Source organism: Ovis canadensis, chromosome 14, assembly GCF_042477335.2.
Source record: "Ovis canadensis isolate MfBH-ARS-UI-01 breed Bighorn chromosome 14, ARS-UI_OviCan_v2, whole genome shotgun sequence".
NCBI classification, from domain to species: domain Eukaryota; kingdom Metazoa; phylum Chordata; class Mammalia; order Artiodactyla; family Bovidae; genus Ovis; species Ovis canadensis.
In genome coordinates this window covers 56,207,333-56,310,440 of record NC_091258.1, presented here as the reverse complement: position 1 = coordinate 56,310,440, position 103,108 = coordinate 56,207,333, and the positions used below count along the sequence as shown (strand labels likewise).

The following is a 103,108-nucleotide window of genomic DNA, read 5'->3' as shown; positions in this document are numbered from 1 at the left end:
ATTCCTCTTAAGAGGAGGTAAAAAAATTACCCATATGAAAAACACTGATAATAAATAACCATTAATAAGCACGACTGATGATGAGTAGTTCTGCATCTCTCTAATAAGCTCTTTTGTATTCTGTCAAGTAGCACTCCAAAATAAAAGTTATGACTTCTCTTATGGCTTCATATTTCTTTACAGCAATCACTAAAGTAACTTCCAATTTGGTAAACTAATAACTTATGCCGTTTAGTTTTAACGGAATTACATCTTAATCATCCAGCTAAAGTCATAAGAAAGTAATGACACTGTCACTTGAAGGTCATCTCAGTCTTCTGATCACCACGTGTCTAATCAGACACCCTTAAATTAATTCCAGCAGAAAGTCTAAGGAATTAATGGATCAAACTCCTAGCATATAAAGTAGTATGCTAGTACAGCTAAAAGACAATACAGGAGAAATATCCTATTTAAACTTTCGATAACAGAACAACACAGAAGTGGAAATCTCTGTGAATTTGTTTTCTCTTTTTGGTAACAAAACATTAATACCTTATACTAGTGTGATACTATAAGGTTTAAAGAATAACAGAGCTACACAATACGCTTGAGATAGGAGAGACTGTCCTAGAACTTACAGGAATAAAGTTCCTTAGGTTCCAGGCACATCTAGTCAACCCTCAGTTTTGACTCGAACAACTACAAGTGGGCCAGTTTATAAAGAAGCTGTTCTCTACAGATGGCTCTTACCCATTACAAAACTCTTAGGATAAACATGTTTATACTTTGGCAGAACTGTCACATGGATGCTATAACCTGTATAATCTCCATAATTGTGGGAATTATACAGCACTATTCGGTGAAATGTCTTGCCTTCGCTCATGATCTCTTCAGTCTTTTTTCCAGTGGACATACAGTTTTCCAAAAAGTTTGAATCTTCTGAGTACATCTCATCTCCTGAAAAATAATGGTTTAACTTTAGTGTTATTTTATAAAACCTTCCAATATATTAGTATTTATTTTTATTCATTTCATGTGTTTGGAACTGATATAGCTGTTAAATAATCAGAACTTTTTGAGTTTACTTCAATATATTTGTGTTTTTAATATCCCACCTAACCTCCCCAGTTCTCCATTTTCTAGCCAAGAATTGTCTTTGGGCATAAACTATATGCCCAAAGTTATAAATATTTATAACTGGTACTTTTTCATCCTGAACTATAATTTTTTATACTAACGCAAGACTCTCTATTTCATTCACTATAATGTTCACCTTGATATCCATATAATTTTGGTGTTTCAATGTGGGCTGCTCCAATCATCTTAAGGTTAAATTAGAGAAATTATCATTTATACATCAAAACTGCTAAGCTGTCCCACTGCAGGATGAGTAACGAGTATTACCACAATTCTGAGAAGTGAGACAAGCGGCTGGTAAGTAAGAGAGATCAAAACACTCCACTGTAAGGTGCAACAAAACTTCTGTCCTGTACTAACTCAACAATAACTGACCACCAACAAAACTCTCTTTCAATCAAATAAGTATAATTTACAAGTCTTCATAATTCAAAATTAAAAGGTAAAAAAGTGAGATAATATTTAAAAAAGAACTCTTGCCAATGTCTAGGAAATATATCTACATAAGTGTATATAAAGTCATATATCCAGAATTTCTGGTTATAATAAAAACTATGAAAATCTTATAGAACTTGAGCTTATCTAATTAGTTTCACTGTAGCGTAAAAAACATAGATTGTAATTCGTGTGTCTGTGTGGGAGAACACTGCCATACAGCCCAGAGCGTTAAATGGGAATATCAACAAGAACATTGGTAAACACATACTTACCTGGTAAAAGATGGATCGCCCCATCAGCAGTGAACAGTATGATCGGCATCCATCTTTCCGTTCCTTCTGATTCACGATCCAAAGAAAATTTGTGCAAGTCAGAGAGAGAGGCAAAGTTTCCCAGTCTACGAATTTCGTAGAACTGGGGGGGTGCAAGCAAAACTTCCCTGGATACGAGGCTTTCAATTGCCTCTGACGGAGACGACCACTGCGGAAGACAAAGGTAGAGCCTCCTAAGGTTTCCCCCACAGACACTGCAAGATTTGAGATTCCTGACTCAGAACTTAAGATCTAACCGAAAAAAATGTAAAAACTGATTCACTGATGTATCTTGCTAGATTCCTCTGAGACAACAAGGAAAGATTCAGTGAAGAAAGCTGGGTTGGTCCCCTTCAGAGGTTGATCATTAGGACATGGATCCTGAGAACTAGTAAATAAGCCAGGATAGATCACAACGGGTTGAACTGGGAGAGTTGTTCAGCATAAAAGGCAGGAGATGCTAAGAAGGCAAGGAGGTTCTGATCACTTTCAAAGGAAGACTGAAGTATAAATTCATGGCAGCAGATTGAGAACTTAGTAGTGCCTGTTCATTCCTCCCATAAATGGGAGGGACTCTCAAGAGTCTCTCATTCTTGCCTACCTTGGTTAGGCAATAAGGACATGCTGGTGGACAAGACAAAGCTCTCTCAGGCCTAGTAGGGCCTTCAGCAAACAAAATGTAGCATGGTACATGTAGTGTGTTAACAATGAAGGTAAAGAGCCAGGAGCAAGAGAAGCTTTCAGAAAGGTCAAGAGGCATGACTCAGTCTATTGTCCCAGGAGTGAAATAACTGCATTATATCAACCAGTCAGCACTTAACGTAAGTGACCTCACTGCTGTGCCCTCTTTCCCAAGCCTTCCTTCCTTCCACATTTAGATAAAAAGAGATGATTCAATTAATATGAAAGAACTCCAAAAGGTCTTTCTTTCTTTAACTGCTTTACTGCTAAATATCCACATACACTGGGGAAATTGACCCTCACATCCAAAACCAGGGAGTTGAAATTGATTGCCTTGAATAATTATAGCCCAACAATTTATAAGCTTGTATGAGAAACCTGAGCAACTTGTTAAATCTTCACTGTATGGAGCCCAGCAATCTACGTTTAATAAGCATCCTAGATTCTTCTAAAGTTGGCCAAGGCTACGTTTTGAAAAACAAAGCTTTGGTCTTAAAGGACTACCCAATCTCTAAGGTATGCTTTGTCAGTTCCATGCCAGTTCAATGGTAACAATGACGATAAAGGGTTAAACAACAGGCATTAACTCAATTCAACCTGTTCAGGTCAGTCCAGACCATAGGCTAAAATAATCTTAATTAACTTATTGTTTATTGGTTACTAGTAGAACACTGCCCAAGATACTTCACATACTTTCCAATCCTTAATCGCTGCAGATGGTGACTGCGGCCATGAAATTAAAAGACGTTTGCTCCTTAGAAGAAAAGCTATGACCAACCCAGAGAGCATATTAAAAAGCAAAGGCATTACTTTTCAACAAAGGTCCATCTAGTCAAAGCTATAGTTTTTCCAGTAGTCATGTATGGATGTGAGAGTTGGACTATAAAGAAATCTGAGAGCTGAAGAATTGATGCTTTTGAACTGTGGTGTTGGAGAAGACTCTTGAGAGTCCCTTGGACAGCAAGGAGATCCAACCAGTCCGTTCTAAAGGAAATCAGCCCTAAATATTCACTGGAGGGACTGATGCTGAAGCTGAAACTCCAATACTTTGGCCAACTTATGCAAAGAACTGACTTACTGAAAAAGACCCTGATGCTAGGAAAGATTTAAGGCAGGAGGAGAAGGGGATGTCAGAGGATGAGATGGTTGGATGGCATCACTAACATGATGGACATGAGTCTGAGTAAGCTCCAGGAGTTGGTGATGGAAAGAGAAGCCTGCCGTGCTATAGTCCATGGGGTCACAAAGGGTCAGACACGACTGAGCGCCTGAACCGAACTTCCTGACAGGAAAAGTCCTACACCTTTAAAAAAAAAAGAAAAAGAAAAAGACAAAATCCAGTACTCAATTGAAGATCACATTCAACATTCCATCAAAAACTGGGCTTCCTGTGATGGCTCAGTGGTGAACAATCTACCTACCAACGCAGGAGACTTGGGTTCAAACCCTGACCTGGGAAAATTGCTTAGAGACGGAAATGGCAACCCACTGCAGTATTCTTGCCTGGGAAATCCCATGAACAGGGGAGCCTAGTGGGCTACAGTCCATGGGGTTGCAAAAGTCAGACAAGACTAAGCGACTGAACAACAACGACAATAAAAAACTACAAGACCTCAGCAGAAAAATGTGACCCATAACCAGAAGAAAAATCAGGCAACAGAAACAGACCCAGAAATTATAGAGATGATGGAACTGGCAGAAAAGGACATTAAAAATCACTGTTACAAGTATGTTCCATTGGCTCAAAGATGTAAAGGAAAATATGAGAGAAATAGGAAATGTTTTTTAAAAAAATAAATGGAAGTTCTAGAGATGAAAATTACACTGAATGATATTTACAGCAATTTTGATACTACATATAAACAGAGAAAATTTGAAAATGCAGCAATAAATCTACTCAGAATAAAGCACAGAGGAGAAAAGTTAAAAAAAAAATGAACAAGGCATCAGGGACCCACAAAAAATTATCAGGTGGTCTAACATACATGTAATCGGAGTCCCAGAAAATAGAGGGAGGTGAAAAATATTTGAGGAAACAAGTAATTATTAACAAAAAGAAAACTATGCACATCATAATCAAATACTGAATACCAGTAATTAAAGAGAAAATACTTAAAGTAGGCATACATATCAAAACCAAAAATACAAACACATTACGCACAGAGGAACAGAGTTAAAATCAAACTTTTCTAAAAGATGATGAACATGCACTAAATTTATTGTGGTAATTATGTTATGGTGTATGTAGGTCAAGCCATCATGCCATCACCTTAAACTTACACCATGTGCTGTGCTAAGTCGCTTCAGTCATGTCCAACTCTTTGCAACCCTATGGACCATAGCCTGCCAGGTTCCTCTGTCCATGGGGATTCTCCAGGCAAGAATACTGGAGTGGGTTGCCATGCCCTCCTCCAGGGGATCTTCCCGACACAAGGATCGAATCTTTGTCCCTATGTCTCCAGCACTGGCAGGTGAGTCCTTTACCGCTAGTGCCACCAGCTGTGTGTCAATTATATCTCAATAAAACTGGAGGAAAAAAAGGCAGATTTCTCACCAGAAGATCATGTAAACTGGAAACTAATGAAGTAACATCTCTAAGTACTGGCAGAAAAAAGAAACAAAAACTCATACTGTCAATCTATACAGAATTCTACACCCACACGAAATAGCTTTCAAAAAATAAAAGCAAAATATTTTCAGACAGATCGTCTCTGGAGTGGATTGCCATTTCCTTCTCCAGGGGAACTTCCTGACCCAGGGCTAGAACCTAGGTCTCCCGCATTGTAGGCAGACGCTTTACTGTCTGAGCCACAAGGGAAGTTAACACCTTACAAAGGAGCTTCCAAATACCCGAAGGAAAACCCGACAGAACTGAGAATAAGACAAAGCCGCAATTGTTCGTCACCGATTTCAACAACCTTTTCTCAGAAATTGATGGAACAGGTAAACGATATGGAAGACCTAAAAAGACACTATCAACTAACTTAACCTAATTGACATTTTTAAAAACACTCCATCGAATACAGCAGAAAACACATTCTTTTTCAGGTGCAGAGGAATCATTCACCAAGGTAGGCCATATCGGTAGCCGAAAGTGAAAGTCGCTCAGTCGTGTGCCACCCTTTGCGACCCCACGGACTATACAGTCCACGGAATGCTCCAGGCCAGAATACTCGAGTGGGTAGCCTTTCCCCAACAAGTCTCAAATGAAAACGTTTCAGATAAATTCTAAAAGACTGAACTACGAGGAAACAAACGGCTGCGGGGACGAAATAAGTGAAAGCGTGGCAACTGCTCAGGAAGGAGCGCTAGAATTCCTGGGATCTCCGCCGGCCACCCGCCGGAGAAACTGCGTGGGGAGACATCTTCGAGGCCCTGGGGCTGCGAAGCGGGAAAAAGCAGAAAGCAGTTCACCAGTGTCACAGCTTTGGCCTGCTGGGCAGGGGTCCGGACCGCGTGGGTCGCGGGCCCGCTCCGTAGCTAACTGGCTATTACGGCCCTGAGGCAGCCTACTGGAGGGTCCGGGGGCGCCTGGGCCGCCTGCCGGGGTCCTCACTCTCTAGCTCCTGTGGGTCCCCACTCCGGGCCGGGAGGACGCCCTACCTGGCAGTCCACCACCTCCATTAAGTCGGGGAAGACCGGCGGCGGCTCGTTCAGGCAGCACAGGAAGAAGGTGGTCTCGAAGCGGCGGCCGCCGGGGCGTGAGAAGGGCGTGATCCAGCCGCTCCAGTCGCGCAGCGCCCAGATGTCGGGAGTGCAGTCGAGCTCCGCGCACAGGCTCAGGAAGTGCCGCGGGTCCCGGCGGACGCGGGCGCGCCAGTCGGCCAAGGCGGGCGGCGGCGCGAGGGCGCAGCCTGGCGCCTGATCAGGGGGCCGGGGGCCCCTGGGCCGCAGCAGCAGCACGCCCGCCTCCTCGAATGCCTCGCGGATGGCGCAGATGCGGAAGGCGATGTCATCCGGTAGCGCCGCCGCGTCCTCGTCCACGGCTCCCGGCTGGACGTTGGGCAGCACCGGGAAGGCGGCGCGCTGGGGCGGCGCGGGACCCAGGCCAAAGCGGGGGGGCCAGTGGTGCGGCGCGAAGAGGCGCAGCCAATCGGTCGAACTGTCTGCCGCCTCCAACACCCCGCCCGGGAAGACGTGCGCCCCGGGCAAGAAGCCTTGGCTAGCGGAGCGCTGCAGCAGCAGCACCCGGAATCCCTCGGCGGGTGGCTGAGGCCTCGATGGGGCGGCGGGGACCGGGCGCGTCCAGCCCGCCGCCAGCACTAAGGTGGCTGCCCGCCTCCAGTTGCTTGGGCCCGCTCGCACCGGGACACTCATGGCGGGTGGCGGCGCGCGGCTTACGGGCTCGGGGTTCTGGTGCGACTGGAGCTCTCCCGGGAAGTGAGCACGGAAGCTGGCGTCTTGCTAAGTGAACTCCCGCCTCTGCCAGCGAGGCGCGCACGGGGCAATCGGTGAACCCGGGTTGTTTGGCCGAGCTGGCGCCTGCCCGTAAGGAGGGTGTGGTGCGGACGGAGAGAAGCTCCGCCTCGAATGCCCGTGTTCCCAGCCAGGTCCCTCTAGCAGGACAAAGGCTGTCACAGCCACGTGCTAGGAGGGCCTCATCTTCCTCACCCAGGCAGGACACATGGCCTACAGCAGGAATGCTTAGGGTTGCACAATGACTGTCGAGGTAAAAGTGCGATGCAAACCTAGGCCTGGCGACACAAACCTGCTCAAACAAAACCTGAGGACTAGGACTTTCTCGATTAAACCAGGAATAGACGAGAGGATATGTTTCCTTTGGCGGGGGGTGGGAGGCGGTGAAGGGGAATCCAGGAGGTAGGTGTGGGAGCTTTGCAAACTGACATGAACCCCAGCAATGAGAAACTGACGGATGAACCAGATACCAAAATACAAATTTCACACTGCACAGAGTGTAAAAAGTGCTCCTTGAATCCCAGGACAAGCTCCTGCCTTGTGATCTGGGACATCTTTTATTGTCAAAGGCACCTGGGACCACCTTAAGCATTTTAGGCCATTTGATAATTTACTCTTTCATGAAAAGTGAAAGTGTTAGTCACTCAGTTTCTTTGTGACCCCATGGACTGTAGCCTACTATAGCCTACATGGACTATAGCTCTTCCGTCCATGGAATTTTTCAGGCAAGGATACTGGAGTGGGTTGCCATTTGCTTCTCCAGGGGATCTTCCCCACCCAGGTATGGAACCCAGGTCTCCCCCAATGCAGGCAGTTTCTTTACCACTGAGCCACTGGGGAACAGTTTCTCCTACAATTGCTGTTATAGTTGATCACACATTTGTTACGTTTTTGGATGAGTATACAGACCATGGGATTCCCAGGTGGCACTACTGGTAAAAAACTTGTCTGCCAGTGCAGAAGGCATAAGAGACATGGGTTTGATCCCGGGTCAGAAAGATCCCCTGGAAGAGGGCATGGCAACCCACTCCAGTATTCTTGCCTGGAGAATCCCACAGACAGAGGATCCTAACAGGCTAGTCCATAGGGTTGTATAGTGCCACACACAGTTGAAGTGACTTAGCGCAGAACACTTACAGACCATACTCACTGAGCCTCATTTTTAAACCATCATTCTAATGTGGGATGTTTCCTGGGAGAGAATCCAGAGATGGCACCAGCTGTATTTAGGCTGATTTTTTTGTTATCATCATTTTCTAAAGATGCTGCTGCTGCTGCTGCTGCTGCTAAGTCGATTCAGTTGTGTCCAGCTCTGTGTGACCCCATAGATGGCAGCCCACCAGGCTCCCCCATCCCTGGGATTCTCCAGGCAATAACACTGGAGTGGGTTGCCATTTCCTTCTCCAATGCATCAAAGTGAAAAGTGAAAGTGAAGTCGCTCAGTCGTGTCCGACTCAGTGACGCCATGGACTGTAGCCCACCAGGCTCCTCCATCCATGGGATTTTCCAGGCAAGAGTACTGGAGTGGAGTGCCATTGCCTTCTCCATCTAAAGATGCAAATACATGTATACTGACCACATCCCAGAAACAGGACCACATGTTTAGAAAAGCACACAGAGGGCAAGGGAGCACACATATACTGGCAGATTGGGGTTTGGGGAGGTGGAGTCTACCAAATTTCATCCATCTCAAGTCTCTTCATAGTCCACAGTTGGGGACCTTTCCCTTATCTGCTTTCCCACTACATTTGGCTGTCTGCTCTGAGACAATCATTTCACAATCTATTGTAGAGATCAGGGTGGTACCCTGGAGCCTATGTTTTTACCAATCCCCAACCATCCAGGTCATTTCAGTGCTTTGAGCCATAGGAAGCCGTAAACAGTGGTGACATGATTAAGTTTGTAGCTTCAAAGGTCACGCTGACAACAGCATGATGACTCAATTGGATGGACTGTTCTGGAACCCCATGGAATGTGCTGGGGAAGCAATGATGAGGGTCTGAACTAGGAGAGTGGCTGTGAAGAGGGGGAGAGGTGGCGAGAGGGAATGATTTATTAGAGAGTATTTAGGAGGTAGAACTGTTGAATATGCAGAGCAAGGGAGAGGAGGGAATTAAAGGTTTATCGTGGGAGATTGGAAACTCAGCAGCTTCAAACAGTAAGCATTTACTATCTCACAGTTTCTGTGGATCAAGAGCATCTTCGCTGGGTGCTTCTGTCTCAGTATCTCCCATGAGACTGTGGTCAGCGTGTCAACCAGGATTTGACTAGGGGCTGGGGGATCCATTTCTACAATGGCTCGCTCATATGACTGTTGTCTAGAGGCCTCAGTTCCTCACCACATTGGCCTCTCCACAGGGCTGCCTGGATGTCTTCAAGACTTACTTGGTTATCAATGATTCAGAAGAGAGGAGGGAAGAAGTAAGAAGTTCCTTAGCTACAGAAGTCACACTCCACCACTTCCACAGTACCCTATTGTGACACTGGTCAGCTCTATTCTGTATGGAAGGGGACCGCATAAAAACACCAGGAGGTAGGGATCATTGGTGGTCATCTTGGAGGCTAGCTACTGTTATGCCCAGATTGGCCAGAGTTATCATCTCTCTGATTGGCCAGAGTTACCATCTCTCTGATTGGCCAGAGTTAGCATCCCTGGAAGCCGGGGAAGCATGACTCAGGAATTATTTTTGGCTTAGTGCACCTCTCTGAGCCTGTCATGGCTCTGGTGAGGTAACAGCTACAACAGTGGATAAAAAACCATCTAAGCATTAGGAGAAAAAAGGTAAATTCCTCTATAGTCTTTGAATCAAAATCTAGAAGCATAAGGGAAAAGATTGATCAATTTGACACATGATGCATATTTATAACTTTATTATGACAACAGATACCATAAGTAAGTCCACGATGCAATAAACTGAGAAAATTATTGCGTTTCACAAAGGATTGAGAGAAAAAATGGAGAAGAAAAAAAACCTCATGGGGCTTCCCTACTTCTCCAGTGGTTGAGACCACCGAGTGGTCCGCCTTCCAAGGCAATGGACTCACGTTCAGTCCCTGGTCCAGGAAACTAACACCCTACATACCACGGAGCAACTAAGCCCTCGAGCTATACCTAGAGAGAAGCCTGTGTGCCGCAACTAAGACTGAAAGCCGCCAAAAAAAGTAAATATTAAGAAAGAAAAAACCTCCAATTGTGTAGTGGGCAAGAGATATGGAAAGACAGTTCACTGTGATCTGTAGGTTTAAGGTCACACATGCAGCAAGTGTTGGAATGTCTCCAGGCCTATCAGCACGTCCTCCGGGTGCCCTGCCTGGCCCTGTTCTGCCAGGAGCATAGTGTTCTACCCCAGGCCTGACAGTAAGTGTACACTACTACTACTAAGTCACTTCAGTCGTGTCCAACTCTGGGCGACCCCATAGATGGCAGCCCACTAGGCTCCCCCGTCCCTGGGATTCTCAAGGCAAGAACGCTGGAGTGGGTTGCCATTTCCTCCTCCAATGTATGAAAGTGAAAAGCGAAAGTGAAGTCGCTCAGTTGTGTCCAACCCTCAGCGACTCCATGGGCTGCAGCCTTCCAGGCTCCTCCGTCCACGGGATTTTCCAGGCAAGAGTACTAGAGTGGGGTGCCATTGCCTTCTCCAGTAATATCACAGTGACCTGAATATGCCTATATATTTTTTTTTAAAGTAAATTTTCTCAGGGCCAACCAGTTAGAGTCTTGTAGTAGAGAAATTTACCAAGGTAACCACGAACTGGACACAGGTAATTGGCCACAAACCCAACAATTGAATTAATTTCTAAAACTAGCATAGGATCAGGCCTATGATAGAAAAGCATTTGATTTATATGCTAAGGTCTAAGAAGTCAAGAAAACATAAATGATCATATGAATCAGGTCCAGCATCTTGGGGAAGCTGTCTGCCTCTGATGTCGTCGTCTTCTCATCCTGGTGTAGTGTAGTTTCTCCTGATAAAAAGTCCTTCCATCCAGGTTGAAGACAGTCCCTTAAATTATGTCTTTTTCTAATCCTGGTTGCAGGTCATGAGATATCTGATATTCATCCAAAGATAGATTACTGAGATGAGCTTCAGAAATAAACTTAGGGTGTTCTTTAAGAATTCAATTAAATTTTACATTAATATCACATAACAGCAAAGAACTGTCTAAGAGATGAGTCTTACTAGATGCAGACCTCCATTAACAAACTAGGATTTAACATTTTTTGAAATATCTTTTTCTCCCTAGAGTTACCCTCATTTTTATCAAATATAACAAAATTAAGGCTAGTTTGTTTGCAAAATAAGTCTGTTCTCACTAATTTTGGTCTGATGATTTATATAACCATAATTGATTGTAGACTTTTTATTTTGCTGAAACATTTAGAGAGTCTCAGGCTGAACTTTTAAAATAAAACAGGGCTGGGAAACTCACACCAAAGGCTTATCACAGATTTTGCCTAACAAATCTAGGTGAATTCTTCCCTTTTTAAGGTCTCAAAAATTTCTTGAGATTTTTGAACCCATGAGATAACCTTCCTAACTCATCTGATAAACTTACTGGAAACCTACGAATTTCCAATTTTTGGAGGAGTCAGATAGAAAATATAATTGTTTTGTTTATAACGTTTAATTTTACCAAAGTATTGCCATAATTAGTTTGAGAGGAAGATTTTCCTTACTCCCTGAAAACATAAGATTCAAACCTGTGATTTTTCAGATAGAAACCATGAAAGTTATAAGCATATTCGCTGGTTCATTCAGTCCTTTTGTTAACGTTTGTGAAGTCATCAGGTTTTCCATTAGAATACCAGGACATATTAGAATGTTAAGAACTCCATATAATTTCTAGGATATCTGTATTAGTAATTTTACCATATAGTATAACATGAGTGGATTTATTACTCATGTGATAGTCTTTTTCATGCAATTTAACCAACCAAATAAACACAGTTTAATATCTCTCTTTGGGATGTTCCAGGGGCCCTCTGAAGCACCCCAAAGTTAGCTAGAGGTCAAAAGAACTTCAAAAGAATTCGATTTAGGAAGTTTTATCAAAAAGATCAATCAAAAGGGTTTAGAACTTTGATCAGATTTAGTTGCTGGGTGTATCATTTAGCTTGTTGATATGTCACAATGGGAGTAAATACCAAGGCTCGAGGTCTAGTGAAAGTCAGCTCCGCCATCTTGGACCTAGTTGGCTCTAACCAGTTTTTTCTTATGGCTGTGTCATTCCTAACAAAATCAATTTATCTAACTAATTGTAATCCAATTTTAGAAAATCCGGATCATGTATAACTCTTTTGAATATTTTTCATACCTTTTTTTTTTTTTTTTTACTGAAAACACACTTCCTACTTTCCTACACTTTCCAGGAAGTGTACACAGTCATCCCCTATTAGAGTTGGCGCTGTTCTGCCAAGAGCATAGTGTTCTACCCCAGGCCTGACAAATCTAGGTGAATTGAAAATTGAGGATATGGAAATTGAGGTCAGGGAGATTAATGAACATCTTCAATAAGAATGGATCAGAATTCAGGGGTACACAGCCATTTGCTATTAGAGTTGGCGGTTCCCATGTGCCACGTGATCACAAAAGATGAGTCACTTTGTTTATGACAATGGTTGCTTACTTTAGAGGACACTTGACTCTCGGTTATGTTTCACTTGTCTGATCCTTCCCAGCTATCTTTATGATAATACATGACCTCATTTGATTTATCATGACAGACCTGATCCTGAAAGAAAAAAAAAAAGACTTCCCAAACATGTCATGCTGTTTGTTACCCATAGCTATCTACTTCAGTGAGCCTGAATTCACTTCTGTTGTTTGTTATTTATCAGGTTTTTCCATGGGAAAAGAAAGGAAGAGCCTATGCGTGGCTAGCCATGGAGAGATGACTTCAGCTTGGAGAATCAACCGGGGGCAGGAGAGTGTTCAGCCTGCCCGGAAATTGAGCCGTCATTGTGATTAAATGAGATTCACCTGTGAGTGACCAGCACCATCCAGTGCACCAAGAATCACCACATAAAAATGATTTCTCGGAATGCTTTTTGAGAAGAGTTTTTAAAAGGTTCATGTTTTCTCAAAAATGCATCAATTCCATTAAGGCGACAGTCTGGAAAAGGCAACACTGCGGGACAGAAATTGGATCAGTGGTTGCCAGATTTGAGGGTGAGAGGAAAGGATTGCCTACAGAAGACAGGAGGGAACTTTAGGGTGGTCATGAAAACGTTCTATATCTTGGTTGCAGTGGTGATTACATGGTTGTATATATTTGTCAGAACTCAGAAAACTGCACACCTCAGAAGGGTGAGTGTTACTCTATTAAAATTATCTTAATAAGTTTCACTTTAAAAATGTACAGATTCAAACTTCTAGATAACCTACATTTCCTTCTATAAACTTGACCGTTTTATTACATACCTTCTCTCATTTGACATGCTTATCAAGTTTTAAATTTCAGATTGGTTTGTAGCAGATTTCACCTAAATTATAGGAAGTTAGTATTTTCATATGTATTGATTCTTCTGCCCAGTCATTCCATTTTAGGCAGCCAATATTTATTGAGCCTAGTGCCAGAAAAAAAATCTTACCTCAATATGACTATGGGCCTTCCCTGGTGGTCTACTGGTTACGGATCTGCCTGCCAATGCAGGGAACACTGGTTTGATCCCTGGTCCAGGAAGACCCCACATGCCTCGGAGCAACTAAGGCCTTGTGCCACAGCTGCTGAGCCTGAGTGCTGCAAGTACTGAAGCGCATGCACCTAGAGCCGGTGTTCCACAAGAGAAGTCCCTGCAGTGAGAAGCCCACCCCCTGAAGAAGCATAGCCGGTGCTCGGGGGCAACTGGAGAAAGCCCGTGCAGCAACAAAGACCTAGCATTGTCAGTACCCACTAACACAGTCAATACCCCATGAAGTCATCATCATCATCGAACTCAGTTGCCTCTGACTCTTTTGCGACCCCATGGAATATAGCCCACCAGGCTCCTCTGTTCATGGGATTTTCCCAGCAATAATACTGGAGTAGGTTGCCATTTCCTCCTTCAAGGGGATCTTCCCTACCCAGGGACTGAGCCTGTATCTCCTGCATTAGCAGATGGATTCACCACTGAGTCACCTGGGAATCCCACCCTATGAAGTATACCCTATTATTACTCCCATTGTAAGGATATGGAAATTGAAGTCAGGGAGATTAATGAACACCTTCAATAAGAATGGATCAGAATTCAGGGGTACCCCAGATTCTGTAGTCAGTGTTCCTAACCTTGATGCTATTGTCTTGATAATACATTTTCTGTATGCACCCGAAGCTGACTCATGTATGGCAAAAACCACCACAATATTGTAAAGTAATTATCCTCCAATTAAAATTAATTAATTCAAGAAAAAACATGCTTCTGGTTCCCTGTGGGTAAGATTCTAAAAGTTCTGCTTTGCCTGTTTGTGGTTCCTGGTGGGGTAGGGGTGTGTGTTCTGAAATCATTTCTCATTAAAATTGAGACCCTAACTGTTAAAATTTATATTTTAATAACTAACCATAAGAGCATTCAAACTTTATTGTAAAAACAGTATAACAATATTAAATACAAATATATTGAAAAAATACCATTTATAATCCCACCAAACATTAACAAACATTTTCATTTATGTATATTTCTTCATAGATCTTCTCTATGTGCCTGACACATACCTACAAACAAAAGACATTCAAATTTGCTTTCTGGGGACTTGGTCCAGTCCATGCTCCCAATGCAGGAGGCCTAAGTTCCATCCCTGGTCAGGGAACTAGATCCCACATACTGCAATTAAGAGTTTGCGTGCTGCAGTTAAAGATCCTGCATGCCACATCCTGAACGCCACAACCAAGACCCAGCACAACCAAATAAATATTTTAAAAATTGCTTTCCTGACAACAGCATGTTAAAAGGACTCTTAAAAATTATTTTGTCAACAGGAGTTTTCATGTGGCTTATTAACATTTGTCATATAAGCCTTAAGGTTATAACATTCTAAATTCAAACACCAGAGAAGAAGGATGCTGAAGATCTCACAGTACTGCAATGAAAACACCCAGAATCCTCTTTGGAGTGAAATGAAAATAAGTAAATAAAAGAGAGGAATGCTTTTACATAAATCTATCCGGTGCTCATGGATGCAGGGCATGTAGTCAGTTCCTGCACATTTGGTCAGTTCCTAAGAGCTAAAGGAACAGTATTTGAACGTGACTCTGATCTGTGTTGACCACAGCCAAATAGTGTTCATATGCAGGTCTACTGTTCTTCCTGGATTCCATTTTCCATGAAGAGAAGAGTATGATTGTATTGTAGAAAAACACCTGGAGATTTATAATCCTGGCATCCTTCTGAACATCTCTTTATGTAATGAAATCTGTGAAGTATAAATATGTTGACCAGGAAATTCACTTCAATTTAAATGGACATGAAGAAGATTAAGAATAACTTAAAATATCATAATAGTTGATAGCTGAACCATTGGAGGGTGCCTTTTTCAACAAAGTTATGAATGCTGCATGTTATCTTCCTGCATTGCAGGTGGATTCTTTACCAGCTGAGCCACAAGGGAAGCCCCTTTAAATTATTAATAACCATTTTAGTTAGAAGCATCATTCAAACAGTAGATACAAAGCCTTTTACTTCCAACTAGTGATGCCACATACAAAACAGCCCATGCTGTGCTAGTTTCCCAGCGTCAGGTAGGCAATGCCATTACGGTTCAGAGGGTACAGGGCAGTTACAGAAAAGGATTCTCCAAGACTCCATGACAAACGGGATTTCACATCTATAATTTACCAGAATCAGTTTAGGTTGCTGGGTAAAACGAAGTGTTTAATAAACACTAGGCCTTCTTGGATTTAGAGTCTGAATTTAAAATTCTAATCTAAATACTATAAATAAGTAGCATTTTTACACACTTGTGATAGACTAACATCACAGTAAGCTTAGTTCATTCTGATTTTTAAAATTCATATGAAAGTTTACCACCAGACTAAGTTTAGACAAACTGTAAGATTCCATTTCAATATGCACCAAAACCAACAATAACAACCCCTCGCCACCCCACCCCTCCCAAAAAAAAAGCCCCAAATAACTCTTCCCTGTCTAACTGCATTCTGTTAAATGTTTTGGGGTTTACCAGTCAGGACCCTCTGATTTCACAGATGAGGGAAGGGAGACACAGGGAAGTCAGTGACCTGTCTGAGGTACTTGGAGAGAAAGGCAGAGCCCTGCCCACTGCAACTGGTATGGCCTTGTAGGAGGAGGCACTCCCCGAAGGAATACAGAAGTCAGTCCTATACTCCTGCCTTACAGGCTCACACTTTGGGGCTTGCACCCTTAACAAACACTCATTACAGAACAGAGAACTGCATCCTAAAAATCAACTGTCTAGCTAAAAAAAAAAAAAAAAAATGTATGAACGTGCATGTTGAAAAAAATGCAGCATGATCAGGGTTCTCATGCAACCCAGAACTCTCTTTCAACCCAAACTGCTTTTCAGTCATTGGACATCATGCATCTCTTATGTACCTTACTGTAAACCTTAGGCAAATCATGAATTTTATGCGCTAATTTGACTTGCCAAAAATATTTTCTCTTGTGGCATTTAAGAGCATACATTCTTAGAGTACATAAAAAAGAATTTGCCGGGCATTTTTTCTTCTATAAACATTGTTCTGTTCTTTTTTTCTAATAGGAAGAGTTGAAAGTTCCCATGATAAGTGTGTTGACATTATGAATTCTTGTCATACCAGTATCAGATAAAGCTGTGCTATTTTCCCAAAAGAGATGCCAGGTATATTTTCTCTTACAGGTATTTAACATATGATAGATTTATCAATATAATAGCAGTTAATTTTTGAGGTGAAGACCTATCCTTTCACTTGTACCTTTAATTTAGGAAAGTTGACTCTAACACTGACCATACCCTATATACCCTCTATTATTAAATATTTGTAATTTTTTAATCACTTGTATCATAGTATAAGATCATACCAAATGTTTTAAGAAAATTAATGACTTTGATATCCAACCTCTAAATTGAATCAGGCTTCTACCAGAAAACAACCTCTTGAATTATACAGAGAAATGAGATCAGGGAGATATTGTTATAGGGCAGCCTACTGCTCAAGCAGAAGGTGATTTCGCTCGCATCACAGAGCAAAAAGTTCTATTAAGCAATGTTATAACCCCAAATAATGCCAAATATTATGAATATTTAACAAAGAGGTGTTTAGGTTAACAGAGCCACGGGATAAATACCTTCATTCTAATTCAGCTTTTTTGGTGTGTGTACAGTACTTTATCACTGATTTCAGTGAGCAGTGGATTCTCAGAACCAGGTACACATCTGATTGCACGTGTAAGTAAATACTCAAGGATCTGTCAAGTGGATGGAAAGAGTGAAAATAAAGACATTCGCTTGTTCCAATTGCCCTCTATGGATTACACAACTTCTACACTTGATCTTAGCCAAAAGGCTGAGAAGTGATGACTACACAGCTTCTAATGGGTTGTTTCTATAACAGATTCTGATGAATCATGAACCAAAACACCTTAAAAGAACAAAGAGTCACAATTTTATAGATCAAAGAATATATTTAGCGCTTGGTTTTTAGGGATATTTTCCAACAGTGGGTCACAATATGCCCCAGCCTGAGAGACGTGAGGTGACAAGAGTCCACGCTATATCCCAGGTGGATGAGAAAGAGGGGAGGTAGAAAACTTCCTACGTCATTTCTGAAGGTATCCTGGGAAGGCAGGTGTAAAAAGAAATTGACATGGCCCAATTCAGATTCACCCAGACTGGATGAAGCAGGAGGAGTTCCTTTTATTAGTTATTGTTGCAGAACTCTTAATCAGCTTAAGATTTTGTGGATCTTTTAAAACCATCTTTACAGAAACACACAAACAGGTCCTGTGGTTTAACTATCTGTGTGTTGAGGAGTGGGACTGGGTGAGCGAGGCTGGGAGGGTGGTCTGTAGGACTGAGCTCTTGGGACTGATATTTACTTTTGACCCTTGGCCCTTCAAACTGCCCTGTGAAACACTACCCATTCCCTCCTCCCGGTCCCCTTTCTCCCTTCTGGGGTAAAAAAGAGAGAGAAAAAAAATTCTTTTCACTTTTCAGCCAAATCAGTCTCTGGGTTTTATTCCAATTTATCTATAGAGTTAAATGCATCTGTTTTCTCAGCCTTTCTTCCCCAGCAACGCTCTCTCTGAACCACAGGTGGGGAGTTGGTGGCACCACTCAGGCAAATTCCAGCCTGGGACCTAGGGTGTTTTCCACATTTCCTTATTTATTGCCACAAAAAGGCTAGGGCCACTTAACTTCTGTCATCTACACCTGTGGTTCCAATAGTTTATGCTATGATCTCCTGCCTTAAGAAGACAGATTTTCAAAATAAATGAGATGTTTGTTTAGCAATCTAAGTATTTAAGTAAAGACATCATGTAATGATTCATTGGCAACTGTATGAACTCGTGGCCAAATGTCTTTTACAAAAAATCAGCTTTGATAGTACACAATGTGGTCATATGATTTTTTTAAACAGAAGATTTTTTTTTTTAAAAAAAGCTCCTAAATTTTGAAGTTAAAGCTGTTATGTTCTAACCTAGTCTCAGGGCTGATTGGCTCAAAACCTCTGAGCCCAGTGATGTCACTTGACCCTCTCAGGGGGTGTCCAGGTCAGGGAGTTGTGCAGCTCCCTCCAAAGCCAGCTCTCCTACTGGCTAGCAAGCAAATTCCAAGGGATAGTTAGGATTAAGGGCTCCAAAGAGGATTCCCCAGCCCTCCCCCAAAGGAGGATCAGAAACTCTGGTCTAGTTCTGGAACAAAAATAAGCCCCAGTCAAGGAGAAAGTGCTTGTATGGATAGACTGCGTCCCTTCCCAAAGCTTGTGTCCCACCCAGGGAGTCATTTTCAGTAGGCAAGTAGGTGCAGAAGTGTGTAATCCTGCCCTATAAGAACACACATTCTCCTAAGCTTAGGCCCCAAAGGATGAAGGTAATAAAAACTGCTCACATCTTATTACCACTTGCTTTCTTGTTCCAGGAAACAAAAGCAACACACACAAACACAAAACAGCGCCCTCACCTCACACTTCATTTCACCCCATCCTCTTTCCAAACTGTCTCTCTCTGAGAATGGGAATCACCCGCAGGGGTGGGGGCACCAAGCTCAGCCTCAGCGTAAACACGTCCCAGCAGCACAGGCGGTAACGTATTAACTGGGAAGAATCTCAGGTCACTGAGAACGGTTTTCTATTAATAGGGGATAAAGCTCTTGCATACATTAGCGATAATGCCCTGGTGGCCCGCGCAAAATTAACTCCTCCCGGGCCAGCAAGAGGTAAGCCACGTTCTGCCCAGGCAGATGTGTGCTTGAAACACGCGTACAAACATACACGTTACACACACTGTGCTTTAGAACCGTTCCCCTTAAACATGCCAGACCCCATTCCCATCCCTAGTCCAGGGGGTTGCAGACGTTTTCCAGAGGTGTCTCCGGAGAGGGGTTGGTGGAGGCGGGGGCCCGTCGGGCACGGGTCAGCTCAGCTTTGCCACGCACACCGCCAAGGCCACAGCCGCCAGCAGCACTGCGCTGAAGATGGTGGCGGCCTTGGCCTTGCTCAGGTCGCAGGGCCCAGTGCGCTGTTCTACCGACACGCCGCCCACCGAGGAGACGCCGGCACTGGCGCTGGACAGGAGCTCGGCACCTGCCGCCTGCCGGGCCTGCACCGTCCAGCGGGGCACGTTGACCTTCATCTCCATATCCTGGATCATTTCGCCCACCTGAAGGATCTCCCGCTCCAGCTGGTGCAGGTCTTCCACGTCGAAGTCGCGATGCGCCTCGTGCCGCAGGCTGCGGGCGCTCAGGGCGCGCGCCGCTACGCCAGTCGCGCCGCCTTCCACCCCTGTGCGCACCAGCGGCCGGCGCGGCGCCTGCAGCGGAAACTCAGTGCTCAGGGCCAGTGCACGCCGCATGTCGGCTTCCAACAGGTCCAGGCAGCCGGAGAAGGCCACCCAGAGGCGCTCGAATTCGGCGCGCTCCTCGGCGCCCAGGCTCCGGTCGCGCAACGGGGCTGTCAGCCGGACGCGGATGGCCACCGCCAGCTCCTGCGCCTTCTGGCGCGTCTTCTGCAGCTCCTCTCGCAGGTTCTGGGAGTCTGCGGAGCCTCCGATGGTCAGCACCAGGTGGTGGTAGCATGCGGTCGCCTTATTAAGCGCGTCCAGTAGCGCTTTGCACTCCTCCTTCGCCATGGCGCTGCTCTCCCGCGCAGCCCGGCCGCCTGCGCCCCTCTCACCTTCACCCACTCAGCGCAGCAGGATGCAGCCAGCCTCGACGGCGTTCCTCGGCCGGACGGCCCGAGCACTCCTCATGGCCCGAGAGGAGCTTGGCGCTGCCGCTGCTCAGGGTCCACGACAGGCGCTTCCGCTGACCGGGTTTGCCATTCCCTCATCCATCCACCCCAGGTGCGCTCCTAGTCACACGCCGAATCTCTGCGCAGCCCTCGCCTCCACGGTAGCACCTGCGAAGCCCGTGTTGAGGTCCCCATCCTCCTCCCTTGCCGTCGCCAGGGCTAGCGGGCCGCTGAGCCGCTCGCTCCGGGCGCCTTAAGGGCAGCGGTGTCGGGTTTCTTAGGATCCGCCCACCCCCGCCCTTCCTCGCTGAGCGCTCCCATCCCATGGACCAGGGATAGGCGGGGCCCTGCGCGGGGAGGTCACGTGCAGGTCCCCCTCCCCCCCTCCTCTGCACCCCATTACAGTCTGGAATATTAACGCTCAGCAGACCCAACCCTCCTCTGTTTTTGAGAAGGGGAAACTGAGGCTCAGATTTAAAAGGGAGGAGGAGGATCAAGCTCACGCCACGTGCATGTAAGTGATGGGGCTACAATCCAGGGGCTCTGACTCTTAGACCCAGCCACCGACGGAAGTAGTATGCTTCGTAGGACTGGACACCCCTGTCCTCCAAACCGAGTAGTAAAGGGCAATCTGCGGGGCGGGAAGGCTGCCGTATCTCCCCATCCTAGTCCAGCCCGCTTTCCAGCAACAGAGCTTGGACCCCACCCCTTGTGTCAGATGTGTTTTTCGGCCCCGCCCCCTCCCGTTCCAGGCAGGCGCAGTCGATGGCTCTGGGCAGGTCCAGTCTGAAAAGGAAGTGTTGCTTGCCGCCTGAGCCCCACCCCTGGCTGGGCGGGCTCAATGATTGCTCTGCGCACGCGTCACTCTGAATAAAGACAGCTTCTCATTGGACTGACCAGAGTCCTGGGGGTGCGACTCCGCCCAACGGGGGTGGGCGGTGCAGCAGTTCTGCCGCGTTGGGGTGGTGGGCCCTGAGGTCTCTACCGAGGGGCCGGGAGGTATCGGCGCCACTCCAGGAAGGGCGGGGAGTGAAACTATGTAGCCTTTTAAGTAAGTGTCTTCCCTCCTGTCTCCTCCCGCCTCTCCCTTCCCTCGGGACGGCTGCGCCTCTGGGCTCAGAGGCCGGGCGGGGCCTCAGAGAGGAGAAGGGGGAGGGGCTCTTTCCTCGGCCGGCGCCCCAAGCTGGGCCGGCTGTCCCCGGGAGGCCCCCGAGGCCTGGGCCCATCGCGGAGTGGACAGCCGCGCCCGCGCTCTCCAGCTCCAGTCCGCAGCCTGGCTCGCTGTGCCCCTCGTGTGTGTTTGCGGGTCGAGGGGTGGGGTTGGCGAAGAGTGCGCGCTCTGACCCCCGCGGCATCTGTACAGGTTAGCAGTCTGGGATCCCAGGAACTCAGACTTGGGGGCAATAATAGTCAGGGCCGTCGCTCACGGGCTGGGTGGCTTCTGCGGTTTAAGGGAGGCCTGGCGGAGCGGGTGGAGGGGGGTGGGGCTGTGGATGGGAGGCTGTGGATAGGGGTGCGGATCCTCGAGCCGGGCTGTCGTGGTCCCCGTGGTGATGGAGGCGCTGGGGGGAGAGGAGGGAATCCCTGCTAGCCTGCCTCTCATGGGGCGGGGGTCTCCTCTTTCAGCTGGGTTAAGATTACCCCGGGAAAACTATGAAGCACCAAGGGGTGTTCTGGATTCTGAGTCTGTTCAGTTCTTTTCGTTGAAAATGGACTGCCCATTGGCGCGTGAGCAAGGCCATGCGGCTCTGGCCGCCCCTGGAGGTGCTGGGGACGTGGGCGCTTGCGATCGTGCAGGGTCTTGTTTGAGGATTTAGGACATTCAGGAAATGAGGCGCAGAAGAAACTGTAGGGGACTCCTAGTTTGCCTTGGGGCTGGAATTTTACAAGTTTTGTGGGTTTCCGGAAGAGAGACCCCTATTTCGATTAAGTAATTCACCCTTCCACCAGCTCTAGAGAGGAGCAGCAGATGTTAGCAGGATATTTACATTTCCAGGCCCCTTGCCAGGTTTGGCATTGAGGCAGCCGGCCCCGCCTGCAACCCCGTGCAGAGCGCTGGGTTCAGGGATCTCTCGCGCAGAAGTCTGCCCTTTAATTGGTTGTTTCAGTGGTGATACTGTGGCCCTTGGCCGTCTCAGCCACCTATGGGCCAAATGGGGCCTTGACAGAGAAAGAGTAGTTTCTAGGATAAAATGGGTAGAAGGGAGGAGAACCCATCTCTTCTGGGAGCTTTGTGGACAGCAGGAGATGAAGCTGCAGAGGTGGGCAGGAGGCCAGGAATAAGAGGGCCTCCATGCCAAGCAGAGAAGTTGAGAGTGCATCTGATAGGGAGTGGAGTAGTCCCACCCAGGTCTCAGTGTTGGAAAGATCCAACACTCGATCTTTCAGGTGGACAGGTTTGTGGTAGATCAAAGGTCAAGGCCTGAAGGCCTGCGGGGGAAATGCAAGATGGGAGCAGAAACAGATAGGTCTCACAAGTCCTGCTGGTGGAAAAGCATACGGGGCCCTGAAGCTGAGTGGACATCCGTGGTGAGTTCTTCTCACCTGGTCTTGTCATCTGCGATAATCCCTCCCGGCAGCACTGCTGGGAGGGCAACAGTAGTGTTTGCCTAGGGCCTGGGCTCCAGGTTCCTCATTGTGCGTCCTGTGCCTCTTGGACTGTGTTGCTCTCATGAGGGCAGGTGCTGGGGTTTTGTTCTACACATGTTGGCCTGTTAGTGTCTTTTCTTTTTCCAATGTGGACCTGATCGTGGCCAGGCAGCAGTAAGCAGTGGCATGAAATGAAATCTTGATTTCCTAGCCAGGAATCAAACCTGGGTAGCCTGGATGAAAACCAGGAATCCTAGCCACCAGAACAGCAAGCACTAGATGTTGGAAGCCATTGTCCCCTGGACCTCTGCCCCCAGTGAAAAATTCATTTCTCGAGGAGCCAAAAATGTAAATGGAGGTACAAAGTTTACTACTAGAGACAAAGCATAACAACAAGTGGGAGAAAGCATAGAGAAACTGTTTAGTTAAGACAGAAGCGAGACAGAGATGCACACCCAGAGAGGAAGGGTGTGCACATCCCCCCTCATGAGGAAGGGCACAGAACAGAGGCAATTGTCATTTATATAGGATGGTTCTTCCGATTTTAGATTTTAGTATCTGTAGTATCTGTGTTGCTGAAGCGAGCACAGGACAGTTCTTCAGGGTCTTTGTTTACCTTTAGCCAATTATCTGGTTTCTTTTTCCACACCTGACCTGCCCTAGGACCCTCCCCAGCATGTGTGCAGAACTTTTTTCCAGGATGGATTCTGGCCCAGAGGTCTGTGGGATGCCCTTAACATCACATGTTTTGGGGTGGTGCCCCCTCTTTTTTGACCCCCAAGGAGCCTTTCTGCACATGTGAAATGTCTCCCTTGGCCCAAGGATGGGAAATACCTGATCTTTTAACAGGATTTAGTCTCACTCTACCCCTGCCATAAACATGCCCAATGTCTGGTTATTCACCCGATTCCTGTTGCTGGTTTTTATGTTGAGGTGTAGATCTCGCAATATAGATAGGAGTCTGGTCACAAATATGTCGTCCTGGAGCCCGTTTGTCTCTTGCTTCAGGAAATATAAACAGAGGGCTGGTGATGAATGTCAGGCGTGGAGCTCATCTTCTTCCCACCCTAGGAGGTGTGAATAGGAGGCCAGTTGTAAATACTTAGCCTGGAGCCCATCTGTCTTCTCCTCAAACAGTTTTTAAAGTCTTTATTGAATTTGTTACAATATTGCTTCTGTTTTGTGTTTTTTATTCTTTTTGGCCCTGAGGCATGTGGTATCTTAGCTCCTCAGCCAGGGATCAGACCTGCACCCCCTGCATTGGAAGGCAATGTCTTAGCCACTGGATCACCAGGGATACCACTGTTAGTGTTTGAGTCAGGGCTCTCCTTCTGTTTATGAAGGGTCAGGGTTAGGCTGGTGTCCGGTAACTTCCTCCTTCTCTAGAGGAGCAGGGGAATGTGACCATGTGATGCTAGATACCAGATCTAGAAAGGGTTTAGACCCAAAGAGTCAGACATGGTTTGCCCCGAGGCTGCTTCCACGTCCGAGAGTGCTGAGAAGTGGTCCGTGGTGCTCCTGCCCTCCTGCCCGAGGGAGTTTGGTCCTGGTGGCTCCCCTGCATTTCCAGGGACAGGGGGTGGAGTGGCTTTCTGAGGGGTAGTTGTGTTCCTCCAAACTTCCCTGGTTCCAGCCCTCTTCCAGCCCTGAGGCCTTCTCCCCTACTGTGAGGCTCCATATTCCAGCCAGCTCTGTGCTTAGCCTGCTCTGAGCACAATTGGTTTTGGCTTTTTGCCAGCACTTGCAGGACCAGCCCCTCATCCTCCCCTGCATGTGGGTGGTGGATTTCCAGTTCCTGGGAGAGATAATCCCTCCCTGGGAGCTTCATCTTCCTCTAACACCTCGCTGTCATTTTGTTCAAGTGGACCAGCAGTTACTGCATGTCTGCAGGGAGCCAGGCAGCCAGGCTTCAAAGTGCTTTGAGAAGCATATGGACAGGAGCGTAGACATTACAGAAGGACACAGGCGGCTGTAATACCGCACGTTACATCATCAAATTGCTTCCATTTGGTGTTAAGCAGAGATGCATAGGAAGTTTTCCCTCTCTGCCTTTTCCTTCTGAGTCACACATTAAGCCTGCTGGAGAATATTGCTCATCAGTTGGAAGATACGCCTGGTCAGGGTCTATGGTCGGGCCTTGGCGGGGCAGGAGCAGCCGCAGCAGTGAGATTTCAGCAGGGAGTGCATCTCTGGGAGGTGCGGACTTTCCTGGGCTGGCTTCTGCCGAGCCAGGCTGCACACTATCATCAGATGGTCCCCGACAACACAGACTCATCCGGGCCGGCAGGACGGTTGAAGACCACAAAACCACGGGTGTGCACACCACCTCCTAAAATGCCCAGCACTGGTCTGAGGCCTCGCTTGACTCTCCTTTCCAAAATAACCTGAAATAATTCATGTGCAAAGGGTATTTGGTACCTCTGACTAACTTCACTGGATTTTCTGTAAATCTTTTCATCATTTGCACTTAAGAAAGGGTAGAATTTTGTGTGTGTGTTTTTTTAAGGAGTTTTATATGAGGTTTCAAACCTCTTTCCCTCACATGTGATTTTAAAATATAAAACCAATTCTTACAAGTAAACTTGTCAGATTATTTTAAAGCACATACCCCTGTATAAGAATTAAGCTCTGGCACTAAGCATTATTACATAGTAGTATTTTTATTTATTTATTTGGCTGTGCCAAGTCTGAGTTGTGGCATACGGGATCTTCTGTCTTTGTTGTGGCATGCAGGAGTTTTTAGTTGTGTTGTGTGGGAGCTATTAATAGTTCCCTGACCAGGGATCTAACCTGGGCCCCCTGCATTGAGAGTGCAGAGCCTTAGCCACCAGACCGCCAGGGAAGTCTCTGATTATTACGTATTTTTAACACTGGGACAGAAAGGTCAAGGACAGAGCTGGACAGAGCTCTCTGTGTCCCTGCTGCTGGACAGGATTCAGTCATTGGCAACCAGGAGACTGATGTCCAAGAGCAGGCATATGACTTGGACTGAAAAACAGCTAGCTCCATCGCGTTCACCAGCAGTGGGTGCTGAGAGTCTTTTGTGTTTTCAGTCCATCCATTTGAACCCAGAATTTTGGTGTGACATTCAGGGCCCTTCCCTTCCCTTGCTGCCCCTCTCTGACCTGCCCTGTCTGGATTCTTATTATTTCTCAGAGCTCATTTTCACAGCTAGTCAAGCAGAGTTTATCCCTGAGTTTATTCCTGTGCTCCCCAGGAACGTGTTCCTGCCTCCTGATGGCTTTGGCCCCTCCGTAGTCCCTGCCAAGGATGCCTCCCACACACCCCAGCCCAGCCCCATCCCCGGTACTCCTTTCTCCTTACCTTTCCTGGCACTGTCCTGTCTCTAAGTCTTCTTGCTTCCCAGTGAGGTGGTTCGTCCTCTGTCAGAGCCCACACTTGTCAGGTCTGTCTCCTAGGCGCGGCTGTTGGTGCTCTGCCAGCATCCTGTCTGGATGTTGGGATGTCAGTGTCCCTTCTCAGTTTTAGTCTGACCTTGTCTCATCCTGTTTCTCATGGGGTTTATATCTAAGGCACCTTTACTTTTGTGCTCCGCCGTGTAGAACCAGCTGTGTCCGGAACCAGCACAGAACTTTGTTTTCTTGTGACTGTGCCCCAGCCAAATTATATTATCCAGTTGTCCTGGTATAGACTCATAAAAGGATTATTGGGGCTCCAGTAATGGTTGCCTTCAATGATTCAAATACCTAAATGGTTGCAGAGCTGGGGCCTGCGAAGGGATTATATGTAGCCATTTTCATGCTAGGCTCTTCTCCCTAAGAGGATTTGCAGGGAGCTCAGGGGACTTCTTCAGGCAGTCCTCAGGAGGGCCTGCAGCCAAGACAGCCCAGGCTGGACCAGACCGAGGGGACCTGATGCGGAGCCTGTTTGGCTGTCTGTCACGGGGACTTCTATAAGGGAAATGCATTGTGGAGTCTGTGCCTCCGTGGCTTGTGTGCTATAACCCCTAGGCATAACTATTTTTGCATGATGAATGCAGTGGTCAAAGGGATGAGTGTTAGAATAAGTTCTGACATCCCTCTAACCTCGAGTTGGACAACTGACCCTCAGTTTCTTCATCTGCGACATGGGGCAAATGATACTGTGGCTATTGTGAGCATTAGTTGTATTTAGTTACCTATAGTTATTGTGAGCATTCAAATGGGATGAGAATGTGTAGAAGTTATCACAGTGTCTAGACCAAGGATGCTTTCAAATAAATGGTGGCTGTTTTTAGCATTAGACTTTAGGGATAGAATTCATAATGCACTTAGGCATAGTGTTCTAGTGTTTCCCCAAAGAGGCGTTTTGGAATACTGTTACATAATGAGAAAGTAATTCAGTTTTTCACTTATATTTCATTCATCTAATTGTATCAAGGATAAAATTACTTGACACCCTTTACTGTTGCTAATTTTCTCTTTTTAATGAAAAGAAGAGGCTCAAAGAACCTTTGGCAGGCAGTGGTATCTAGCCAGGTTTTAAATAATGTCAATTGGCTTTATCATTTTTAATTACAAGATTATCTGAATGGGAAGTCATGCTGGTTTTCCATTTAAAGTAGTGATAAGGGTTCTTTTAAAAATAAATTTTAAATGGGAGTAGTCTTGTCTGGCAAATCCCATGGACGGAGGAGCCTGGTAGGCTGCAGTCCATGGGGTCGCTGGGAGTTGGACATGACTGAGCGACCTCACTTTCACTTTTCCCTTTCATGCATTGGAGAAGGAAATGGCAACCCACTCCAGTGTTCTTGCCTGGAGAATCCCAGGGACGGGGGAGCCTGGTGGGCTGCCGTCTCTGGGGTCGCCAAGAAACGGACACGACTGAAGCAGCTTAGCAGCAGCAGCAGATGTTTAAAGGAAAATGTCAAACATTAACAATAGAGCCGTTATGTACAACTGTGCAGGTTATATATTGCACAAGTGTCCTGCCCTGGGGGAGAAGAGCTGTTGGCCAACTAGGCTGGTGTGTAGCCTATGAGCTGCTTACTAAGCCATGTGCTCTGGCACAGGGCTGTACCTACGGGGAAGATGGGGTGCCTTTTTGTAATCCTCACGAAAGCACCATGTGGGCTAGCAGAAAGTGACAGTACACTGGTGTGTAGAGTGGCAAAAATAGTGACGGGAACATGTAAATGAAAATCCCATAAGACAAGTATTCATTTTCTCCATTGTTCAACCTGAGGTGGAGGCTCAGAGAGGTGAAATGACATGGCTAAAATTCTGATTCCTTTTCTGTGCCCATTTTTCGTATTCCTGTCTCATACTTCAGTTAAAAACCACACTGATATATGGTAAGGAGAGTAGACCGGGCGTATTGGAAGCCCCATTCACAATAGGAGCAAGCCTATACAGAATATATAAATCCTGTCTAATAGAAGTTATACATGATCTACGATCTTCTAAAAAAACTAAATCTTGGCAGCTCTGTGTCTTCATTGCTGTGCACAGGCTCTCTCTAGTTGCGGTGAGTGGGGGCTACTCTTTCATTGTGGGGCATGGGCTTCTCACTGTGGTGGCTTCTCTTGTTGCAGCACACAGGCCCTAGAGTGTGCAGGCTTTGGTACTGGTGGCACACAGGCTCGGTAGTTGCTGCTTGTGAGCTCTAGAGCACAGGCTCAGTAGTTGTGGCGCTCGGGCTTAGTTGCCCTGTGGCGTGTGGAATCCTCCTGGACCAGGTATCAAATCCACATCCTCTGCAGGTGGATTCCTAACCAGTGGACCACCAGGGATGTCCATGATCTGTGATCAAATGGAGAAAATTTAATTGGCAGACATAAAAGAGGACCAAAATAGAAAGACATACCATGCTCATGGAGAATGATTCATTATTATAAAGATGTTGACTCTCTAGTCTATAAATTTAGTGGTTACAATAAAAATCCCAATAGAAATCTCATGGAATTGATAGACTGACTCTAGTTCATGTGATATTGTAAAGAATTAGGTATAACCAAACAACTTTGGAGAACAGGGGGAGAAGTCTTCCTCTGTGAGATGTCAAGGCTTATGATGAAGGCATAGTTATGCAAATTAATGTGGTCTGATCCTTTCCTGAAGTGATTGCCACTAGCTACACGTGGACTTCCCCGGTGGCTCAGACAGTAAAGCGTCTGTCTACAATGCGGGAGACCTGGGTTCGATCCCTGGGTTGGGAAGATCTCCTGGAGAAGGAAATGGCAACCCACTCCAGTATTCTTGCTTGGAAAATCCCACGGATGCAGGAAGGCTACAGTCCATGGGGTCGCAAAGAGCTGGACACGACTGAGTGACATTTTTACTTTTTACATGTGGATATTAAGTATTTGAAATGAGGCTAGTATGAATTGAGCAGAATACACATCAGATTTTGAAGACTCCATAGACATAAAAAGAATGTAAAATATGTCAACAATTTTAAAGCATTGTTCACATGTTGGAAATATATTGTGCCTATATTAACATTAATTTCACTTTTAAAAATATGACTCCTAGAAAATTTTAAATAATATATGTAATTATGCATAATGTATATACAGTTACATTTCTCACATAAATCTGTTGGATGGCACTGGTCAAGACCACTGAAACAGAGTAAACCCCAGAAATAGGGCAAACATACATGGGAAGTCGGAATTTGACAAAGGTAGCATTATCTGCTGGTGTGAAAGGGATACAATATATAAAAGACAATGATGGAACAGTTGGCTAATGCTGTGGACTGAATGTTTGTCTCTCCCTGTTCCACACCCTCCCCCACCCCGAACCAGCCCAAATTCATATGTTGAATCCTTAATCCTAAATGTGATGGTATTTGGAGATGGAGCTTTGAGATCTAATTGGGGTTAGGTTAGGCCATGAAGGTGGGGCCCTCATGATGGGATTAGTGGCCTTATAAAAGGCTGAAGTGACAGGAGAACTCTTTCTCTACCATGTGAGGATATAGTGAGAAGGTGGCCAACCCATACAATCCAAGACGTGGACCCTCAGCAAGAACCAGATCTACTATACTAGCACCTTGATTTTTGACCTGCAGCCTCCAGAACTGTGAGGAATAAAATGTTTGTTCTTTAAGCCCCCTCAGTCTATTGTATTTTGTTATAAGACCCTGACCACACTAAGATTACCTTCAGAAAAAAATTAGATGCCCAATTTATAGCATATATAAAAGTAAAGATGAATTCCAGAAAATGAAAAACTTTAAGAGTCTTGGAAATTACAGGGACTATTTTTGTGGCCTTGGAGTTGGAAAGGATGTGGTTTCAGGTACCCTTTGCTGCATAACCAGCCGGCCCCCAGATTCGTGACTTACAACTGCTACAGTTTATTATTCCTTACAGTTCTGTGGGCCGGCAAGGTGGGTCTTCCGCTAGTCTCACCGGGGCTCACTTGTGTGGTTGCATCCAGCCAGTGGGCCAGCTATGCTCACTGGACCGCCTCTCTCTCTCTCCATGGGCTTTCATCCCATGGGCTTCTCTATTGCATGGCGATCACGTGGTGCCAAATGAATGAAAGTGAAACCTGCAAGGTCTCTTGAGGCTGACACTCAGAATCACAGAACATCAATTCTCAACCACAGGGATGGCTCAAATTTGAGAGATGGGGAAATAGACTCCACCTTCTTATAGGGGGAATGGTGAAATTTACAAGGGGGCATGCCAAGATGATAAGATTTCTTTAGCTCCCAAGACCACTGACCAGTAAGGCAAAGATGGACAAGTTCAACTACATTAAAAATCAAACACTTTTATTTCTGAAAACACTCATTTGGAAAAATGGAGAGACAAGTCGCAGATCAGGAGAAGATATTTGCAACATCTTTTAGTGTCCAGATGTCGAGAGAGCTACCAATTGTAAAGAAAAGGGCAAACAACCCATTAGAAGAGTGGCCAAAAAACATGGTGATTTATAGCATGTAAAGAAGTGATAATCAACTTCATTAAAGAAATGAAAATTAGAAACAGCAAAATAGCTATTTTATACCCAGACTGGCATAAATGAGCTGGCCTGCCAACTCCAAGAAGCACTGGCTAGGGTGTGATAGGAGGAAGGGGAGTGCTCACACACTTTGCAGGGAGGTCGCAAGCGGTCCAATGTTGTCAGCGCGTGCTGAAGGTGTAGGCGTAGGCAGTGCCTCGCCTAGTGACATTCCTGGAACACATGAGAGTGTACGAGTGTTTGTGTCAGCATTATTTGTAACGCTGAAAGTGTGGAACCAATGTTAAGTGTAGGATATTAGATGAATTGTGTCTGGTCCACTTCATACAGTACAGCAGAAATTAGTAAATTAGTAGGAGCTGTATGGATCAGCGCTGATAGAACTTGGAAACATAATGTTGATGGAAGAGATGGAAAAGTATATGTTCCAGACTACTTACAGTGTGATACCATTTATGTAGATTTTGAAGCCCATAAAGCGAGATTTTATATCATTTATGAATACATGAGTTTTAAAGGAATAGAAATGTCAGCAAGAAGGATATAGAAACAGCTTTAAGATAGCGGTTGTCTCTGAATAGGGAGGAGAGGATGGGAGGGAGGGGGCAGATAGGGGAACCAGTCTACTCTGATATACTTTATTTCTGAAAAGGAAATCTGAGGCAAATATGGCAAGATTTGGTAATCCTGGTGGTGGCGGTGGTTTAGTCGCTAGGTCATGTCTGACCCTTGTGACCCCATGGGCTGTAGCCCACCAGGCTCCTCTGTCAGTGGGATTCTCCAGGTAAGAATGCTGGAGTGGGTTGCCATTTCCTCCTCCAGGGGATCTTCCCAGTCCAGGAATCAGACCCTGGTCTCCTGCATTGCAGGCGGATTCTTTACTGACTGATCTATCTTGGGTGGTAGGTTAGCAATATTACTCTACTTTTCTGGTATGGTTAAAATATTTCATTAAAAGCCTGCATATCTTTAAAATATCATAATTTGGGTCATGTAGGATGTTCTAAAAATAGCCGTTGTTACTTTTGTAATGACTTGATGCTAACAAGATTTTCTGAACCTGATTTATACGTTTAACCAGTAAGAAAAGTCATCTTGGAACTTGTGGGTTCTCTTTGATTTTTCCTGACAGTGTGTCAGGTCTGTAGAGTAATGCACGTCAGGGACGCTTTTTGGACACTGCTGATCAGATGTGCCACACCAGTCTGAAGGTGGTCATTTACTGCTGTTTCCTCTCTCGTCCCAGGAGACTCGCTCTGCCCCACCTGAAGTCCATATGGCTCTGTATGATGAGGACCTCCTGAAAAATCCCTTCTACCTGGCTCTTCAAAAGTGGCGTCCTGACTTGTGCAACAAGGTGGCCCAAGCTCATGGCATTGTAAGTGCATCCATCCCGAGGGTGGTCCTTCTCTGCTGGGCAAAATACGGTAGACTTCAGTTAAATTTAGCAGGAGTCAGGTATAGAACTCAGTGCAGCAGTCCCAGACCATGCTCGGCATGTGGACGAGCAGAGAGGAACCGCCCTGAGCAGCTTCCTCCATGCAGCCTCCTGAGACTGCTCCAGCCCGGGCGTAATCTTTTCTCTGACCTCTCAGCCCCCATTATCACTGGTCTCATGGTAGTCACTTCTGTTTCTCCTGTTTCCATGTTGACCAGGAGGGCTTCTCCAGGGCAGAAATCATATCCTTCCTTGTCTGTGAGACGGGTGCTCACTCCCGCAGAGTAGGGGAGCGTGTGAATGTACGGGTATGTCACCTTCAAAGGCATTTCCTGAAGAGGAGGAGCCGAGAGAACTTTCGTAGTAGAAACCACAAACCTCCGTGGTCTCTGAGAAGCCTACAGGGGCAGCCAGGTGACAGGAGCCAGAGAAGAGAGAAACCGTGGTCTGTTGGCGGGGTGTCTGCTGCCTGGAGGGAGGAAGGGCCCGCACTGCAGGCCTTTCTTCTTTCCGAGGTTGCTGAACTTGGCTGACATCTTACTTACCCACCATGGGATACAGAGAGTTAGCTGGGCGCCTTTGTGCCACCTGCCCATGGCAGGGCCTCTTTTTTTTTTTTTCAAAATAATTTGTGTTTATCTATTTATTTTTGGCTGCGCTGGGTCTTTGCCGCTGCGAGGGCTTTTCTCTCGTTGCAGCGAGCGGGGGCTGCTGTTAGTTGCGGTGCTCGGGCTTCGCATGGCGGTGGCTTCTCCTGTTGCGCAGCACGGGCGCTAGGGCACGCGGGCTTCAGTACTTGCTGCACGTGGGCCTCTTCCCTTCCTGCTTGTCCTCTTTTCTTCTCATACTTTTGTTCCTGCTTCTCTTACCCAGAGATGAGGTCTTAGGTGAGTCAGGTGGCCGAGGGTTTGAACCAAAGGAGAAATGAGTTAGCTCAGGTTTCTCTGCAGCCTTAGAACTGACTTTCCCATGCTTAGCCCACCCCTCTGCCATCAGAAGCCTGTTTTTTTTTTTTAAACCCCAAGTCCCTTCTGGTTTTTATGATTGGTTTTGTGATTAATATCTCTTTCCCAGAATTTTTTTTTTTACTTTGGATTTTAGAAGTCATAAACTTCATTATTAAAAAAAAAAAAAGTTAAGAGAATACAGTTATTTCCAAAGAAGAAAATAAAAATCTCATAAAGCTCACTACAGGTATTCACTGTCGTCTGTTCATTTCACAGCACCTTAAATGCTGCTATGTGTAAGACATTAGGTTTGATGTGGGAGATTCAGCCAAAAATATGAGCAGGCATCACGATCTTTACCCTTATGGATCTCTACCCGAAATTCTAGTGGGACAGACGGTTGCACTGTGGGTTAATGTTTAACTAATTATGGTTAAGAGTCACAGAGAAAAGGCCCAGACATCATGTTACCCGACAGGGCCTGACCCAACTGGGGAAATATTTCCTTCCCATCTTTGTTCTATGGTATTTTAAAAAGAAATACTGTCTAGATAAGAGTGTATTATCGCAGGTAACTTTCTCTTTTTAAAAGCGCCGTGCTGCAGACCGCTGTTAATCTCTCAGGAAGCCTGAGATGGGGGACCTGTCTCGCTCGTCACTGTCACCCAGACTCCCTGTCACCCAGGAGGTGCTTTTGCAGCTGCCAGCTCAAAATCCCACTCAAGCTCACTTTAGCAAAAGGGGAATTTGGGATAAGAACTTTAGCATCTCAGTCACCTTCGTCTCCGGTACATCAAGGAATAGGACATGCTTCTTCTTCTTCTTTTTAATTTTATTTTTTAGGTTGGGAGGTGTGCATGTGAGATCTTAGTTCCTTGGCCAGGGATCAAATTCATGTCCCCTGCGTTGGGAACATGGAGTCTCAACCACTGGCCCACCAGGAAAGTCCCGGGAGATACTTCTTAAGTTGCCATCCCGAGATCCCAAGGGTGCCCTAGGCTTCTTACTCCAGCTCCCGCTGAGATCCATAAGGGCCTGTGTGGGGCCCACATTCAGTAGACTCGAGACTCAGTGAGGTCAGCTCCTCAGGAAAGGGCAACTGTGAGGAGCTGGCTGCTGCTGTCCTGTTCAGCCAGGCCAGGTGTTGATAACCAGCTCCTGCCACCCGTTGGCCATGTGATGGAGTCCCGGCTCATCTAACCTGTCCTATTGCTCTTTCTGGGTCTGTTGGTTGAGTGTAAAAAGTAGAATATCCCAATGACCTCTAGGAGAACACTCATCCTTTCTGCCATCTCTGAGGGACCCACATGGCCTCAGCAGGTGAATGCTATGTTTCCTTCCACGGGCTTGGCCACTGGGCTGAGTTTGTGCTAAGTCACGTTAGTCATGTCCAACTCTTTGCTGCCCTGTGGACTGTAGCCTGCCAGGCTCCTCTGTTCATGGGATTCTCCAGGCAAGAACACTGGAGTGGGTTGCTACGCCCTCCTCCAGGGCATCTTCCTGACCCAGGAATCGAACCCACATCCCTTAAGTCTCCTGCATTGGCAGGTGAGTTCTTTACCACTCGCACCCGACCTGGGAAGCCTGGAATGAGTTTGGTGGCCCCTGAATCTGCCCTGGGGATTAGGGTCCTTTACTGGGCTCTAAAAATGTGAAGTCACCACTTTTTATTTACTTTTTTATTTGGCTACATTGGGTCTTCTCCATAGCATATGGGGTCTTAGCTCCCTAACCAGGGATCAAACCCATGTCCCCTGCATTGCAAGGTGGACTCTTAACCGCTGGCCCTCAGGAAAGTCCTGAAGTCACCACTTTTGAACATGTGTCTCCCCAGGGTTAAATGCCCTTTACCTCCCCTTCTGCAAATGGAGCCAGCAGGCCCCCTCACACGACAGCTGAGGATGCAGGCTGGCTGTTCCCCTCACCTGTCCCAGCCCCTCCTCGAGTTTGACTTCATTCCCGAACCTTCCTCTGATGGGCTGCCCCGTGTCCAGGAATGCACCCCTTGCCACCATTTGCTCTTTTGACTGGACAGTGGAACCCCATCTGCTAAAGTCCTTCCCATTCTGATTCCAGAGACCTGTGATGCCCACACACTCTCTCACAGTCACCTTGTTCTTGTAACCGTCCGGTTATTATGCAGTGAGTTTTTTTCAGAGCAGCTGCGTAGGCCTCGTGCACCCCGGGGCTGTTGTTCTTGGGGGCATTGAGCAAAAGTTCTCCAGATTTCCCTGGTGGACCGGGTGGGTGGGTCCATTTGCCTGTAGGAAAAACAACAATGGTGAAAGGAGATGATATGTGGTCCTTTTATCATGGCCCTGTAATTATGGGTCTAATTATGGGGTATGCAGACTTCTGAGGGCTCACCTGGGAACCTAGCATCGTGACTTCTAAGTTCCAGGGAACTGACTTTCAAGAACATGCTTATACAGCCCAGCTAAGGGCGCTGAAGTTCATATTCCAGTTCTTGGAATTTGCTTAGTAGAACTTCATCTGACAAACACCAAGTATCTCCTGTACTCTCAGACACCACACTGGGTTTGCAGGGTTACATGGAGGAATGGGGGACACGACATGCCTTCAGGGATTTCCACAAACAGGTCATATATAGGCCAGAGGGTTGAGTATTAGGACAGAAGTCGTCATGTGCTCCTGTGGAGTAGCTGACCAGGCAGGGGGAAGTCAGGAGGGTACTCTGGAGTGAAAGTGAAAGTGAAGTCGCTCAGTCATTTCTAACTCTTTGTGACCCCATGGACTGTAGCCTACCAGGCTCCTCTGTCCATGGGATTTTCCAGGCAAGAGTACTGGAGTGGGTTGCCATTTCTGTCTCCAGGGGATCTTCCCAACCCAGGGATCAAACCCGGGTCTCCCACATTGTAGACAGACGCTTTACTGTCTGACCCACCAGGGAAGCCCTACCTGAGTAGGTATGACTAATGCTAATTCTTGCTTTTATGCTTTCTTTTCTTTAATGACTATTATTATTTTAAAAAATTCTTTACAAAGGGGTTATAATAAAAAGTTTTATCGTTAAGCTCTGAACTGAGTCCCTAACTCATGGTCTTCTCGGCAACTCTGAGCTTTGCGTCTTCTATACCAGCTGCTACAGCTCCACAACCTCTGTTCCAGAAATAGTCTGAACCTCCCTGCTGTGAGGGCCCTTTGCACCTGTGCCTGCCTCCCGTGGGCGGCTTCATAGCCACCCACCGCTGATGCTTCTCACACCTGTCTCAGCAGGAACCTGGTGGATGCATGGAGCCACAGAGAGCCAGCCACTGGCTTCTGCTTGCATTGAAATGTACCAGGCAGCCTTGCCTGCCTGAAAACTTTGGGAGAGTCCTTGACATTGGAGGCTTCCCTGTTCACTCAGCAAGCACTGATTGGTATCTACGGTATGGTGAGCCATGGGCTTGGTGAGGGGGATTCGGTGCCTCGGGAGCTGGTCACGCTTATCTAAGGAGGCGGAGAAGGTGTGTGTACATAGTGAGGATGCGCAGAGGATGTGGTCACAGTGGTGGTGGGGTGAGCGGTGTGTATCTCTGAAGCACCTCGGAAGCTCCTGGCTGCTCAGAGGCCCCGCCTCGTATGGGACTGTGTGACGCCCGCATCCACTGAGCTGGAGTGGGGCAATCCCTTGGCCTGCCTTTAGCCACCTAAATCCCTTAGGCCTGGGTCATGCTGTCCTCTTGCCTGGGGCCAACCCTCTCATCTCCAAGATCTTCTTTTTGTGTTCAGGTTTCACTGAGGCCATCTAGGAGCCTTGAGGCTGTTTCTTGATTCTCATACCAGAGGGCCTTTTGTTTTTTTAAGCTGCACTTTTGTTAACATGTTAAAATTATTATGATTGTCTCCCCTTTTGCTCTCTCTCCTCATCTGGTACCACTAAGCCCATCTCAGGGCCTTTGGACATGCTTTCTTCTGACAGAAGCGTTCTTCCGGGGACTTCCCTGGTGGTGCAGTGTGAAGACTCTGAGCTTCCACTGCAGGGGACCTGGGTGTGATCCCTGGTCTGGGAACTAGGATCCTGCACGCTGTGTAGCATGCCCCCTCCAGAAGAAATTCTTCCCTTAGATCTTTACTTGGTGGGTCCTTCTCTTTGTCTATTCCTTGCTCAAATGAGGCTTTCTCAGAGAGCCCTCCGCCTTAACAACTTGACCTGAGTTAGCTAACCTTTGCCCCACTCCAGGCATTCTCTGGCTTGATGCCCTGCTTTATTATCTGCATAAAGCTTACTGATATATGGAATCTGTTATATTGTTAAAAAAAACCTGTAGCCTCCACTTAGAATATAATGTCCATGAGGACAATTCACCATATCTCCAACAGTGCCCAGTGTCATGAATATTGAATGGAGAAAAAAACCAGGAAAACCAAACTCAAATTTTAATACTTACTTGAATAAAGTTGGCTACCTGAAAATTAAAAAAAAAAAGTTATTGTGTTTAATTTCAAACACGAACAAGTGAAAAGAATCATACCTTGTGCCCCTGCTCCCATCTCTCAGCTTCCACAGCGCTGGGCTCAGATGCCAGCACTTCTCACTTTGAGCCCTGCTGCCCTCTCCCCTCGGCCAGAGGATCATTTGGAAACAAATTCCAGAAAATTATATAAGGTAGTCATCCTGGTACCCCACTCCAGTACTCTTGCCTGGAGAATCCCATGGACGGAGGAGCCTGGAAGGCTGCAGTCCATAGGGTCGCTAAGAGTCGGACACAACTGAGTGACTTCCCTTTCACTTTTCACTTTCATGCATTAGAGAAGGAAATGGCAACCCACTCCAGTGTTCTTGCCTGGAGAATCCCAGGGACGGGGGAGCCTGGTGGGCTGCTGTCTATGGGGTCGCACAGAGTTGGACACGACTGAAGTGACTTAGCAGCAGCAGCAGTCATATGATTTCATCTGTAAATCTTCAGGAATGTAGTTTTCAGTGATAAGGACTTAAAAAAACCCACAACCTCACGCCATTATCATAGCTCAAAAATTCCTCAGTGACTCTTCAGTGTTGCCGTTCACTGTGCAAATCTCCCACATCATGTCATAATTTTTTGTTTGTTTTCCAGTTGGTTTGTTTAAATCAGAATCCACAGGAGATCCACACATTATTCTGGATTTGATAGGCCTTTGTTTTTTTCAGCTGAAGTTATGGTTCAGTTCAGTTCAGTCACTCAGTCGTGTCTGACTCTTTGTGACCCCATGAATCGCAGCAGGCCAGGCCTCCCTGTCCATCACCAACTCCCGGAGTTCACTCAGACTCACAGCCATCGAGTCGGTGATGCCATCCAACCATCTCATCATCCTCTGTCGTCCCCTTCTCCTCCTGCCCCCAATCTTTCCCAGCATCGGGGTCTTTCCAAATGAGTCAGCTCTTCCTTATAGCTGACTTCCAATATCGTGTGAGTTTCGGGTGTACAGCAGTGACGCAGTGGTCCAGTTCTTTTTCAGATTCTTCCTCATTACAGGTTATTACAGGGTACTGAAGATAGTTCCTTGGGCTGTACAGTAGATCTTTGCTGCTGGGTATGCCTTTTAAGTCATTCTGTTTTCTCCTAATGTTATTGAGCTAAACTTTTAGAATAATTAAACTGTACCTACTTAGTGTGTAAAGTTGATGCATATGGACACATCTACAGGCTTGTGAGGCCATCACCGCAGTCATAAGTGTCGTCTTATTGTGTTTTTAATTTAAAAAATTCAATTCAAGTAGTAACTCTTGGTGCTTTTTCAGCTGCACTGGGTTTCTCTTGCAGTGCACACGCTTTCCCAAGGTGCAGTTCACGAGAGCAGGGGCTCTGGAGCATGCAGGCTCATTAGTTGTGGCACGAGAGGGCTTAGTTGCCCCATGGCATGTGGGATTTTAGTTCCCTGACCAGGGCTTGAACCCACGTCCCCTGCATCGGTAAGGCAGATTCTTAACCATTAGACCACCAGAGAAGTCCCTTACGTTTCTTTTTAGCTATATCCCTTTCTTTCCTCATTTTCCTTCTTTCCTTGAAATTCATGTATCCAGGTCAGTATCCAGGCTTTCCTACCTTCTGGCTTTTGCCAGTTGCAGTCCTGTGTTGGTGTTCACCAAACTCCTCTGGTCTCTGTATTTCCTGACTTGGTAGCTAAGTCTAGCTCTGGGTCTGATTCAGTCTTGATTTTTTGCGGAGGGGCAAGGCCACTTCATACACAGTGGGATCTTTCATCAGCGAGGGCCTCCCTTTCCTGCTCTGAGGACTTGGTGTGCCCCTGTCCCTCGTGGGGAAAGAGGCTGTGCTGCTCTTTCTGACCTACTAGGGAAGTTCCTGATGACAGCTCCCCTCAAAGGCCCCAGAGTTTCATGATGTCTTTGCAGAGGGAACTCCAGCAGGGACTGGGCTGTGTTCCCAGCACTGGCCTCCAGGAGGCCTCAGGACAGGGCAGTGATGGGTGTGGGAGGCAGGAGTTTAAGGCACAGCTCTGCCACTCTCTCTGTACCTTAGGACAAGTTGCTGAACTCCCTTGAGCCTTAGATTCCTTGTCTGTACAATGGGGCCAGTGCAGAAGCCCCTTGCCTTGTTCCAGCTGCTTTAGGAGCTGGGGCCCTGGTCAGGGGCCCACCTGATCAACCACCTTGGTCGTCTCCTTCCAGGTGCACTTGAGAGCCTCCTCTTAAATGAGTCCCCGGGCCACGCACAGATCCTTGTGGATTCAGGGCACCTTCCTTTGCTGGGCCGAGCAGAGAGGCTGGTATCAGGTCAACGTGGTGGCCACAGGGGGACCAAAATTCACGTTTCAGGTCGAACCTGCTCCAAAGACAGAGTCTGGTACCCGAAATATCCCTGGTGGAGGTGGCAGCCTGAGCTAGGAGACTGTATTTCTGTGGCTGGGACAACCAACTGTGATCACAGTTGGGCTTAAAAAAAGCATAGAAAAAAGATGGGAAGGAAACTGTCTTCAGTGGGCCATGGATTACGTGTCTTCTTTTAGTTTCACTTTTCTGTACCCTGCAAACCTTTCTTCACTGTTTCTGAGCCTGCTGAGGACAAAGCAGGCACCTGGGGTAGCTGCGGGGAGGGGCCCAGCGAGGTGGGACCCGAGATCCTGGATTCATGAGACGTGTCCCACTCCCTCGCCAGGGTGGGCCTTGGCTTCCATCACGGCAACAAGAGATTAGCTGCTGCTGCTTTGACCAGTAGCCCCAGGGGTTGTCTGCCTGCAGGTCCCCACTGCAGTTCCAGCTGGAGCATCTTTGGATACATCCTGTTCTGCTGAATTTATAAACAATACATCTATTTAGTATTCACCTTAATCTTTTTTTTCCAGGTGTTAGTACCCTGCAAAGGAAGCCTGTCAACCAGAATTCAGTCTTCTTGTCATTTTGAGTCCTATATTTTGATTCCAGTGGAAGAACACTTTCAGACCTTAGATGGAAAGGTATTCTTTCATTTCCAATGGGTCACCTAGGACCACTCACTCAGCATCTGAGAGTTGGGGAAGGGGGAGGGAAATCCTGCTGCTCACCCTTTCTTGTCCGTGTTACCTGGTGGCTTTGACACCACAACATCCCTGCTGCCTTTGAGTGAAGAGGAACTGGCCGTGGAGAGCAGGGTCCTGGCTGTGGCCTGGAGTTGGAGGTGGTGCTGGTCACATCTCCCTTAGCCCATGGAGCTTCTGCCAGGGAACTGGGGAGTCGCTGGGACATCACCTCAGAGAGGCCCTGTCGGAGCAAGCTGTTTATCCCTGTGCCCTTGGGATCAGAGGTGAATTTCTAATTTTTTAAGAAACCTGTAGGACGAGATGGTCAGATGGCATCACCGACTCAATGGACATGAGTTTGAACAAACTCCAGGAGATAGTGAAGGACAGGGAAGTCTGGCTTGCTGCAGTTCATGGGGTCGCAGAGTCAAACACGACTTAGTGACTGAGCAACAACAATGACATAGGAAGTTTTAACCTATAGAAAGTTCCAGTAATGCACAGATAGCATTCACATAGCTTTCTCTCCAGACTGGTCAGCTGTTTGCATTTTGGCCACATCTGTTTCATCTCCCCACCCCCATCTATCTATCCATCTGTTAACACACACACATATTGTTACTTTTTTCTGAACCTTTTTCAGAAAAGAGTTAGAGTAAGTTGCAGACACCGTGTCCCTTGGCTTCAGAACAAAGTGTATCTCTTATGTAATGCAGCACAGTGATCATACTCAGAAGATTTCACATTGGCAGAATACTCTTCTCCAACATACTGTCCTTAAATAAACTGTGCTAATTGTAATACCCTTTTAGAGCAAAAAAAGATCTTTTTTTAAGATCCAGGCTCATGTCTGGGATCATGCAGCATATTCAGTTTTTGTCTTTTTAGTTTCTTTCTTTTGGAACAGTTCTCGGTCTGTCTTTAATGACATTGACATTTTTGTCTTCCTTTGTAGACTCTCCCTCAGTGTGGGTTTCTTTGATGTTTGCCTTGGTTAGATCACAGTTAAGCGTTTTCAGTTAGAATGCCTACTGGAGGGTGTTTTATCTCAGTACTTTGGGTCAGGAGGTATGTGACATCTGTCTGTCTCATGGTTGATGTTAACTTTGGGGTAGGCATTTTCTTGTGTGTGTGTTTTTTTTTTTTAAGTGGAAGCAGATAGTTTCTGAGAGGAGTAAGTTCCGTCCCTGGTCAGAAATGGCTGTGGTCCCCAGCCTCCCCACAGTCAGCAGTGGGGGCCCACACTGGTTTAGCCGGGGCTTTTGGGTGCTTGGGGTGGGACAGGAGCTGGGTGCAGTGTGCCAGCCTGAAAGAGGGGAGTGTGCAGTCCTGTGGCCCCCGAGCAGGCTGCTGTTTTCCTGCAGGGTTCTGCTCACCACAGCTGTGCATCTGTTTACTTGTTCACTTCCTGGGACCCAAATCTACCAGGAGAACAGAAGCACCAGGCTCACTGTGGCTGGTCTTCCCCGGGCACCCCAGCCACGGCCAGAGTGATGAGTCAAGGAGGGGTGCAGTGAGCATCCTCCGATCTCTCTGGGTTACAGCATCTGGGTCATTCTGATCTCTTACTCAGAGAGGAGAACCTTCTTTTTCCAGAGAATACAGGCTTTCTTCTTCTCTAGGAAACGGCTTAATGCTTTTCTGTTGTGACATATGAAATTGGTCAGGGTATTATGTAGCCACCATAACAGGGTGAATAAGGAGGAAAGAAGAAGATCGAAGTATTGGTGCCCTCCTGAAAACCATACTGGGGAAGAGGTGGGTGGGCGGGCAGGGTGAAGCTCCTGATGGTGGCCAGTCTGAGAGGGGTCGGTGGTCACAGTGGCTGCTGGTGCAGTGACCTGTCTCTTGTTCTAGGATGTCTTTATCCAAGGAAACAGGATTAAACTAGGAGCTGGTTTCGCCTGTCTTCTCTCAGTGCCCATTCTTTTTGAAGAAACTTTCTACAATGAGAAAGAAGAAAGTTTCAGCATACTGTGCATAGCCCATCCTTTGGAAAAGAGAGAGAGTTCAGGTATTCTGGGAGAAAACCCCTTTCTCCTGACTGGGAGAAACCTGCTTGTCAAACTTCCTCCTGACACAGTGGTTATGAACATCTCATAAAATATTCAGGAGCCCTCTAGAAACCTGCATAACCGCTTACAGGAACTCCCCCGGGACGTAGATCGGAAAGTCATCTTGAGCCAGCGTGACGTGGGTGAGGCCACGTCACGTGCGGCCACATGTGACCTCAGTGGGAGTGCCACCCCCTGGAGCTGTGCAAAACGGCAGCCCTGGCTTTGTCTCTGGGCCTCAGCTTTAGGACTCTCTCTTACAGCATTATTAGTCTCGGAGCCCCACTGCCTTGCTTCTCTGAGATCTCATTATTTTCAACAGATAATAATTCTTCGGTGCTCCAGGAAAATTGAGAGAATGATGTACCAAGTGCTATCCGAGGTCTTATTGTCAGGAATCAGGGCTCTGTCACCAGAGCCTCCCAGGCCATGCCTGTGATCCTGGAGAATTCAGGTTTTTGTCCCAGGAAAGGGCTTCAAGAGGGCCAGGCTCCCTGGACCCCCACCTGGGCCGCTGTTGGGTGAGATCTTGAAGTAAGCTTATCCCTCTCCTCCTGTGGGAGATGGTGACCCAGATGCTGGAGGAGCAGGGCCAAGGGTTGTGGGACTTCTTTTCTTCAGGACACAGTGATGGCTTCAGCCAGCCTGACCCGCTTGTCTCTTTTTTTTTTCAGAAGAGCCTTCGACATCCTCAGATTCTTTTCCCCTGAAAACCATTGAAGATGTGAGAGAATTTTTGGGAAGACACGCGGAGAGATTTGACAGGAACATCGCGTCTTTCCAGCGAACGTTCAGAGAGTGTGAACGAAAGAGCCTCCGTCATCACATAGTCAGTAGCTGAGTCCTGCTTCGCCATAGGCGTGCCCTGGCTCAGAGCGCCAGGATCACTCTGCCACTTTGCTGTCGCCTCTGTTGCCAATGTTTTCATATCTGAAGTGAGCATTTAAACGTCCAACAAAATGTTGGATTCTGTTTAAATGTTTCTTGTTACCTGAAAAAGTAATAAGCACAGTAGAAAACCTGAAAAATCGCAGAGAAGTATCAGAATGAATATTGTTATCATCTGTGTTAACCCTAAGGGGAATTTTTTTTCCTACTCTTAACGCATAGACACCCCAAAAAAATTGGAAAAAAAAATCGCATACTTAATTAAAAAAAAATCACATACTTAGTTTGATAAGCTTGCATTAGGACTTAGAGCTTTTTGCCCAGGAAATCCATTTTGTGAGATATTCTCTTGGCTCCATCCTGGGTTCAGTGTCCTGGCCTCAGATTCTGAGGATGGCCTCTCTCTGCTCTGTATTCCGCAGGACTCTGTGAACGCTCTCTACACCAAATGCCTCCAGCAGCTGCTGAGGGACTCCCACCTGGTAAGCAGCATGGCCTGCAAAAGAGAGACTTGCCAGAAAGAGAAAGGCAAATACCATGCAATGTCACTTGTACGTGGAATCTGAAATATGATATGAATGAACTTATCTACAAAACAGAAACAGACTCGCAGACACAGAGGACAGATTTGTGGTTGCCAGGGAGGAGAGGGTTGGGGGAGGGATGGAGGGGGAGGATGGGGAGGAGATGGAGGGGGGAGGCTGGAGGAGGTTGGCGGAGGGATGGAGGGGGAGGAGGGGGAGGAGAGGGAGGGGGAGGAGGGGGAGGAGATGGAGAGGGAGGAGGGGGAGGTTGGGAGAGGGATGGAGGGAGAGGTTGGGTTAGTAGTTGTAAGCTACTACATATAGAAAGGATAAGCAACAAAGTCCTACTGTATAGCACAAAGAACTACATTCCGTATTCTATGGCAGACTTCCCTAGTGGTCCAGTAGCTAAGACTCCATGCTCCCAATGCAGAGGGCCTGGGTTTGATCCCTGATCAGGGAACTAGATCCCACACGCTGTAGTTAAGAGTTTACGTGCCACAGTTAAAGATCCCAAGTGCCTCAACTAAGACCCTGCGCAGCCAAATAAATAAATACATATTAAAAAAAAAAATCCTTTGATGAACCATAATGAAAAAGAATATCATGGGAAAGAATGGCTATATAATGGAAAAGAATATAGAAAAGAAAAAGAATATAGAAAAAAGATCTTCTCATAATGGAAAAGAATATAGAAAAAAGAATGTGTATATATATATGTATGTATGTATGTATATGTATAACTGAATCACTTTGCTGTCCAGCAGAAATTAATACCGTAAATCAACTATACTTCAATTAAAACAACAAAACCAAAAACAAAACAGAGATTTGTGCTTTGGCCCAGGCCAGTCCACGCTCTGTAACTGCCCTCTCCTTGTCCTCCAGAAGGTGCTCGCCAAGCAGGAGGCCCAGATGAACCTGATGAAGCAGGCGGTAGAGGTAAGGGGCCCAGGAAGTGAGGGGCGCGGAGGGCCAGTACCGGGGCCTCCTATGCTGCCTACTTTCCCACACACACACTCTTGAACCTGTTGACCTCACAGATGTATGTCCAGCATGACATTTACGACCTGGTATTCAAGTACGTGGGGACCATGGAGGCAGCAGAGGTAGGTTCTCCATCATCACCTTGCAGAACGGAAGCCCTGTTCTAAGCCTTTTCAGACATTTGAAGCTTTGTTAAAATCTCTCGTTAGGATGCTGCCTTTAACAAAATCACGAGGAGCCTTCAAGATCTTCAGCAGAAGGATATCGGTGTGAAACCTGAGTTCAGGTAAGGGTTTACACTGCAGCGTCGGTGTCCTCGGGGGCTGGGCCACTATGTCCCCTAGAAGTGGGACCCTCAGGAGCAGTGTCGTCTCTAGTTGACGTGGTTCAGACTGTGGAGCAGGGCATTTATTTGTGACCAAAGATAAAGGCTTAAAGTTGGTAGATGGGTGTTTCAGAGCTGGCACATTCCTGCACTCAACTGCCAGCGTGCCAGTGGGTGGGAGCCAGAGGAGGTGGGTCGTGCACAGCTGGTCTCTGGGTGGGCATGCAGCTCACCCAGGTGGGCCTTGCACACTGACATCTCTTGTCACCTGCTGGTCTGAGGGCCCCCTGCCTTAGGGGCACCGCCTTTTGGTTTTGTTTCTTTTTTTCTTTGGCTGCAGCTTGAGGCTTGCAGAATCCCAGTTCCCCGATCAGGGATTGTACCCTCACCCCACCTTGCGGTGGAAGCGTGGAGTCCCATGCCCTGGACTGCCAGAAAATTCTCTGGAGCCCCTCCTTTTGAGTTGTTTCATCAGGATACAAAAGTGTCTAATCTTTTGGTCTAATTTTTTCCCCCTTTGGCCTATTTCACTCTGAAGCTAAGGATTGTTGATCCCCTGCCCCGCCCCCCCCAATTTTCTGGTGCAGCTATATCACCTGACAGTGTGCTTGAGACCTTGAAAGCTGCTGGGTTTTGCTGCTGTCTCAGATTACTTCTAAGTGTCTATTTCTGTTTGCCGTTACTTATGGTTTGCCATGAGAAATGTAAATCTGAGGTTTGTGGTTACCAAGAAGGAGGGCCTTCACACTGTGGTCTTACATGGTCACTTCCCAAATCACTTTGCAGCTTCAACATACCTCGAGCAAAGAGGGAGCTGGCTCAGCTGAACAGGTGCACGTCCCCGCAGCAGAAGCTGGCTTGTTTGCGGAAGGTGGTGCAGCTGATCACCCAGTCTCCCAGCCAGAGAGGTGTGTGCTCAGGGCTGCAAAAGTCCAGATGCAAACATCTGTTGAGGAGCAGTGCCATCTTAAAGGGCCATAGAGATGGGCTGATGTGTGTAGTGGAGTATTCCTGTGTGAGCACCCCAGAGCCTGTTCTGCAGAGTGGGTGCCTAGTAATGGGGGTAGGGGGTAGGGGGGTAGATTAGGCATCTTTAGGTAAGTAAATGCTGGTGGAGAAGCAGTGGCCTCAGAAACAAGCTAAGCTGGTGATGGGTATAGGGGAGTTCAACTGTTAGGTTGTTCTAATTTTATATATATTTAAAATTTTCCATTATTAAAAGTAAAAACAGAATAAGCTATGAAAAAATTAATGAGAAGGCAAATCTTTGTGGGCCAGTAGGGATGCTCTTCAAAGTGTATTAAATAAAATGAACAGGCGTGTGTACAGTATACTTCCAGGATACTGCACAAACAGGTGGCTCTATACCCATATATATATATATATATATATATATATATATATATATATATATATATACACACACACATACAGACACAGAGGGGTGATCATAGCCTCTCTTGGAATGATACATGGGAAGCAACAGAAGTGGCTTCTGGGGAAGAAGTCTGGATGGCACGGATGGGAGAGCCATGCATGGTCTGCTCTTTTGCACTGTTTGGAATTTTAAATGTGTGACTGGATTACTTAAACAAAATTTCAATGAGAAATTGCCCATCAGCCCTGGACACTGCAGTGTATAAAGTGGAAATGATCTCAGGAGGAAAGAGGCTTCTGGCAGTAATCCTAGCACACCTTCGAGTCGTATCCACATCACCGACTTCCCTGGGCTCTTTCCCTGTCCTGGGATTGCGGGGGACAGGTAGCAAGGGGGGGGAGGTCTGCTTGGAGCTGGCTGTTTTCTGCACATGTTCTCAGGAGGCATTCGTGTCCTCCTGGAGTCTGACATCTGTTCAGGACACTAGAAAGGAAATTGTGCGATTGAATTTCTTCCCCATGTGTCATCTTCCTGGACTGTGGTTTTGTGGGTTGGACGGTGGTGGGGGGTTGATAACGCCTGTCAGTCCATTTGTGTCCCAGGATGGCCCTGAATATGTGTTTCCCGCTTGCAGTTAACTTGGAGACCATGTGTGCTGATGATCTGCTCTCAGTCCTGTTGTATTTACTTGTGAAAACAGAGATCCCTAATTGGTAATATATTTTTTTTTGTTAAAATAACTTTTTTTCAAAATGGCAGCACTGCACTGGGGTGATTCTGGTGTCACTCTAGGAAGCTGAGTGCCCCGTATGAGCTAGGTACCTGCCCTGCAAGGGGCGTCTGTCATTCCACCTGCAGGTGGGGAAACTGAGGCCCAGAGATCTTATGTTTCTCTCTGGAACATGTAGCTAGTCAGCAGCTGAGAGGCAAGTGAGCTCTAGTTCTGTCTGGCTCCAAAGCCCATCCTTTTCTCATAGAAACGCAAATTCACCATAGAAAAAATCAGCTTCCTAAAAATTAGCTCATTGCAGGAAAGTAACAAGTGGCTTTACTTCTTTTGCATTTTTAAAAAAATATTTATTTTGCTGTAGTAGGTCTTAGTTGCAGCATGTGGGATCTAGGTTAGTTCCCTGCCCAGCGATGGAACCCTGGCTACCTGCATTGGAGCAAAGGGTCTTAGCCACTGGACTGCCAGGGAAGTCCCAATTATTTCCCTAATTGCTCTTCCTCTAAATAAAGATCCCAGGGCAAGCAGCCTTAGCTCCCTGGAGCTGACCAACTTTGTGACCAAGCCAGTAGCATCATTTCTACCGCAGTGTTAATGGGGGTATGTAGAAATTAAACTGTTTTCTTCTTTTTATTAGGATGGCAAACTTGAGTTACATCAAAAACTTCAGATTTAGCAGCTCAGCCAAAGATGAACTGGGATACTGCCTGACCTCGATCGAGGCTGCAATCGAATATATTCGGCAGGGAAGCCTCTCTGTTAAGCCAGTAAGAGCTCCCTCCTGTCCTGCCCTTTCTCTGTGGGTGCCATGGTGTGTGCAGCGGGGTTCTCAGGGTGGTGTGGAGGAGGAGGATCGGAGATGCTCTCCCAAGAGAAGACTGAACACGTAGCAGCCGGTAGGTTGTGAAAGGTGGCAGGTCATCCTTGGCTCTCACTTTGTTGATCTCCTGCTTCATGAATCCTGGTCATGCTCGAATGCACATGGGCAGAAGGGGGCACCAGAAGTGGTGAATTGGGGTACCCTGATCATGCTGGGCAAGAGATGAGATTAGTGACGTCTGCAGTTTTAAGGACTCAGCGGCCCTATTGTCATTTCCTTGATTCGTTGATGAACTTAGACTGGCAGAGGCAATTATATTCCCACGGGAACTGTGAGAGGCTTAAGCCAAGACTGCACTGCTGATTTACTTCGCATTATACCCACCACCAAAACGTGACAGTACTCACAGAAATCGCAAAGTTGAAATCGATCGAATGGAGAGATTTCTGTCTTAAAAGCCCAGAGCCCCAAGGATTGACCATTCACACTCGATCTTAATGTCCCCCTGATGTTGGAAGCTCCCCAAAGTAATGACAAGTTGAAACGTCTGAAAAAGAACATAGGGCTGTTCAAATGGGGACACTCGGGTGCAAGCAGTTCTGTGAATTCATTCATTGTTAACACGTTTATGTATTTTCCAGTCTTTTTCCTTGCCATGTATATCTTACACAATTGAAATGATATTGTAGATAACATTGCATACTGTTTCTTTCTCCAGAAAGGATAGTTTTCTTTTTTTTTCTGATTAGAAGACTAATATTTGCTTATAAGTAATATTTGATATATAAAAAGTTGCAGTGAAGACAGCAAAAGCCCCCATAAGCACACTAGCTGCAAATGACTTTTATTAACATTTTAGTAGATGTCTTTTTCTGTGCTTACACAATTATATTTTTAACCAAAAATTGAGTTTCTGCTGCACTTGTTGGCACATAGCCCAACTATCCTGGTACTTGCTGAAGAATTAAGTTCTGCTCTTGCCTGGGTTTGATTTGATCACCCATACATATACGTAGGAGCTTTCCAGGTGGCTTAGTGGTAAAGAATCCCCCTGCCAATGCAGGAGACACAGATTTGATTCCTAGGTCAGGAATATCCCCTGGAGGAGAAAATGGTAACCCACTCAAGTATTCTTGCCTGGGAAATCCCATAGACAGAGGCGTCTGGTGAGCTACAGTCCATAGGGTCACAAAGAGTTGGACACGACTAAGCAGGCATGCGTGAATATAAGCACGCACACACACAGGTAAAATTAGAGGCTGTGCAAGAGTTAGACATAACTGAAGCAACTTAGCATGCATGCATCTCATCTCCCATGGGTCCTATGCGACTCTCAAGAGAAGTTGCTTCTAATTCAGGAGAAACCATTGACATTCAGAATGTACATGTGGTATACATGGGTGCCTCTGAATACACACGTGTCCACAGAGTCAGAAATGCCACTCACTTCCAGAGCGGGGCAGTGAGATGTCTTAGGTTGAATTGTCTGCTGTGAGGTTCCAGGAACGTTGTTCCCATGGTGCCTGCCTGGGGAGGTTTTCCATCACGGCCCTGCCCTTCTGGTCCTTTCCCTCTGATTGCTTTCCTCTCCTGGACCCACTGCCCTGCAGAGGCCTTGCCTCGTACTCCTCGATGGGGCCTTGTCACCTGGAGGGAGGCACCCACCTCTTGAAGGTGCTCCTGTCCCCTTGCTGGCCCCTTCCTATCCTGCAGCCATCCTGCTGTCTCGCGTCCCGTGACGTGTAGGCCGGATGGCCAGCCCTTGAAGGCCTTTGGCCTTCAAAGAGGTGGTTGACCAGACACCATCGCTCAGCTTCTCACACCTGCTTTGCCTTCAGAAAATGTTCCAAGTGGGACCAGGGGAGTATGTGAGGGGGGACCTCGCATGCTGGTGTGTGTTGGAGACTAGCCCTTGAACGAGTCTGTCTCTCTGAGCCTCTGTCCATTCTCCTGTCTACGCTGGGGAGCATGTTGTATATTTCACCCCTGCAGGATGGTTGTGAGGATCAAATGAGATGTATATATATTTTTAAATATTTATTTTAGTTTGGTTGGGCTGGGTCTTAGTTGTGGCATGCCAGACCTTCAGTCTTCATTGCTGAGTCTTAGCCACTGAACCAGCAGGGAGGTCCTTAAATGGGATATTTGAAAGTGCCTTTTCAACGTATGAAGTGATAACTGGTGCACTTCCTTGCTCTTGTAACACTTCTCATCTGGATGTCCCCGTTTCCTGATTCTCTAGTGTATTCTGTATGGATTGCCCCAAGGCTGGCTGTTAACTTGGATGGGCAAGGTGGGTACACAGCCCAGTGTGCCCCTCTGGTCTGGGCTGTCAGACCAGCTGGTCCTGCCTTCCTGGGCGAAGGCTGGTCGATACCCCGGACTTGGGACAAGGTTGCATCATCTTCATGGCCAGCGGTGGAGCCCGGCCCTTGGGTCTTGAGGGGATCAGACCCGAGAGCTGCCTGCCTCCGCCTGTATGGACAGAGCAGGCGTTGTGGCTTACTTGTCGTGTGTGATGTCAGCGTTGGGATTTCGTCTGCGGCGTTGCCTCTGCCTCAGTCCAGTTCCATCTAGAAGTGTGTGAGGTCACAGCTGCTCAGTGGTGGTATTTCCTGGGGAAAGAGCCCAAGTGTATCTCTAAACAGCAGGTGAGGTCTCTGAAAAGCATTAAGTGTTTCTAAATCAAATAATGTTTTCCTATTGACTATATATACTTTAATGTAGTTTCATGGAAATTTTCTCCCCAAGACATAATCCTTGTTGAGATGACTATAAACATTCTTTAAGTATGTTCGTTAGTGAAGGCTTGAACTTTTGGAAAATAACCATTACTGGGGTGACTTTTACCTTTGTGGACAGAAAAAAACAGGGCAGAACCCAAAGAGTGTTTCCAGCCTTCTCTGCTCCAGCTCTGCAGGCTTTGGCTCACCCCTGCTTTACTGGGCTTCCAATAAATAGGGTTCACCCTTTTCCCAAATTGGTCTTAGCTGATGTGCTATCTCTTCTGGTCTTTCTTCCCTGAAGATTCAATCTTAGAAGATCTGTCTGTTTTCATCACTGGCCTGTAAACAGTCACCCCAAGTGGAGGAAAGAGCCCCAGGTTTCCCTGAGCAAGAAGGTCTTTGATGTTTCTCTGACCCTAAGCTGCTCAGCTGTAAATTGCTGCATGAAACAGTCGATAGAGCTTTATGCAGCAGATACCAACGGGAGCAAAGGCGGCTGTAATACTGAGGGGTTGTTGTTTGCCAACACAACCCTGTGAGGGCGGCTGGTGTGAGGGGCCCTGATTGGTGGTGGACCCCAGAAGTGTTGGCAGCTTTATTTTTAACGGGACCACCTACGTCAGAACTTAGAGGGCCACAGAGAGCTGATCCCATTATTTTGTCAGGGTTTGGTGAGTTCTGGCAGCAGCTGGCTGGGAACAACTCTGTCCACCTTCCTCCAGCATTCTTTCCGAGGAAGTTCATTTGTCACCAGAAAATGTAGTCACAGGTGCCTAAGTGAGCATTGAGTGTCTCTCTAGAAATGACTTCATAAAGTAAGAATATTTGTTTGGATTTTTGTATCTAGGTGAAAATTAATCTGCACGATGAAGTTTATTCATTGGGGTGGACCCAGGGGTTTATTGGAATTTGGGCCAAGGGGCCGTGTTGTCTGATGTTTCAATATGTATGTTCAAGAAGCACAGCCCTTCTCTCTGTTGCTGAGGTGCGCAGACCAGCCTGTCGAATGGTTCTCCTGTCTGTGTGAGCTCAGTCGCTCAGTTGTGTCCGACTCTTTGTGACCCCATGGACTATAACCTGCCAGACTCCTCTGTCCATGGGATTTTCCAGGCAAGGATACTAGAATGGGTTGCCATTTCCTCCTCTGGGTCTCCTGTCTGTGGGCCCAGATAAAACGCAGGGACAGAGCTCTGCAGGCATTAGGACAGATATTGTGAGAGGCGGGGGAGGCCAGGACAACCTAGGTTGCCTTGGGGACGATAGTGCTGTGTGCATGCCACATTCCACACTTAGAGATGCTACATTCTACACATGCACATACAAACACACACACTCAAACACACACACTCACAAACTCACACACACACACACACTCACACACACACACTCACAGCCAGTACACTGTCCACCTCCCACATCCCTGCTGGGTATTCATTGTCAGAGCCCCGCTTCCCAGAGAGGTAAATGGGGAGCCCCTCTCCCAGCCTGATGAGGGTCTGCTGTGCAGCTCAGTGGGGGCGGGGAGAGGCGCCGCCGGGCCCGCTCTGTGGGAGATGGCACCGATCGTCCCGGGTCCTCTGTTTTCAAGGACCTGCACTGCAGCTCATGACGTGTGATAACATGGCTTATCGGCTTTTCCTGCAGGAGTCGGAGGGATTTGGTGACAGACTGTTCCTGAAGCAGAGAATGAGCTTACTGTCTCAGCTGACCTCCACTCCCATCGACTGCCTGTTTCAGGTAAGATACGGGAGGTCCCGGGGGTGCAGGTGTGTGAGGGGTGCTCCATCTTTTATTTTTTAATATATATTTATTTTTGTTTATTTGGCTGCTGCTGGGTCTTAGTTTCAGCATGTGAGATCTAGTTCCCTGACCAGGGATCAGACCTGGGCCCCCTGCATTGGGAGTCTTAGCCACTGGGCCACCAGGGAAGTCCTAGGAGCTCTCCATCTTTCCTCGCCTCTTGAGTCTCTGTAGAATCCATCAGGGTGGTTTGCATAGTTCAACACGGAAGTCCATTTTGTGCTCAAGGAGGCGGTAGGGATGCTGGGGTCTCATGGGATCAGTTTGCTGCCCGTCTTCTCTGAGGTGAGCTGTGCTGCAGCCCTGCTGGACTGGGCCCCTGTGAGTGGAACCCTCTGCCCGGCTGTCTTCCTCTCTCCATTTAGCAAAACATGGCTTGTTCTTCACCATCTGCTCAGTGGCACCTCACTGGCAGCTCTGCCAGAATCAGTGCCTCTTCTCAGCTCCAGGAACCTGCATTATAGACACCTGTGTGACCTCGCTGGGCTGGGAACACAGCACCTGCTGGTGGCTTGACCCCCAGGCAGTGTAGGAGGCTCCCTCTTCAGATCTGATCTATCACGGGGAGGCTGGCAAGGTGCCCCGGGAGGGCAGTCATCAGGAGGCCACCAGCCAGAGTGGGTTCCATGAGCTCTGCGCCCCAAAAAGTCTCATTCCATATAGGAAGCATCCGGGAGTCACAGAGGTGAGCCCTGCAGTTAGCAGGAATCTCCTACTAATTGCAGCTCTTTTGAAAGCCAAGGCTCTATTAGATTGTAAGACAATTGTAACCTAAAAGAAGGGTCAGAATCTACGCCGACCCTCAGGGTGGATTGTCCCCCCATGCCTGTTGCTCTGCAACTTTTGTGAGACTGTTGTTATTTTAGTTAGGGAAAAATCCTAACATTTGCAAAACTAAGAGAGAGTAGTATGATGAACGAACCTCCATGTAGCCATCTCCCTAATTGTGTTTCATTTCTATCCCCTGGCCCCACTTTCGCCATCCATCCAAATCATTTTGAAACAAGTCCCAGAGAACAAGTCATTGCATCCATCCACACATTGATGGGCTTCCCTGGGGGCTCAGATGGTAAAGAATCTGTCTGCGATGCAGGAGATCTGGGCTCAGTCCCTGGGGTGGGCAGATCCCCTGGAGGAGGGCATGGCAACCCACTCCAGTATTCTTGCCTGGAGAATCCCCATGGACAGAGGAGCCTGGCGGGCTACAGTCCCTGGGGTCGCAGAGTCAGACACAAGTGAGCTACTAAGTGCACACACATAGATACATGTTTCTGTAAGGATGCTTCAAAAATTCACAGTTTAGAGAAGGAATCGTTCCTTCGAATCAACAGTGTTGTTGATGTCACTTTTTAGCATATCGCATCAGGTAACCAGAAGGAAGTGGAGAGACTGCTGAGTCAGGAGGACCAAGATAAAGATGCCGTCCAAACGATGTGCCACCCTCTGTGTTTCTGTGATGACTGTGAGAAACTTGTCTCTGGGTAAGAGGGCCCCTCTGCACCAGGAAGGGGGGCCCTGGGCGGAACTTTCCCCCTTGTTCGCTGTGCAGTTTGGAATAAGGAACTTATCCCTGCTGCACTCTGCTGCTTCTGCTGTAAAGTGGAGATGGTAACCGCCACCTCTTTGGAGAATCAGAGGAAATAAAAATACTTAGCATCCTGTTGGGCTGCTTAATCTAGGGAGGCGGGCAGAGGGCCTGCCCCAACCTCGGAAAGTAGGTTTTCGCAGGGAGGACTATCAGCTCCTCCCCACAACCTTTTCCGTTTCCCCTTATCTTTATCGGGCTCTTTGGCTGGGTGTCAAAGCCTGGAGGGCTGGGTGTGGGGAGGGTCCCGGCGGAAGCCGTGGTTGGTGCTCTCCAGGACGCTGTAGGAGACCCAGCTTGGATCACACCGGAGGTCTGTCTTCTGGTCCCAGGACCCCAGCATGTCCATTCCTCGGTCTATTTCTCTGTATTCTCTTTCCCATTTAGGAGGCTGAATGACCCCTCAGTTGTCACTCCATTCTCCAGAGACGACAGGGGTCACACACCGCTTCATGTGGCTGCCCTCTGTGGTATGTGGTCTGGCCTCTGTGCTCTCAGGGCAAAGGGATGGGGGCCGAGGGTGTCCCAGCAGAGCGTGGCTGCTGGGGGAGGTGGTGTGGGGTGGTGGAAGGGATTGTATCACAGGCCCCCCACCCTGGGACCTTCATGTGCTGTCCCCGGGCTGGAAGAGCATGTGTCTGGGCTGTGTGGATGCCTGACACTGCTCTGGGCTGGTGGTCCAGCCAGGGAAGGCTTGAATCTGGACTGTGAGACTGACCTCAGAATTAAGGTTCTTATATTCCTGTTAAAAAAATTACTATCTTTAATTTATTTTTTATTCTATATGCTTTTCCATCATGATTTATCATAGGATACTGAATTTAGTTCTCTGTCTTTTAAAGTGCACAGTCAAATAAAACTGCACATTCAAGGTAGAAAACACAACATCTGTATACTCTTGCCACCCTGCAGTCGTCTAAAGATTGTTTTGATCCATGACTGAAACGTCACCATGCTTGAGTGTGTGTGTATATAAAAGATATGATATTGTGGGGCTCACACTGTTTGTGGGGTGCTTTTTTTCACTAGGCGATATGTAAGAACATTTCTCCACGTCAGTATTTTCTTTTCATGGTTGCACAATATTCCACCCTGTGAAGTGATGCACCATGGACTCTGCTGTGGACATCTAAGGCTCTTTTCTCCTACCTTCTGTGGCTGCGGCAGGGGTGTTAGGTGGGGGGTGGGGCTGAACTCCCTCCAGAGGGGAAGCATTACCCCAGGGTGTCCAGAGTCTGCAGCCTGTGACTTGATGTTAGCTCTGGTTCCCCCGACGCAGAAAGATACCTCCTGGCATGCCCCGTGCCAGCAGATGAGAGGGTGAAAGAAAGCCGTGGCTTTGCTCACTGGTTTCAGAAAGCCCACCCTTTTCCCTTCTGTTCTGCAGGGCAGGCGTCCCTCATCGACCTCCTGGTTTCTAAGGGCGCAGTGGTAAACGCCATGGACTACCACGGCTCCACCCCCCTCCACCTTGCGTGTCAGAAGGGCTATCAGAGTGTGACGGTGAGCAGCTGCGCTCTGCTCGAGGCCTTGCAGGGCTGGCCTCTCCTCTGTGCCACATGGCTCTGTGGGATCTCGGCGAGCCTGGGGTCTCAGGCGCCTCCCCCAGAGTCTGCTGGGCCAAAACTGTTAGGTGTAGATTAGAAACGTCACGGTAATCCGCGGTAAGAAGGGCACCCCCCCCCCAGATACTAGAAATATTTTAGATAGAGCCCCAACATGGATTTTCCTTTAGACTTAATACCTACGGTGAGAAGACAGTCCAGAAACTGGAAAGCAAAACCCAGCCGGTGATGTTTCGATTTCAGCTGAAGTTGTTTGGTACATCAAGTGCCTCCATTCCTGCGTTCCTGCTAGTGATTGATGGGGGTGGTTTTTCTTTTTTTTAAAGTTTTTATTGGAGTATAGTTGATTTACAATGTTGTGTTAGTTTCAGCAAAGTGAATCAGTTATACATATACATATATCCACTCTTTTTTTTTTTTTAATGATCTCTAAACTTTTTCACAGGAAAGATGAGTGATACTTTTTTTGCTTTTATCTTTTCAATTTTTTCATTTTTTTCAATTTTTTTGTGTAATTGAAGTATAGCTGATTTACAATGCATAAGTTGCAGGTGTACAGCAAAGTGATTCAGTTACATATATATGTGTGTGTATTAGTGTATTTATAGTGTACAATCTTCTTTTCACCTTTTTAATTTTAATATTTTTAGGCCAGTATATGTCTGACATTGCACACAAGACTCAGCGCCCTGGGGTTGTGGGGAGCTAACCTTCACTGACTTATTAAGCACCAGGCCCAGGGCCAGGTACTTTTTTTGTGTGTGTAGTTTTTTCTTTATTTTCTGGCTGCGGCATGCAGGATCTTAGTTCCTTGACCAGGGATTGAACCTAGGCCCCTTTCAGTGGAAATGTGTTGTCCTAACCACTTTTCACTTTCATGCATTGGAGAAGGAAATGGCAACCCACTCCAGTGTTCTTGCCTGGAGAATCCCAGGGATGGGGGAGCCTGATGGGCTGCCGTCTATGGGGTCACACAGAGGCGGACATGACTGACGCAACTTAGCAGCAGTAGCAGCAACCACTGGACCACCAGGGAAATCCCTATAGTATATACTCTTTTTCAGATTGGTTTCCGTTATAGGGCTGATCTAATTTTAATTGTAATGTAAGTAGATAAGGTTGAAAAAGGAGACTGGGCAACAACCCCCTGTAAGACCCCAGGCTGTGCTCCCGGAGGGCTCCAGGCCTGCCTTGCCCTGCTCACTGGCGCTCACTGCTCTCTCCTCTTCCTTGGAAGCTGTTGCTGATGCACTACAAAGCCAGTGCCGAAGTGCAAGACAACAACGGTAACACCCCCTTGCACCTGGCCTGCACCTATGGCCACGAAGACGTAAGTGGTCCTTGCTGTCCCCAGGGAGGGTGCCTTACCCTTTCTCACTGGAGGAGAAATGTGAATTTCACATTTGTTGCATGTTGTATTTTATGTTGACAATTATTGGAACATTTGGTGTATTATTTTTTTAATTAAAAAATTTAAAAGCATATTATAGATGCTATATTGAAATAACAGAAATCTAAAACATAACTGCCCATTGTCTTTTCCTGAAATCTTGTGCATCATCCCTGCTGCCATCTGCTTCTTGCCTTTGTTCATACTCAGTCTTTACATTTTATATTTTAGTGGTAATAGCAAGGGATTTTACCATTTCTATTTTTGCTTAATATTTAACTGTGTGTTTGTTTTTTTTCCTAACCACTCTCTCCCTTGCTTCTCTCCACGGTGATATACAGGTAGATTTATACAGACAAAGGGCTAAGTGGTTGAGGAGTGAAAATGAAGTCATACTCTACACATGTTAAAAAAAAATTTATTCTTATTTGGCTGCATTGGGTCTTTGTGATGTACGGGGTCTTTTGTTGCAGTTCAAGGGCTTAGTTGCCCTGCAGCATGTAGGATGGCTCAGCAAGTAAAGAATCTGCCTGGAATGCAGGAGACACAGAAGACATGGATTCGATCCCTGGGTCGGAAAGATCCCCTGGAGAAGGAAATGGCAATCCGCTCCAGTATTCGTGCCTGGGAAACCCCATGGAGAGAGAAGCCTGGTGGGCTATAGTCCATGGGGTCGCAAAGAGTCAGACATGACTGAGCAACTAAGCACAGACATACATACGATGTGGGATCTTAGTTCCCTGACCAGGGATCGAACCTGCATCCCCTGCATTGGAAGGCAGACTTTTAGCCACTGGACCACCAGGGAAGTCCCCCTGACATTTTTATGCAGCTTATTTTCCTAACTCACTACATTGTGGACATCTTGTAGGTCAATCAATGTAGATCTAGCCCATTCTGTAATTGTTACACAATAGTCTGTCACGTGTATTGTGTCAGGGTCCCTGAGGCCACTCCGCAGCTCGGTGACTCACTAGGAAGGCTCACAGGACTCAGCATCCAGTCGCTTCACAGCTCTGATTTGTTGTAGTGGAAGGACACAGAGCAAAACCAGCCAAGGGGGAGGTCCAAGGATGAAGCCTGGAGCAAAGCAGGTACAGGCTTCCAAGAGTCGCTCCCTGTGGAGTCGCTCAGGACACACTTATTCGTCCGGCAGCGTAACAGCACGTGCCCAGTGTTCTCCACCAGAAGCTCATTAGGGACTCAGTGCTCAAGATTTTGGTTGGAGGCTGGTAGTGTGAACCGTCTCTGCCTAGCATGTTTCAAATTCCAGACTCCCAGAAGAACAGCAGGTGTTCAGCATAAACCACTGTTGGACAAACAGTTTAGGCCCAGTGAGTCCATCGTATCTATCAGTCAGGGCACTGTGAGAACGGTCCTCATATCCAAGCTCCCAAGGAACTTGGCCAGTCCAGGGCCAGACTTGCAGGCTGGCCTCTCAAAGGATGATGGTTGGGCCTACTCTGGGAACTCCTTGCTACACATGATATGCGACAGTTTATTCAGCCATTCTAGTTGATTGGCAGTTGGGTTCTTAAAAAATAAAAATGATGTGTCCTGATCAGGTTACCTGGAACCCTGGAGGTGTAATGTTCTATTACTGAATGTTTGCTTGGCAGATGGCACCTGGATCAAGTCAGGATTCGGGCTGAGGCTGCAGGGTGTGCAGATCTGCCGGGGGCCTGGCATGTGAGCTCACGGGGGCCTCTCCTATTCTGTTCGCAGTGCGTGAAGGCTCTGGTCTACTTTGACGTGCAGACCTGCAGACTGGACATTGGTAACGAGAAAGGAGACACCCCCCTGCACATCGCTGCCCGCTGGGGTTACCAGGGCATCATCGAGACCTTGTTGCAGAACGGGGCGTCCACGGAGATCCAGAACAGGCTGAAGGAAACGCCCCTCAAGTGTGCGTTAAACTCAAAGGTAGCGTTTTTCCTCTCAGAGTGGCAGTATGACTTAAAAAATCTATCACCATCTGCAGATCAGGTCTCTGCCGTGCCGTCCAAACTGTGCATTGGTCCCCAAGGCTAGCACTTACGCATACCCGCTGTGCTGCACACCACACCTGGTGGTTAATGAGGTTCATACAGTCACATTATTTTCCATCTTAGTAGGAGTTTTTCTTAGTGTCCTACCAAGAGCTGCTCCTGCAGAGTTTGCCTCTGAGGGCTGTTGGCTTGTGAGCAGATAGAGTGAGAGGAGATGGGGCGGTGGCTCTGGCCAGGGAGAGCAGGGGCAGGGCATGGGGACAGCAGCATCAGCTCTGTTCCCCGTTCCTGCACCCTCAGCGCCTAAAACCTTGTTCTGAGTCGGCCAGCTCTGAATGTCATTGGGTATGGTTTCCTCCATAAATGATTCGTCAATGAACTACTACCCTTTCCTGCCAGTAACTTCTGGACACATGTAGTTTGGGGCCACATGTCATGCAGTGCTCACTTGCAAGTGGGTGGGGGATGCGGGGGTCCTTCCAGAGGCCAGGCCTGTATGCCTTGTGGCAGCAACCCTGTTGAAGGGATGCCCACAGAGAAGCGTTTGACCAACAAGCCGGGGGAGCATAGGGCCACCTGCCCTGGCCATCCGTGGTCCTGATGTCCAGACCAGCCTGGCTGGTGGCTCGCACAGGTGATTCTGTTTCCATGCAGGTCTCCGGATGTCTCTCTTTGCACAGGCCCTACTTTCGCCTCTGGATCATTCCCAGCCCTCATCTAGGGAGTTCTTTTAGTTCCTTCCTGTCTTCTAGGAGTACCAGTTTTTGTTTTTAAACCACTTTATTGAGGTATGAGTGACATACAGAAAGCTCCTCAAGATGGTAAAAAGTCTGCCTGCAATGCGGGAGACCTGAGTTAGATCCCTGGGTCAGGAAGATCCCCTGGAGAAGGAAGTGGCAACCCACTCCAGTGTTCTTGCCTGGAAAATCCCATGGATGGAGGAGCCTGGTGGGCTATAGTCCATAGGGTCACAAAGAGTTGGACACGACTGAGTGATTTCACTTTCAATTTCATTGAGGTATGCGTGCCATATAGAAAGCTGTACACATTTAGCATATGCAACTTGATGGGTTTGGAGGTAAGTCCACGCCCATGAGACCAGCACCACAGTCTATGCTGTGAACAGATGCATCACCTCCAGATGTTTCCACCCCTCTGCCCTCTTTGTTTACTATTATTATGGTGTGTGTGTGTGTGATAAGGGCACAATGTAAGACCTAGTTTTCGGAGTTTTCGGATCCAAGTTTTCAGAGGTTTAAATCCCTGCTCCTGGTCCGGGGGAGGGGAGCAGGCTTAGCTGCCCATGCCCTCACGGGTTCTCAGCTTTGCAGCAGCCAGAACTGGGGGACTGCATGAGGCCACCCTTAGCTGGAGATGCCCATGAGGGGCTGAGGGCACCTCTGTCCTGGAGCTTCTCCCCAAGGCCCTTCCAGAGGGAGATCTGCAGACAGAAGAAGCAGATGCCATCCTGCTCGGCTCTGAGCTGCCCTCACTTGCGGCCCCTGGGCGCCAGTGGAAAGGCCATGTTTTAGGCCTGTGCACAACCAGCCCGGGCTGGACCAGGCAGCCTCTGAGGCTCCTCTGTGCCTGGGTAGCCTTGTCCCCCGAGCCCATTGGTGGGAGACCGGCTCTTCCTGCTGGACTAAGTGTGAATCCGAGTAGGTTTCCGCCCGCTGTGGGCCTGGCTGGGCTGTGTGCCCTCCCAAGGAGGTGGGGGGCACCATACAGGTGATGAGACTTGGGTGACTCATCTCAGGACTCATCCGCGTCCCCTTCGTCCTAGATTCTGTCCATCATGGAAGCCCACCATCTGTCCTTCGAGAGGAGGCAGAAGTCTTCAGAGGTAAGACGGCAGGGCTGCACTCATCGGCCCCATTCGCGACCAGCCTCTGTCTGGCCCTCACCCCCCAATCTCGCTGGGCTATAGGTGTCTGTGCAGGCCCCTCAGTGCTCCATGGACTCCATCAGCCAGGGCTCGTCCACCTCCAGCTTCTCCTCTGTGTCGCTGAGCTCCAGGCAAGACGAGCCCAAGAAGGACTACAGAGAGGTGAGGCCCCCAGACGGCAGGGTGGAGGGGGCCTGTGTGCTGGGGGACAGTGAGCCCCGGCCTGACGGGGGCCATGCCGTGCCCTTGGGGGAAGCCCAGCCTCCTCCTCCTTGCCCTTCATGGACACATGTGCTTAAGTGTCTGTGTGTGTATATGGGAGTGGGTGTGTGATGGGAGGGGGGTATTCTAAGAAGCCTACAGGTAGAGACACCTGTAGGCCCACTGCTTTAAGATTATTTTACAAAGCACACTCTCTGCCCTTCCCTCCCGCGCTGTCAGCACACTTATTAACTTGGTGTGTCGTTCCCGACTTCCTGCAGAGGTTATGGAGATAGTTACACGTCCTCTCGCACTACGTTTTATAAAAGCTGACTTATACCCTGTTTGTTAGTTTTTTTTTTCCTGTCTAACTTACCTTAGAGCTTTTCCAGAGTCAGCCCACAGAGCAGACCATGGCATGGATGTGCCCCAGTTCCTCCCCTGTGGTTGGGGAGCCCTCACTGACCCCACCCCAGGGCCCCTCCACCCCTACCACCCCTAGCTCAATGCAGAACCACAGCAAAGAAAAGCCTGGAGACATGCTCCAGGGTCTAACACAGGCCGGGAGTGGATCCATGAGCTTTAACCTCATGGTATCCTAGCTGGTGGATAACGAGAGCTGAATAGATGCAGGTCTGACGGGTGGTTGCCCTCTTAGGAAGCACTTGGGCTCCAGGTGGCTGGTGCCCCCCTGTGCCACATGAGTGGCAGGTCATCTTAGAGGCCTTATATGGAGGGTGCCCTGTATGAACAACTTAGGGGATGTGTTTGAAAGATACTGAATGAAATCAGGAGACAGGAAAGCTACTAGGTCTTCAGAATGCTCTTTTTTTGTTTGTTTTTCTAATGATAAGATGACTTTCACCTTTATTTATTCTTTTTGACCATGAGGCGTATGGGAGCTTAATTTCCAGATCAGGAATTGAATCCAGGCCCCCAGCAGTGGAAACACTGAGTTCTAACCACTGGACCACTAGGGAATGCCCAGAATGTCATTTTTATTGTTTCTATTCTTACCATATTATTATATTTTCCCTTACATTCTTTTTCCTTTTATTAAGGTAGAAAAACTTTTAAGAGCTGTTGCTGATGGAGACCTGGAAATGGTGAGTTTTGTTTATTAATTAATAGTTTATTTTTTAGAAAGATTTAGGTTCATAGCAAAAGTGAGCAGGAAGTACAGACAGAGTTCCCATATCCTATCTCCAAACACATACAACCTCCATAAAAATGGTGAGTTTTTAGAAGTGAATTTCAGCTGAGGCAGCTGTGCCTGTGTTTTGTCTCCAGGTGAGTTAGGAGCTGTGGGGGTCTTTGTTCACGTTCACGCAGAAGAGGTGCATTTCAAGAGTGATGGTGATGGGATGGGACGTTCCCCCAACGAGGCAGGTGGGATAAAGCCTCAGAGGGAGCCGACCCCGCCTTTTAGACATTCATATTCCAGGAGGGTGGCGACGCTGGCAAGAGGGCTGGACCCCACTAGCCGGGAGCAAGGTGAACAGACTGGGTAGGGGATGGGTAGAGGTGGCGAAGGGGAGGACAGAGCACAGAGGGCGTTGGTGTGGCCTTGCAAGGAGCTGTGGGCGATGTGGCATCCTGGTCAGGAGGTTGAGTCCCAGGCTTGGAGCTGAAAGGACCCACAACAAGCAAGTGTCCAGATGAGACGGCACTAAGGTGTGTGTCCTAACCCTGCCGGTCAGGCTACGGGGAACAGCTATGATGAGATCACTGGAGACACTCAGGGGCAGTCCCCCTGGCTTATCTTAGGCTTCCTGAAAGGAATTTGTTCTGTCTTCCACTTTATTTTTTTTTAATTAAAAAAAATTTTTTTTTTTTTTTTAATTTATTCGGCTACAACGGGTCTTAGATGCAGCAGGTGGGATCTTTAGTTGTGGCCTGTGGGATCTAGTTCCCTGACCAGGAATTAAACCGAGGCCCCCTGCATTGGGAGGAAGGAGTCTGAGCCACTGGACCACCAGGGAAGTTCCCTGTCTTGCACTTTAAAAGGAGGAGTAGATTAGCCCTTATCAGATTTGGAGCCTTGAGTGGATCGGGTTTACAAGAGCGCTTTCAAGAGTCATGTTTCAAGAGTGCTTCTCAAGGATGATGGAGTTTGGGGTGGTGGACAGAAGTTCCTGGGATCTGAGTAGCACAGTCTCTGGGGGTATATGGAGTCAGAACATAGTTGTCAGTGTCTTAGCCTCTGCCCAGAGCCCCCTGTGAACCCGCAGCCTGACTCACAGCTCCTCTCATGGGGGGATCTAGGGTGTGGATCTGGCCGGTGCCAGCTGCTCCCCTCTTGAGACCAGCCCCGGGGAGGTCAGCGTTCTTTAGGGAAGCCAAGGAGGAGTTTCTCAGGCTCCTACGAGTATAGAGGAGACCGACCCTTCTTTGTCACAACGCATCTGCTTTCATCCTGTGGCGGGCGAGCAGGTGGGGCTGCTCATGGAGGAGCCGAGCAGAGGCAGGCTGCCCAGTGCCCGGTGGTCACCACCCACACCCACCCACACACACGACAGAGCCCCCATCCCACAGCCCGAGACCACTGCCCTCAGCCCCTGCCCCCATCGTATGTCTCCTAACCACCGCCAAGAGGAATCGCCCTGAGTCCAGTCTGTCCCAGCCAGCCTGGGAGGTGAGCCCCGGGGTCAGGTGAGGCCTTCAGCCTGGATGGAATATTTGCTGTCAGCAATGTGGAGGGGCCCTGGAGGGGCGATGTTTAGAGGTGCATAGGATCTTCCTAGGGCCCTCTGTCACTCCTTACAGGCATTTGCTGACTTCCCCAGGGCTCAGAACCACGCCTGGAAATGTATGTGTTTTCTCACATTTAATATCCTAGAAACTGGCCTTTACTGGAACATAAATTTGACCTGTTAGGGGTCTTTCCAGTGCTTTCGCCTGTGAGCTAGAGCATTAACGTGGAAGGGATGCTTGTGAAGTCAGAGAGCCTGTGTTTAGGTTCTGGCCACCACTTCCTTGTCACATGGTCTTGAACAAGTTGTTGGCCCCTTGGAGTGAGTCTGCTCCCTGATAAGATGAGACAGACTGCTTGTCAAAGGAGGACATGGTAACCTGATAACATGATAACATGAGAGGAGGTGCTCGCGAGATGCTCTAGGACCAGGGCTTTAAAGCTGTCACCCTAAAGCAGCACCACGCTGCCCCTTCCTAAGACAGAAGAGAAGAATCTAATGCAAGCTGCAGAAATGGTAGCTCCATCCCTGTGTCACCACTAAAAGGATTTAGGAAGGCCTGAGCACAGGAGACCCTGGAGTCCTCAGGAAAGAGCACCATCATGTGTAAGTTACTTTGGTGGTGGTGGAGACGTAGGTCCTGATTTGGGAACATTTATGTGTGTGTGTGTGTGTGTGTGTGTGTGTGTGTGTGTAGGACACTAATGTGTGTGTCTGTGCACATAGGACACCATAGCTTGTACAGGAGCTGAGGATGGGTTCTAAGTCTAACAGGAGCTGAGGATGGGTTCTAAGTCTAACAGGAGCTGAGGATGGGTTCTAAGTCTGTGCTTCTCCTCACTGCCTGACACCAGGTGCGCTACCTGTTGGAGTGGACGGAGGAGGACCTGGAGGAAGCAGAGGATGCTGCTGGGGTGGTGGATCTTGAGTTCTGCCACCCCTTGTGCCAGTGCCCCAAATGTGCTCCAGCTCAAAAGGTTTGGTGTCACTTCTGTTGGAAGGTGGGGTGGGTGTAGGCGGCCAGTTCCTCTTTTTCCCTTTAGGAAAGTCGTCCCCTTCCCAGCCAGCTGAGCGGCTGAGCGGCTGGCTGCAGGTGTCCCTTGAGACCCAGCTCAAGGTAGAGGAAAGTGGACACGCGTGCAGGATCAGCTTGGGCTGCCTGCTTTCTGAATGCGCAGATCAGGGCACAGGGCCACGCACGAGGGTTTAGTGTTCCAGGGGTTCTCAGGGCCCCTGAGTCACAAGGCAGGAGCTTATGAACAGACACACACCAAGGGGCTGTGTCCGTGTGGCCGTGGTCCCCTGGGGAGGCTGCAGGCAACATCCGCTGCCCTCTGCCTTTGCTCATGTTGGTGCACCCTCTGTGGGAGGGCCCCCTCCTAGCACAGAGAGACCCCTGTTCCCTCTCCACCCCCCACTTCCCCCAGTGGTAATAGCTTGCAAAAGCACAGTACATATCCTGACCAGGGTATCGCCATGGATACAATCCATCCGTCTTAGATCTCCCCAGTTCTACTTGTGCTTGCGTGCATGTATATATATTTAGTTCTGCCTCATTGTATCACACGTGAAGGTTTGTGCAGCCACCACCACAGTCACGGTACAAGTCAGTTTTCACATCACAAGAAAAATCACTCATGCTGCCTCTAATAACCACACCTCCTCACCCAACCCCACCATCCCTGGCCCCTGGTCACCACTAATCTGTTCCCCAGTTCTAATATTTTTGTCATTTCAAAAATGTTATATAAATGTCATCAATACAGCATGGAACCTTTGGGGACTAGCTTTGCTCACTCAGCCTAATTCCAGGTTGTTGCGTGTCATCAACACTTTGTTCTTTATTACTGAGCAAGGGGTAACACACCACTGGGCTGGAAGAGGGTGAGGGGTTAATTTAATCACAGCATGAAGCAATTTCCTTTTGTGTCTTTTTGAGAAATTACAAAGGAGAAAAAGATAGTAGGTTTTAAGTGAGCGGGAACGTACGTTTATCTGACAAATTCAGCAGACACTGTGATGTGTAATTCAGTTCCTTTTTACAATTAATGAACTGTGAGGTGGAAAAAACAAAGTAAACGACAAGAAGAACAGCAGAGATATGGTGACTGCCTCCAGCCATACAGTCATCGGCTGGGCCCGAGGTGCTACTTCACATCCTTTGAAACAGCATCTGCCTTTTTAAATCCCTTTGATTTTTAAGCAGCCCACGTAGGAGAGGTCAGTTTTCAGTTTTTTTGGACTTAAATTCCAGCAGCATGGGGACAGAACAAAAGTCACACATCCCAGTGTGCACCCTCCTGCAAAGTTTCTTAGGTTAGAGACACCCATGGTGAAGCTTTTCTTTTTAATAAGGTAGTATTATCTTGTTCTGTATCTGTTTTGTAAAGTCAAATTAATTTTCTTAACATGGGACCTTGCGTTAGACAGCTAGCACGTGAGCACATACTATATATACAGCATCATTTACAGCTGCTCAAAAACAATGAACTACTTAGGTAAACATTTAACAGGACATGGATAGGTTTGTATGCTGGAAATCACAAAATGTTGATGAAAAAAAATCAATCAAAGAATGCCTAAATACTTAGAGAGATAAACAGACTCATGAAGCCTCAGCATAGGAAAGAAGTTATTTCTCCCCTGATTGATCTACAGTTTTAATGCAATTCCTTTCAAAATCCTAACAAAGCTTTTGTAGACATAGACAAGCTAATTTTAAAATTTATATGGAAAGGTGCAGGTCCCAGAATACTTAACAACAATCCTGGCAAAGAAGAAGAAATTAGGATCACTCTACCCAATATTAAGGCTGACTGTGTAGATACAGTAATCAAAACAGTGTGACCCTGGTGAGGGACAGACGCACAGATCAGACAGAGCAGAGCGCTCAGAAACAGACCCACACACAGAGAGCTGCAGAGGGCCAGCAGGAAGTTGGTGGGGACAGGACAGCCTCTTCAACAAACGGTGCTGGAGCAAATGGATGTGTTCAGAAAAAAAAAGAATCTCAACCTAAACTCACACCCTGTACAAAAACTGATGCAGAGTGGATCACAGACTTAACCGTAAAATGTAAAATTATAAAACTTTTAGAAAAAAAAAACAGGAGGAAATCGTTGGAATCCAGCATTTAAGCAGAGAGTTCTTAGACTGGACACCCACAGCATGATCCATAAAGGACAAATGGATAAATTGGACTTCTCATTTATTTTTTAAATTAATTTATTTATTTTAATTGGAGGCTAGTTACAATATTGTAGTGGTTTTTGCCATACATTGACATGAATCAGCCATGAATGCACATGTGTTCCCCATCCTGAACCTCCCTCCCACCTCCCTCCCCACCCCATCCCTCAGGGTCATCCCAGTGCACCAGCCCTGAGCACCCTGTCTCATGCATCGAACCTGGACTGGCGACCTATTTCACATATGATAATATACATGTTTCAATGCAATTCTCTCAAATCATCCCACCCTCGCCTTCTCGCACAGAGTCCAGAAGACTGTTCTATACATCTGTGTCTCTTTTGCTGTCTCGCATATAGGGTCATCATTGCCATCTTTCTAAATTCCATATACATGTGTTAGTATACTGTATTGGTGTTTTTCTTTCTGACTTACTTCACTCTGTATAATAGGCTCCAGTTTCATCCACCTCATTAGAACTGATTCAAATGTATTCTTTTTAATGGCTGAGTAATACTCCATTGTGTATATATACCAAAGCTTTCTTATCCATTCATCTGCTGATGGACATCTAGGTTGCTTCCATGTCCTGGCTATTATAAACAGTGCTGCGATGAACATTGGGGTACACGTGTCTCTTTCAATTCTGGTTTCCTTGGTGTGTATGCCCAGTAGTGGGATTGCTGGGTCATATGGCAGTTCTATTTGCAATTTTTCAAGGAATCTCCACACTGTTCTCCATAGTGGCTGTACTAGTTTGCATTCCCACCAACAGTGTAAGAGGGTTCCCTTTTCTCCACACCCTTTCCAGCATTTATTGTTTGTAGACTTTTGGATCGCAGACATTCTGACCGGCGTGAGATGGTACCTCATTGTGGTTTTGATTTGCATTTCTCTGGTAATGAGTGATGTTGAGCATCTTTTCATGTGTTTGTTAGCCAGGGGCGGGGAAGCCTGGTGGGCTGCCATCTATGGGGTTGCACAGAGTCAGACACGACCAAAGCGACTTAGCAGCAGCAGCAGCAACCATCTATATGTCTTCTTTGGAGAAATGTTTGTTTAGTTCTTTGGCCCATTTTTTGATTGGGTCATTTATTTTTCTGGAATTGAGCTGCAGGAGCTGCTTGTATATTTTTTAGATTAATTCTTTGTCAGTTGCTTCATTTGCTATTATTTTCTCCCATTCTGAAGGCTGTCTTTTCACCTTGCTTATAGTTTCCTTCATTGTGCAAAGTTTAATTAGGTTCCATTTCTTTATTTTTGCTTTTATTTCCATTACTCTGGGAGGTGGGTCATAGCAGATCCTGCTATGATTTACATCAGAGAGTGTTTTGCCTATGCTTTCCTCTAGGAGTTTTATAGTTTCTGGTCTTACATTTAGATCTTTAATCCATTTTGAGTTTATTTTTGTGAATGGTGTTAGAAAGTGTTCTAGTTTCATTCTTTTACAAGTGGTTGACCAGTTTTCCCAGCACCACTTGTTAAAGAGATTATCTTTTCTCCATTGTATATTCTTGCCTCCTTTGTCAAAGATAAGGTGTCCATAGGTGCATGGATTTATCTCTGGGCTTTCTATTTTGTTCCATTGATCTATATTTCTGTCTTTGTGCCAATACCATACTGTCTTGATGACTGTGGCTTTGTAGTATAGTTGGACTTCTCATTTAGAAACTTGCCCTGTGGAAACCCATGCAAAGAATCTACAGGCAAATTACTGACTTAAAAGAAAATGTCTGCAAACCACGTATCTGACAAAGGGCCAGAATCTAGACTACATAAAGAACTTCCAAAACTCAATAGTAAAAACAATCCAGTAAGAAAATGGGCATAGAAAATGAACGTACATTTTACCGAAGAACATTTAAAGATGGCAAATAAGCATGTGAAAGGATGTTAAAGGTCCTCACCCTTCAGGGAAATGCAAATTATAACCACCATGAGATATCGCTACACACCTATCAGAATGGCTAAAACAAAAATTAGTGATAAGTGACAACACCAAATGTCGGTGAGGATGCGGGGAAATTGGTTTACTCATCCATTGCTGCTGGGAATGTAAAAGCCACTTTGGAAAAACATGTGTCTTGTTGTTCCACATAAAACTAACCATAGAATTACCCTGTAATTACAATATGATTCAGCAGTTGCTTTCCTTATTGATCTTAGTGGAATGGAATATCCACTAATGGCAATTGATCTTAGTCAAATGGAAACATGTTCTTACAAAAACCTGTAAACAAATGTACACAGCAACTTAAAAAAATTTTTTTTATTGGAGTATAGCTGCTTTACAATGTTGTGTTACTTTCTCCTGTACAAAGTGAATCAGCTCTATGTATACTATACCCCCTCTTTTGCATTTCCTTCCCATTTAGGTCACCACTGAGTCGAGTTCCCCGTGCTACACAGCCATTTCTCACTAGTTACCGGTGTTATCCATAGTATCAATCCTGCATATATGTCAATCCCAATCTCCCAATTCATCCCTCACCTTTGCCCTCTTGGTGTTCCATACCTTTGTTCTCTACGTCTGTGTCTTTATTTCTGCTAATAGGTTCATCAGCAACTTTATTTGCCATATCTCCAAACCAGAAACAACCCATGTGTCCTTCAGTAGATTAACTGGCTAAATGAAGTGCGTCAGGGGCCTGCTCCGTGGTAGAGAATAAACTGTTGATTACTCGAAACAACCTGCGATCAGGGCATTTAGTTGTCTCCTGCTTTGGGCTTTGTGATTAAACCAACCGAGAACATTTGTGTGTACAGGTCTTTGTGTAAACATATGTCTACTTGCGTAATTACCCATGAGTATAATTGATGTGTTACACAGGACTGGAAAAGGTCAGTTTTCATTCCAATCCCAAAGAAAGGTAATGCCAAAGAATGCTCAAACTACCACACAATTGCACTCATTTCACATGATAGTAAAGTAATGCTCAAAATTCTCCAAGCCAGGTTTCAGCAATATATGAACTGTGAACTTCCAGATGTTCAAGCTGGTTTTAGAAAAGGCAGAGGAACCAGAGATCAAATTGCCAACCTCCGCTGGATCATTGAAAAAGCAAGAGCGTTCCAGAAAAACATCTATTTCTGCTTTATTGACTAGGCCAAAGCTTTTGACTGTGTGGATCACAATAAACTGGAAAATTCTGAAAGAATGAGAATACCAGACCACCTGACCTGCCTCTTGAGAAACCTGTATACAGGTCAGGAAGCAACCGTTAGAACTGGACATGGAACAGACTGGTTCCAAATAGGAAAAGGAGTACGTCAAGGCTGTATATTGTCACCCTGCTTATTTAACTTCTATGCAGAGTACATCATGAGAAACACTGGGCTGGAAGAAACACAAGCTGGAATCTAGATTGCTGGGAGAAATAGCAATAACCTCAGATATGCAGATGACACCACCCTTATGGCAGAAAGTGAAGAGGAACTCAAAAGCCTCTTGATGAAAGTAAAAGAGCGTTAAAAAGTTGGCTTAAAGCTTAACATTCAGAAAGCAAAGATCATGGTATCCAGTCCCATCACTTCATGGCAAATAGATGTTGAAACAGTGTCAGACTTTATTTTTCTGGGCTCCAAAATCACTGCGGATGGTGATTGCAACCAGGAAATTAAAAGACACTTGCTCCTTCGAAGGAAAGTTATGACCAACCTAGACAGCATATTAAAAAGCAGAGAAATTACTTAGTCAACAAAGGTCAGTCTAGTCAAGGCTATGGTTTTTCCAGTAGTCATGTATGGATGTGAGAGTTGGACTATAAAGAAAGCTGAGCACAGAAGAATTGATGCTTTTGAACTGTGGTGTTGGAGAAGACTCTTGCAAGGAGATCCAACCAGTCCATCCTAAAGGAGATCAGTCCTGGGTGTTCATTGGAGGGACTGATGTTGAAGCTCAAAGTCCAATACTTTGGCCACATGGTGCGGAGAGCTGACTCATTTGAAAAGACTCTGATGCTGGGAAAGATTGAAGGCAGGAGGAGAAGGGGACGACAGCATGAGATGGTTGGATGGCATCTCCGACTCAATGGACATGGGTTTGGGTGGACTCCAGGAGTTGGTGATGGACAGTGAGCCCTGGCGTGCTGCGATTCATGGGGTCGCAAAGAGTTGGACACGACTGAGCGACTGAACTGAACTGACACAGGAGGTATATGTTAACTTCGTAAGAAATGGCCAGTTTTCCAGAGTGATTATAGCCGTTTTCATTCCCCACCAGCACGTGTGAGAGTTCTAGTTGACCTATATCCTGGTCAACACTTGGTATTTTGACTTTTTAACTTTAGTGCTTCTGGTAAGTGTGCAGTGGTGTTCCATCATGTTTTTCCCATTCTACTTCTTCACTTGTTTGTGATTTTTGAAGTATAACTTACATATGGTAAAATTCACCCTTTAAGTACAGCATAGTTTTTTAAAGAGATAATATTTTTCATCATCAAGAAGTGAACTAGATAACCCAAGTCTTAATCCGTGATCAGTCACAGAAACCATTGACATATTCATTCCACTATCAAATACTTAATTCAGCATCACAATTTAATGTTTGTTTTTAGTTCTATTGGTATGTTTTGTTTGCCCTTTAATTTAGTGGTTGATTTTCCTTGTATCTGCATGATTGGTTTTAAAACTATTGTGAATAATAAAGAAGTTCCATGATAAACATGAAGGGGAGCTTCAGCGTGAGAGATAAATAGCCAACAGCTTTCTGAGGCTTGATAAACGAATGCTTAACCACCAGCACAGGCAAGATAATAGACTGTCTCTATCACCCCAGATATTCCCTCCTGCCCCTTTGAAGTTGGCTGGATCACATGTTCCCTCTCCTGTCACTCATGTGTTTTGTGACCCTTTAGTTTTGTGATTCCTGGTTTGATTTGCATTTCCCTGATAACTAAAGATGTTCTTTTATGTGCTCATTTTTTACTATTTATTTGGCTGTGCTGGGTCTTAGTTGCGGCGTGTGACCTCTTAGTTGGGGCATGTGGGATCTCGTTCCCCTACCAGGTACCGAACCTGGGTCCGCTGCATCGGGAGCATGGAGTCCCAGCTACTGGACCAGCAGGGGAGCCCCTTAGGTGCTCCCAGACCAAGCTCAACTGTCTTTTGTGAAGCCTTTTGTAAATCTTGTACTTATTTTTTTTTAAAGCTGGATTGTCTTACTGAGGAGAAGGCAGTGGCACCCCACTCCAGTACTCTTGCTGAGTTGTAAGCAAGCTTGTTCTGTTTTGAATTTCTGGTTGGTACAAGTCCTTTGTCAGATACACATATTGCAAACATTTTTTCCCCGTCTGTGACCTGCCTTTTCATTTTCTTACTTGCCTTATGCAAACAGCAAGTATTAAATATTTTTATCGTCCAGTTTATCAAACTTTTCTTTTGCTTTTTATGTCTTAGCTATTCTTTGGCCGTCCCAGTGTAGCAGAGATTTTCCTTTGTGTTCACTTCAAGTTTAATAGCTGTAGCTTTTACATTTAGGTCTGAGATGTACTTTAGTGTGTGTGTTGTGTGTGAGGTTAGGGTTGATGGGCAGTTTCTGCCTATATGGATATCCACTTGTTCCAGCACCATCTGTCAAGACAGGATTTGCTTTCCCCATTGAACTGCCATGGCATAATATGGTATCATTGTAGGGGGCTTGCTTTCTTTAAAATGGAAGTTACACTTTGATATATCAGACCTTTCTAGAGTATTAATTCACTTACAGGCAACCCGATTCAGGATCCTGCTGTGATTCCAGATTTTACAGAGGGGCTGCTGGGACAGGTGGCTTCAATTCCTTTAGCCAGTTTTCTTAAAAACTAACGACAGTTGTTTCCACCTCTGCACTTAACTAGAAGCTGGCAAAGATTCCTGCCAGTGGGCTTGGTGTGAATGTGACCAACCAGGACGGCTCCTCCCCACTGCACGTTGCTGCCCTGCACGGTCGGGCGGACCTCATCCTCCTCCTTGTGAAGCACGGTGCCAGCGTGGGGGCCCGAGACGCCAGCCAGGCTGTCCCACTCCACCTGGCCTGCCAGCAGGGCCACTTCCAGGTATCGGTGCTGACTCTCGGGCAGCGTGGGCAGGGTTAGAACCTCACCTCATGAAGATACAGCAGAGGGGGAAGGTGGCTGTTTGAAAGGACGGGCCTGTGTCCTTCCTCCCAGCCCTGAGATTCTGAGACGCACAGGGCAGGGCCACTCAGTAACAGAACACACAGCCCTGGTGCTTTTGGGGGTGGAGCCAACCAGAGCCGGTCCTGATTCTCGCCCCCGCTGGGAACTGCCTCTCTTATTCTTGGGCTTTGGTCGAGGGCTGAAGTGTGTCTGACCACCTCTGTGTTTCCACAGCTCCTGTCTTGTGCCAGACAGTTTAATATCTATATTTTTTATCTTCCCTTATTAGTTCTACTGTAAGCTTATTAAAGACAGGGATCATGTTTCAGGTAATGCCTAGCATCAACTTCCTAACATGTAAAACTAGAGTAGTTATTGCAGCTCTCCAGAGGACATACAGTGAATCAGTGACAAGCACTGGTGCCTGGCACATGCCTGGCCTGCAGGAGACCCTCAGCCCAGGTTAACCCCTTCGTGCTTGAGCTGGTCTGCTTTCTCCTGAGGGTCAGACATGTGTCTAAAGAGCTCCCTGGATGAACCTACAGAAAAGCCAAAAGAATATCAAGTTAGAGGATCTCTCCCTGCAAATGTTAAATTTTTCTTCTCTGGGCTAGGTGGTGAAGTGTCTATTAGAGTCGAATGCAAAACCCAATAAAAAGGACATAAGTGGAAACACACCCCTCATTCATGCCTGTTCCAGAGGCCACCATGAAGTCGCGGCGCTGCTGCTGCAGGTAAGGCATCCGCCACCCCGGCCCAGGAGCTGCTGACATGGGTCGGCATGCAGGGAGCCCCTGGCAGCACCCTGGGGAGGCAGCAGGGCTCATGATGTAAGCGGGCCCTGGGAGAGGAGCTCTGGAATCGGGCTTTGGAGTCAGTGCTGCATCAGAGATGCAGGGTTAAGGACTGAGACACTGCTTTTCCTGGAGGTTGGGGTCTTGCCTCACTTACCAGGTCAGTTGAATCACTACCTGAAATGTGAGCTGAATGTCCTTTTTTTCACTGCTGCTTTTTTTTCCCTCTCTTGATGAAGGTTGTATGTGTTGACTGTAGAAGGAAGAATTTTTAAAAGTAGGGGAAAACCCAGCTTTTCCATAACCCTGTTACTCAAGGGTAACTATTTTGGGTGACTTTTTGAAAATGTGCATAGTTTAGATCAGTACTGTTTTCTATCTTGGTTTTTTTTTATTGCACTGTGTGACATGTGGAACTTCCTGGACCAGGGATCAAACCTGAGCCCCTGCAGCAGAAGCACAGTCGTAATCCCTGGACTACCAGGGAGGTCCTCTATCTTGTTTAACATAGAAAATCGTTTATTAAAAATCTGAATTTTTTTAATGGTTGCATAATTATGGATGTTCTGTAGTTTTCTTTTTTTAAACTCTTTCTGCTTAATACATTTAGATGACTTCTATTTTTTCACCTGCTATTGAGTGATAAATGCTGTCATGAGCATCTTTGTACATAAATCTTTTTTCCTCAGTATTACTTTTACCCCTAACATTTTAAGACAAATCTCAGACATAGAGAAAAGTTGAAGGAAGGTTATAGTGTACATGCATATGGCTACCACATCAATTCAGCGTGTGTCATTTTTAGCATTGCTCTCGACTGTACTGTTTTTCTTTCTAGCATGGAGCCTCCATCAACGCTTCCAACAACAAGGGCAACACAGCGCTGCATGAGGCTGTGATAGAAAGGCACGTCTTCGTGGTGGAGCTGCTACTGCTTCACGGAGCATCGGTTCAGGTCCTGAATAAGAGGCAGTGCACAGCGATCGACTGTGCTGAACAGGTAGGTGGAGCACTTCCTTGTTGAGGGCATCCCAAGCTCCCTTACAGCTCTCGTGGATCCCCCACTTTGAAGCCAGATCTGAGAGAACAGTAGCCAGACCTCTGACTCACCGAGCTGGGCTGAGTTAGCATACCAGAGTCTGCCAGTGTGGCTACACCCCTGGTCCTTGGTCATCTGGTCAGAGGTGGCCTGCTGCGGAGCCAGCGGTAGTTTTCTTTTTTGCCATGCTGCATGCCACATGTGGGATCTCAGTTCCTCAACTAGGGATCAACCCCATGCCTCTTGCATTGGAAGCACAAAGTCTTAACCACTGGACAGCCAGGGAACTCCTCAGGGGTTCCTCAACCGGGGATCAACCCCATGCCTCCTGCTTGGAAGCATAAAGTCTTAACCACTGGACAGCCAGGGAAGTCCCCAGGGGTAGTTTTCAAAGGTCCGAGTAGAGGTGCCTCTCACCCACTGCAGGCCTTGGTGCCCTGGCCTGGCCCACAGTCCAGCAGTCAGGTGCTTGCGGGGAAGAAGCAGGATGAGACAGGACGAGTGTGCTGGTCTCGCCCTTCCTGCCCCGGGAACCCATCACGGTCTTAGCAGGGCAAGGGAGAAAGTGTGTGCAGTCCGTGAGCACGCCTTGAGTTCTGTGAGGGACGGACGTGCACTATGGGAAATGGTGAGGGAACAGTCTGCTCCTCCTGGGGAAGGGGCACCTCCTCACTGCTCCTCTGTTCACGTTGAATCCTTATACAGTTTCCTACTCAGGTAGACAACCGGTAGCCTATTGAACTGCACCACTGACACTTTTAAGTCACCATAACCCAACCTACTCATGTTGTTGTTCATTCGCTAAGTCGTGTCCGACTCTCTGCGACCCCACGGACTACAGCATGCCGGGCCTGCTGCAGTCCCAGCGTCAACTCACCATCTCCCAGAGTTCACCCAAGTCCATGTCCTTTGAATCGGTGATGCCATCGAACCATCTCATCCTCTGCTGCCCTCTTTGCACTCAGCCTTTCCCAGCATCAGGGTCTTTTCCATGAGTTGTCTGTGCATCACGTTGCTGAAGTATAGGCTGAGTATATGTATTTAGTATATTCAGTGTAGTCTGCAGTATATTCATTTCTAATTTTCAGTTGTATTTCATAACAGAATTGACATGTTTTAAACATTCAGTTTAGCACTTCCTCAAATGATGAGGAGTATCTCTCATTGAGTACTTCCATGTGTTGGACGCTCAGTAACCTCACAGTAACTCTCCAGTAATAGATCCTGTTCTTATCAACCCAGCTGCACAGAGCAGTGAAACACGGGCAGAGCCAGCCTCCAGACGCAGGGCTGTTCACCACTTTGTGGCCTCCAAGTTTCATCTGTAATGGCTTCTTTCTTAGCTTTTCTGCCCAGCCACGCCAGCATTGACACTTAGATTAAAAATAGGCAATAACCTCCTAAGAAAGAATTTTTAAAAAACCCGTCACTGTTACCTTTTCCTTTTCAACTTATAGAATTCAAAAATAATGGAACTGCTTCAAGTTGTACCTAGCTGTGTGGCCTCATTAGACGACACTGGTGAAACAGACCACAGCGAGTACATCACTGTTAAGATCAGGAAAAAATGTAAGAACTCACATTCTTTCTAGAATTCTCAGCTTGGGTTTATTTGGAAATTCATGAGTGGTTGCCAATTTTCACCTAACTATAAATGTAAAACGTAATTATAATCATGACTGGGGGTGGGATTATAGGCACCAAAGAAATGTATGTTATAGCCTGTTTCATCGACTTTTTTGGATACTGGCTTTCTGGTCAATGGCAGCGCTTCCTAAGGAGGTGAGGAGGATGCCTGTATGCCTTACCCTGAAGGTCAGGCCCCCCCTTGCCAGCTTTGGAGGAGGCCCTGCCTCTGGTAGGTCTGTTCATATCTCGAGTTCTAAATCAAAGCCTTTTTCTAAGCATTTCCTGGACATCTGGGATAAATGTTACCTTTAAATATTTTTTTTAAAAATGAAGTAGTGCTATTTGCAGCAACATGGACAGACCTAGAGATTGTCATCCTGAGTCAGGAGAAATATCGTATGACATCCCTTATATGCGGAATCTAAACAGAAAGGATACAAATGAACTTACAAAACAGAAAGAGACTCAGAGAAGGAACTTATGGTTGCTGGCAGAGGGGAAGGATGGGAGGCAGGGATGGACAGGTTCACACTGGTGTGTTTAAAATGGATAACCAACAAGGACCTACGGTATAGCATAGGGAACTCTGCTCAGTGTTACACAGCAGCTTGCGTGGGAGGGGAGTTTGGGGGAGAAAGGATACATCTATATACATAGCTGAGTCCCCTGGCTGTTCACCTGAAACTACCACAACACTGTTCATCGGCTACACACAAATATAAAATAAAAAGTTTAAATGTTAAGAAAAGATTTTTTTTAATTTGCAGGTGTATAGAGGTTAATAGTAATCAGAACAGCAGCTGCCAAACAAGGGTGGGGCTGAAGTACTTTCTTATTTTAATAAAAAAGTTGTTATAGATGGGGTCCTTGTTCAACTTTTTAAAAACTTATTGTTGTAGTTTGAAGTGTAATAATGTGAATAAATCTATTCACATATCTGGATAATCCTGAGGCTGTCTCACCGTAACTGGTTGTGCCTGGGGAGTATCAGTGTATTAAGGGTTTATTTTTGTTTCATGCGGGGTCACACAGTAATACATAGGTATCTACTAACATGTTTCTGTAAGCAAATTAAATCCTTAATTTCCTAAATGTTGTTAAACTTAAGGAAATGTTGAAAGTTTGCATCTGTGCTATACAATTGTTAAACAATTGTTAAACTACCCTTGAAAGTTTTCAGATGTTATCCTTTTATCTACAGGGAATTCAAAAATGTATGATCTACCAGATGAACCTTTTACAAGACAGTTTTACTTTGTCCACTCAGTTGGTCCATTTAAGTGAGTATAAAATTCAAGTTCTGTGCTTTTGACCTTAATTTTACTTACAACTCAAGCAGGTTATTTGCAGCTTTAATGAGTATAAATAAATCTTCACCCATCAAATGCTGCCACCTCGTGGCCAACCAGAATATTTTGCACCACTATCCCAAACACTTACTTTAGTTTGTTTTGGGTTTCAGGGCAAGGACTCCAAAGGAGATTATGGCACGAGACAGAAGTGTCCCTAATCTTACTAAAGATACTTTGCATGAGGTGAGTTATTAAACACTGGCTTATACCATTATTTTTTAAATCCTAGATTTTTCAAAACTAATCCTTGGAAAACACATCTCTTATTTCAGTAGTCCTGTCACTGGTAAACAGTTACAAACAAAATGAGTTTGGTGGCAAGATTAAATATTGTTATATTTAATAATGCATTTCTGAGCTGAGAAAGGAAAGTGAGGGAAAAGTGGCAGACAGTTGAGACACATGGAAAAGATCCCGCAGTTCATAACATGCATACTAGGTGAACTATCTGAGATTTTACTGTGTGAGCTAATTCACTAACGTGTTAATCACTTATGGAAGGAAGAAAACACATCTGTATATAGATAGTTAAAAACCTTGCGAGTATGGTATAATGTTGCTGATATAGTCAGTTTTGTTTGTGGCCATCTTCCTACAGCACTATTTAATACTCATAAAAGAAGCCTGCTTTCCTTTCTGTGCTGCTCTTAGGTGGCTCTTCTCAGAAAACATGGCTTTTCTTTTTTTTATTAAATTATAATTGATTTACATTGTTGTGTTAGTTTCTAGTGTACAGCAAAGTGATTCAGTTTTTCATATATACATATAATATCTATATATTTTTTCAGATTCTTTTCCATTATAGTTTATTACAGGATACTGAATATATTTCCCTGTGCTATACAGTAGGGCATTACTGAAACATGGCTTTCCTTATTGGTGCTCGTCAATATCATATGTGCCTTATTTGAGAAATAGAATTTATAGTATGTCCGGCATAGGCTTGCTGGAACAAATATACTACCGTTCTAAATCTTTTAGCAAATTAAAGTGATTTTTGTTAATATGACTGATCTTGATTTCGTAGTTAATCTTCCCTGGCTTTGTTAATAGGCCTGCTTCTGGGTGGAAAACCTGCAGACTTTGAGATAAGCCTGGGTTCAAGTGCTAGCTTTCCCTTGCTAGCTGGGGGACTTCAGGCAGATCGCCTACCTTTGCTGATCCTACTTCCTCAGCTGTATGCACAGTGGGGATGACCACAGTACACATTGTTAGAGTTGCCAAGACTAAATGTGGAAACACGTAAACGTGTTTACACTGTGCCCGACGTGGAGTACACACAGGTCACACTTTCACTGCAGGGATGTTAAGAGTTGAAATTATGCCTGCAAAGTACTTAGCACATTGATGACACGTCAAGAAGCGCTCGAGGGTAGCTGTTACTCTGGTGGTTGTTTTCAAGTACAGTGCAAATGTGAAGTGTTTGAATCATATCTTTTCTTTAGCCAGGGAGACAAAGAGTCACACGGAAGCACAATAACCTGCCAGACCAGGGCAGGTCTGAGGCTGCTGACAAAGGAAACGATCAGTTGGAGAGGCCTGGACCAAGGCAAACTGCTCCCAGAAACAGGAGGATGCTCCGTAGACACACAGTCGACGATACAGTTGTACCCAAGGGCCCAGAGACTGCTGGCAACCTGACCACTCCCCAAGAGGCTAGCATTTCCCAGTCTTAACAGTAATAAGGAGGAATTATCTACTGCCAAGAAGCAAGTCCTCAACAAGAAGATGCTGCGCATGAATACAGCTTCACACTAAATTTGTTTGGCTTGAGAGAAAGCAGAAAGGTCCTGAAAGCTTTTCTGTGGCTGACAGAAAGAATACAACAGAAGGTCATCACTAGCTCTTTCCTCTTCAGAGGTAATGGATACACTTGAAAAGGGATGGACAAAAATTCCAGTGGTGTCCAGATCTTTAAGACACTTCCTAAGTATTTGGGTTCCTGGGTTACAGTGAGAGGTTTCATCACCAGATTCTGACCTCCTTCTACTGAAAGGTGCTAAACCTCTGTGATGTGTATGAACTAGCAAACCAGTCTAAAAGAACTCCTCCCTCTGGGATAAGCTGAAGAAAAGCAATTTAGGTTTCACTGTACTGTGGAGGCTGGGCAGAAATATGGCATTTGAATAAAGAAAACAGAGCTGAAAAATGTCCCTTTTAAGCAACACTTGAACCCAAAGATGCCTAAATGCCATTTTTATTGCTCATTTTAGTTTAAAGGACACATATGACATGTTCTACATTATGTATATGGGGAAAGCTGGGTATCCTTTTTTCTTCCAACAAAGTACAGATAATTGACCACTGCACTTATACACCTATAGCAGTGTCTCTAGAAACATCCCTTTCTGTTAAGAGCCCCCCTAAATGTCACACCGGGTGGATGGTTACTGAAGAGAGTAGACTTGGCACATCTTCTCTTAGTCTTTTGATTCAGATTCAAAACTTACAGCACAAACCAGGTCAAAGTAACTTTACGTTAGGATTTATTGCCATTTATTCCTTTTTATAAATTTCTATAGATTATACTTCTTATTTTTTTATGTTACTAATTAGTCTAAAGCTGCAAACACGGGTTTGTCCTGAGTACATTTTCAAATAACTTTGTAATAGGGAAATGGTTTTGTGCACGTTCTTGGAAATACTTGTGTATGTACAGAAGGGAGGGGCTGATTATTTTTCTATAAAGTAATTTATGATTTTTAATTTTCTAATGTGCCTTGGATATGTGCCAAATGATGGGAAAGAAACAGTAAACTTTATGATTCTTGAATGTGTCGTAGTACACTTTTTTCAGTTTGTTCTCCTGTGGTGATATGTTTCTCAGCCTTTCTGCCATCAACATGTGCTTGGTGTGTGGAATCATCTTCTCCCACTGGATAGATACACATTTTGTTTTGCAGCTAGAGATAGAAGTGTGACTGAAACGTGTGAACTGGCTCATTTGGAGCAGATTATCCAGGGCTGCTGACCTAGTCCAGTAAGCACAGGGCCTAGTGCCCCCGCAAAGGTATTTTCATTTCTTTTAGCATTGGAACAAACTGAATATAATACAGCTACGTAGCCCAAACAGCAAATAAGCACGGCAGCTTTGGAAGTTTGTTCTATTTTTCCTCCTCTCCCCCACTTTTAAACAAAACCACCCTATGGGGCTAAGCTCCTGTGCTTTTCTAGCATCCCGATAAGAGACTGACACTGTGCAGTTTATTAGCACAGTCCTGTCCAAGATGCAAACACACACATTGGAAACACCTAATTTTGGGGGTGGTACAACAGTTTCGAAAACCTACCATGAACCTATCTGCAGGGCAGGAATAGGGACGCAGGTGTAAAAGAATGGACTCGTGGACCTGGCATGGGGCAGTGAAAAGTAAAGTTGCTCAGTCGTGTCCAACTCTTTGCGACCCCATGGACACCAGGCTCCTCCGTCCATGGGACTTTCTAGGCAAGAGTACTGGAGTGGGTTGCTGTTTCCTTCTCCAGGGAACTTCCCGACCCAGGGATTGAACCCAGGTCTCCCACATTGTAGACAGACGCTTTCCGTCTGAGCCACCACTTGATCTTAGCCAAAAGGCCAGGGTGGCACTAACTGAGAGCAGTGCTGGCATACGCACCGCTGCACCGCTGTGTGTAAAATGTCCGCGTCGAGTGGGGAGCTGCGGTAGCACAGGGAGCTCAGCGCAGTGCTCTGCGATGGCCTCGAGAGCGCCTCACGAGGGAAGAGGTGTGTGTCTACACGCAGCTGGTCCACTTTGTTGTATAGCAGAAACTAACACAACACTGTAAAGCAACCATACTGTGATTAAAAACAAACAAACAAAAGAAATATTGAAAAAGCCACACTTTCACGTATACCCTCCCTAATTCTAACAACTGCCCTGGCTGGTAGGAATGTCAAGTGAGGAGGTTTACGGAAATAAGGGGGCTAATTTGCTTGCCCGGTCAGAGCTGGGGTCAAGGCCGTGTCACCTGCTTCCAGCTGGGTGCACCCTTCACATGGAGATAGAAATACCATGAATGGGACTCTCAATCCTGGGGGAGAAGTTTCCTCTTGAGCTATTCTGGTAATCAGCAGGGTGAGCAATCTGAAGTGATTACCTCAAGTATTTTAAAAAACACATGTGTTTCTAAGTACTTTCTCAAAACTAAATTTGACAATTTAGAAATTGGTAATGCCAAAATTCCTATTTTGTATGAGAATGTTTTGAATTCAGAGTATTGTCAGTTAAATCAGAAAGGTGAGAATAACCAGCCCCCACCCCCTAGATGGAAACATATTCCACCCCCGCCAACGTCATGAAGAATTTCTGTCCTCAGTCACTTTCCATTCTCGAGTGTCTCTGAATTAGGGGAATTTTGGTCCCTCAACACATTCACCTCAACAGCTGCCATAACAGTGGTTATTTTGTAAGACAAAGCGTGTAGCAAACTTGCTCAGAGCTGCCTAGTCTCCTTCCAGTGTCTCTATGTAAAATTTACCTGTTAACTGGGATTATTTTTTCAAAATCCTTGATCAGATTTTATTTTGGTGATTTACTGTTCCTCTGAACTCTTCCTGATGTCCTTAATGGCTCTACTCATTTATTTGTTTACTCAGGAATACTAGACATGTATTCTAACACGTCACTAAATTTTAAGTCTGAAATAGAGTAAAATCTCAAGTATAATTTAGAAATATATCAGCAGTGTATATATCTCTAGCTAGAGACTGGAATGATAAATCACATTTTCCATCACCTTTCCTGCTATTAATCCTACTGAGCTCATTAAATGTTATGCACTTCCTCTGGAGCTGGGTCCCCCAGGACTAAGACAAAAGTTACACCAAACAGCTCACTTGAGAGTTAAGCTTATGATTCAAATTTTCGAGCACAGTTTTTCATAACCTGGTGGGAATAAAGGACAAAAGATGACACTCGCTTTAAGTTACCTGCAACCCTATCAATGAAGACCCAGAACATTTCTACCACAATGGTGAACTGCTAAACTGTCTCAACTGGACTTGAATCAATGGAAATCATTTCTCTTAAAAACATGTTCACTAGTGTTTAAATATTATTACCAGTATGTCTCAGTTATTTTGCCAATTTTTTTCTAATTGATGTATCCTCCAGTTACAGAGGTGGTACAGGTAATATTTGTAGATGAGTTAATGCTTTGAAAAGCAGATTATAAATGAAACCAAAGTTAGGAATTTTCCTACATTAAATGTAAGGACAATCTCCAGGAAGAAAAAGGTCTTATCTGCTTTCAGAACCTATGTCTTGGAAATACTAAAACTGACTCAGCTTAATCCATGAATCTCAACACCTATGATGTTACAGACGCTGCTCTTTTCTTCTCACTTAAGATGTTGGAGCAGCTCCTACTTCTGCTAAGGTCATGTTCCCATTTAACACTAATGTCACAAGTATGAAGGATATATTCGTGCTGCTACACATGTTCAGAAGCTTCTGACAGGAAAGGACAAAAATTTAAAAATGCAGATCTTCTGCTCATTTCTCCATGGTAGAAAAACAACTTTGTCCAAATTGTTCTATTTTGCATAACAAGTTTATTTTTAAAAGGCATATAGACAATAAACAAAGTAAACACACCACCAGATCTTAACTTCTGCCAAGTATTATCTGTCCTAGATAATACTGGAACTTCGTTCAGTTCCAGTCTCTAGACAAATTCAATAATCGTCATCTTCATCAGAGTCCATTACTTTTCTTCTGTTGAACTGGGGGGAAAATTAAACGAGTATCATGTTTCATAAAACATAACTCAGATTTTCTGAGAAAACAAATTCCTACCTACCACAGAAAGACATTTCTGTCTGGTTTAATATAACGTAAGTGTTTCAGACCAACAGAAGAGCCTTGAAAATTAGACCCTCAATGCAACTTTCTCCACAAACTTCAAAGTGTTATAAAACAAAAATGTCTATGGGCTAAAATGTTTGACACACTACATGCAGATGTAACACTTATTTAAAATATCAATCTTTCTTTTGTCGTGTGCTTTGGGGGAAACTTACTTTAACTGTTGTTTTCTTTTCTGTTTGCTGGCTTACTTTTTCGAGGATTTCTATTAAACCTTGTTCTGATACCTAGGATAATCAAAGAGAAAAACAGTGCTTTTTTAAAACAAAGAATTGACCTTAGCCAACCGAATCGTTTCAATCCTTCCAGCGTATGGAAGTAGAGGTCAAGAAGGAAAGAGAATGGGACAGCTGGCTGAAAACCACTGGCTATAACTCTTGGTTTAAGTTGCACTTAAAATCTGCTCTGCTGGTCTTCATTTGAGGGAGGAAAAGTATCCATCAGTTAGCTTCCTCGAAAAATCCAAGGTTAACAGGTATTTAAGCACCCCTTCATCACCACTAGCAGACAATGACAACCACCTACACCACCGTGTTAAGTGAAATGGACAGAGATATTCCAGCTCTGCACCAAGACCTTGAGAAGCTTAAAAGCAGGAGATGAGTCACTCAAAAAAGATGAAGCCACTGTTCTCAGTGTAAAGGGTTCAGGGCAGGTTGATCTCTGCAGGCTGTGGTGGCGGCAGAGGGCTCCCCAGTGCCGGTGGGGCTCGCCTGGATCTTGAAGGAAGATCAGGGTTGCGAGAATATATCCTTCATGGCAGTATAGCAATGCACAGAGTAACCAGGAAATTTAGCTCTTCTTCTTTTGCAAAACAAGCATAACTTTCCCAATTTTAATTAGTACTGCTGACAAACCTTGTTCCCATTGTAGAAGCAATTTAGGCTATCTGACCCTAATAGTCACTGGTTCCAGAGCAATGTCATAAAAGGAAAGCAGCAGAGGATTTTAGAAGAGAGTTATCTTTAAGGATTTACAGTAGACACAACTATTCTCTCCTTTAAAAACTGATTCAATAAGAATTCTGTAACCAGGAAGAGATGAAATTGACCTTCTGAGGATACATTTTGGTAAAGTAGGTAACAAGACATTAAAACTGCCTCAAGGCAGGTCCAGCTTACCTTCCCACTTAGTTGTCCATACCGTGCCATCTGTATAAGGTAATTCTCTACTGCTTTAGTTTTCTCAGGCTTTACAAGTGCTAAGTTACTTACTAAAAAGAAAAAAAAAAAAAATATATATATATATATAAACACACACACACAAACATGCACAAAAAGAAGTCAGAACTAAATGCACTTGACTAAATGCACTTATTCCTTGAAACTAAGTACTAACATTTCTAAAGCACTTAAGACTTATTTATATCTTGAGATCAGCAAGGTAGATAAGGCAGATGCTATTGTTACTCCTCTTAAAAATGAGGAAACTACAGTTCAGCTTTGTCAACCTCAGTCAAGACCACAGAGAGGTAGTGGTGAACCAAGATTAAACTTGGGGGCTTATATTCTAAACTCCATCCTTTAAAAACAAAGCAAAAGCATGACTGTTCCATGAAGAGCAATTTCTATATTATATGCATGCATGCTAAGTCGCTTCAGTCATGTCCAACTCTGCGACCCCATGGACTGTAGCTCACCAGGCTCCCCTATCCATGGGATTCTCCAGACAAGAGTACTGAAGTGGGCTGCCATTTCCTCCTCCAGGGGACTTTCCTGACCCAGGGATCGAGCCTGCATTTCCTGTGGCTCCTGCATTGCAGGCAGATTCTTTACCGCTTGAGCCACCACGGAAGCCCTCAAAAAGCAACCCATCCTTGCGAATTTCTGTATTACTATGCATATACAATCATCGCGATCCATCCAGGGCTGCATCTTCTAAGCTGGGCTTCAAGTTATAATACAGAAGATAATGTTTCATTCTGATTGGCTCATTTAATTTTTTTTATGGTTTTCTTTTTATTTTTTGTGATGAAAAACACAACACAAATGGAGAATACAGGTCTACCTCATTTTACTGAGCTTTACAGATACAGCAGTTTCCACAAATGGAGGTCTGTGGCATCCTACATCCCTGCTTTGAGCAAGTCTGCTGGCACGGATTTCCTGACAGTGTGTAATCACTTCATGTCTTTATGTCACATTTTGGTAATTTTCACATTTCAAATTTTCTATTGTTATTCTTATATATATTATGGTGATCTGTAATCAATGATCTTTGATGTTATTATTGAAAAACAAAAATCATGACTTGCTGAAGACTCAGGTGATGATTAGCATTTTTTAGCACTACTATTACTACTGCTAAGTCACTTCAGTCGTGTCCAACTCTGTGTGACCCCATAGACGGCAGCCCACCAGGCTCTGCCGTCCCTGGGATTCTCCAGGCAAGAACACTGGAGTGGGTTGCCATTTCCTTCTCCAATACATGAAAGTGAAAAATGAAAGTGAAGTCGCTCAGTCGTGTTCGACTCTTAGCGACCCCATGGACTGTAGCCTACCAGGCTCCTCCGTCCATGGGATTTTCCAGGCAAGAGTATTGGAGTGGGGTGCCATTGCCTTCTCCATTTTTAGCAATAAGGTCTTTTTAAATTAAGGTATGTATACTTTTTTTTAAAGACATAATACTATTGCATTTAACAGACTATAAAACTTTTATATGCACTGGAAAGCCAAAAAATTTGTATGACTTGCTTACCGTGGTGGTCTGCAACCAAAGCCAAAATATCTCCGAGATCTGCCTGGACAATAAACTAGAGCCCCATCACTCAGGTCAACTGCTAGCAGCATTTTGTGACTGACTTGACTGAAAAGTTATTGCCAATAAATTCTACCTAATACAATTGTCCCTTGGTATCTGAAAGGACTGGTTCTAGGATTCCCTGCGGATGCCAAAATCTGAAGATACTCAGGTCCCTCATATAAAATGGTGTACTACCATCAGCCCTCTGTATCTGTGGGTTCTGACTCTATAAAAATGGAGGGCTCACTACACGCACTTGGAGATCATTTCAATAGCAGGAGAGAATGGAGCTGGAACTTTTAATAACAACTTAAGTATGTTTCTTTAGGTTTATAAAGCTAACACTTTTTACAAATAATCTGCATCTCACATGCTTTTAGGTTAAACAAGTATTTAATCTAGAAACAGCAATTATTTCATATACATCTCCCTATTCAAATAACTCAAACCAGTTTTATAAAGAAAACTGAAGATGCTTACACCGGGCCCGGGCTGACTGATCCATAACTTGGGCTAAGATACTGTTTCTCATTTCTGCTTCCCTACAAGAAAAACAGGTCAAGCAAAATCAGAACTAAGCTGCCAGCATTCCTACTGAACACAGAGAAATGTAACAAGTCCATTCTTACTCAAAAGCCAGTTTTCTATTTTGTGAGTTTGAAAGGTAAAACTTCAGTTTCCCAATTCAGAAGAGAGTTTCAGTTCAACCACCATTATAAACATTTATTAAGTACCCAGTGTGTGAGAAGGGCTAGAAATTTGTAGTGAGATTTCAGGCAAATACACTGACAAATGATTAATCCGTATAATTTTCTTAGAGATAAAGAAGCTGAGGTTCATGGAGACCATGTTAAGAAGACACAGGTAACTGTGGCCAAGGTATGACCAGATTCCACGTTTTAAGATTCTCAGTCTTAGTTTTGGGTTGGGAGGGGATTTACAATTATATCCATTTCTACCCTTGCATCTTCCCACCTATCCAGGCAGGAACTATTTCACATTCACAGGACAGTGATTTCAAATTTTTTTAAAGCAGAAATTGTTTTCCAAATGAAGCCCTTCAAGAAACTTAATATGAACTTAACACAGAAAAAAACAGATTCTTTGGCTGAATTAGAAGGCTGAATCCGCTGTACAAAGGAAACAAGAAATAAACCACTATGCAGAAAGGAAAGTGTGCATTCATCAATTTCAGCCCTGAGTGGAGAAAGAAAAAAAGTGTCTCTTAACTTCAAGCTTTAGACTTGTAGGTTTGCTGTCTGAATTCCTTCTGGTAGCAGGGTGGAGGCAGGGAAAGAACATCAAGCAGAGAATTTTAAGAGGTCTAAGGTTAGAAAGGTCACCGTCCAAGAAGCAGTGGCTGTGTGGGTGCAGCAGGGCCGAGAGGAGCTACTCCACGTTCAAGGTCAGGAGGGGTGGCAGTGAGGAGATACCCCTCGTTCAAGGTAAGGAGCAGTGGCTGCGCTCTGCTGGAGCAGGCGTGAAGAGATACCCCACGCCCAAGGTAAGAGAAACCCAAGTAAGACGGCAGGTGTTGCCAGAGGGCATCAGAGAAACCATACTCACAGAAAACTAGTCAATCTGATCACACAGGCCACAGCCTTGTCTAACTCAATGAAACTAAGCCATGCCATGTGGGGCCACCCAAGATGGGCGGGTCATGGTGGAGAGGTCTGACAGAACGTGGTCCACTGAAGAAGGGAATGGCAAACCACTTCAGTATTCTTGCTTTGAGAACCCCATGAACAGTATGAAAATGATAGGATACTGAAAGAGGAACTCCCCAAGTCAGTAGGTGCCCAATATTCTACTGGAGATCAGTGGACAAATAACTCCAGAAAGAATGAAGGGATGGAGCCAAAGCAAAAACAATACCCAGTTGTGGATGTGGCTGGTGATAGAAGCAAGGTCTGATGCTATAAAGAGCAATATTGCACAGGAACCTGGAGTGTTAGGTCCATGAATCAAGGCAAACTGGAAGTGGTCAAACAGGAGATGGCAAGAGTGAATGTCAACATTCTAGGAATCACCGAACTAAAATGGACTGGAATGGGTGAATTTAACTCAGATGACCATTATATCTACTACTGCAGGCAGGAATCCCTCAGAAGAAATGGAGTAGCCATCATGGTCAACAAAAGAGTCCGAAATGCAGTATTTGGATGCACTCTCAAAAACGACAGAATGATCTCTGTTCGTCTCCAAGGCAAACCATTCAATATCACAGTAATCCAAGTCTATGCCCCAACCAGGAACACTGAAGAAGCTGAAGTTGAACGGTTCTATGAAGACTTACAAGACCTTTTAGAACTAACACCCAAAAAAGATGTCCTTTTCATTATACAGGACTGGAATGCCAAAGTAGGAAGTCAAGAAACACCTGGAGTAATAGGCAAATTTGGCCTTGGGATACAGAATGAAGCAGGGCAAAGGCTAATAGAGTTTTGCCAAGAGAACGCACTGGTCATAGCAAATACCCTCTTCCAACAATACAAAAGAAGACTCTACACATGGACATCACCAGATGGTCAATACCAAAATCAGATTGATTATACTGTTTGCAGCCAAAGATGGAGAAGTTGTATACAGTCAGCAAAAACAAGACCAGGAGCTGACTGTGGCCCAGATCATGAACTCCTTATTGCCAAATTCAGACTTAAATTGATCAAAATAGGGAAAACCACTAGACCATTCAGGTATGACCTAAATCAAATCCCTTATGATTATACAGTGGAGATGAGAAGTAGATTTAAGAGACTAGATCTGATAGATAAGAGTGCCTGATGAACTATGGACGGAGGTTCGTAACATTGTACAGGAGACAGGGATCAGTCGTGTCCGACTCTGCAACCCCATGGACTGTAGCCTACCAGGCTTCTCTGTCCCTGAGATTCTCCAGGCAAGAATCCTGAAGTGGCTGCCATTTCCTTCTCCAAGACCATCCCCACGGAAAAGAAATGCAAAAAAGCAAAATGGCTGTCTGAGGAGGCCTTACAAATAGCTGTGAAAAGAAGAGAGGCAAAAAGCAAAGGAGAAAAGGAAAGATATAAGCATCGGAATGCAGAGTTCCAAAGAATAGCAAGGAGAGATAAGAAAGCCTTCCTCAACGATCAATGCAAAGAAATAGAGGAAAACAACAGAATGGGAAAGACTAGAGATCTCTTCAAGAAAATTAGAGATACCAAGGGAACATTTCATGCAAAGATGGGCTTGATAAAGGACAGAAATGGTATGGACCTAACAGAAGCAGAAGATATTAAGAGGTGGCAAGAATACACAGAAGAACTGTACAAAAAAGATCTTCACGACCAAGACGGTGTAATCACTCACCTAGAGCCAGACATCCTGGAATGTGAAGTCAAGTGGGCCTTAGAAAGCATCACTACGAACAAAGCTAGTGGAGGTGATGGAATTCCAGTTGAGCTATTTCAAATCCTGAAAGATGATGCTGTGAAAGTGCTGCACTCGATATGCCAGCAAATCTGGAAAACTCAGCAGTGGCCACAGGACTGGAAAAGGTCAGTTTTCATTCTAGTCCCAAAGAAAGGCAATGCCAAAGAATGCTCAAACTACCGCACAATTGCACTCATCTCACACTCTAGTAAAGTAATGCTCAAAATTCTCCAAGCCAGGCTTCAGCAATACATGAACCGTGAACTTCCAGATGTTCAAGCTGGTTTTAGAAAAGGCAGAGGTAACAGAGATCAAATTGCCAACATCCACTGGATCATCAAAAAAGAGAGTTCTAGAGAAACATCTATTTCTGCTTTATTGACTATGCCAAAGCCTTTGACTGTGTGGATCACAATAAACTGTGGAAAATTCCGAAAGAAATGAGCATACCACACCCCCTGACCTGCCTCTTGAGGAATCTGTATGCAGGTCAGGAAGCAACAGTTAGAAATGGACATGGAACAACAGACTGGTTCCAAATAGGAAAAGGAGTATGTCAAGGCTGTATATTGTCACCCTGCTTATTTAACTTATATGCAGAGTACATCATGAGAAACGCTGGGCTAGAAGAAGCACAAGCTGGAATCAAGATTGCTGGGAGAAATATCAATAACATCAGATATGCACATGACACCACCCTTATGGCAGAAAATGAAGAGGAACTAAAAAGCCTCTTGATGAAGGTGACAGAGGAAGAGTGAAAAAGTCCGCTTAATGCTCAACATTCAGAACTAAGATCATGGCATCTGGTCCCATCACTTCATGGCAAATAGATGGGGAAACAGCGGAAACAGTGTCAGACTTTATTTTTTGGGACTCCAAAATCACTGCAGACGGTGATTGCAGCCATGAAATTAAAAGATGCTTACTCCTTGGAAGGAAAGTTATGACCAACCTAGATGGCATATTCAAAAGTAGACATTACTTTGCCAACAAAGGTCCGTCTAGTCAAGGCTATGGTTTTTCCAGTGGTCATGTATGGATGTGAGAGTTGGACTGTGAAGAAAGCTGAGCGCCGAAGAATTGATGTTTTTGAACTGTGGTGTTGGAGAAGACTCTTGAGAGTCCCTTGGATTGCAAGGAGATACAACCAGTCCATTCTAAAGATCGGCCACCTCATGCGAAGAGTTGACTCATTGGAAAAGACTCTGATGCTGGGAGGGATTAGGGGCAGGAGGAGAAGGGGACGACAGAGGATGAGATGGCTGGATGGCATCACTGACTCGACGCACGTGAGTCTGAGTGAACTCTGGGAGTTGGTGATGGACAGGGAGGCCTGGCGTGCTGTGATTCATGTGGTCACAGGTTGGACACGACTGAGCAACTGAACTGAAGGTTAGAAATGACCCAAGTGATGGCAGAAGTAAAGGTAAATCCTCTTTGGAAGAATCCAGAAGAAGAGTGATCAATTATGTGACACGTTTGAATTTCAGATATGTTAAAATGTGAAAAAAAATTCCCATCTTCAAAATCAGTGAAGTTCGTGTAGTAGATTTATTTTCTTCTTAGCACTATCCCAGGTGCTAACCTATCTATCTGTCCCTCTAATGTGAGCTACGTACAGAAGGGAAGGAACCTTCTCCATCTTGCATATTTCTAGAGACACAGCACAACGCCTGACCCAGAGCGGGTGCTCAGTATTTGACGGATGAATGAATGAGTTACAAGGTAGCATGGGGGACTTCCCTGGCAGCCCAGTGGTTAAGACTCTGCACTTAGTACACAGGAGGCATGAGTTCCACCCCTGGTTGGGGAACTACAATCCCACATGTTGTGTGTGTGCTGTGCCAGGCGAAAAATAAAAAGGTAGCTTGGGGGCAGGGAGGGGTAGGGAGTTGTTTAATAGGTATACTTCTAGTTTTGTAAGATAAAAAAGTTCTAGAAGTGTGTTGCAAAGCAAATGAGAATATGGTTAATACAACTGAATGATACACTCAGAAGTAGTTAAGAAGGTTAATTTTACCTTTTGTGTGTTTTATCAGAGTTAGGAAAAAAAGGTAGCATGATGGGGTAACTAATAAACCTGCCAAGTGTGAGGTGCTCTGCCACGTGCTGAGATAAACTAACACTGAGAACAGGAAAAACAATATTTCTTGTGTACGTGCTCAGTCACTTCAGTCGCCTCCGACTCTCTGTGACCCTATGGACTACAGCCTGCCAGGCGCTTCTGTCTATGGGATTCTCCAGGCAAGAATCCTGGAGTGGGCTGCATGCCCTCTGTACCCCTGCAATCCTCACAACACCCCTATGAGGTAGTCCTATTATTATGCTTATTTTTAGGCAATCACAGTTTAGCAGAGAAACATGAATCAGTAATTACAATACAAAGTAGTAAGTACTGTGGGGTTCCATACATACTTAATTAATAAACTAATAGCGATGGGTCTGGAAAAATCCCTATGCCAGGAAGAACTTTACGATTCACACACCTGTGAATAAAACTTAAAAAAAAAACAAAAAAGGTGAAACCACCCTTCAAAGAGTTCAGAGTTCCCAAGGACATAGATAACAGAGCAAGAGGAGGGCAAAGTGGGTGAAGGCTGTCAAAAGTACAAACTTCCAGTTATAAATAAGCCATGGGGATGTAATATGTAATGTATAGAGTGGGTGGTGACTATCCTTAAAGAGTATTAAATTGTATATAGTTAATAGTATTGAAAGTTGCTGAGAGGTAAATCTCAAAAGTTCTTATCCCAAGAAAAAAAAAATTTGTAATTATGTGTGGTGATGGTTGTTAACCAGACTTACTGTGGTGGTCACTTCACAATATAAACAAATATGGAATCAGTATGCTGTAAACGGAAACTAATGTTAAGTCAATTATTTCTTAATTTAAAAAGGGGGGGTCCTTTACATTCAGAGTTCCAGCAGGTACCTGTGCTTTGCTTCCTGTTGTGCTGCATCGCCAGGATCCTGAAAAAAACAATTTTATCTTTTAGAAATTTCACAGAGGAGGGGAAAAAAAAAAAAAGGAACTATTTTATTTTGTTTCTGGTACCTAACAGGCTCCTGTAGTGGTAGAGATGGGCTTACAAAATAACTAAAAGCTGGGCCTCACTGAAGTAAAAGGTAAGTTTCCACTTACTACAACGTTTTGATGAACTTCTAAAGTCTCAATCTCATAGAATGTTTTAGAATACAAACAGGTATTAAGAAGAAGAGCCCCCTCTTACAAAACCGTATTTAACGTGTAAAGAATAATTTCTGGAAAAGAAAATGTGCTACGGTGTTGGGGACGCTGATGATCAAACAACGCTCCCTTCCAGGCTATCCCGCTCCATCCCTAACGCTTCACTCCGGGTTTCCTGACAGCAGAGGCATTACTTGGGCGTTTCATCTACGGGGTTGGTGTTCAGTGCCTGGCTCTCCTCAGGACTGTCAACTCCGCCAGGCGATGTTCCCCGCCGTACCCTCAGCACCTGGCACAAGGAAGACCCCTCAGAAGATATCTGTCGACCCTTCGGGTCGAACCATCTGTATTCCAAACAACATTCGGCTGGAACAGTAGTCAAGTAGGCTAGGTCCATTAGCTAAGGGCACCGAGAGACCGAAGAAGTTGAGCATTCCGCTCGGGACCCAAGACGGCCGGCCGGCCGGGTGAGAGACCGACCCCCGGCCGCCGACCGGCCCGGGCCCGACCAGCCGGGGGCAGCACGTGGTTCGCTGGCCGCCCGAGCCCCCACGCGACTGACAGAGGAGCTGAGACGGCTTGGAGGCTACCAGAAGGCCGCCGCGGGCGGAGGCGGGGTCCTCGGCCCCGGGGCAGAGACGCCTGGAGCCTGCGCCGGGGGGCCGCGCCCTCTACCTCGGGTGAGGGCGGAGCTCAGCAGGGATCGGGCTGGGCGAGGGTTGGGCTCGCTCACCCCGTGCTTCGCCTGTAGCTCGGCCAGCCTCTGCTTCCTCAGCGCCTCTAGCTCCTGCTCCGCCATGCTGCGGCCGTCCCGGGCGAGCAGCAGCGAACACGCTCCGACTCACTCCGAGGGAACGCCGCCAGTCCCTCTGCGCGCGCACCGCCCTCCGCACTGCGCAGGCGCCCGTAGCGCCCAGGCATCACCAATCTAGCCTAGAGCCGCGCCGCCCGCCCCAGCCCAGGGCCTGGGGAGACGCCCGAATCCGCGATTGCAGGCGGTGGGACGTAGGGCAGAACTGCTACGCCCAGCCTTCTCGAACTCGGTCCTTGCTCCCAGGTGCAAGCCTGTGCTCAGCGGGCGTGGGCGCCCGCAGGGTTAGGATCCGGCTGTGTGTGGGGAAAGATAATAACCTAGAAACAGGCTACCATCAACAATTATCAGTCAGTTCAATTCAGTCGCTCAGTCGTATCCGACTTTTTGCGACCCCATGAATCGCAGCACGCCAGGCCTCCCTGTCCATCACCAACTCCCGGAGTTCACTCAAACTCACGTCCATCGAGTCAGGGATGCCATCCAGCCATCTCATCCTCGGTCGTCCCCTTCTCCTCCTGCCCCCAATCCCTTCCAGCATCAGGGTCTTTTCCCAATGAGTCAACTCTTCTCATGAGGTGGCCAAAGTATTGGAGTTTCAGCTTCAGCATCAGTCCTTCCAGTGAACACCCAGGACTGATCTCCTTTAGAATGGACTGGTTGGATCTCCTTGCAGTCCAAGGAACTCTCAAGAGTCTTCTCTAACACCACAGTTCAAAAGCATCAATTCTTCAGCGCTCACCTTTCTTCACAGTCCAACTCTCACATCCATACATGACCACTGGAAAAACCATAGTCTTGACTAGACGGACCTTTGTTAGCAAAGTAATATCTCTGCTTTTCAATATACTATCTAGGTTGGTCATAACTTCCCTTCCAAAGAGTAAGCGTCTTTTAATTTCATGGCTGCGATCACCATCTGCAGTGATTTTGAAGCCCAGAAAAATAAAGTCTTGACACTGTTTCCACTGTTTCCCCATCTATTTGCCATGAAGTGATGGGACTAGATGCCATGATCTTCATTTTCTGAATGTTGTGCTTTAAGCCAACTTTTTCACTCTCCTCTTTCACTTTCATCAAGAGGCTTTTTAGCTCCTCTTCACTTTCTGCCATAAGGGTGGTGTCATCTGCATATCTGAGGTTATTGATATTTCTCCCAGCAATCTTGATTCCAGCTTGTGCTTCTTCCAGCCCAGCGTTTCTCATGATGTACTCTGCATAGAAGTTAAATAAGCAGGGTGGCAATATACAGCCTTGATGTACTCCTTTTCCTACTTGGAACCAGTCTGTTGTTCCATGTCCAGTTCTAACTGTTACTTCCTGACCTGCATACAGATTTCTCAAGAGGCAGGTCAGGTGGTCTGGTATGCCCATCTCTTTCAGGATTTTCCACAACTATAACTGTAGGTAAAATTTGTTGAGCTTATAATGTGCTAGGCTCGTGTTATCTCTATTGGCTGATAAGGATCTGGGCACTTAGTGGAATGATGGAAAATGTGCTGAAACTGGACAGCAGTGATGGTTGCACAATTTTGTTTCCTTCAGCCGTTACCATAGTTTTGTCTACCCCTTGGGTTGTACGAACTCATCTTCTAGAAAACATTAAGCTAGCAGTCTAGATCCACGTGGGAATTTAGTTCCCAACTAGGGAATGGAACCCGTGCCTCTTGCGGTAGAAGCCCAAGTCTTAATCACTGAACCCCCGATGAAGGCCCATAATTCTTAAATATGTTTAAAAATGTTAAATTGTACACTGAAAATGGATTGAGGGTGGGACTGGAGCAAACAGAGACTCACTGGTCATCCTGCATGGAGAAGCAAGTTAAAACAAACTTGGGAGGCTGAAGTTGGGAATCAGACGGGTCTGGCTTCCCTGTTAGCTCAGTTGGTAAAGAATCCGCCGGCAATGTGGGGAACCCTGGTTTGATTCCTGGGTCGGGAAGATCCACTGGAGAAGGGATAGGCTACTCACTCCAGTATTCTTGGACTTCCCTAGTGGCTCAGCTGGTACAGAATCCTCCTGCAGTGTGGGAGACCTGGGTCCAATCCCTGGGTTGGGAAGATCCTCTGGAAAAGAGAAAGACTACCCACTTCAGTATTCTGGCCTGGTGAATTCCATGAACTGTATGGTCCATGGGGTCGCAAAGAGTCAGACACAACTGAGTGGCTTTCACTTTCACTTTCTTTCCTCAGAGGTTGGTGCAGGAGCTATGAAATGTGGTGTGAACTGTGGGGACACTCCTAACACACACACAAACATGCTCACACATAAACACGCACACACGCACACTCAGGAGTGAATTCCCTGGCAGTAAGACTGTGCACCTCGGGCCTGGAAACATTGGTTCCTGTGGGGGGAAATGTCAGCTCCCTAACCCTGTGTCATGCTTGTTTTCTCGGTGGTGGCAAATGGCCTATAAATAACAACTCCCAATCCTCTCTTCCTCCAGACCTTGAACCGTTTTACCTTCTGATTCTACAAATTTGCCTATGATAGGTGTAAGGCGAGTGCAGAGTAAAAAGAGAGCAAGCAGGGCAGTCAGGCAAGAAAAGGAAATTTATTAGAGGGAAAAGAGAGGGTGACTGGCTCTTAAGGAGGACCAGTGTTCTTCCTTTCTGATGGAGTCCTTCTTATACCCAACCAATGAAAAAATTCTCTGAAGGTCACATAGTGGGAGGTCTGTAATCTGGTGGTCTTAAAGCTTTGGGAAGATAGGCCCCAGTGAAATAACAGGATGCTATTTGGGCAGTTTGGTCAGTCTCAGATCACTGTGATTTATTCCTTGTTTGTGAGGTCGACATAACGAGCCATCTTACCAATGAGACCCTATTTGGGCCCTGGGTACCTCATGAAATGGAAGCATACTATTTGTCCTTTTGTGACTAGCTTCTTTCACTTGGCATGCATTCAAGGTTCATCCATGTTGTACCTTGTGTCAGAATTTTCTTCCTTTTTGAGAGTGAATAATGTTTCGCCCTCCCTCCCTCCCTTTTCTTGAATATACTTTCTAGTCATTTTAGTATTTTGCTGTTTTTTTTTTCCCAAGGAACTCAAAATTTATCAGTATTGATTACTTTTTTATCTATTTCTACCTAATTTTCATATTTCCACTGTTATTTTCTTTTCAGTTTCTTCAGATGAACATCCTATGTGTTCATTTTTATTCTTTCTTATTTAATAATGAAAATATTTAAGCAATTAATTTACTTGTGAATACATATACATATATATAAAACTACCACACAATTGCACTCATCTCACGTGCTAGTAAAGTAATGCTCAAAATTCTCCAAGCCAGGCTTCAACAATACGTGAACCGTGAACTCCCTGATGTTCAAGCTGGTTTTAGAAAAGGCAGAGGAACCAGAGATCAAATTGCCAACATCCGCTGGATCATGGAAAAAGCAAGAGAGTTCCAGAAAAACATCTATTTCTGCTTTATTGACTATGCCAAAGCCTTTGACTGTGTGGATCACAAGAAACTGTGGAAAATTCTGAAAGAGATGGGAATACCAGACCACCTGACCTGCCTCTTGAGAAACCTGTATGCAGGTCAGGAAGCAACAGTTAGAACTGGACATGGAACAACAGACTGGTTCCAAATAGGAAAAGGAGTACGCCAAGGTTGTATATTGTCACCCTGCTTATTTAACTTCTATGCAGAGTACATCATGAGAAACGCTGGACTGAAAGAAACACAAGCTGGAATCAAGATTGCCAGGAGAAATATCAATAACCTCAGATATGCAGATGACACCACCCTTATGGCAGAAAGTGAAGAGGAGCTAAAAAGCCTCTTGATGAAAGTGAAAGAGGAGAGCGAAAAAGTTGTCTTAAAGCTCAACATTGAGAAAATGAAGATCATGGCATCTGGTCCTATCACTTCATGGGAAACAGATGGGGAAACAGTGGAAACAGTGTCAGACTTTATTTTTTTTGGGCTCCAAAATCACTGCAGATGGTGACTGCAGCCATGAAATTAAAAGACACTTACTCCTTGGAAGAAAAGTTATGACCAACCTAGATAGTATATTCAAAAGCAGAGACATTACTTTGCCGACTAAGGTCCGTCTAGTCAAGGCTATGGTTTTTCCTGTGGTCATGTATGGATGTGAGAGTTGGACTGTGAAGAAGGCTGAGCGCTGAAGAATTGATGCTTTTGAACTGTGGTGTTAGAGAAGACTCTTGAAAGTCCCTTGGACTGCAAGGAGATCCAACCAGTCCATTCTGAAGGAGATCAACCCTGGGATTTCTTTGGAAGGAATGATGCTAAAGCTGAAGCTCTAGTACTATGGCCACCTTATGAGAAGAGTTGACTCATTGGAAAAGACTCTGATACTGGGAGGGATTGGGGGCAGGAGGAGAAGGGGACGACCGAGGATGAGATGGCTGGATGGCATCACGGACTCGATGGACGTGAGTCTGGGTGAACTCCGGAGTTGGTGATGAACAGGGAGGCCTGGCATGCTGCGATTCATGGGGTCGCAAAGAGTCGGACATGACTGAGCGACTGAACTGAACTGAACTGAAAACTATATATATACGCACATAGTCTTATTTACATATTATAGTTATACATATAAATAGTGTTATTTTTTTCCTCTTTCACAATGTCTTAAAATGGTTTCCTATTTTGTAGAACCATGGTCAGAATAATATGGTTTCAGAAAGTCGCTTATTTATGAGGAAAGCTAGCTATTCCTGATGCACTCCTACCCAACACATTCTTAGTTCCCCAAAGGTAAACCTAGCTGACTCTGTAGTTATTCTTTCATTTATTTTTTTATTAACTGTGTATTGAGATTAAGAAAACAGGTAGTGAGGTCAGGAGTGGTGTCAGAGAAGTGTTCATTGAGATGGCGACTTTTGAATAAGGACCCGAAGGAAGAGAGATAGAGAGTCACAAAGATGTCATATGGAAGAGAATTCCAGGGAGAACGGACAGAAATGCAAGGACCCTGAAGTTGAAGCCTGCGATGTTTAAGGAACTGCAGGAATACCACTGAGGCTGGACCGTGCACTATGGGCATGGGGAGAAGGCAAATGCAGAATCATGAAATAAGTTAAGAGGATATATATTTAAATAATATACCTATGTTGTTATGTCTTCATTTATATAATTTAGACATTTTCCTAATGTCTTAGGAAATGACTTAGGAAATGTCTAAGCATAACATCCATGATGGCTAAGGATTTAACACACTGCACAACCCTTATTTCTCTTCCTTAGTTTCTTAATACACATCTTACTATTTTTAGTTCCAAAGATGTTGATTCTTCTATCTTTAAGCGATACACTTACAACTTGTATTTCTTATCTCATCAGGTATAGACAGTATCTCTTGACTTTAAAGATGAAGAAGACATCAGCATCTCTGCCCTTCCAGTAAGTTCACATCCTTTTTCTACATTCCCAGGTTCTATTATCTGTGCTGCTTATTGATATTCTCATCTGTAATCATAACTGAATCTTTTTCTGTCCTTTTTATTGAGATATAAGTGACCTACAGCCCTGTATAAGTTTAAGGTGTACAGCATAATGAGTTAACTTGCATACAGTATGACATGATTATGACAATCAGTTTAGTGAATATGTATCATCTCATATGTTCAGTGTTCAGTAGCTTCAGTCGTGTCTGACTGTTTGCAACCTATGGCCTGTAGCCCAGCAGGCTCCTCTGTCCATGGGATCCTCCAGGCAAGAATACTGGAGTGGGTTGCTGTGCCCTCCTCCAGGGGATCTTCCCAACTCAGTAACTGAACCCATATCTCCAGGGTTTTTTTTCCTTGTGATGAAAACTTTTAGGATTTACTCTCTTAACAACTGTCATATATAATATATGGCAATGTTAATTATGTTAATCATGTTGTACATTACATCCTTAGTACTTTTAAGGATGTAACTTTTAACCGCTTTCATCCAATTCCTGCCCTCTTAAGCCCCCTTCTTCGCCTCTGGTAGCCACAAATCTGATCTCTTTTTCTATGAGTTTGTTTGTTTGAAGTATAATTGACCTACAACACTATGTTAGCTCCTGGTGCACAACATAGTGATTCAGTATTTTTATGCATTACAAAATGATCACAACGATAAGTTTAGATACTGTCTGTCACCCTACGGGGATATGTGTGCTCAGTTGTGTCTGACTCTTTGCGACCCCATTGACTGGAGCCTGCAAGGCTCCTCTGCCCATTGAATTTTCTAGTCTAGAATACTGGAGTGGGTGGCCATTTCCTGATCCCCAAACATAGATAGAACATAATTATTGACTATATTCTCTATGCTGTACACTTCATCCTGTGACTCATTTATTTTGTAACTGGAAGTTTGTACCTCTTGATCGCCCTCACGTATTTCATTTCTCCTTCCAACCCCTCCTCTTCTCGAGCAACCACTTGTTTGCTCTCTGCATCTGTGATGTTATCTGTGACTGATTTTCAGTCCACTTGTTTCAGATTCCACATACAAGTGAAATCATAAGGTATTTGTCTTTCTCCATCTGACATTTCACGTAGCATGGTACCCTCTAGGTCCACCAATGTTGTTGCAAATAGCAGGCTTTCCTTCTTTTTTATGACTGAATGATATTGTGTTGTTTATATATGCCTCATTTTCTTTGTTCATTCATCCACTGATGGCCACTCAGGTTGTTTTCATGTCACAGCTATTGTGTATAATGCTATTGTGTATAATGCTGCAGTGAAATGGGGAGTGCTTTTGTTTTTCTTTATCAAAGAAAATCGAACATTTCTTTTCAACTCTCCATCATGTTGTGTGTTCTGACGGACTCCACTCATTATCGGATACCTTCTTATAAAGGCCTTCCTCCTCCCTCTTTAATTTGGACAGGTTTTTCTCTATGCTTGTTGCATCCCTGTCCTTCTGGATTTATTTCTTGGATTCTCTGTTTTCTAGCCCTCATCCAGGTTTTTTAAAAAAATTCCGTTTAAAAATTTTATTTATTTTTGGCTGCCTTGGGTCTTCATTGTTGCAGGCAGACTGTCTCATTGCAGCAAGTGGGGGCAACTAGTTGTTGTAATCTATGGGCTTGTCATTGCAGTGGCTTTTCTTGTTGTAGAGCTCCGGCTTCAGGGCACATGGGCCTCAGTAGTTGCAGTCCCCAGGCTCAGTAGTTGTGGCATGTGGGCTTAGTTGCCCTGAGGCATGTGAAATCCTCTCTGAACAGTGATTGGCCCAGTGTTCCCTGCATTGGCAGGCAGATTCTTAACTACTGGACCACCAGAGAAGTCCTACATTCTATTTGTTTATTTGTTTATGGCTATACTGGGTCCTGCATTGGCAGGCAGATTCTTAACCTCTGGACCACCAGGGAAATCCTAAATTCGATTTATTTATTTATGGCTCTGCTGGGTTCTCATTGCTGCACTCAGGCTTTCTCTAGTTGAGGTAAATGGGGGCTACTCTCTGGTTGTGATGCCCAAGCTTCTCATTTCCGTGGCTTCTCTTGTAGTCCATGGGTTCTGGGGTGCACAGGCTTCACTAGTTGTGGCACATGGGCTTAGTTGCCCTTCAGCATGTGGAATCTTCCCAGACTAGGGATCGAACCCATCCCCTACACTGGTAGTGTCAACCACTAGACCACCAAGAATGTTCCCTCATCTTGTCTCAACTAGAGAAAGCCCCCGCTTACCTCAACTACAGAAAGCCTGAGTGCAGCAATGAGAGCCCAGCATAGCCATAAATAAATAAATAGAATTTAGGATTTCCCTGATTTTCCTTTTTTTCCCTGGAAAAAAAGCTACTAGATAAAATTTCTATGTGTTTGCATGTCTGAATATTTATCTTATACTTTAATTGCTTGGTTGGTTATAAACTTATAGACAAAAGAGTTTTCTCTCTGAATTATTTTAAATTAAAACATTTTTAATTATTTGCCATTTTCACTCTGTATAATAGGCTCCCGTTTCATCCACCTCATTAGAACTGATTTAAATGCATTCTTTTTAATGGCTGAGCAATATTCCATTGTGTATATGTGCCATTTTCATTTACAACTTTGTTATGTATTCGTTGTGTTTTTGAAATTCCTTAACTTTGCGTTTTGGAAAACATCAAATCTTTTTTTAAAAAAATGGAAGGAATGGTAGAAAGAACACTTGTATGTCCCTCACATAGCTCCACTAATCATTAAGATTTTGCCACGTTTGCTATATCTGTCTATACACATGTGCTGTGCATGCACTCACACACACACACACACACACACACACACAAATGCACATACAGAGGCACAGTTTTTCTAAACCATTTGAATGTAACTTCCAGATAGCGTGTCACTTCACCCCTAAGTGTATGTAGCCTATGAAAAAGACATTCTCATGCACACCTGCAATTATTACACTCAATAAATTAATGTAGATAAAATGGCATTATCTAACTGATGTACAACCCACTGTTGTCTCTAATTGTTCAAATAAACTTCACCACAACTGTTTGTTTTCTCGTGAATCCATGATTCAATTGTATCTATTAGTCAGTCTCTTTGAAGGTATTGATGTGTCTTATCTGTTTTCTCCCTTTTGGTGTTGGTGATAATAAAATCTGAATTTTGTTCCTTCATAAGTGGCATTTTTTTCCTTCTGGAAGCTTTTAGGATATTTTTCTTTTTTGCCCAGTGTTCTAAAATTTTGCAAACATGTAGGTCTTTAAAACGTCTTTGTGGGGGACTTCCCTGGTGGTCCAAGGGTTAAGAATCTGCCTTCCAATGCAAAGGATGCCAATTTGATCCCTGGTTGGGGAGCTAAGATCCTACATGATGCCAGACCGTATG

At 45.7% G+C, this 103,108-nt stretch overlaps 4 protein-coding genes and 1 non-coding gene across 8 annotated transcripts in view; 1 reads left to right on the top strand and 4 right to left on the bottom strand.

Moving 5' to 3' along the window:
* NUDT19 (nudix hydrolase 19) overlaps window positions 1-7,888 on the bottom strand; it is a 10,155-nt gene extending 2,267 nt beyond the window's left edge. The window contains exons 1-3 of the mRNA XM_069550307.1: window positions 6,153-7,888; window positions 1,830-2,037; window positions 1-939 (exon numbers count right to left, since the gene is read on the bottom strand). The exon at window positions 1-939 is cut by the window's left edge and continues 2,267 nt beyond it. Coding sequence (XP_069406408.1) covers window positions 716-939; window positions 1,830-2,037; window positions 6,153-6,866 — 1,146 coding nt within the window. The 5' untranslated portion in view covers window positions 6,867-7,888 and the 3' untranslated portion in view covers window positions 1-715. The remainder of the gene's footprint in view (window positions 940-1,829; window positions 2,038-6,152) is intronic.
* Window positions 7,889-17,281: 9,393 nt separating this feature from the next.
* LOC138419864 (U2 spliceosomal RNA) lies at window positions 17,282-17,474 on the bottom strand. Its single transcript, XR_011249118.1, has one exon. It is a non-coding gene; the product is annotated as a U2 spliceosomal RNA (small nuclear RNA).
* Window positions 17,475-17,560: 86 nt separating this feature from the next.
* Window positions 17,561-21,231, bottom strand: RGS9BP (regulator of G protein signaling 9 binding protein). The gene has a single exon (XM_069550304.1). The coding sequence runs from the start codon at window positions 20,242-20,244 to the stop codon at window positions 19,531-19,533; it is 714 nt and encodes a 237-aa protein (XP_069406405.1). The 5' UTR covers window positions 20,245-21,231; the 3' UTR covers window positions 17,561-19,530.
* Window positions 21,209-81,085, top strand: ANKRD27 (ankyrin repeat domain 27). 4 transcript variants are annotated; one of them, XM_069550300.1, is made up of 29 exons: window positions 21,209-21,396; window positions 32,097-32,228; window positions 40,523-40,633; window positions 42,533-42,689; window positions 43,404-43,558; window positions 44,040-44,099; window positions 45,030-45,083; window positions 45,185-45,250; window positions 45,338-45,414; window positions 46,240-46,361; window positions 47,466-47,544; window positions 48,196-48,325; window positions 52,749-52,841; window positions 54,258-54,385; window positions 54,877-54,959; window positions 55,877-55,992; window positions 57,292-57,384; window positions 59,170-59,367; window positions 61,216-61,275; window positions 61,360-61,479; window positions 62,580-62,624; window positions 65,066-65,188; window positions 73,238-73,435; window positions 74,113-74,232; window positions 75,131-75,292; window positions 76,789-76,900; window positions 78,162-78,240; window positions 78,423-78,495; window positions 79,758-81,085. In XM_069550300.1, the coding sequence occupies exons 2-29, from the start codon at window positions 32,127-32,129 to the stop codon at window positions 79,986-79,988; spliced, it is 3,147 nt and encodes a 1,048-aa protein (XP_069406401.1). In that variant the 5' UTR covers window positions 21,209-21,396; window positions 32,097-32,126; the 3' UTR covers window positions 79,989-81,085. The 4 variants fall into 4 exon arrangements, with proteins under 4 accessions (XP_069406401.1, XP_069406403.1, XP_069406402.1 ...); XM_069550302.1 differs by having other exon boundaries at window positions 21,244-21,396; window positions 40,523-40,959; XM_069550301.1 differs by having other exon boundaries at window positions 21,266-21,708.
* Window positions 81,086-83,846: 2,761 nt separating this feature from the next.
* On the bottom strand, window positions 83,847-94,678 carry PDCD5 (programmed cell death 5). Its single transcript, XM_069550306.1, has 6 exons — window positions 94,238-94,678; window positions 93,250-93,287; window positions 87,402-87,463; window positions 85,301-85,392; window positions 84,335-84,406; window positions 83,847-84,037 (listed from the first exon to the last, which is right to left on the bottom strand). Exons 1-6 carry the CDS (start codon window positions 94,301-94,303, stop codon window positions 83,990-83,992), a joined length of 378 nt encoding a protein of 125 aa, XP_069406407.1. The 5' UTR covers window positions 94,304-94,678; the 3' UTR covers window positions 83,847-83,989.
* Window positions 94,679-103,108: the final 8,430 nt, after the last annotated feature.

Coding starts and splice junctions, on each gene's coding strand:
- RGS9BP (XM_069550304.1), bottom strand. CDS start 20,244: ATGGCGAAGGAGGAGTGCAAAGCGCTACTGGACGCGCTTAATAAGGCG.
- ANKRD27 (XM_069550300.1), top strand. CDS start 32,127: ATGGCTCTGTATGATGAGGACCTCCTGAAAAATCCCTTCTACCTGGCT. Junction 45,084..45,184: donor TGATGAAGCAGGCGGTAGAG/GTAAGGGGCCCA, acceptor TTGACCTCACAG/ATGTATGTCCAGCATGACAT. Junction 54,960..55,876: donor TCATGTGGCTGCCCTCTGTG/GTATGTGGTCTG, acceptor TCTGTTCTGCAG/GGCAGGCGTCCCTCATCGAC.
- PDCD5 (XM_069550306.1), bottom strand. CDS start 94,303: ATGGCGGAGCAGGAGCTAGAGGCGCTGAGGAAGCAGAGGCTGGCCGAG. Junction 87,464..93,249: donor CAACAGGAAGCAAAGCACAG/GTACCTGCTGGA, acceptor TTTTTCTTGTAG/GGAAGCAGAAATGAGAAACA. Junction 85,393..87,401: donor TCAGTCAGCCCGGGCCCGGT/GTAAGCATCTTC, acceptor TTTTCTTTTTAG/TAAGTAACTTAGCACTTGTA.